This window comes from Rhamphochromis sp. 'chilingali' (genome assembly GCF_963969265.1).
Source record: "Rhamphochromis sp. 'chilingali' genome assembly, chromosome: 1".
NCBI classification, from domain to species: Eukaryota; Metazoa; Chordata; class Actinopteri; order Cichliformes; family Cichlidae; genus Rhamphochromis; species Rhamphochromis sp. 'chilingali'.
Window position 1 is genome coordinate 65,423,945 of NC_137929.1, and position 106,264 is coordinate 65,530,208.

At 43.6% G+C, this 106,264-nt stretch overlaps 4 protein-coding genes and 1 long non-coding RNA gene across 5 annotated transcripts; 1 reads left to right on the forward strand and 4 right to left on the reverse strand.

Moving 5' to 3' along the window:
* Nucleotides 1–3,863: 3,863 nt before the first annotated feature.
* Nucleotides 3,864–5,261, reverse strand: LOC308409650 (nuclear factor 7, ovary-like; the record flags this gene model as incomplete). Its single annotated transcript, XM_080902554.1, has 1 exon — nucleotides 3,864–5,261. Exon 1 carries the CDS (start codon nucleotides 5,244–5,246, stop codon nucleotides 3,864–3,866), a length of 1,383 nt encoding a protein of 460 aa, XP_080758680.1. The 5' UTR covers nucleotides 5,247–5,261.
* Nucleotides 5,262–9,552: 4,291 nt separating this feature from the next.
* LOC308409659 (uncharacterized protein) lies at nucleotides 9,553–36,457 on the reverse strand (the record flags this gene model as incomplete). Its single annotated transcript, XM_080902564.1, has 8 exons — nucleotides 36,393–36,457; nucleotides 14,406–14,756; nucleotides 13,707–14,039; nucleotides 13,516–13,623; nucleotides 11,771–12,094; nucleotides 10,893–11,222; nucleotides 9,691–10,023; nucleotides 9,553–9,644 (listed from the first exon to the last, which is right to left on the reverse strand). Exons 1-8 carry the CDS (start codon nucleotides 36,421–36,423, stop codon nucleotides 9,553–9,555), a joined length of 1,902 nt encoding a protein of 633 aa, XP_080758690.1. The 5' UTR covers nucleotides 36,424–36,457.
* Nucleotides 36,458–38,988: 2,531 nt separating this feature from the next.
* On the forward strand, nucleotides 38,989–39,581 carry LOC308405598. The gene is made up of 3 exons (XR_013973365.1): nucleotides 38,989–39,211; nucleotides 39,288–39,400; nucleotides 39,486–39,581. It is a non-coding gene; the product is annotated as an uncharacterized lncRNA (long non-coding RNA).
* Nucleotides 39,582–56,265: 16,684 nt separating this feature from the next.
* LOC308405382 (nuclear factor 7, ovary-like) lies at nucleotides 56,266–57,843 on the reverse strand. Its single transcript, XM_080895987.1, has one exon. The coding sequence runs from the start codon at nucleotides 57,826–57,828 to the stop codon at nucleotides 56,440–56,442; it is 1,389 nt and encodes a 462-aa protein (XP_080752113.1). The 5' UTR covers nucleotides 57,829–57,843; the 3' UTR covers nucleotides 56,266–56,439.
* Nucleotides 57,844–95,870: 38,027 nt separating this feature from the next.
* On the reverse strand, nucleotides 95,871–97,292 carry LOC308405441 (nuclear factor 7, ovary-like; the record flags this gene model as incomplete). The annotated part of the gene is made up of 1 exon (XM_080896099.1): nucleotides 95,871–97,292. Exon 1 carries the CDS (start codon nucleotides 97,257–97,259, stop codon nucleotides 95,871–95,873), a length of 1,389 nt encoding a protein of 462 aa, XP_080752225.1. The 5' UTR covers nucleotides 97,260–97,292.
* Nucleotides 97,293–106,264: the final 8,972 nt, after the last annotated feature.

The following is a 106,264-nucleotide window of genomic DNA, read 5'->3' on the forward strand; positions in this document are numbered from 1 at the left end:
TACCCAATGGATTTACTTTGCCAAATGGATCATCGTGGCATTGCCGTATTGGTCCATTTGGTCGATCTTTGTTTTTATTATTTATTATATTTTATTTTCAGATGTTACAGACGGGACAGACATGAGTGAGAGATAGGAAAGGGAGAAAGAAAGAGGAAGGAAGGGAAAAACAGAAGGGGAGAGGGACAGTGAGAAAGGGGGGGAGAAAAAAAATCTCCTGGATCACCTGTTGAGAGAAGAAGAATAGAAAACAAGCAAAAAAAGACAAAAAAACCAAAAAACAAAGCAACATACTAAACACAACACCATCGCATTAATCTAGCTAAGTGTAAACAGCAGTAAATACTAAATATTCAATGTTGTTGTGCAGCACGCAGGACAGATGTGCTTCGAAGTAGCAGCCAAGAAAGGTGTAATTTGGGTCTACGAGCAGTGAACACCCGTGTGCATACCTGTGTGGATCAGCACGCTTGTATTCCAAAGGTTTCTCCATGTAACGATCTGCTAGGGAGTGTGGGGGGGCCACAGCCCCGTCCTCCAGGGTGTGAAGCAGGTATGGAGGAGATCAAAACTCCAGACATCCAGAGGCCCCCAGAACACAAGAAACCATATAAATATATATAAAAACCCACCCCTGTATACAAATAACAGCTTCAGCTGACGCAGCCTGACTCAATCCTAGATGTTCAGCACACAGAGACACAGAGGTGCCGTTTAAAGTTTAGTGTTAACCTGAGTCACTGATCATTTGCAGTATTACAGAGTCTGGCAGTCTTTGCATGATGTCCACGTCACTGTACGTTTCTAGCTGACTCTCAGGTGTGACAGGTGTGCCAGCAGGAAAGAGTAATAATAACCTGCATCCTGAGGTTTGTCATGCAGGATTAAAGGAGCCAGGCTTTGTTCACACTGTGATTAATCACTTTACTGGAAACTTTATTAACTAGTAACTTCATCAGTCATGACAGAAGCTAATATTTCTGTGCTAACATCGTTTAAACCAGTGGTTCCCAAACTTTTTTTGCTGGGCCCCCCTTTGTTTTACAAGAAAAATTTGCCCGCCCCCCTCGTGCGCACGAACACATCCTCCAACCACACACACCCATATTTTGCTCCATTGCGGTTTATTTCATACCTCAAACATTTAGTAAACAATTAAGCAAATACAAGTAATCTGCAATAAATTACAGGTAGTAATAAAATAAACTACTAACTCTTTTACGCTGCGTCCGCACCTACACGGGTATATTTGAAAACGCAGCTGTTTCGTCCACGTAAACGGCGTTTCAAATCACCGAAAACTGAGATTTTTAAAAGTATTTTTTTGCGTTTACGTGTGGACGAGGAATACAGAGTTCGTCACGCAACGTCAAAGGTATGTGGCTATTTTCACGTCACGCTGTGCGCCACGTTAATGTTTACATGAGATGAATTGCAGAATGATAGATAGAGACAAAATACTGTTAATCTGACTGTCTGCAGGTTTTACAGGCAGTTACTGTCCCTCCATTTACAAAGGCAGAGGCGTCACGGTGTGATTATTTTACTGTAGTTGTTTTTTCCTGTGTAATAATATTCAACATTGCTATCAATACATTTTTCAACAAATGTCTCTGTGCAAAATGGGTTTAAAAACATAAACAGCTGTGGGATCCTGTTTGTCCGTGATTTAAACAGCCCAGCGCGCTCTGATGAAGGGAAAACCAACCCTGCAGGGAGACCTACCTCGGCACTTGTGCAGGTGAAGCCAAAGGGAAGATTTGCTTCACCATATTTTCTAGTCTTTGGCTTAGAATGAAGTTGGTTTGGAAACATATTCAGTGATGCTTCATCTCCTGCTTTGCACAAAACAAAAAACAAAGAAAGAAACAAAAAAAAAGCAACATTTTGCAACTTCAACCTAAAGCGCTCCATCTATGCAAGATAGCATGGGTGCTGTGGTGCTAGCAGTGTCCAACTAACAGAAACTAACAGAAACAGTTGCCTCTGCCATGTTTTCCTGTTTCTTCTTTCCTTGTAGCCGCTAGATCAGAAGTTTATTTCCTCTCAGGTTTCTTACTTTCAGTAAAGTTTCACTGTTAGAGCCCTGACCAGCATCCTGCAGCATTTGGAGCAGCTGTGTGGTGCTGTCATGGCAATAAGGATCCAAATCTGTGGGATGTTTCCAGCAGGGGTTATAACCTGCAGTCAGCAAGGTGTGCCTAATAAAGTGGCAGTGTTTATGTCACAGTGCAGCAGCATCAGAAAACGGTGGTTTACATCTCTGTTACAGGAAACCTGAAGAGTTAAAACACCAGAGAAGAAAATCTAAACGTTACACAAAGAACATGAAAGAAGTAAACTTCATAAAAACTTCACAAATGATGCTTTAAATGAAAAATAAATCCCTGTAAATAATTCAACAGGTCACATGTTAGAACCACCTTAACTAAACTCTGTAGCCGCTCACTGTGGTTTGTCCCAGCAGCTCTTAGGAAACAAACTGCTAACTTCAGTGTCAGCACACACTGTTAGTAAACTATGCAACACTGAATTCAGGTTTCAGTTGTGTTAAGTTGTGAAGTTGTGATGAAAGTCTTCTTACTGACACAGGTAGGATGGTCAGGCGTCCTCTGTTCCTTCACCGTTCATGAACTGTCACTTATAAAATGCTGCCAAACATCAACTACACTCAATAACTAAACGTGTGCAGGTTAAAGTGATGGACGCCCAGATCTGCACTCCAAATACAAACAGACTAAAGGTGTTTCCTCCAGAAACAAAGACAATATTTACAAAGGTCTCACAGGTAAATTGTGAGCGATCACAGCAGCATCTCATCCTGACTAACAGCTTTTAGATGCAGGGAGAGCGTCGTGGTTCAGAGGTGGTTCAGCAGATGATGAAGGCCTTTCTGTTGCATTGTGTAGTGCTGTGGAGGCCATGATGGTCGACTGGGTCTGCTTCTACTGAACTCACAAACACTTCTGAGGTATTTACACCTGAAGCCTCATTGAATGTGAGTCAGAAACAAACGGCTCAGCTGTGATTAATGGATGTTTCCCTGCATTTCTATTTTCACACACTTTATTTCTTACAGCAGGAAAACTGAACAGAATGTATGTAAGAGGTCAGAGTGAGGATGACGTCACTTAATACAGGAAATACATGTTTGTCTGTTTTGATGATGAAGGACTTCTTCAGCTCTGTAAACAGCTACACTTGAGAGGACAGAGGTGATTTCATGGATCAATAACAATGTGTTTATCAGCTTTCATCATCGCAGTGCAGACATGACGTCAGATCTATCAGAGTGAAGGCCGTCTCTCTGATGACGTCACAGAGCAGAGTCCTTCTGTCCAATAAAGGATCTCAGATCAGCTGCTGCCATCTTGTGGCCACAGTTGGTTACTGTCTCTGAAAGTTGTCTCATGTTTCCTGTTGTCCTGCTAACAAAGGCTGGAGCTCATCATGCTGAGAGGGCAGCAGCATTTTGTGGCTCTTCACACATGTTCATTATATTCTGATGATCCTGGATGGAGACAAACTACAGATAAGTGTGTTCAGCCCAACTAGTTTATCTCATTACAGCAGTTTGATGTTTCCCTTTGAATCCCCCTGAAGATCCTGACAGTGAAGCACGTACATAATACTCCAGCCTTTCAACTCTGAGCTTATTTAGTTCTATTAATACACTGAAATCTCATTTGTGTCATGAAGAAAGTCTTTAATCAAACAGAATTCAAAGATCAGAAACATTTCATATATGGAGTTAAACATGAATCATTGTTTCAACAACATATTTATTGTTGTCATAAACAGACAAGAAGACAACAACAAACTGCTCCTCCCATTCAACACATGTCAGTCCATATCCCAGCAAACTAAATCATCTCCATTGACACCTTCATTGGCAACACCTTCATTTTACCATCAGTTTCAATGTATGGAAACATCCTGTGAGTGAAAGTGTGTGTGAAGGTGTGTATGTGTGTGTTAGTATCAGGATCAGAGAACGACAGCTTTCCTCTGTTCCAGTCCAGATTCACTCTGATCCTCTGGAGCTTCTTCTGGACTGAGAGAGCAGTGAAAGGAGCTGATGGTGAGAGTGCTGAGTATTTACCTTCATAGAACCATATTATCCATAATCCAGACTGTATGCGTCCCTTCCTCTGCACAGACTCTGCTAACACACCCAGTCTCCACCCTGTACTGTCTCCAACTTCAACATCCCAGCTGTGAGTCCCTGAGTTAAAGCCCTCAGAGCCCAGGACAGAGTAGTAATAATCAATCCTCTCTGGATTATCAGGAAGCTGCTGCCTCTCTCCTCCTCGTCTCACACTGGTCAGATCTTCAGACAGGATGAGGTTTGGATGAGCAGTGTTTGGATCCAGAATGAGAGGAGTGTAGGAGACCACGTCCTTCATGTTGTTCCAGATGTTGAAGGTCAGGTTGCCCAGGTGTTTGGCCTGGTCTATCAGAGCTCCTGAGGGCAGCTGTGGATCATCCAGCAGGGGGCAGCGCTGGACTCTTTCCACTGCAGCCTTGTAGTTGTGCAGGAATGAGACGTCTTCAGCTCTCAGCTCCTCCTCTGTGGCTCTGACTGTGTCTGAAAGAGCTGCTATCTCTCTGCTCAGAGCCTCCATCTTCTCCTTCATCATCCCACTCTTCTGCTCCTCTTCCTCCCTCAGTGCAGCCAGCCTGGCCTCCTCTTCCTCTGCTAGAAACTGGTGAAGCTTCTTAAACTGCTCCTTAATCTGCCTCTCTGTGTGTCGGGCCTGGACCTTAATGTGTTCTGCTGTTTGATCAAACTTCACTTGAACTCGTTCACAAACCTTTAACTTCTTCTTTAAGGGCTCCAGAGTTTCCTGAAGTTCCTTCTTGTGTTGTTGTGCAGCTTCATCGATGGGTCTGAATCTGTGATTGGTGTGTTTTTCTGAGTCTCTGCAGACGACACACACTGGCTGCTGATGGTCCAGACAGAAGAGTTTGAGTTTCTCAGAGTGCAGACTGCAGAGATCCTCTGAAGCTCTCTGATCTCTCTCCTGTAAGAACGACTCACACAGGTTCTTTAAAGCCAGATTTGAAGGTGGTTCATCCTTTGAAGATCTTCTTTTACAAACTGGACACTCGTGTGTTGGTCTCTCTCTCCACCATCTCTTCAGACAGTGTTCACAGAAGCTGTGGCTACATGACAGAAGAACAGGATCTCTGAAGACCTCCTGACAGACCAGACAGCAGAGATCCTCCTCTGATCTGGAAGCCATTGAGTCTGTGAGTGAAGCTGAAAACAGCAGACAGGAAGTACAGTCAGTCCTGGCTCCCCTCCCTCCTCTACCACCTTCACTGAAACTTGCTTTGAGTCGTGTTTTTGCTCAAACTCACATTCAGTGTGTGGAGCGTCAGCAGCTTGAAGCAGCAGTGTTGGAGTTTTCCACTTTTCTGTCCTGTAGCTGGACTCACTCAGAGGAAGCTGCTAGTTTGGTCTGAGCTCAGTCTGATCGTCTGTGCGTCTCTCTTTACTGAAGAAGAAAAACATCTTGTTTCCTGGTTTTGTTGCATGTAAGTGATGTGAGGGGAGGAGAACAATGTCGCTTTACCTGTAGCCTAGGTGTGCTTCATTCCAGAGTTAGACTTTCATCCTGCCAGCAGCTCAAAAGCTATAAAACAGGTTTTCCTCTATTCCAGCTGCATATGTCACAACATTACTCTTAATTTTAATTACTTTTGTAGAATCTATTTAGACTTTGAAGTAAAACTATCAGATTTCTCACATAACTAAAAGATTTAATTTATTTATCAGTAATCATCAGTGCACCTGACTCACATATTTTGGGTAAAACACACTGCTAACCTCAGTAAGGGCCAGTCAAACACCCTTTACCTCAGGTCACAAATAAGTACAGTATCAAAGTTCTGTGAGTGATGAGACATTCTGTATGATTTTAGGATGGATTTCTTCATTTTAGCCCTGATTTTGATTTTGCTGTTTTTCCAAATCTTAGACATAATGGAGGATTTCCGAACATAAAACTTACCAGAAAGTGATTATCATCAACAGTTTGGTTGCTGATGTCATAGCTAAATTTAACCTAAAAAAAGATGTGACACCAGTAAAAACTGCCAAAAAACTATGCTTGACACTTGTGTCTTTTAGGGACTTTTCTAACACAAATATCTGCTTTAACTTAAATGAGGACCACAAATGTCCTTTGGAAACTGGTAAATACAATGAACTCTTTGACTAAACATCTGCTTGTGTTAAGGTACGCTTCATGATTTCAAGATTTATTTCTTTTCTCTTGGTGTTCCAGTCCAGTCTTGCTTTTTTCCTGTAAATAAACCTTGTAAGTACTCCAGTACTGAGGCCATTTACGTGAAAAGGGAAAGACCATCTCTGAATTGAGGAGGGAGCCTAAGGGTACATCTGTCACCATCTTACAATGCTGTGATTGCAGCCATTCCCCAACTCTGTGAAAGGCACTCATGGCCATTGATCAGTGGTTGTTGATTAATGGTCATGAGAATTTGCATAATTAAGATTAAGGAACTGACCTCCCAGCCCATTGTTCCTTCAGCAGGCTGGTTTCAGTCATTATGCAAATGTACTGGTTGTGGAAACCTGCAGTCAGCTGAGACTGAAGAAGTCACTTGGATGAGTAATGAAACGTTTCTCCCACAAAACGCTACGTCCAGATAAACAGAATCGACTTCTGGAGATGTTATTAAGAATCTACATTTTGTATAAAAATATTCTTATCTTTATTTTTTCAGTGTGGAATCTATATAAAAACCATAGAGGCTCTCACTGTTTGCAGGTTGATGGACATTCACTGTTTTTTTGTTTGTTTTTTTACCTGATCCTGGTAAGAAGTGGATCACTTCATATCACTCAGTTAAACCGGATAGGACTTCACTAAACCTCTAATCCTGCCTCTCAGGTCCACTCAGACCTGACATAAATCTCTTCTCTTCATCACATGGAGTACACACGGATGTCCACTGACAATTTACATTTCACATTTTAAGAAACTATAACAGGATCGACTGTTGAACCATCAGGTCTCCAGCTGCCGGTGTCCACAGAAACGATGTCTCTGAACCAGATGAATCTTATCAGTGCCTAATTGTTTCTAATGGGCACATTTTATTTTCCATATGTATATTTCATTTGAAATGACTCACGAAGCTAATTAAAGCTAATGTGTGAAAAGTTAAAGAGGAATTAAAGTAAAACAGCTGAAAAAGTTCTATTAAAGAGAATACATCCTCTTGAACTGCACAGTACAACACTGTAACCAAACATGTGAAAGAGCTAAACTTAATGAACAAAGAGAAAAACAGAAACATGGTAAACTATGAAAGATTTTGATAAAGTACGTAGTTATTGAAACTTCCAGCAGTCGTATTGTTTGATCTGAATCAGAATCCAGTGTTTGATGGAAATCTCCTCCTGCTGCACTTCAACACATTAAAGAGAGAGAGATGAAAGAAAAGCTGATGATGAGAGCAGAGAGAGGAAGGTGTACTTACCGTGCAGGAGGATCACAAACACCACAAACATCTTCAAGTTCCTGTCAAACTCAAAGACTCTTTAAAAGCCCTTCAGGACATCAGCTCACAGCAGCTTCACTTTCCTCTGCTGATCATCTACTGACACTCTCACACTGCTTCACTGTCACAGCTCAGAGTTCAGCTTCACACTTTGTTAAAGCACATCTGTGGAATGAAGTCCGGCCGGCCACAGATCAGACGTTTGTGAGAACGGAGGCAGTGATTTGCTGGTTTACCTGTGGGGGCGTGGCTAACAGAAAAGTGGATGAACAGGATGGAAAGTATGAGGAAACTGCACTCCTCCTCTTATCAGATAAGTTTGTTGATGTTCTTTTACTAAAATGAAAGAGACTTAGTTTCATCACACTTTACTTTTTGCCTAATTAGCAGAAGTTAATATTCAGAAGATTGTATTTATGAATATCTGAAACACTGCGTGTGTGAAAAGAGAGGGAGAAAACTGAGAGGTCAGATATTTGCTGATCTTTAAAGTTTAAAATCACCACATTCCCACAGACCAATCAGATACAGGATATGAGGAATTATTCACCAGGTGGCCTTTATGACAGGATTCAGCAGCTCTGAGCCTGATACTGAGGTGGAGAAACTCCAACATACCTGATAACCTGTGGAGTGGGAAAAGGAGTACCACGGTACATTTCACCCTTGATTAAAGGCAAATATAACTCTGGATTATTAAGCATAAGCAGTTAGTTTCTCTTTATTATAAGTAAAAAGAGTAACTGCTGAATATAATGAGAGTTATTTATTTTTATAGGCAGCACATACCGTTTTAATCTGATCCAATTTCTCCTGTTAAATCGGTGTAGAGGAGGAAGATGTTTTTGTCTGTGTGCAAACAACTTCATATGTGTGAGACAGTTTGTTTCTGCAGGCAAAGAGGTGTTTAATGCCCTCAGGACAGAATCAACACAATGACATAGATACCAAAGTTTCCATCTAACTTTTTTAAAATGCCCAAATTTTAATTCTCTGTGATGTTATGAGGTTTAAAAAAAGTCTTAAATCGAACTTTCCTGAAGCCCACATTCAGCCCCAAACACATCAGGAGCATCAGAAACACCACAGAAGAAGAACAACACTGATCAAATGAAACCTTACAAAGTTTTTATTTCACAGTTTATCATTATATAAATACAAAATGTAAAAATATCAGTCTTGACCTCTGTGTGCAGATCCAACCAATAAGCAAAGAGAAACAGTGAACAGCTCATACTGAGTGGAGCTGGTCACAGGTCAGTTTGAGACAAACAACTTTAATACTTTAACACTATGATTGGGTTTATAACTGAAGTGAAGGCACGCTTGTGTTTTTCTTTCATGTAGTAAAATTAATATATTACATGATACAAGATATCTTTTCAAACACATTTTCAAAGTATTTTTTTAAAATCTCAATAATAAATAAACTCAACTGCTGCCAAGAGCATGCAGAAGCACCAGGCGGCAACATAACCATAACTGTGAGGAAGTGTTGGCCAATCAAAAGCCCACAAACAATAACAGGATGCAGACTGACATCTAACAAATAGATAAAGACACACAAACCTCTGAAGGTGCGAGACAAAATCTGTTTCTTTGTCCTCATGTAAATACAGAAAATCTTCTGAATCTGAGAATCTTCACTTAGCAGTTGTAAAAAAAATAAATAAATAAAAACCCTTGGTTGTCAGGGATCCATGTGGATCGCTAATCATGTGGATGAAAGTCCAAAAAGTACCCATGCACATGTGGACATAGCCTGAAAACGCTCCTCTTCCTCAGAGGATCCACCTGAGCTTCCTCTCCTCTCTCCTCCATCATGGAGGGAACGTCCTCCATGATGGAGGAGCTGCTGGAAAGTGCTGAGAGTTTCCTCCAGAGTGAGACCTCTGTCACAGTTCAGAGGATCTACGGCAGCAGAGACCTTCATGGACACTAAAAGTCTCAAACACACAACAACAACATCACACTGACTCCACTCTGACATCACTGATCAATAATCAAAGAACACACAGATCAAACTGATTGATCAGCCATCAGAGGAGTCGGATCAATGGAGCTGCTTCTGTTCCTGATGTCCCCTGTTTGATCCTGGACCTGAACTCTCCCTGCAGAGGAGACACAAGACAGTCAGACAGGAACTAACTAACTAACTAACAAACAAACAAACAAACAAACCTTTGACTCTGAGCTGCACTTTTTTGTATCTGCTGGTTCTCCCGTAGACTTTACATCGGTATGTCCCACTGTCTCTCTCTGTGGGGTGTTTCAGGGTCAGACTGAGGTCTCCAGCTTTCAGCGGGTTGTTATTCATCTCTGTTCGGTCTCTGTAAACCTGGTCCTGTTCTCCAGCCTGGTCTGAAAACACGTGGACCTTCCTGTCATGAATGTCCCACCACACCACTTTAGCATCTGCAGGCAGGTCTTTTGTAGTTTGAAAGGGCAGCTGGACAGACTCCGCCCCCTCCTCCACCTCCACCTGACAGACTGAGAGGACAACAAACAACATAAGCTGTGAGGGAAAATTTCTATTTGAGTTGACACTGTAATTCTTCCCTCTCATATGAGATTAATAAAGCTTGGACTTTACTGCCTGTCCATGTCTCAGTGTTTTGTTCTGTTGTTCACAGCTGATGATTACGTGGATGCACAGGTCCTCTACTGAACCTTGTGACACACCATAGGCAAGACAAGCAGTTTACCCTTACTATTTCTGTTATATCCATTCCCTCTTCACCAGAGTTCAGGCACTTTGACATTATTTGTTACACAATGCAGATGACAATCAGTTGTACATCTCTTTTTTTGAAGCCCCAAAATGTTTCTAAGTTAAAGATGTGGAACTGATGCTTACACCATTAAAAGCAGGATTGCTGAGAATCTTCTCCAACTGAATAAAGACAAAGCACAAACAGAGTTGAAACTAAGGTAATGGAAATGATATTGTAAGTCCCTTTTCCACATTTTCTAATTTTTCAATCAAGAACCTTTTGTTGACTTTTGATGCTTTTAGTTTGTGTAAATCTGGTTTGCTCTTGCTTTTTTCACTAAAGAAAGATTTCCAAGTAGACTTTCTTTGTGTTGTGCGTCCTTGTCTCGATTATTGTTGTACAACCTCGCTGGGATGACTGCAGATCAACTTCAGAGTTCACTTTAAGATTGTGCTCTGACAGATTCTCCTTCAGCTTCATGCTGATCGATTTCCAAACTGTTGCTGATCAGTAAGCTCTACCTTTCCTAGCTCACTGAGGAAATCTAGCAGTTAGAAGGACAAAGTATGGCGATAAATTAAGTGTTAAAAAGGTGAAACGTCCATATTATGTACATCACATGTGAAAAACAAAGTATTATCTGACCTCTAACTTTAAGCTCCACCTGTTTCTTCATCAGGGTGTTTCCCTGTCCGTTGTAGACGGTGCAGGTGTAGGTCTTTCCATCCCAGTCAGTGGGGTATGTCAGGGTCAGACTGAGGTCTCCAGTTGTCAGCAGGTTGTTTTTCATCTCTGTTCGATCTTTGTAAAACACAAACTGTTCTTCAAGGTTGCCAGGTCTGTTCTGCCATATGTGAACCTTCCTGTGTGAACTGTCCGTCCACTCCACTTTAGCGTCTTCAGGCAGATTAACTGTGGCTTTGCAGGGCAGCTGGACAGACTGTACACCTGAATCCACCACCTCCACCTGGGGGACTGAAAAGACAACAGAGCACAATAAGCATTGCACTGAATAAGTTAAATATTTGCAATTAAAACATGTTTGACTGATTCCCCTGAAGTTGCCTTTGATGTCCAATCAGCAGCAGAGCTGGTTATTTTAGAATAAAAGCTTTATTTGCAGTTATTGAAAGACAATGATACTGCAGTTGTTATCACAGAGGTGTCCTATGAAACAAGATCGACATATCCAGACTTTCTTTGTTTTAACTGGATCAACAAAATCTAAAGCCTCTTTTTCTTCACAGCAGTTGCAGGTAAACTGCAGCAACAATGCGACTCAGACAGTTTCTCTGTAACTGCAGGGCTTCCTGCGCGCTGTGTGTGTGTGTGTGTGTATATATATATATATATACACACACACACACACACACACACACACACACACACACACACACACACATACATACATACACATATACATACATACATACACACACACATAATGAAATTAGTGTGTAAAAGGTCACAAATTTGGATTATATGAAATATCTGTGAGTTCTGAATATAAACACACGACTAACCTTTGACAATGAGCTCCACCGTCTTGCTCATGATTGGACGATTTCCTTCACGGCTGTAGATCGAGCAGGTGTAGGTGTGTGTGTCTTTGTCTGTGGGGTATTTCAGGGTCAGACAGAAGTCTCCAGGTTTCAGCAGGTTCCTCTTCATCTCTGTTCGGTCTTTGTAAACCTTGTCCTGTCCTCCAACCTGGTCAGACACGTGGACCTTCCTGTTGGAAATGGAATTGTCCGTCCACTCCACTTTAGCATCGTTGGGTAATCTGACCATAGCTTTGCATGGCAGCCGGACAGACTCCTCCCCTGAATCCACCACCACCTTGTAAACTGAGGGGACAACAAAGCACAACATGATGGTCACATGACCTCCCTGTCCCTCCTTGTCTTCTAGTCTCAGTCAGCTTGTGTCTCAGTTTGTTCCTGATGTGTTCCTGACTCGTTCTTTGGTAACTCGTCTGCAGCGTCCTGTAAAGTGCTGCAGACATGTTGGATGAAGAGCAGAAGAACAGACAGACTGAGCCTCAGCCTGGGGCTGATGAATACCATGCCTGAAAGACTACTCAGGACTTCTGGGTTTTCATCAGAAGAAGAAAGGAAGACATTTAGAAGGCTTCAAGGCAATGAGAACATGTCAAATCCACTCAACTATCAGCTCTGTCTAAGCTTTGAATTGGATCAGAGTTTAGGTTTTGTTAAAGAGAGAATCAATCTAGACTTCCTGTTTGATGTGCTGGTTTATGCAATTTACACTATAGTGAAATCACATTACCTCTGCCAGCAATGTTGTTGTGTTTAAATTCCACCAAGCCCAAAGCAGCATCAGCAGATTAAAGCAGAAACATGCATATACAATAACACTACGTACCCTGAGCTTGCTCGGTACAGCTACATCGATCACTACAGCCGTCTTCTTCTGTTTGTCTATCACCACTATATCCGGTTGGTTAGCCACCAACCTTTTGTCCGTCTGTATCTGGAAGTCCCACAGGATCTTAGCTCGGTCATTCTCCACCACCCTAGGAGAATTTTGACCTCGGGACTTCCAGGTTGTACTCGGCACAGATGTTCCTGTACACTATGCCGGCCACCTGGTTATGGCGTTCCATGTATGCCTTGCCTGCTAGCATCTTGCACCCTGCTGTTATGTGCTGGATTGTCTCTGGGGCATCTTTACACAGCCTGCACCTGGGGTCTTGCCTGGTGTGATAGACCCCAGCCTCTATGGATCTTGTGCTCAGAGCTTGTTCCTGTGCTGCCATGATTAGTGCCTCTGTCCAGCTTTGTCCAGCCACTGGTAGGACCTTCTCAATTTGTTATCATCTGACTACATATTTTGGCAGTTGGCCAAGTCTGTGCGTATTTGGTTGGCAGTTTGTAAGGCCTCAGACATCGACAGCTTGCTGGACTTCTTAGGCACCTTCTTGTAGCACTTTTCTGCAGCTCCGATACTTGGCTAACCTCCCTCCGTGCCACCTTGATCTTGTGGGTAATTCTTTCTCTAATGGTTAAAATTGTATTTGTGAAGAAATTGATGAAGTTATCACCATTAACACTAAATGAATGGTTGTCTCAAGAGTGCTCTGACTTTTTGTCAGATGTCAAAGGTTTACGGAGTTCCTTTTTATAGAGCCACAAACCAGTGTTTGATCCCCGGCAGGTGTGTCGCAGAGTGGGGAAAAGAGGTTTGAAAAATGAGCAGACACCTGCTAACACTCGGCATTATGGGTAGTGTAGTAGAAGACACTCACCTGACATAAAATACTGCCGCAAATGAAAAAAAAGACCTCCAGAAACCCCAAGAACAACCAGGAGAACCAGGAGACCCACTAAAACTTTGGACCAGGATGGAAATGGTTCTGTGGAGAAGCATAAAAAAAGATTTCTGACCTGTGACCTGTATCTAGAAAACTGACCTCTGACCTCAACTTACAGCACTGACCTTTGACCTGCAGCACTACTTTCTGTCTCAGGATGTCTTTGTCCCTGTAGATGGTGCAGATGTATCGTCCCGTGTCTTTCACTTTGGGGTGTTTCAGGGTCAGACTGAGGTCCCCAGTTCTCAGCAGGTCTTCACTCATCATCGTTCGGTCTCTGTAAACTTCGTCCTGAGTCATAAGGTCATCATTTCTGTTAGAATACTCATGGACTGTGATGAGTCCGAGGTCAGAGCGAGTCCACTCCACTGTGCTGTCCTCAGGCAGGTCAGGTGTTGTGTTGCAGGGCAGGATGACAGACTCTGACCCTTCCCTCACCTTCACCTCCACCTGCTGGTCTGAGAGGACAAGAAACCACAACATAAAGCGTAGAAGCAGCAAAATTCCTCTGAGTGTTTTGTGCTGGGTGATGCATAGAATGTCATTTATTTACATATTTACAGAAATATGTGTGGTAAACACAGCCCTCTGCACACGAGCTGACATGAGTCTGTCACATTTTCCAGAGGCTGCAGCAGTTCTCTGCAGTCATCTCCTGCTTTGTTGTTTGTGTGTCCTCTGAGGTTACATCTGTGCTAAATGATGCTGCGGGTTTCATCTGTATTTTTACAAGACTTTGGGAATTAATTTGCATCAGTTTGACCTCTGACCTTTGACTAGAGTATTGACCTGTAATTACAGCAGGTGTTGGGCTTGTTGCTGACCTTTGACCAGCAGCTGGATGTCTCTGAGTTTTCGTTCTTTCCCTCCAGCACTGATGGAGCAGGTGTAGTTGCCGCTGTCAGTCTTTGTGGGTTTCCTCAGAGTGAGGCTGAAGTCTTTAATGATGAAAGCGTAACGATTCATTGATGTGCGTCTGCTGTAACGCTGGTTTTGTCCTCTACCATCGTCTCCTCCTTTTTCTCCTTGTAGGTGAACAGATTTGGGATCGAGGTCACTGCAAGTCCACATCACTGTGGTGTCCTCAGGTGTAATACCTGAGAAAAGACAGGGCAGCAGGACAGACCTTTCCCCCTCATTCACCTCCACCACCACAGCCAGAGCATGCTGGGAAACTGAGGACACACAAAGAAACTCAAGTCAAATACATGTTGTGGGTTTGACCCAGAGTTTAAGATAAATGAAAAGTGACATTATAGTCAGAAACCAGATGTTCCAAACTGGAAGCTGGTTCCACAGAAGAGGGGCCTGAAAACTGAAGGCTCTGCCTCCCATTCTACTTTTAAATACTCTAGGAACAACAAGTAGGCCTGCAGAGCGAGAGCGAAGTGCTCTAATAGGGTGATATGGTACCACAAGGTCATTAAGATAAGATGGGGCCTGATTATTTAAGACGTTGTATGTGAGGAGCAGGATTTTGAATTCAATTCTGGATTTAACAGGAAGCCAATGAAGGGAAGCCAAAACAGGAGAAATCTGCTCTCTCTTTCTAGTCCCTGTCAGCACTCTTGCTGCAGCATTTTGGATTAGTTGAAGGCTTTTCAGCGAGTTTTTTGGACATTCTGATAATAATGAATTACAGTAGTCCAGCCTGGAAGTAATAAATGCATGAACTAGTTTTTCAGCGTCACTCTGAGACAGGATATTTCTAACTTTAGAGATGTTGCGCAAATGGAAGAAAGCAGTCTTACATATTTGTTTAATATGTGCGTTGAAGGACATGTGCTAGTCAAAAATGACTCCACGGTTCCTCACAGCGTCCTCACATGCATTTAGGTTTTTAATATATTGTGTAATCAGTATTTTTTCAGGTTTGGATGTCCGCATTTGTAAAATAGTTTTAGATCGCAGGAAAACCACACAGCAGAGCAGAGAAGAAAAGAGGTGTTTGCTTTCTGATGACCGACAGCAACACATTAACCTCATGTCGGTTTCTCCTAACATTAATAATCACATGCGACTTAACGCTTATCTGCACTCATGTCTCATATCAGCGTCGCCCACGCACACTGAGCTACTGTAGCACATAGCTACTGTGGTTAGTTAGTGTCTCTTGCTAGAAACTTTCACCTGAAAGCCCGCAGTCTGTTGGTCCTCAGCCTCTCAGACATCGTTCACACACTCGCTGTTTTCCGGGAATGAGTGAATTTGTGGCGCTGTGCTGTGACTGAGTGCAGGTTAAACAGGTAAACGGAGCTCAGAGAGTTTCTTACCGTTCAGGAGGAGAAACAGCAACATCTTCATCCTCCTTTATAAACCACAGCAGCCACAAAGTCCGGTAAGCCTGGAAGAAGCAGAGCTCCCACACACGCCTCACTGTTCCTGGAACTTTGTGTTTTGTATGTGAGGGAAACGCCCCGCCTTCCTCCAGCTGTAAGTACTGACAGCTGCTGGTGTGTTCCAGGAAAAACACGACAAACAGGATTTGTTTTGCTTCTCAGCACGTACAACCATCCAAACGCCTAAATGCATAAGAACGCCTTTACTTTTGTTTGTTGCAGCACAGTCACAGACTGAGCACTGCTGTGTGTGGTTTACACAGCGACTCACGCAGCTGATGCAGGCCTGATTCAGAACCGCTCCTTACATTCACTGCTGCCGTCTTTGATGGTTAAGTCCTGTTATGTCATAGGTTAAAACGAACTCTTCAATCTTTTGAGTGCATTTTGTGTAATTTTCCTGTTGTTGTGCGTGTCTGTGGATTCAGAGCATGTCACAATCCACACGACAGGTTCACGCATGTTCCACGTTCACTGTGTCTTTGTGACATCTAGTGGACATTTGAAGATGCTACACAGAACAGTGCAGGGACAAAACCAGTCAGGTAACGTGCTCTAAAAATAAAATAATGCAACATGAAATAGAAAGCATAAATTAACTAAAGAGGAAGTCCCGTTACTGTGCAGACAGATGTGGAAAGAAAGCAGTTTGTTACTGTATGACACAGTAACACTGGCTGTGATGGAGGCTTCTCCAGACACTTGTCACTTGCTGTAATGAGTTTCTGTTTTACTTATTGCACCCATACACATTTACATGAACTTAAACAGTAACTCTGAAACGCATCATATTCGTTTTTTATCTGAATTTGATTCATTCATTCCACTTTTTTATCTAATAAAATCACTTTAAGCTCCTGTGCGTTTAACTGAAGTGTTTCGTCACTTATTTAAAGCTTGGCTGTCACTTTGTCCTGGTTGTTCAGGAAAAAGAACTGTGTGGGATCTCTCTAACCCGGGTACGAACTTTTAAGGCTTACCAGTGTTTTACTTGGGCTGCAGGGGGCGCTGAAATTCACACAAAATAATGAAATCTGTAACTCATTATATTACGTTTGATATTAATTAGCAATACATGCGTTCTTTTACTCATAACCATTTTACTTAGCTACCATCTCATGATTTGGGTTTACCCCACTGCATGAAACAAACACTGCGCCACCACAAAAGCCACTGCAAGAGAGAAAAAGTTGCTGTTTGGCCAAAATAAGTAATAATAATAGTTTTTCTGCAGCAACACTTGTTTGTCTTTAGCTCACTGATGGCAGCAGATGGCAGCGAGCATTAAAAGCACGTACAGAGATTGAAGTTCTTAATCATCTACTGTAAACTTGTAAGATTTTAAATTCAAAGCCTTTTTAAAAATCATGTTGTTTTTATCACACAGTGAACAGTTTATTGTAGATTTCATTCTTTATGATTTTAATGAATAGTGACAGGAAACAAAAGTAAAATCAAAACAAAATGAATTCAGAGACAAGAAGATAACAACAGAGACGAGGACAAAGAGATGAACAACAAGGTGAGACGGGAACGTCCAGGAAAACACCGACTGGGAAAACAAATCTAACGGTTAAACAAAAAACACTATAAAAAGTAAATAATAATAAAAAAGTTTATTCAGAAAACATTTTCAAAGCCATTGTTACCAAGTGCTTTCCAAAAACATGAACATGAACAAACACGGAAGAAAATTATGAATCGGTTAAACTTGGCTGTCAAATTTGAATAACTTATAATTTAATTACAAATAAATCAAATAAATACAAACAAAAATTCAAACATGGCCCCAAACCCGAGGACCAGGACAAAGACAGACGACATACAGACCACAGGTCACGTTCTTAAAGTGATCACAGGTCTGCTTTGGTAGAGACCGACCTTCAAACTGGAACATGTTCCTGTGATACCGTCATGGTGGCTTACTGATTATTTACATGCTTGAAATAAAGAAAAACAGAAATAAGCAACAGAAATGGATGTTTTCATTCAGTTACTATGGTGACATAACAGGTAAAAGACAATTCTGAAAACCCATCAATGTGACTTTATCATAAACAACTCTGGTCATGTGATCATGTGGTTGTAGGAACGCTCCTCTTCCTCAGAGGATCCACCTGTGCTTCCTCTCCTCTCTCCTCCACCTGTTACAGTGAGGGAACGTCCTCCATGATGGAGGAGCTGCTGGAAAGTGCTGAGAGTTTCCTCCAGAGTGAGACCTCTGTCACAGTTCAGAGGATCTACGGCAGCAGAGACCTTCATGGACACTAAAAGTCTCAAACACACAACAACAACATCACACTGACTCCACTCTGACATCACTGATCAATAATCAAAGAACACACAGATCAAACTGATTGATCAGCCATCAGAGGAGTCGGATCAATGGAGCTGCTTCTGTTCCTGATGTCCCCTGTTTGATCCTGGACCTGAACTCTTCCTGCAGAGGAGACACAAGACAGTCAGACAATGAAGTCGATCATTTCAAGTCAAAGCACCTCTAAAAACTGAATCACTGAAGCGGTATTTTATTCACATCAGAATTACATGTGAGAAGAAAATTTACAACCTCATTTTTCCAGACTGTCAGAATCAAACAGCATCACTGACTCGCACTGGAATGTAGCTGAATGTAAGTGAAGTTCTCAAACAATTTATGTCCCTACACTCACCGATGGTCGTGAGCTTTGGTAGTGACTGAAAGAACGAGACTGCAGATACGAGTGGTGGAAATGAGGGTGAGGTGTTTTGGGCATGTCCCACCGGGAGGAGGCCCCGGGGAACGTCTTGGTGCTCCCCAGTCAAGTTGGAAGAGGTGGCTGGGGAGGGAGAGGGAGGACTGGGCTTCTTTGCTTAGGCTGCTGCCCCGGTTAAGAGGAAGAAATGGATAGAAGGTACTTAAAGATTAAGCTGTTGCTAATGTAAATTGTGGTACCTGGAGCTCTCTTATTAGTGTCTGTGTATGATGATGAGTTTAGAAGTGAGAGAAATTTAATTTATGGAAACATTGCGTTAAAGTATCACCAATAAAACAGTATCAAGGCTACTAAGTCAGTTTCATAAATATAATTTTCCCACTTGTTGATGCCCAGACTGGTTGAAACTAGATTTATTTTACTTGTTTTTGCTGTTGAAACATAATCCAACATATCTAACAAGTCAAACTCAAATCACAAGACAGTCAGAAACAAACAAATAAACAAACCTTTGACTTTAAGCAGCACCGTTTTGTATCTGTAGAGATTCCTGCTGTCGACTACACAGTTGTATCTCCCACTGTCTCTCACTGTGGGGTGTTTAAGGGTCAGACTGAGGTCTCCAGTTTTCAGCAGGTCTTCATTCATCTTCGTTCGGTCTCTGTAAACCTGGTGCTGTTCTTCAGCCATCCAGCCGTTCTGATACACGTGAAGCTTCCTGTTGCATCTGTCCCTCCACTTCACTCTAACATCTTCAGGCAGGTTTTCTGTGGTTTTGAAGGGCAGCTGGACAGACTCCGCCCCCTCCTCCACCTCCACCTGACAGACTGAGAGGACAACAAACACACCGTGAGCTAAACAGATGGCAGCAGCAGTTTGCAGCAGTTTGAGTTATAGAGAAAGCTGAAGGAGAGAAGGAGACAACAGCAGGAGGTAACAGGACAGAGATCTAAAAAGTCAAAGCAGTTTTTAAAGATGTTGGAGACGACCAGAGTCTGATGGTGCTGCTTCACAGTCATGTCTCCTGTCGGTGTGGATCTACTTACTGCTGAAAGTGTTTGTGGACCTAAAATGAAACATTAGAGAGAAGAGTTCAAAGAGTTCTGATCACAGATCCTGTCTTCTGTCAAGATCGGTTTCTTTGTAGGACAATATGACTCTCAACAAAGCACATCTTCAACCTGGAGCCATAGAACCTGTCACATATCAAGGTTTCATTATTTCTACACATCACTAAGTCCTTAGGATCAACACAACTCATCTCTACAGTTCAGTCTGAGCTGCTCTATTGGACCAAAGAGTTAAATCAGCTCCACTGAAACCTGCTGATAATCACATGACCTCAGATGAGCTGCTTCCTCCAAACAAACTGACTGAATGACTGTGTGGATCTATTCCATCAGTCGTGTTGAACACGAACAGCTTTGCAGGATGAAGAAAACGGGACAAAAATTCAGTGTCTGAGAACAGAATCAGAGCCTGAAGTGAGAAATCTCTCCATGAGAAATCCAGACTGGATCAGACTGTCTGCTGGACTCTTACACACATCGAGCGCGAAAAACACAAGACTGTCTGCTCCAACTGAGCTGTGTGACACTAACTGGTTGGTCAGATTGTGTTTACTGGTAGTGTTTTGTTGCTTGCTCTGAATCTGAAGCTCAGTTTGTCTCGTGTCAAGTTCTTCTACCTTTACATTGTTCCTTAAAGGTTCCTTCATGTTGCCCACTGAGGAGTAACTACCACAACTACAGCCTACCAATGGCTTTTTTCTATTTGGATTCACACCACCAACAGAAGTACTAATGCTTTAAATAATATAACAGATTAAGACACACACACACACACACAGGAGCAGCACTGACCTCCGACTTTCAGATCCACTTGCTTCCTCATCAGGATGTTTCCCTCCGTGCTGTAGATGGTGCAGGTGTAGGGGCCTCTGTCCCAGTCTGTGGGGTGTTTCAGGGTCAGGGTGAGGTCTCCATTTTTCAGCAGGTCTTCATTCATCTCTGTTCGTCCTCTGTAACGGCGGTCCTGTTCTTCAGGCTGGTCAGAGCTGCTTGGATACACGTGAAGCATCCTGTATGAACTGTCCGTCCACTCAACTTTAGCGTCTTTAGGCAGGTTAAGTGTAGCTTTGTGTGCCAGCTGGACAGACTCCAGCCCTGAATCCTCCACCTCGACAAGGGGGACTAAGAGGACAACAAAGCATAATGTGACAGACAGCACCAGCACTGAGCACATTTTCTTTGGTTTTCTTTGAATGAATTATCTTTGACTGGCTCCGCTCTGACATGCTCCACTTTCTTTGCGTTAGCTGGCTTAACATAACATCAGTCGCATCAAAGCGCTTTATATTATAGGGTAGATATGTCAGTAATCATCAGTCATTATCAGTAATACCAGGACTGAGATAATCAACTTTCTCCATTATCCAGGATCTGAGTGTGTGAATCAATGGGGAGAATAATCGTTTGGCTTCATCCAGTAAGAATTCACTCAGTCCTCAAGTCCTCACCTCAGATGTTTAGAACAGAGCTATTAATCTCACTCAATCTGATCAAATGCAGTAATAAAAAGGCACATTTCTCCATTTGACCTATGAATACTTAATATCTGGCTACTTCCCAGCGGGGCCATTATAAGTTCATGTGAGACGTAAAACAGACAGCGAGACTCCTTATCTCCTTATCTTATCCTTATCTCAGGGAAGAAGGAGGGAGGACTTGGGATATAAATCGTTAGGCAATGGCTAAGTAGAAAACACGGTTGTAATCCTCTCTCTCTTTCTCTCTGAAGGGAATGTTTTCAAGGATAAGCTGAACTAAAGGTATAGACTCACGTGGTGTGTTGAGAAATTTTCCTTGTCTGTGAGGCATATAAGACATGAGCAACCACACCCATCTTCAGAGACTGCTTAGGTGTTTGACCAGAGCGTTTCTCTGTGCTGCAGCACGTCACCAACTTCAAATAATGCTCACCAGGTGTTTGCAGTTTATTTAAAACTTCTATGACACAAGTTCAACATATCCAGGCAACAGCCAACACAAACAAACTGGCGTTAGCACCTTGAGTTGACTGATGACTTTTACAATATTAAAATGAAATTTAATTGAATTAAACAAATTCTAAACTCCAATGACAGATCCTCCTTCTCTGTTAACAAGATTTTCTGCTTCAGGCTCTGAGCTCATTTACATTAAAAGGGGCATTTGATGCATCACGTGACTCTTCTGCACAAAGAGAACTGACTGAGTGGCACCTTCTTTGCTTAGAAGCCCTCATGAAGACAATTATCACAGCAAAAAATACAAAAACAAGAGTGGAGCTGCAAGTAAGCGTGAGAGGAACGCAGTAATGGACTCTACCAGTGCATTCAGCTCTGACACTGTCACATCATGAAGGAGACGTGGAAATCACTTTGTTACACAAATCAAAGTCAAATCAATTCTATTGATGGAATATTGTGTGATCAATAGACTGATCAGTTTCTAATCTGTCATCTATCAGCTGGAAATCCAGCATGTCAACCAGACAGGCAGCAGATTAGGACCAAACACAAACACATGGAGGCTTTTTCTTCACAGCAGTTGCAGGTAAACTGCAGCAACAATGCGACTCAGACAGTTTCTCTGTAACTGCAGGGCTTCCTGCGCTGCTGTTAGTCAGACACGGATCAACAGGTTGTGGATAGAAAGCAGATTCCTTCAGCAGAGGATCCATATCACACGTGAAGCATGTCGTCGGGAAACAATCAGTGAAAATGGGACACTTTGAGCCTCAAACTCTGAACATGACCTGCTGCAGACCAGCTGATGTGTTCAGCATCAGTTACCATGGTGATCTATCAGATTAGAAATGGTAAAAACTCTGGCTTTAGACTGAACAGACCTCAATAAAAACATTAATTTGAATGAACCTCAAAGTGTTTTAGTCCTTTAGAGGCAAGCTGTACTAACCTGAATTAACACATTAATTAATAAATAATTTTTCTTCCACGTCAAAACTTCAGGAATGAAGTAGCAAATTGTTGATGTCGCTACTTATAAATCAAATTTCCTCAGAAATATTGTTTCATGTCAAAATCACCACTGAACAATGATTTTAATATTCCAGCAGCTTTATGTGGGTTACATAGCCTTCTGTTGCAGAGGTAGGTCACAGAAAACATTGTCCTGTAGTTTCAGTAGAATATGATGTTTAAAACTGTTTTCCCTTTAGGAGAAAGTATTGTTTCATGCTTGTGGTGAAACTTCTAGTCTGTAATTAAAAGACAGACACGAAATAAAGTAGGAGGGATATTTCTTCTGTGGTAACCTGCTCAGCATCAAAAACAGATGCCCTGTTCGAATTTACAGATTGGCAAGATGCTGCTTTGCCAGGGTGGATGTCTAGTGTAGGGCTGCTCGATTATGGCAAAAATGATAATCACGATTATTTTCACTGAAATTGAGATCTCGATTATTTGACGATATTTATTTAACAATAACAATGTATTTAAAGATTGTCAAAAAATAATATAAAATAGTGTGCAAATACTGATAACAGTGCAAATGCTTGCAATATAAGAAATAAATGAAAAATGTAAACATCTATGTTTAGTGAACTTTGCAGTGTTGCTCTGTGGTGCAGCTACGACACTGTAGCAAAGTTTACACACTGTGTCTACTTGATCCACGTCTGACTCCGCGAACCCATAATGTTTCCACACCACTCAAGTTTTTTTTAATCTCTTTTCAACCAACGGCAGTCACTCTCCTCTCCAAATAACTTCTGCTTAGCTTTCCGAGCTTCCCTCGGGTCCTCTTAATTGTTGTGACGGGTGTTCGAAATGCAGAGAGGTGCGTTCGATTTGCCACACGGAGCAGCGCGAGAGTAAAGCATGAGGGAGGTGCTAATAATCGGCTCAGTCATTTTTAATGATTGTTGAAAGCCCAGATCGTAATCGTGATTAAAATTCGATTAATTGAGCAGCCCTAGTCTAGTGTGAGGCAGACAACTGTGTTCACATCGAGGTCCAGCGCTGTAAGTTTTAATTCCAATTGCCGAAGCAAATTAAATCTTTTTAAAAGACAGAGATTTCTCCTGTACTTCCTTCTGAATAAATTCAGATGTGACTAACCTGAGAGAACACTTTAATGTCTCCATTCCCCTAACTCAAAGTGGCAGGGTTAGAAGAAAAACACACTCAACAACCTATCATTATTCTAACTCATACCATCTGCCATAACCAGCTGAAGCCAGGCCACTTAGTATACATTCAGTAACAGCGTTTTACAGGCCTTGGCTTTGAGGTTTCATTGTTGAGTTGTGAATGCAAAAATAAAGAAATCAGACTAAAGAAAAGGTCACAACTGGGTGTCATATGAAAAACAAAGAGAAATACTATTTTAGCTCTAAACTGTATCTACATGACTGACCTCTGACTTTCAGCTCCACTCGTTTCTTTATCTGGATGTTTCCCCCCCTGCTGATGGTGCAGGTGTAGGTGTTTGTATCTCTGTATGTGGGAAATTTCAGGGTCAGACTGAAGTCCGCAGGTTTCAGAAGGTTTCTCTTTATCTTTGTTCGGTCTTTGTAATCCTGGTGCTGTTCTCCAGGCTGGTCAGAGCCGTTCTCATACACATGGACCATCCTGTTGTCTCTGTCTTTCCACTCCACATTAGTGTCTTCAAGAAAGTTAACTATATTTTTGCAGGGCAGCTGGACAGACTCCACCCCTGAATCCACCTCCACCTTTTGGTAATCTGAGGACAACAAATCATAAAAGAATATAACACATTAGTAGAAGCGCTACTGACGGTCACATGACCTCCCTGTCCCTCCTTGTCTTCTAGTCTCAGTCAGATTGTGTCTCAATTTGTTCCTGATGTGTTCCTGACTCGTTCTTTGGTAACTAGTCTGCAGCGTCCTGTAAAGTGCTGCAGACATGTTGGATGAAGAAGAACAGACAGACTGAGCCTCCACAGTCGGCCATGTCTCACACACATCAGCACAGAAACCATGAAGACCTCAGGTGTCTGCTCTGAACACAGTCAAAAGACCACCAGAGGACACCTGTTAACCATCAGCATTATGGGTAGTGTAGTAGGAGACACTCACCTGACATGAAATAGTGCCGGAAATTAAATAAAAGACATCCAAAAACCACAAGAAGAACCAGGAGAACCAGGAGAGCTGTGGCCCAGGGTGGAAATGGTTCTGTGAAAAAAAACAACCTTTTAATCTCTGACCTGTATCCACAATATTAACCACTGACCTGTATCTCGAGCACTGACCTTTGACCTGCAGCACTACTTTCTGTCTCAGGATGTCTTTGTCCCTGTAGATGGTGCAGATGTATCCTCCACTGTCTCTCTCTGTGGGGTATTTCAGGGACAGACTGAGGTCTCCAGTTCTCAGCAGGTCTTTATTCATCTTTGTTCGGTCTCTGTAAACTTCGTCCTGAGTCATAAGGTTATCATTTCTGTTAGAATACTCATGGACTGTGATGAGTCCAACTTCAGAGCGAGTCCACTCCACTGTGGTGTTCTTGGGCAGGTCAGGTGTTGTGTTGCAGGGCAGGATGACAGACTCTGACCCTTCCCTCACCGTCACCTCCACCTGCTGGTCTGAGAGGACAAGAAACCATAACATCAACTGTAGAAGCAGCAAAATACCTCTGAGTGTTTTGTGCTGGGTGATGCATAGAATGTCATTTATTTACATATTTACAGAAATGTGTGTGGTAAACACAGCCCTCTGCACACAAGCTGACATGAGTCTAATGTCACAACATCACATTTTGAAGTAACAGCAGTCATATTGATGGTAATGTGAGCAACACTTGATGTCTACATTCCTTACCTCTGACTCTGTCATGTAACCAGAGCACACATACACTGCTCAAAACAATAAAGGGAAAACAAAAATAAGACATCCTAGACAACAAAAATCACACAAAAATTATCAATCGAAATCAAATTTAGCAACCCATGGAGGTCTGGATTTGGAGTCGCACTCAAACTTAAAGTGGAAAAAACACTATAGGCTGATCCAAGTTTGACGTATGTACTTAAAACAAGTCAAAATGAGGCTCAGTAGTGTGTGTGCCTCCACGTGCCTGTAGGACCTCCCTACAATGCCTGGGCATGCTCCTGATGAGGTGGCAGATGGTCTCCTGAGGGATCTCCTCCCAGACCTGGACTAAAGCATCTGCCAATTCCTGGACAGTCTGTGATGCAACATGGCTATGGGCAGAAATCTGTGCCATCAGAAACTGAATTTGAATAAGTTAAATTTGAATTTGAATTGATCGGATTGAATCTGAATTGTAACTTGAATAAATGCTTTTAAAAACTGAATATGAATTAGCCTAACTTGAAATTCAATTTATTGGTTTTAAAATGATCATCACTAAACTGAAATTGAATTTTATTTTTTGAAAATGAATTCATTTGCTTTGAAACTGTATTTTATCCTTTAAAAATTTAGCTCTCGAATAATTTCAGATTCATTTCTCACCATTCAGTTTCAGTTCTACAATTCAAGTTCAGTTCCAAAATTCCGTTTTTTGGGACTTACATCCGGTTCCGCTTCAAGACTAATGAGCGCAGATTGATAGAACTACATTTTACTAGTAGTGATGAGATTTCCGGCTCTTTTTGGAGAGCCGGCTCTTTCGGCTCCCAACCGGCTCTTCAGGTTGTTTTGTTGCTTTAGTTAATTTATTATTAACAATAATATAAAATTATGCACAAAAGGAATTACTAATGTAAAAAAACTTGGTTTTATTTATATATGTTTATATATAAATATATACGGTGGCCCCTAGAGACAAAACATGTACAAACTCCAAAACACATTTCTAGCATTAACTGAACTTCCAAAACAGAGCTACCTGGATCACTTAAATTACACAATTGAAAGCATATGTGTTTTGTTTGTGTATTAATACACAAGCACTCATATATATTCAAATAATTTAAAAAAAAAAGTTTATTTACCTGTTACTACCACACACCAAATCCGGTCATTGATACTTGCTGGCTTGTGCAGCCACTAGGTAACAAAGCTCAACACTGCCCCTAGCATCCTGGAGCACTTCTGTTGTGTTTTGTACGTGCTTCGGAGTTTGTACGTGCTTCGGAGTTTGTACGTGCTTCGGAGTTTGTACGAGTTTGTACGTGCTTTGGAGTTTGTACGTGCTTTGGAGTTTGTACGTGCTTTGGAGTTTGTACGTGCTATGGAGTTTTTACGTGTTTTGGAGTTTGTATGTGTTTTGGTGTTCGTACGTGTTTTGGTGTTCGTACGTGTTTTGGTGTTCGTACGTGTTTATTCACTCCACATAAAATGTAATAAATAAATCATATAATACTAAAACCAACTAGTCACAGTTCAGCTTTTAACTATTTAAATTTTCAGCTTTTTCCTTTTAAACAAATTTAAAGTGAGACAACACAAAACACTGCAAACCACAACACAATTAAATATAAATTAAAATATGAAAACAAAAAGAAGATGCATATTCTCTGTCATATGGGCCTGCATGAATAAACTTTCTGAATCCTTTATCATCTGCAACTGAAAATACTTGTGGATGATTACTATACCTTTCTAATGTGACGTTGTTGTCCCTTGCTCTCTCTCTCTCCCCCGCTCTGTTCCTATGCTACTGCGAGTGTAACTAGCGCCCCTACCCCCTCTTCCCAGTGCAAAGCACAAGGCTCACATCCGGAGTGAAGTGGAAAAACGTGCGAGAGAGGGTGAGAGAAAGAAAAAAAGCTGCGTCGTTCACTTCCAAGATCCGGCTCTAAGAGCCATTTCGTTCCCGACCGACACATCACTATTTACTAGCGGACCGAAAGTGTTACTGATGGGAATCTACAGCATCTTGAGCTGAATTAAGACTTCAGAAGTCATTCGTCATGTAATAGACCTCTCTGCATTGAATCATATCTGTTATTAACCTCTGTCTCTCTTCCACAGCATGTCTTTTATCCTGTCTTCCTTCTCTCACCCCAACCGGTCGCAGCAGATGGCCGCCCCTCCCTGAGCCTGGTTCTGCCGGAGGTTTCTTCCTGTTAAAAGGGAGTTTTTCCTTCCCACTGTCGCCAAAGTGCTTGCTCATAGGGGGTCATATGATTGTTGGGTTTTTCTCTGTATCTATGAAGCGCCTTGAGGCGACTTTTGTTGTGATTTGGCGCTATATAAATAAAATTGAACTGAATTGAATTGAATGACCAGCGGATAAACTCTCAGATTGGTAATAAATGTATTACATGTATAAGAACAAGCGTCATGTTAACAAATGATAGCCGTATAGTAGGGCTGCTCAATTAATCGAATTTTAATCTCGATTACGATCTGGGCTTTCAACAATCATTAAAAATGACTGAGCCGATTATTAGCCCCTCCCTTGTGCTTTACTCTCGCGCTGCTCTGTGTGGCAAATCGAGCGCACCTCTCTGCATTTCGAACACGTGTCACAATTAATAGCAGCAGTCCCCAACCTTTTTTGCGCCACAGACCGGTTTATGCCCAACAATATTTTCATGCACCGGCCTTTAAGGTGTCGCGGATAAATACAACAAAATAAAACTAGTACCGGTACCGAATTTATTCATAACACACGTGAAAAGACCCAGGAAAACCGAGTAAACAATAAAAACGATAACAAAATAACGCTGAAAACCGATAAAAACCCTGAAAACTATACATTTCACACCTGAGCCTCAACTCTCGCGGCCCGGTACCAAACAACTCACGGACCGGTACCGGTCCGAGGTCCGGGGGTTGGGGACCGCTGATTAAGAGGACCCGAGGGAAGCTCGGAAAGCTAAGCAGAAGTTATTTGGAGAGGAGAGTGACTGCAGTTGGTTGAAAAGAGAGGTAAAAAAACTTCAGTGGTGTGGAAACATTATGGGTTCGCGGAGTCAGACGTGGATCAAGTAGAGATAGTGTGTAAACTTTGCTACAGTGTTGTAGCTGCACCACAGAGCAACACTGCAAAGTTCACTAAACATAGATGGTAAATGGCCTGCATTTGTATAGCGCTTTTCTAGTCCATAAGGACCCCAAAGCGCTTCACACTACATTCAGTCATTCACCCATTCACACACACACATTCACACACTGGAGATGGCAAGCTACATTGTAGGCACAGCCACCCTGGGGCGCACTGACAGAGGCGAGGCTGCCGGACACTGGCGCCACCGGGCCCTCTGACCACCACCAGGAGGCAAACATGGGGTTAGTATCTTGCCCAAGGATATTTGGCATGCAGCCAGGAGGCAGCCTGGGATCGAACCACCGACCTTCTGATTAGTGGCTGACCTGCTCTGCCACCTGAGCTACAGCCACCCGTTTAGATGTTTACATTTTTCATTTATTTCTTATATTGCAAACATTTGCACTGTTATCAGTATTTGCACACTGTTTTATAATATTTTTTTCTGACAATCTTTAAAGTCATTATTCAACACATTGTTATTGTTAAATAAATATCGTCAAATAATCGAGATCTCAATTTCAGTGAAAATAATCGTGATTATTATTTTTGCCATAATCGAGCAGCCCTACCGTACAGTAATAATGATAATAATAATAAACTTTATTTACAAAGCACACTTAAAAACCAAGGGTATGCCAAGGTGCTTAACAAGTAAGATAGAGAATAGGAGGAGGATAATAGAAATTGGACCAAAGCAAGTACTAAGTATGCAAGGAGGTAGCTGTCACTGATACATAGGAAAGCAACAGGTACAGAGCAAACAAGAATTTAAATGAGCATAAAAGTGCATAATATAAAATCATAAAAGAAATATTAACTAGAGGGAAAGGCAAGATTGAATAAGTGGGTTTTTAGTCGTGATTTGAACAGTGCAATGGAATCAGATGCGCGGAGGTCAAGAGGAAGGGTATTCCACAGTACCGGGGCAGCCAGAGCAAACGCACGGTCACCCCGGGACTTCAGCCAAGATCTGGGTTGGGTCAGAAGTAGTTGAGTGGCAGATCTGAGTGTTCTAGCAGGAGTATGTGATTTGAGAAGTTTACTAAGATAACTTGGCGCTAATTTATTAATAGTTTTGAATGTAAGGAGTAATATTTTAAATTGAATACGGTACTTTATAGGCAGCCAATTCAAGCTAGCTAGAACAGGAGTAATAGGGCAAAATTTCCTGGTACCAGTCAAGAGGCGGGCTGCTGCATTTTGGACTGTTTGCAGTCTAAGAAGAAGAGAAGAGGGAAAACCGTAGTACAAGGAATTACAATAATCCAACCTGGAGGTCACAAAAGCGTGAATAAGCTTCTCCAGGTCCTCATGCGGAACATAATGCCTAGCCTTAGAGATAAGGCACAGTTGGTGGAAGCTAGATCTCACTACAGCAGACACTTGCTTATCGAGTTTGAGCGAGCTATCCAGCAGTACACCCAAGTTACTGACATAGTCACAAGAAAAGCTAGCAAAGGAACCCAGGGCAGCACAGAGTTGGGCATGAGGGATTTTACTGTTGAACACCACAATCTCAGTAACGTTTATGCTTATTGTCGCTGTTAGCTAAAAATGCAAATTTAGCGTAGTTTGCCCTGGATTCAGCTTTTCATTCATTTCATTCATTTTCATTTATTTATTCATTTTCAGGCACAACAAATACCTATATGCTTTGACAAACAAATATGATCGACTGTTTCTAGTAGAATTCCAAAAGTTGTCATCTTGTACCCTCTCAGAGCTCTGTATGCCTGCAGAGACCCCTACAGTAGGGAAACATGCAAAACAGTGCCCAAACCTTTGTATTTTAGCTTTATGTATGTCTTACACAGCATCCCAACTCTTTAGCTAACTTAATAACTTTAGCTAAAGTGAATAGTTAGTCTAATTCATTAGTGCAGAAGTGTTCACTTTTTTTGAGCAGTGTATTATAATAATAATCTTTCACTATATTTCTTTTGAATGCTAACTAAACTGGAACTGAGGAGATGATGCTACAGTTACAAACTACTCAGAAATCATTTTGAAGGTTTTTGAAATCAGGTCCATAAAATCACAGATTCTGACACACTTCTAAAAGAAATGTTAATGATTCAGTAAGATCCAGTTGTCTTCTGTTTTGTTCTTCATGCTTCCACTGAGGTTAGGTCTGTGCTAAATGATGCTGCTGGTTTCATCAGTAGTTTTAGAACACTTGAGGAAATAATTTGCTTCAGTTTGACCTCTGATTACAGTATTGTATTTGGCCTGTAATTACAGCCAGTGTTGGGTTTGTTGCTGACCTTTGACCTGCAGCTGGATGTCTCCCAGTCTCCGTTCTTTTCCTCCAGCACTGATGGAGCAGGTGTAGTTGCCGCTGTCAGTCTTTGAGGGTTTCGTCAGAGTGAGGCTGAAGTCATTTGTGATTAAAGCATAACGATTCATTGATGTGCGCCCTCTGTAATGCTGGTTTTGTCCTCTAAGATTGTCTCCTCCTTCTTGTCGTAGGTGGACTGAATTGGGATCGAGGTCACTGCGAGTCCACATCACTGTGGAGTCCTCAGGTATAAAACCTGAGTACAGACACAGCAACAGGACAGACCTTTCCCCCTCATTCACCTCCACCACAGCCAGAGCATGCTGGGAAACTGTGAGGACACACATAGAGAGTTATGAACTAATCTTTGAAAAGAAATACTCCCTCATTTCCTAAGTGGGGCAAATCAAAATAAGGTAGCAACTTCAAAAATGTGTTCAAGGGAGTTGAAATCTCTGCATGCCAAGAAACTACAGACACACCTATTTATTTCCACAGTGGAACAAGTGTTAATTAGCTGGTCAAAAACAAGCAGATCTGATGAGGGACGATGTCCTAACCAAAATAACACAGTGTAAGTGCAGAATTTACAAGTTTCTCTCTGAAGTGAACACGGCAATTCAGATGAATGAGAAGCAGCTGTAGGAGAATATGGTTTTCACATGGGTACAAACTCCACACTGTAAAATATTATATTTATATTGTGACCACTGAAGTTCTGTTAGGCAGCATCACAGACCTGGAGAAAGACGTTAGAATAATAATAGGAATGAAAGGAAAGTTAAATGAATTTTAATCTGCACAGCAGAGTTTATAACATTATGGTAAGTTAAAATAACTATGCTCATTTTAAACTGTTTACCATTAGTTAAAATGTACCCACACAGCCAAACAACTTAAGTCAAACATAGTATATGATATTATTTGTTTTTATGGCTCGTGGTTATATTAACTGTAATTCCTGTGGAGGTGAACTGCATTAGTGATACCACTTGTAGGAGGACCTGCAGTCACTGTGTTTAAAGTGGACATGAAGCACTAACTGTATTAGGCTTAATATAAATCATGGACACCTACGTAGTAAAGCTATCAATAAAACTAACTGTGTGAATGCTGAAAGGCATTCACACTATTGAGTTCATATCTGTATTCTTTATTTTTCATTTTCAAGTTGCTTTTGTTTGGTATTTTTTGCCAATGAAATACCACAACTTTTGTGCTACTTTTACTGTTCAAATTGTAAAATATTCTGCTATTTCTGGTAATGCTGGGTACATCTTTTAGTGTATATGACCTTTATAATTTTTAAAATATTGACCTTTTTTATGACTTTCTGCACCATAAAAATGAATGGAAAACATCAAATACTCTGCTAAAACTTGCTTGTTTTTGAAGCTTAAATACTTACGCATACGTTCACGTACAAACACCACTCCAACTTTAAAATGTTCTCCAGTTATTGGGTTATTACTGTATATTTCAACTTTTTTCACATCTCTTAGCATTTTCCAAAAAATATCTTGTTAGGTTTTGGGTGCCATGATGAGGATTTTTCAAAAGATATGGAGCTCCGTTTGGAGTGTGTCACTCTAACTTTTTGAATCTGTTTTTCATGTCTGAAAAAACTCTTCTTACTCGCTCAATTTTCACTCTGCCCACACAAATTATACATCAAAACAGAAGTGTTTTTGTAGGCTGTCAGAAAATGTGACTGTCTTTATTGTGGGAGTTACACATTTCTGGCAAATCGTCTGAAAGCAACAAAGTCTACCCACTTTCTATAGCAATACAATGGAAATGCTATTCTAAATCATTGCTGGAAGTCTCTAACAGGACAAGTTTTCGAATTGTCATATTGCCTAAACCATGTGATGTTTAGACATGAGCCTCCTGACCCTCATGATTCAAGATTTATTTATTTTTTTTATATATACCTTTTACCGGTGCCATGAATTATGTTTGTTCAGGGTACCAAATCTGTCCTCCTCAGAGGTTTCAAACTCTGCAAATGAAGCCTTTTTTTGTCTCATTATGTGTCTTAGATAGATTAGCACAGAGACAGAGACATTGTTCACCAAAGGCTGCTGAGTCTTAAGGTGAAAAAACTGAGATTGATAGCCCACATACAAGTTATAAAATATTGTCTTCTCATCTATTTAGTTAGGGTATACTACAAGTCATATATATTTATTAATTTGTTCATTCAACACTTGAACATCCCCCATTGTGTTTTTAACCCCAAAATCCATTGTTCATTTTGTTTTTGACCAAAATAATAAAATTTAAAAAAAAAAAACTATACTTCACTCTGACTGCTGAGTGTACCTGCCTCTACGACAGCAGACACAGATAGCTGTCCACTCCAGTGCCTGTATAGAACACCGCGCACGTTAAACCGTTTGGATAATGATCTTGTCATGTTTCTTATAAACTGTTATTATCACAAGGTTTTAGAGGTTTTAGACCTGAAGTAATTTACATTACCTGAACTCAGATCATTTCAAATCTGTTGATCACCTGGCCTCAGCGAAGTCACGCCCATATTTTCCCTAGGTGGAAAACTTCTACTTTAGCATACTCTCTCCTTGCTTCAGGTGTTTGGTAGTTGTTTCGGGGTCCTGGACTGTCTCTGACCATTCATCATACTTTTACAAGTGTAGCCACTCATCATTAAATCGTAATATTCTGGCACCTCGCGGGTTTACCTGCGTGACTATGATCAAAATGCGGAGCTGCTGCAGGTAACAGTCTCCGTTGAAACAGCGTTCAGGGTGATCTTCTTACCGTTTATGATGAGCAAGAACAGCAGCAACATCCCCATCCTGTAAAAATCACTAAATCCAGCACAAAGTCCCGATAAATCCTCTGCTGACCGAACGATCCGACACCTGAACACACCTGCAGCTACTGCTAACACACAAAGGAGCGGTTACTTTCTGTTTTACAGGGAGCATTCTGGGCCAGAGAGAGCGGATCCAGTTGACTCCGCCTCCATTACAACCAACTAGAAGTGGAAGCAGTGACGTTTTACTTTAGTGAAAAAGTCAAAGATGAGTGTTACATTACCGTTCATTTTGTGGGTTACTACAGAAAATTATACATTTATTGTTCTCACGTGTTATTTCAACTAACTGAGGACGTGTTGCCTGATAAGTATTTGTATCCTCTTGTAACTTTACTGTTTAAAGAGCTAACACCTCCAAAATATCAGGAGTAATAAGTCATTATAAGAAGTTTTTGTGAACTAAAAATCAAGAAGGAGGGATACTGTTTGTGTGCGATTTAGACAGCCCAGTGCGTGCTCCAACACAGGGGAACCATTCTGTTGGGGATACCTACCCTGGCACAACACTTGTGTGTCCCAGACTACTGTTTAGATCAGGTATGGGCAACTCCAGACCTCAAGGGCCGGTGTCCTGCAGGTTTTAGATATCAGACATTAGAATGGATGAAACGTAACAACTATGTACAAGATAGATATATTTATCTATTTATTTGTATATCTTTAAATATATTATTATATAGTGACAACAAGATTGGATCATAATGAGGAATCCTGGAACCAGACAAACCATGTTCAGGGACTAATCTGTCTAAGGCAGACGTGGTTGTAGTGGAAACCATTTACAACTTTCTGATCATTAACATCTTTGTAGAATGAGGTAGGATCAGGGTTGGACCAGTAATCTGGCATACTGGGTGTTTTCCTGGTCGGCCTAACGCACTTTTGAGCCACTGGGTCGCCTAATCAAATCTCTTAACGCCACTGGCCCCTCCCCTGCCTTTGCTGTGCGCTCTCTCAGTTTGTAGAAAAACTTTATTGTGGAAGAAGGAGTGAAAAGGTGGAGCCGGAAAGCTAAAAGAAAACAATAAAAAGAAACTAATAATGAGTCAAGTTAACCAACATAACTGCCGGGCTGCAGCACTGTGAACAGTAACAAAAGCAACCACTAGTACAAGCTGTGGGGAAGTAAGGAAGAGACAGAGGAATGTGGAATTCACATAGTAAAAAAATCGATGGAGAGACCCAATTAGTAGTGCTGTGTGATACCTATGCTTTTATCTTATAAAGTCATGTAGAGGAGAGTAGTTTGTCATAATACAACACAGAGAGACAATCATCAACCATCACTGCATGTTGTTAGCAGGAACCCACAGAGAACCCACAGAGGAGAACATGCAAACTCCACACATTAAAAACATAGACTGTGGATCCAGAGAGAAAAAAAAAAGAGAGAAAGACGGTTTCTTTGTAAAGAAAAAAAAAAACAAGCTGTGATTTGAGCTGTGTGTTTGTTTCAAGTTGACCAGCAGCTGACTCCACCCAAAGGAAGTGACCTCACACCTGTTTTATTCATTGAAACAGGATGATGAAAAGCTGTGAGCGAGTGTTTTGAGATGTAAACACTCACTCAAGAAGAAAAAAACTGGATCAGACTAAAAGTTAGCCAGTTATTTTCACTTATTTAACCGGATGGCACATTTCAATAAAATCAATATGAAACAGTAGAAGATGGAAACCGACACACAAGAAAAGCCAGAGAAACAAAGACAAATCCAAACAATCCATCATACTGAGTCAATACTGAGGACTGTTCCTTTATTACGACCACTGAAGGCCACGCCCTTCAGGTCATGTGATCATGTGGTTCGTAGGAACGCTCCTCTTCCTCAGAGGATCCACCTGTGCTTCCTCTCCTCTCTCCTCCACCTGTTACAGTGAGGGAACCTCCTCCATGATGGAGGAGCTGCTGGAACCAGACCGTCAGACTGCTGAACACGTCATAGACACCTCAGCTTCACTACTGGAACTTCAACATTATGCACTCCATACTGTACAGTAATGCCACTGTTTTGCACATGTCTCAACTCTGTATATTTTTATATATTTTATTTATTGTTTACTCTATTTAATTTGTAAAATATGTGTACACACACACACACACACACACACGTAGAAAAATATTTAGTATGCACGTCCAGAAATGCATATACTATTATATATTGTACATATATTTATTAGTTTCAGATGTAGCCATTCTTGTATTTTGCTTGTTTACATTATTGTATTTTGCACACCTCTGCTGCTTGTGAAGCTCGCACACAAGAATTTCACTCACATGTGCTGTACCAATGTACCTGCACATGTGATGTGACAATAAAAGTGATTTGATTTGATTTGAAAGTGCTGAGAGTTTCCTCCAGAGTGAGACCTCTGTGAGTCACATCTGTTGTTAATGTTATCAGCCCTGCACTCTTATCTGCAGCAACGCCCTGGCACATTGAGCTACTTTGGCACATAGTTAGCCTCCCCCATGGTAGAAACTCTCAAGCTTTCACCTGAAAGCCCGCAGTCTGTTAGTCCTGACCCTCTCAGACATCGTTCACACTCTCACAGGTAAAGTCAACGTCATGAGGTCGCTGTTTTCCGGGAATGAGTGAATTTATGGCGCTGTGCTGTGACTGAGTGCAGATTAAACAGGTAAACTGAGCTCAGAGTTTCTTACCGCTCAGGAGGAGAAACAGCAGCATCTTCATCCTCCTTTATAAACCACAGCAGCCACAAAGTCCGGTAACCCCGGATAAAGCAGAGCTCCCACACACGCCTCACTGTGGCTCCTGTAACTTTGTGTTTTGTATGTGAGGGAAACGCCCCGCCTTCCTCCAGCTGTAAGTACTGATAGCTGCTGCGTTCAATACACCTCGGATTTACGGACTACATTCTAGAAAACGGGACAAACAGGATTTGTTTTGCTTCTCAGCACGTAGAACCATTCAAACACTGCAGCATAAGAACACTTTTACTTTTATTTGTTTGTGCTTAACAGCTGTGCTTAACATGCTGTGTGTGCTCAGTGAGTCACACATATACAGCAGAGGCAGGCCTGATTCAGAGATTTACAGTTTAACTGCTCCTTACATTCACTGCTGCCGTCTTGGATTGTTAAGTAGGTCTTGGTGGGGCTGCTCTTACTTTCCTAATAGGAAATCCGAGTTTATGAGGAAGTTTCAGATTCAAATTCTTACTGGGGACTCTGAAATCCCGAATTCCTGCTGAACTCACCATTAGTTTTTAGTTTCAGTTTCGGCTGCTTGTCTCTGAAGCCCTGGGGCCCGTTCTTCGTACGTCGCTCACTACATCCAAGATCAAATGACACATCCAAGATCAAACCATCGCGCTAACCGTGAGCTCGCTAATCCGGTTGTCCGAACACACCTTCCGTTGACGATTAGTACAGCTGGACGCAGTAATGTGAGATCACTGGGTGTCGTAAAAGGGGCTACGCATCGATAGTAGAAACATTGATCGGCAACCCTCTGATTGGTCGGCGAAAATGTCGAAGGAGTGCGCTCGGCTCGGTATTTTTCGGCAGCAGAGCAAGAACTCCTGAGTGAGGGATTTCAGGAGTTTCAGAGTTTAATCAGAACGCAAGGGAACACTGCAAAGGCTGCAAAAGCAAGGAGAGAGGGCTGGCAGAAAGTTGCTGACAAATTAAACTCGTAAGTAATTTAATAATAATAATAATAATATATTGGATTTATATAGCGCTTTTCAAGGCACCCAAAGCGCTTTACAATGCCACTATTCATTCACTCTCACATTCACACACTGGTGGAGGCAGCTACGGTTGTAGCCACAGCTGCCCTGGGGCAGACTGACAGAAGCGAGGCTGCCATATCGCGCCATCGGCCCCTCTGGCCAACACCAGTAGGCGGTAGGGTAGATTTATTATATTACACTATATTATCCAATATTATATTACATTATATTATATTGTTATATTATATCCTCTTTCACATTAGAGCCACAACAGGACCCACTAGAACATGGGAACAAGTAAAAGTGAAATATAAGAATATTCTATAGAATGGTAATATTTATCACTTATATTGCTTTTCGTCTCTTGGAAAGAGACCCTGAAATAATCTGTTTGTTTGTTTATAACAGCAACCAAGAAAAGGGCAGAGCAAAAAAAGACAGGTGGTGGTCCTGCACCCCCTCGTCAACAAGTTGGTTAAGTAAATAATATCCTCACGGGAAAATCGATATCTCTCAATGAGCACACTGTCGCGCTGAGCTAAAGGATCCTGTCTGTCCCGCAATATATGCTGAATTCTGAGGACTCTCCTTATCAATCTTGCACCTTCCGCAATGGGTTGCTCGCGTAAACGGACAGGACATGGCTGCGACAGGCTTCCCAAATCCACCTTCACTTTTATAGCCGTGGTCTCTCATCTTGATTACACGAAGTAATTTACAATTACTACTCTGAAATATGAATTACATCTGTAATAATCACATACATGTAATAGAATGTTAATAGTACATTTCCCTTTTTTAGGAAATGACCTGTATGTATCTGTGTGACATCAATAAAAGGATCAAGTGCTGCATTATCTTCAGTTACATTGATGTTATTTATTTATCGCTGTTGCTTTCGTATAAATGAAGCGGACATACCTGCGTGGCCGCGATCTAATCCTGTTTACATAAAGTAAACCTGCTCCCGAGCAGGTTTACGCTTACGGCTCTGTTGCTATGACAGCAAGTCCCGGATGAGCTTCGGGGAACCGAACGATCCAAGATCACGCGAAATCGTCAACAATCTAATCCAGCTAACTTACTTAGCGAGGTACGAAGAACAGGCCCCTGGGCCGTACACCTGGGCCCTGTTTCAGGAAGCCGGTTTAGTGGAAAAACTGAGTAAGTATACCCTGAGTTAACGAAAACTCTGGGTTTTCGGTTTCACAAAGCGAGTTCAGCTGAAGCCTGAGTGAGTCACTATGACGACACACGCCGTGAAGCTAACCTGCCCCCTAGCAGGTTTACTACAACTAACCCTGACTGTCCCCGCCTCTTTGTCGGAAACCTGACAGTAGGAAGTGTCAGACATGGCGTGTCCCTTCCTTGAAGAGCCAGTAGATCGTGAAGCCCAAATTCTCCGCAGAGCTCTCTGCCGGGAGAGAGTGATCAGAGCGCGTTTGGACATTTTATCATTTCCTGATGATTTTCTGTGTGAACGTTACCGTTTCTCAGCACAATCTATAATTTATTTGAATAACATCCTCAGGCCTAAAATTGCTCATGTGACACATCGCGGACATCCTCTCAGTTCTGTACATATTATTTGTATTGCACTTCGGTTTTTTGCAAACGGGAGCTTTCTGTATAATATTGGTGACGCTGAGCACGTTTCCAAGGCTACCGTCTGTCGGGCAGTCAGGAATGTTACAGTTGCACTGAAACGTCTCCTGTACTCGTCTGTGGTGTTCCCCGGTCATAGACCCACAAGATTTATCAAAGAGGGATGCCACAAAATTGCAGGTATCAGGATGAACGAAACTTAATTCATGATGTGGTGATACTTGAACTACTACTTAAATTTTACATTTATTTTCAGGGTTCCCAGGCGTGATTGGCTGTACAGATGGCACTCACATTCCAATCATTGCTCCTTCAGTAAATGAAGGAGACTATGTGAACAGGAAGTCTTTCCACAGCATTAATGTACAGGTACATAGTTCCCTGTAGCATTTCAAACTAACAAATTATTCCATTATAGTAATGGATGCTAATTTGTGTTCTCTGCACTGTGAAGATCATATGTGATGCTCCCAACATTATCACAAATGTGGAAGCCAAGTGGCCAGGCTCTGTTCATGACTCACAAATTTTTTGTGAATGTACACTGAGCACAAAATTTGGACATGGTGAGTTGAAAATACTTTAAAATATATAAAGACTAATTGCTACAGGGACATTTGAACTGAAGTGTATCCTTCTGTCTTAGGAGAGTTCACTGGCTACTTGCTTGGTGATAGGGGGTATCCATGTTTACCCTATTTGCTTACCCCTTACCCTGACCCTGAACCGGGCCCACAGCAACGATATAATCTGGCTCATTGCAGGACAAGAGCCAGAGTTGAAATGACTATCGGAATGCTTAAGGCCCGGTTCCAGTGCCTGCAAAGACTCAGGGTCACCCCAGAAAGGGCATGTGACATTATTGTGGCATGTGTGATTCTTCACAACATTGCCACAATTAGAGGAGAACACTGTCCTTCTGAACCAAACATCAGCAGTGATCCAAACCATGAACATCCTGACCCTCCCACGGACATACAAGATGGAAGAGCAGTCAGAGACACCATGTGTCACAATCATTTCCTTTGACCCATCACCTCAACATGTTGAAAGAAGAATAAACAGATTTTTTGTTCAACTGGCTTTATTGGTCGCCTGTATTTCCTGTACACAAAGTATTAATAAGTATATTATTATGTTGTTCAAACACTGAAATAATTCGTCCATCTCTGACCACTTCACCCACCCTTAACTGATGTTCCAGCAGTAAAATCTCAATCTTGGTCTTTTGGATCTGCTGCTTGAAGTGTTCCAAATCCAAGTCGCATTTTTTTATTTTCTTGATCAAATAGGTTTTGTACAGCTGCTTTACAGGGAGCTATTGAAACACAGAAAATAGCATTGACATTCATAGTACATGCCGACTTAGGTTGGTTGTAAATCAGTGCTGAACATCTTACTGAGGAAAGGTTTGTTGGAGAAGTGGCTGGACCCTCTTCCACTTCATTTCATCACTCTGTTAGAGACATAGAAAGTCCATGGTTTTATTATAGTACCACATTTTATTCAATTGTTATATTTTCCATTGTAAGATGTAAACCTCATAAAGTGTCTCTGTTGCTTCCTCCTCTGTAACAGCTGTCAATGTTTCTTCATTATTTTCCTGCAGTAAAGAAATTAACAACATTGCTGTTCTACTGTAAACTCATATAATCTGTGGAGTATTACTCACAACTGCATGTTGGTCTGGCTCAACAGGAGGCTGCACCAGATGCAGTACACCATCACCATCAACTGATAGAATATGAGGTTTATACAGGTCACTTATAACTTACAAGGGACCAAATGGCAATTAACAAACATACCAATCACCTTACACTTCATTGTCATTATGCTCTCAAAGACAACCAAGACTGAGGGAAGGCAAAATCAGTAGGAAAATAACTTCACTACAAAATAATCCATTATGGTAAAGAGTTTATCAAATGAATGAGTAGCACTGCAAAGGTGACTGTGAAGAAAGGATGTATGCACATCATGTATTATTTTGAATTTACCCCTTATGTAGGCACTTGTGTCTTGCGGGGTTATTGACTCAGAGGATGTCCCCGCAGAGATGCCTTCGGCCACAGGGCGCCCACTGTTTTGGCTGAGGGCCAACTGCTCAGCCTCTGTGAGTGGTGGTGGTGGAGGACCCCCACCTGTTTTTCAGGCCTCTGCTTTTTTTCTGTTTGCTATAACGGGCCACATTTGAGCATACAGAGTAAGCAAATATGTACTTGTAATGTGCTCAGATAATTTCAATAAGTGCTTACAGAAAGAAAATTAATGTAGCCTCTAACTGCAATTGATTTACATCGGACAAACAGACCAAGCACTATGGCTCATAATACAATTACACCTTACCTGTTTGGACTATATTTTTATATTTCATTTTTACTTGCTGCCAGGCACGTTTGGGGCCTGTTGGGTTGCACCTGTGCTCACATCACATCACAAAATAAAATGTATAAAATAACAAATAAAATAACATATGATAAAATAACGTGTTAAATGGGTGGAAATCCCTCGATCAATGTTTAAATTAACACTCATGCATTGACTCTGTCGGCTTTGTTTTGCCATGCATGCTCCCTTTCTTTTGCAGCTGAGGCTGTGTTACTTTTTTTCTGCAAAATTTGCATGTTATCGGCATATGCTGCCATCAGAATTTCGGCCTCAAGCGCTGTAAAATACATTGACCGCGCCTTCTTTCCCTCCGTCTCCATGGTGACTCGCTTAATCTGTGCTCCGCTTATCAGGGCTTTATGTATCCTCGTGCGCGCGCTTAACTTGGGGTTAAAGCAACTCCGCGTTGACTGAACTAATTGTTATCAGCCTTTCTGAAACCGAATATTCCGAGTTGGACAGTTTGGGGTTACTCAACCCTGAGTATCGTTTTTCACTCTGAGTTTTCTAAACCGGCTTCCTGAAATAGGGCCCCTGGTTTCTCAATTCTCAAATACTAGAGTCCGGACTCGCGTTCTCGCCAGTCCGGACTTCGTAAGTTTACATGTGTTACGAGTTCAAATTGGGGATGGACACAAGAGGAAAAACCACAATAACAACACTGGTCTGGCCGGGTTGAGTCAAACGATGATTTTAATGCACACACGCGTGGGAGATGGACACTGTATGCAGACAGCCTCAGATCTCAAAATGGTGGAGCATTGCTCAAACTCTTATAGCCTCTGGTGCCTCCACCTTATCATAAAAAGCCTAAACACACTCAAAAGCCTAAACACTCACATGCTTTTCTCTCACACGGCGCCTAAGCTATGACCTTGGCTCCCTGTTTATCTGCTCCTGCTGAGATGGGGCAGAAAACTCCAGCATGTTCTCTTCTAATCAGACAAATAAGACAATAACTCTCTGCGAACAGTATTTCTTATAACTCAGCAGTATAATGCATCATAAAACAATGTCATTCATTCACAACAAGTCAGCAGTTTAATGTAATGCAAATCAGTTTAACTAATGCAATAGTTATCAGCTTCTTCTAATTCAGGAGAATAATGCAAACTAAAACTACATAATAATTCACAATCTTTAATTAGGGGTATAACATGGCATTAAATAATATTATAATCTAACAATTCCCCCTGATGAGCTCATTAGAATAATGAGCTCATTAGAATAATGAGCTCACCTACACCCTATAATCCAGTGTGGCCGGGTTCATCTCTTCTCACTCCTGAGGTCCTTTGTCCCCCTGAGGGGCGAACCATATGTGGGATGACCTCTGTGTTTGCGCAATTCAGATGCAAGAAAAACTATGATTCCAACAGTAGCAGGTCCAGATGACACTCCCCTTGTCTCCCACAGCTTTATTTGGTGCTACCTTATACCCTTCAGACGCACTCAGACTAAAACCTCTGTCAAAGAGCTTTTAGCCTTTATTTTATTGCTGCAGCTACCAGTGTCGTCCAGTTGGGTGATCCTCTGCTCTTCTTTCTTCAACCTTAGGGGTTAGACAACCCTTCAGTCGTGGCACAGATCAGGGGATTATTCTGCCCCGATTTCAAACAATGATCTGTGTATCCTCCAGAAAAAGGAACAGGAAGGTGTCCCCCTTTTTTGCCCAAAAGCCTCTTGAACTTCGTTGGTCTGGTGTTCCCGGATTTCCGCCAACCCCTTCATGGTTATTGCTGTGTTTATGGGATCCATCCTTTTGTGGTGACTAGCTGGAGCCCAAACACCATGACCCTTGGACCCAGTTGATGTCTCGGCAGTCACTGTGTCTGTCTCTGCTGCGAAGGATCCTCGCATATCTGTGACCTCGTCTGGTGTCTGTTCCTTTCTCTGTAAGAGACAGAAAACCAAAACACCTCTCTTCCTACCCCTAATAATCTAATGTTGTTATCTATTGACCTTCTAGTGATTCAGAATTGGTCTAAAACATTCAGAATGTCCCAGGGACTTATTCTAATCATATCCTATGTGTGTGTAAGCGTGTTTGCATTTAGCCCTCTGCACTCAAAGTCAATACCTACAATATATCAGTCCGGACAATCACGCCGAACGAAGCTTCTGACCTTCAAAACACCAAGTGCCAACTCGTTATAAGCACATTTGCAAGGTGTGTCTGAAAATTATTGAAACCCCTCTTTTTAACAAAAGACAAAGAAATTAACAAATCTTCTAAACGCTATTCAGTTCATTTCAATGATTAATGATTAAACATGAAAGTGATGGTTTATGCTTTTTCACTGATTCTCTAAAAGGTCCGTCTTCTCGGACCGCTATTAGCTTAAGCTTTACCATTCCTAGGGTATTAAAGACACAAATGAAGTTATAAAATGTTCAAATAATCCTTGTTTGATGTTAAAGCTCAACTTCCCCCCCCTTTTTTGACACATTCCAATGTGTCAAATCAACGGAGCTAGAACATTCAAAAAAAGTTAGGCAGCTACAAAGTTTCCCAGACTCTTAAGGTGATCTGCGTGTAACGTTCTGACTCAGGTATTTAATATTTTAATAAATGTCATTTAATCAACTACCACTACTTAAGCTTAGCAAAAGACATAATTGAATAAAAGATCACAAAGAATAATATGATATCAGTGGTGTGTAAGCGCGTGCGGCCTTCTTTGCTCCAAGTCACTCAAATCCATAGATCAGCCAAACATCGCGCTGACTGTAGCTTTTAACCCTTATTAGCTTGAGCACAACTCTATAATGAGCAACAAACTGCAATATGTATAAAGATAATCATAGTTACACCTGCAAAGAAAGATTATATGATTATCCTAACACCTGTAAATAAAAGATCAACCTGAGGTTATAGCAATCACTGGAACGCAAATGTTAGTATAATATCAAAAACTTCAATTAGATGATGATCAATGCAATGCTTAGTACTTGATTCTGATACAATAATAATGCCGATGTGAAAATAACAGTAAAACACCCCCTTTTTTCCCGTTTAATTTGACACATAAACGTTTATAGATGGCTCTCTTAAATTTGACCTTCCCCTGGTTTCTCCCTCCCTGACCACAGCAGGGGAAACTCTGTTTAGATTCAGCCATGAATGCAGCTCACCTGATTCATCACTGAGCTCCACCATCACTGGCGTCTGACAGGGTGGCGCTGCATATTCTTCCTTTAATGGGTCTATTTTCAATCTGTTAATTAGATTACTTAAACATGAAGCAGACTACGTCCACCACAAGTCAATACCGCTGTAGATGTGGCCAATCATCAATCTATTACCAATTAATAACAACAGATAGCTTTTATTTTATGTATGCTCTTAATCAACCACTCACCCAGAGGATCTTCAATCCCAGGAAATTCCTTCTCCTCTTAAATGAGTCTGTCCTCCTTCCATGCCCTGGTAACTGGTCCATCCAGAGCCATCTGATCTCAAAATATGCATACAACAAGCCAAACCACACCTTGGTCACACCAACCCTTTTCCGCCCTGAAGATGTCCAATGCCATCTTAGTCTGGACTGTCAAAGGTGACTTTAACGCTGACTGTTCTGACAATCCATTTTATAACGTTTCCTGGTCAGATTTGCCAATCTCTGCACCAGGGTTTTAAATGTTTCGCCATTTCCATTAGTTTTTTTTTTTTATTTAGTTTCGACTCCAGATTTTCAATTTTTACCAGTTGTAATTAGTTTTTACCAATTCTTTGCTAGTTTAGTCTAGTTTTTATTTTCTGAAAATCCTTAGTTTTCAGCTTAGTTTAGATTAGTGCCATTTATAGTTTTAGTTTTGTTTTGCAAAAATTAAGTGTCACCAAATCCCAGCTCCATTATATCAATCATGCTCTTCTGCTTATCCTTGGGTATTAAGATTATTAGCTCTTGCTACACCAGGCGTTCCTAATTTTGGTTCAAGTGAATTAATAGACCTTTTGAAGGCGATTGTTTCACACATTTATTTAGATGTCCCAGTCCTGTTGTCTCGGGATGCATCACGCTGCCTTATCTGGGGTTAGCTGTTCTCTGGGGATGCGGGTTGAGTGGGGGAGCTCTTCAAGGAGGGGGAGTGTACTCCCCCTGATGAGCTCTTCAAGTGCACTTTAAGGTTTGTGGGATTTTTTTAGTTTTATAAATGTCCCTCATAACCCCCTGATGACCCAGTAATTCATTTTTGCGCACTGCAGTACACATTTAGTTTTTGCTTGTAGCTCTCATCCTCTACTTGCCAATCCTCTAAGTCCTGATGTTTCTTAGAGAGGACAACAGTACCTTTAACCTTATATCACATGCGTGGGGGTATGGCCTTGCCAATTGTTTTTTTTTTTTTTCCCCCCCCACCTTTTCAAAATGGCTGGCGTGCCCACCAGCACATTTTTGGAAGAAAAAAAGGTAAGCTTGATATTTACATTTAAAATGTTTTGTTAAACTCAGATTTTTATTTTATTCAAAAATAAACATCTAGTAAACAATTTGAGGGGTCTTTAAGAATTAGGCTTATTGAGTTTCACAGAGAACATGACTAATTTATTAATGTGTATTCTAGTGCACGTCGGGACTTTGTACTTATATTTATTTCACTTTTTCCTAATAGACAACTCTTTAACAAAGGCAGAGAGAATTCTTCACAAAATAACTGAGCGAGATTCAAGCATAGTTTTTTTTTTTTTTTTGAAAATAATGAGAGTCATGTGAGCCAAATAGGAGAGGGTGAGACCCCAGTAAGAACTACACAAAGATTATCGAGATGCAGTGGCAGGTGTAATAGAGAAAAATGGATTTTTTGATTTTAAGTTAAAAATAGAATCTGGGTGAAATGCAGAAATGTTTTCCACTAAAGTAAAAATAAGAGTCGCAATTATAGATGAATCCATGGCCCCTAATTGTTTCTACAAGATCACGTCGTTGCTGAAAGTTATCAGTGATCTCAATATGCGAAAAGGATTCACCGTATCTGGAGTTCAAGCTCCTCTTGACTGAGAAACCTGGGACAAACGTGGACATGACCTGAATAATATCAGTAATGAAGAGTTCTCTCCAAAACTCAAGAAAAAGCTTGCCTGAAATGGTTAACAGTCCAAGGCATTTCAATTATAGAGTGGTTGGGTGTAACAATGAAACAGATGTGAGATGAGGGATAAAGGATAAAGGATAAAATGCAGTTTCAAAGCAAATCAATTCATTTTCAAAATATAAAATTCAATTTCAATTTAGTGATGATCATTTTCAAACCATAAATTCAATTTCAAATTAGACTAATTCAAATTCAGTTTTCAAAAGCATTTATTCAAGTTGCAATTCAGATTCAATCTGAGCAATTCAAATGCAAATTGAACTTATTCAAATTCAGTTTCTGATGGCACAGATTTCTGCCCATACACAGTGCCCAGCTGGATCGGAGCAGTGTCTTTCTGCCACTTTGACCGTGTCTGCAGTGTAGGCAGGTAGTGGCGTATGAACTGTGTCCAGAAGCGATCGGATAACACCTGAAAGGTCCTCCATGATCGTCGTCCAATGAGCTCTGAGTCGTGGTATATCACTTGGGGTAGGGAAGGGTCTAGCCGCCCCATCAGCAACAAATTTGGGGTAATGGGGTCTGGGTCAGCCACGTCTGATGACACGTACCCCAAAGGTTTCGAGTTGAGTATTCCCTCGATCTCGATCAACACTGTTTGGAGTATTTCCTCTTTTACAGCCTGCGAGCCCAATGTGGAGGCCAGAGCTGCCTTTATGGACCTGATCTCTCGCTCCCAGGATCCTCCAAAGTGGGGAGAACTGGGAGGGTTAAATCGAAACTTGATCTGCTGCTCTGCTAACTTGCTTTGTAAAGAGGGATGCAGGGCTTTGAAAGTTTCCTGGAGCTCCCGATCCCCACCTCGGAAATTTGTTCCCTGGTCACACAGTATCTCAGCTGGTTTCCCACGACGAGAGACAAATCTTCTTAATGCCATTAGAAATGAGTCGGTGTTGATACTAGACAACACCTCAATATGAATGGCACGAGTTGTCAAGCACTTGAAGAGCAGGCCCCAGCGTTTTTCATTTCTCCGACCAACTTTCACCTGCATTGGCCCAAAGCAGTCGATGCCTGTTGAGAAGAAGGCTGGCTGATGTAATCGTAGGCGTGCAAGGGGAAGGTCAGCCATCTTTGGGTTGGCAGGTTGGGCTCTCCATTTTTGGCACTCAGGGCAGGAGCGCTGTTCACTTCTTACGGCTTCACGGCCGCGAAGAATCCAGTATTTCCTTCTCAACTCTGCAAACAATCTCTCTGCTCCTGGGTGTTTCAAATCACTGTCAGCCTGTCGGATGAGTAGTCTGGTGACTGGATGTTTAGGGTCCAATACTACTGGATGTATCACAGCAGCTTCCAAATCATGGCATCGTCTGAGACGACCACCTACTCTTATGAGTTGAAGCGACTTATCAAATTCCGGGTCTAGGCAAAACAGACGGCTGGATGAGAGAACTGGTTTCCCAGTGGTCAGGCACTGGATCTCATCAGGGAAACTGTCTTTCTGAGCAGCTCTCAGCAGAATAAGCTCAGCCTCCTTGTAGTTCTCTGATGTGAGATTGTCACCAGCCGCCCCGTGAAGGCACCTGGCTGTTTCTTCCAAAAGCTTGCTAAAACTGGTAAACTGCTATGCATCAGGCAGGGAGATAGAGTCAGTAGACACAGCTAAGCAAGTTATTGGTTTACGCTGCTCCTCAGCAAAGTCTGTACATGGTGTGGCTGGGTGCTCTGGCCACTGGTCTCGATGTAGCTGCAGAAACGGGGGCCCACATGCCCACTGGGACTGGACTGTGAGGTCTTGTAGCCTTTTACCCCTAGTTAGATCATCTGCCGGATTGTCATATGTTGTCACATAACGCCAAGACTGGCTGTCTGTCAGTTCCTGGATTTCAGCTATCCGAGTTCCGAGCTAGCAAGTTGAGCTCCAGTCAAGGCTGCACATAGTTCCAGACGTGGCATGGACATCTGCCGTTTAGGGGCCACCCTAGAGCGGGCAGTCAGGAAAGCAACTTCCACCTTTCCAGCAGCATCTTCCGTCCGTAGGTAGGCAACGCTTCCATATGCCTGTTGAGATGCATCGCAGAAGATGTGCAACTCACGCCTACTGTCAGATTTGTCCAGCTCTGGGCTTACATAACAACGTTGTAGACTAATGTCGTCCAGATGCTGTAGCTCACCCTCCCATTCGTTCCATGCCGAGAGCAGGTCACTTGGTAACAGGGGGTCATCCCACTCACGCTTTTTGTCCCACAGCTGCTGGACTAGTACCTTCGCCCTCGTTGTGAAGGGGACGAGAAACCCTAGTGGGTCATACTGACTCGCCAGAACCCGGTAGATGTTTCTCATGGTAGGAGGATTCCTCTCCAACTGCATGGACTTGTAGTGCAGAGTGTCAGAGCAGCACAACCAGCGCAAACCTAGAGCAGGTTCTTGAGGGTCCATATCAGTTTGATTCAGCCACTGTACGCTGCTCTCCGATCTTATTTCCTTTGGTAGATGGTTGATGAGATCTGGGGTGCTGCTGGCCCACTGTCTGAGCTCAAATCCTCCCTCCGATAATAGTGACCGTAGTTTGTCCACAACCTCTGTGGCCACATCTGGAGAAGAGAAGCTCTGTAACCAGTTGTCAACATAAAAATTCTTCTCAATGGAGTCACGCACGTCATCTCCCTGGTCACTGTGGTCATGGACGTGTCGCTGGAGTGCATAAATTGCACAGCACGGTGAGCATGTTGTCCCAAAGGGGAGCACCTGCCATTCATACACCTTGGGATGGGTGTCTCTTTGCAGATCGCGCCAGAGGAAACGTAGTAGTGGCCGGTCCTCAGGCAGTAGTCTCACCTGGTGGAACATCCCCTTGATATCACTGCTAACTGCGATGGAGCGTTCTCTGAAGCGTAGCAGCACACCAAGAAGAGAGGCCCCCAGGTTCGGGCCTGGTAAAAGCAGCTCGTTGAGGTTCTGATCCCTATAGGTGAATGAGCAATTAAACACCACACGGTTCTTTCCGTTGTGTGTCACCATGTGGTGGGGGATGAACCATGATTTCTCTGACATAGCCTGCTGCTATCAACTTTGCCATCTCCGCTTGATAAGCTTTAGCCTTCTCTGGGTCTCGACTGAGTCGCTTCTCCGTGCCACGTAGATTGGGGAGTACTGCTTCAGGTGGCACCCGGAGTGTAGGCATATCACTGACACGCAGAAGGGGAGTTGAACATCTGTTTACTCCCTCGACATTCAGTCTTGTCGTCTTTGCCTCCAAAAGCCTCATAGCTTGCTCTTCCCTCCGAGACCGTGTCACTAGTTTCTCACTTCGATATGGGAGAGTGTCGAGTTGCAAAAGCCTCTCTACTTGACTATGAAGCTCTGATTGAGGAGAGGCAGTTGAGAGGAAGAGGCACTGTTGCGGTTGAGCATAGTGCTTAAGGGAGGGGATTGGTCCCTGTAGTACCCAACCAAGTCTAGTCCTGACTGCAGCTGGTCCTCCAGGTAAGCCTAGGCGCACAGGTTTGATGGGCGTTACTAGGTGAGGACAGTCAGAGCCGATCAGAAGGAGTGGCTGGGCATTTGTGAAGGGCTGCAAGGGAAGCCTTCTCTATTGTCTATATTTCTGTTGAAGTGCCTTCACAGGGTATGAATGTTCAGCCAAGCCTAGGTCATCTGCTGTGAAGGCTCTCTCAATGGTGAATGTTCTGGATGGTTGGCTGGCAGGGGAGACTTTGACTGTCACTGATGCGCCATGCAAGGTTCTCAATCCTTGTCTCACCGTACGTAGAGTAAGACTCTCTGCCGTTCCCTGTAACTGCAGTCTTTGAGTGGCCTCAGGGAGAAGGATCGTCCTCTCAGATCCATCATCCAATATGGCAAATGTCTCCAGGGTGTGCTCATCGTTCTGCAGCAGCACTTTGGTTATCTTCAGAAGTACTTGGCTACAGCCAGCACGCCGGTCTACATAAAGTACCTCAGTAGATGGTTTACTCCCCAGCTCAACGACGTGTTCCATTGGTGGATTGGGTGCAGCAGGTCTGAGATTCACTTCATGCAGGGCCTCTAGGTGTTTTCCCCTGCATGTCTTACACTGCACTTTAAGTCGACACTGAGCGGCCTGGTGGTGCCGCCCACAACGCCAGCAGCGATTGTTGGACTTAATCCAAGTTGATTTCTGCTCCTTAGTCAGCATCTTGAAGTTTACACATTGATCTAGGAAGTGCAGAGTGTTATTACAATATGGACAATAAGCTGTGTGCTTGTCTTGGACCTCAGAAGTGGAAGTGTTAGGTGTGGCTGTGTGCGGACAGGGATAGGACCCAAGGTGCAGACTCAGGAGACAGAACTTAAACCAAAACAGCTTTAATGCTGAACGCAAACATAACATAACTGGAACAAAACTCAAAATAAACTAACACCGGTGGATGGGCAAAACACACAGCAAAATAAACGGTAGATCGCAACACGGACACAGAGAAACACAGGGCTTAAATACACAGAAGGAGCAATCAGGGAATGAATAACAGGAGGGAAACACAGCTGGGGCAAATCAGAACTGACGAGACAAAAGGAAGCGTAAACTGAACACACTGAGATAAGACAGAGACCTTCAAAGTAAAACAGGAAACACATAACACAGACTCACATGCAGGCACTACAGAGGGAACAGAGACGTGGGACCAGGGCAGACACAAACACTGACTGAACACGGGGATATAGGAACTAAGGATACACAGAGACGCGAACTAGACAAGGGGATACAGGTGATAGGGGAGACAGAGCAACTAAAGAAGACAGAGACATAAACCATAAGACAGAACTCAAAGAAACCAAAGACTAAAAAGTATAAATAATATAATAAACTCAAATACCCTGGGTCAACGACCCAGGCATCCTAACAGTACCCCCCCCCCCCCTTAAGGGCTGGCTTCCAGACAGCCCAAACCAAAACACCAAAACAAAAAAAACAAAAAACAACCCAACCAGGACGGGCGGCGGGGGAAACAGGATGGAGGGCTCGAAACAAAACCAAACAAGGAGCCAGAAACAAACAAAAAAAAAGAACAAACAATGGAGCCCGGAAAGCAACAGAACAAAAAAACAGGCTCACGACAGGCGCAGGCGGCCAGGAAAAACAGTTCACAAAAAGTTCAGGGAGCCGACCCGGAGGCTGACAGCACAACAGTCCAAACCCGGGCAGTTCAGGGGGGCGGCCCGGAGGCTGACGGCCCAAGAGCCCAGAAAACAGTTCAGGGGGCCGGGCAGGCAGGAGACACCGGCGGCGACGGAGTAGGTCAGGAGGCCGACCGGGCGGGAGGCACCGGCGTAGTTCAGGGGGCCGTCCATGATGGCGGCGTAGTTCAGGGGGCCGTCCATGACGGCGGCGTAGTTCAGAGGGCTGTCCATGACGGCAACGACGTCCAGTCATCGGCCGGACAGGACAGGCAGGCCGGACAGGATGTGCAGGACGAGCAGGCCGGACAGGACGAGCAGGCCGGGCAGGACAGGCAGGCCGGACAGGACGAGCAGGCCGGGCAGGACGAGCAGGCCGGGCAGGACAGGCAGGCCGGACAGGATGTGCAGGCCGGACAGGATGTGCAGGACGAGCAGGCCGGACAGGACGAGCAGGCCGGACAGGACGAGCAGGAACAGACAGCATGGAGACCTCAGGAGCAGACGAAGCTGAACACTCGGAGACTGGACCAGGCGAAGCTGAACACTCGGAGACTGGACCAGGCGGAGCTGCAGAGGCTGAATCCGGACCAGGGGGAGCTGCAGAGGCTGAGGCCGGACCAGGCGGAGCTGCAGAGGCTGAGGCCGGACCAGGCGGAGCTGCAGAGGCTGAGGCCGGACCAGGCGGAGCTGCAGACTCGGAGGCCGAAGCTGGACCAGGCGGAGGCGAAGCAGGAACAGAGGCCGAGGCTGAAGCCGGACCAGGCGGAGGCGAAGCAGAAGCCGAAGCCGAAGCTGAAGCCGGACAAGGCGAAGCAGAAGCCGAGGCAGAGGCTGGACCAGGCGTAGCAGAGGCAGAGGCTGGACCAGGCGTAGCAGAGGCAGAGGCTAATGGCGGCTGAACAGGCTCCTCGGGCCCTCCAGCTGACGTGGCAGAAGGCTGAACAGGCTCCTCGGGCCCTCCAGCTGACGTGGCAGAAGGCTGAACGGGCTCCTCGGGCCCTCCAGCTGACGTGGCAGAAGGCTGAACGGGCTCCTCGGGCCCTCCAGCTGACGTGGCAGAAGGCTGAACGGGCTCCTCGGGCCCTCCAGCTGACGTGGCGTGAGGCTGAACGGGCTCCTCGGGCCCTCCAGCTGACGTGGCGTGAGGCTGAACGGGCTCCTCGGGCCCTCCAGCTGACGTGGCGTGAGGCTGAACGGGCTCCTCGGGCCCTCCAGCTGACGTGGCGTGAGGCTGAACGGGCTCCTCGGGCCCTCCAGCTGACGTGGCGTGAGGCTGAACGGGCTCCTCGGGCCCTCCAGCTGACGTGGCGTGAGGCTGAACGGGCTCCTCGGGCCCTCCAGCTGACGTGGCGTGAGGCTGAACGGGCTCCTCGGGCCCTTCAGCTGACGAGGCGTGAGGCTGAACGGGCTCCTCGGGCCCTCCAGCGGAGACAGGTGGCTGAAGCGATTCCTCGGACCCTCCAGCGGAGACAGGTGGCTGAAGCGATTCCTCGGACCCTCCAGCGGAGACAAGTGGCTGAAGCGGTTCCTCGGACCCTCCAGCGGAGACAGGTGGCTGAAGCGGTTCCTCGGACCCTCCAGCGGAGACAGGTGGCTGAAGCGATTCCTCGGACCCTCCAGCGGAGACAGGTGGCTGAAGCGATTCCTCGGACCCTCCAGCAGAGACAGGTGGCTGAAGCGGTTCCTCGGACCCTCCAGCGGAGACAGGTGGCTGAAGCGGTTCCTCGGACCCTCCAGCGGAGACAGGAAGCTGAACGGGCCCCTCGGACCCTCCAGCGGATACAGGAAGCTGAACGGATGACCGAGGAGAGGAGCGACGGTGGCGTCGCTTCCTTTTAGATGAGGGAACAGGAACCGGTGGAGAAACGGAGACCTCCTCCTCATCCTCCGACCACACAGCTGCCAGGAAAAAGGCAGGCGAACGGACAGGCGAACAAGGTCCCAGCTGGCGTGAGGAAGGGGAGGAAGCCTGCAGTGGCGATGAAGCAGAGTGTGCGTTGTCCTGCGGCAGCGGTGGGGAAGATGTAGTGAGGGAGAGAGCAAGCTCACTAGCCCTGACTTGCTCTCTCCAGGCAGTAATGGTGTTGTCCAACTTAGTGTCCTTAGCAAACTGGCTAAGCCGGGGGTTAAAGCGAATGATGGCCTCCACCGCACTCAGCCCCACTGCCATGGTCCTCAAATCAGGGGACTGGGTGATGCGGTCAAGCAGGCTCACCATCCGCTCCATCTCAGTGTTGTACTCCGAGGAAAAAGAGTCTGCGGGGTCCATGTTCTGGTCGCGATCTTCTGTTAGGTGTGGCTGTGTGCGGACAGGGATAGGACCCAAGGTGCAGACTCAGGAGACAGAACTTAAACCAAAACAGCTTTAATGCTGAACGCAAACATAACATAACTGGAACAAAACTCAAAATAAACTAACACCGGTGGATGGGCAAAACACACAGCAAAATAAACGGTAGATCGCGACACGGACACAGAGAAACACAGGGCTTAAATACACAGTAGGAGCAATCAGGGAATGAATAACAGGAGGGAAACACAGCTGGGGCAAATCAGAACTGACGAGACAAAAGGAAGCGTAAACTGAACACACTGAGATAAGACAGAGACCTTCAAAGTAAAACAGGAAACGCATAACACAGACTCACATGCAGGCACTACAGAGGGAACAGAGACGTGGGACCAGGGCAGACACAAACACTGACTGAACACGGGGATATAGGAACTAAGGATACACAGAGACGCGAACTAGACAAGGGGATACAGGTGATAGGGGAGACAGAGCAACTAAAGAAGACAGAGACATAAACCATAAGACAGAACTCAAAGAAACCAAAGACTAAAAAGTATAAATAATATAATAAACTCAAATACCCTGGGTCAACGACCCAGGCATCCTAACAGGAAGGGGTTGTGGCTGAGGACCTTTGGGGGGCAGTGTTGTGTGTTGCACCATGCAGCACGGTGGTAGTCCCTTTGGTGGCTCGTTTATCTCTTTTCATGCTGCTCCTGTCTCTCGAGCTCTCCTCTACCTTCTCTGTGTGACCTCCGCCCTCTTGAATGACCAGCTCATACTCCAGCCACTCTGCAAAGTCTCTCAATGATGGTATTCCATCTTTCTGTGGGTAAAGGTAACGGCGGACAGCAGCACGTAGGTCTTGGGGTAGCTTTCGTGTCAGTCTAGCAACATGAGACCCGCATTGCAGCTCTATGTGTCCATCTTCCCCAAGTTGCTCTAACATGCCGACCAGAGCACGGACTCTCAGTGCAAACCTTCTGAATCCAGTTGTGTCACCTGGGCGGATGCTGGGCTCATCCATAAGCTCTGCTATCCTCTGCAGTGACAGCTGGTGCGGCTGACCGTAATGTTTAATGAGCGAGGCCATCGTGTCAGAGTAGGGGTGAGGTGAGTTACTGTAGGAGTCAGCAATTAAAAGAGCTTTCTCAAATTTAAGGTGGTCACATAAGACCTGATATTTGAACCTCTCCGTTGCATCAAAGGGGAGAATATTGTCTAGGGCAAGCCTTAATCTAGCAAACTGCCTGGGATCACCCTGCGTGAACTCTGGGATGGAGGGCGATGGTCCTCTGTAGGTCTTCTCCTTTACACCTATGGCTGTAGTGGGAGCCAACAGTTGTTCTGGGGGGAGCATGTTCGCGTCGAAACTAGGTCCAGCTAGTGATTGAGATAAGGGAGTGGACTGTGGCGCACTAGGCTGAAACTCAGGAGCTTCAGTGGCTGAGGGATGCTGTAACTGTAGCTCTTGTAAGCGTTGGCTAAGCTTTTGTGCAACGGCTGGTAGCGGTGGAGGTGGAACAGACTGTACCTCTGGTAGATCAGGATGATCTCTCGGGAGAAAAACTGGAGGTGGTGGTACTGGCCATTCTTCAGCTGCATCCTGTGTGTAGGATATATTGTGCTGCTCTGGTCTCAGGGGAAACGGCTGTGTAGTTAGAGGTGTGGAGATCCAAGTGTTATCAGCTGAAATGTAGCCCCCTGGTTGCTGGGCAGAATGATTTGTTATGATGATTTCTGATATGAGGTTCAGTTCTACGGTGGTGATCGCAGGGTGTGCACAGGTCAAGTGCCAGTATGACCCTCCAGAAAATAACGAGGACAGGGGATGATCGTTCAGCTCTTTAATGGCAGATTTAGCGTGGGTGTGGGTATGTGTGTGTGGTTCAGTCTTATGGACGCACACTCTCATTGAACCCACATAAACTGCTCCCGAGCATAACTTGTGATTCACACTGCCTTCATGAACACCATTTTCCATCCTAGTCAAAACATTACTCACAAAACGGCCGCGCCCTCTAGTGGCGAGGCAGAAAACTGCATCACAGTCCTGCCTTCAGAACATATGGAGTTAAACATGAATCATTGTTTCAACAATATATTTATTGTTGTCATAAACAGACAAGAAGACAACAACAAACTGCTCCTCCCATTCAACACATGTCAGTCCATATCCCAGCAAACTAAATCATCTCCATTTACACATCAAATAGAAACATAAGATAAGATAAGATAAGATAACTCTTTATTGTCATTGCACAGTCATACATAGTACAGTAGTACAATGAAATTGAATCACTTGTAATGATTAGAAACTTGATAGAATTTCAAATCTAGTTTGGGGAGTCATTCAGTGAGAAACAGTGAAATGATTTTCCATGTGAAAAGGTGGACAGCAGAAACAGAAAGAAACAGTGAAACTAAAAGAGAAACAAAGAGCTTTGGAACAACGAGGCAGCAGGAGGACAGCTGCAGTTTAACAGCTTCAACTCACTGACAGGAAACAACATTAGAAACATCATCATCCTCAACTCATCTGCTGCACTGACACTGACACCTTCAACGGACACACCTTCACTTTACCAACAGTGCGAATGTATGGAAACAACCTGTGAGTGAAAGTGTGTGTGAAGGTGTGTATGTGTGTGTTAGTATCAGGATCAGAGAACGACAGCTTTCCTCTGTTCCAGTCCAGATTCACTCTGATCCTCTGGAGCTTCTTCTGAACTGAGAGAGCAGTTGATGGAGCTAATGGAGAGTGTGCTGAGTATTTATCTTGATAGAACCGTATTCTCCATAATCCAGACAGTGTGCGTCCCTTCCTCTGCCATGACTCTGCTAACACACCCAGAACCCACCATGTACTGTCTCCAACATCAACATCCCAGCTGTGACTCCCTGAGTTAAAGCCCTCAGAGCCCAGGACAGAGTAGGAATAATGAATCCTCTCTGGATTATCAGGAAGCTGCTGTCTCTCTCCTCCTCGTCTCACACTGGTCAGATCTTCAGACAGGATGAGGTCTGGGTTTGCAGTGTTTGGGTCCAGAATGAGAGGAGTGTAGGAGACCATGTCCTTCATGTTGTTCCAGATGTTGAAGGTCAGGTTGCCCAGGTGTTTGGCCTGGTCTGTCAGAGCTCCTGAGGGCAGCTGTGGATCATCCAACAGGGGGCAGCGCTGGACTCTTTCCACTGCAGCCTTGTAGTTGTGCAGGAATGAGACGTCTTCAGCTCTCAGCTCCTCCTCTGTGGCTCTGACTGTGTCTGAAAGAGCTGCTATCTCTCTGCTCAGAGCCTCCATCTTCTCCTTCATCATCCCACTCTTCTGCTCCTCTTCCTCCCTCAGTGCAGCCAGCCTGGCCTCCTCTTCCTCTGCTAGAAACTGCTGAAGCTTCTTAAACTGCTCCTTAATCTGCCTCTCTGTGTGTCGGGCCTGGACCTTAATGTGTTCTGCTGTTTGATCAAACTTCACTTGAACTTCTTCACAAACCTTTAACTTCTTCTTTAAGGGCTCCAGAGTTTCCTGAAGTTCCTTCTTGTGTTGTTGTGCAGCTTCATCGATGGGTCTGAATCTGTGATTGGTGTGTTTTTCTGAGTCTCTGCAGACGAGACACACTGGCTGCTGATGGTCCAGACAGAAGAGTTTGAGTTTCTCAGAGTGCAGACTGCAGAGAGCCTCTGAAGCTCTCTGATCTCTCTCCTGTAAGAACGACTCACACAGGTTCTTTAAAGCTCGGTTTAAAGGTGGATCATAAACTGATCTTTTCTTACAAACTGGACACTCGTGTGTTGGTCTCTCTCTCCACCATCTCTTCAGACAGTCTTTACAGAAGCTGTGGCTACATGACAGAAGAACAGGATCTCTGAAGACCTCCTGACAGACCGGACAGCAGAGATCCTCCTCTGATCTGGAAGCCATTGAGTCTGTGAGTGAAGCTGAAAACAGCAGACAGGAAGTACAGTCAGTCCTGGCTCCCCTCCCTCCTCTACCACCTTCACTGAAACTTCCTTTGAGTCATGTTTTTGCTCAAACTCACATTCAGTGTGTGGAGCGTCAGCAGCTTGAAGCAGCAGTGTTGGAGTTTTCCACTTTTCTCTCCTGTAGCTGGACTCACTCAGAGGAAGCTGCTAGTTTGGTCTGAGCTCAGTCTGATCGTCTGTGCGTCTCTCTTTTCTGAGGATGAAGAACTTCCTGTTTCCTGGTTTTGTTGCATGTAAGTGAAGTGAGGGGAGGAGAACAATGTTGCTTTACCTGTAGCCTAGGTGTGCTTCATTCCAGAGTTAGACTTTCATCCTGCCAGCAGCTCAAAAGCTATAAAACAGGTTTTCCTCCATTCCAGCTGCATATGTCACAACATTACTCTTAATTTTAATTACTTTTGTAGAATCTATTTAGACTTTGAAGCAAAACTATCAGATTTCTCACATAACTAAAAGATTTAATTTATTCATCAGTAATCATCAGTGCACCTGACTCACCAATTTTGGGTAAAACACACTGCTAACCTCAGTAAGGGCCAGTCAAAACACCCTTTACCTCAGGTCACAAATAAGTACAGTATTAAAGTTCTGTGAGTGATGAGACATTCTGTATGATTTTAGGATGGATTTCTTCATTTTAGCCCTGATTTTGATTTTGCTGTATTTCCAAATCTTAGACATAATGGAGGATTTCGGAACATAAAACTTACCAGAAAGTGATTATCATCAACAGTTTGGTTGCTGATGTCATAGCTAAATTTAACCTAAAAAAGATGTGACACCATTTAAAAACTGCCAAAAAACTATGCTTGAGACTTGTGTCTTTTAGGGACTTTTCTAACACAAATATCTGCTTTAACTTAAATGAGGACCACGAATGTCCTTTGGAAACTGGTAAATACAATGAACTCTTTGATTAAACATCTGCTTGTGTTAAGGTACGCTTCATGATTTCAAGATTTATTTCTTTTCTCTTGGTGTTCCAGTCCAGTCTTGCTTTTTTCCTGTAAATAAACCTTTTTTTGAGTTTGCTTTGGGTCCAAACCTATGTGGAGCCTCTAGTCTGTGACAGATGATGGATCATGTACAAAAGACGGTTTGTCTCAGGTGAACCAGATACAAAATCTAAGCATCACAATATTTTCACTACTCAGTCTACATCTCTAATATTTTATTTTGTTTTCCTCTAACACACGAGCACATTTTACAGCAAGTGCAGCAGTAAATGTATTGATGGTACATTTTACTGCACTTGTACATCTTGGAAGACTGTGTTGAATCAGCCTATGCATGACCTCTGTTACCTAAGCACTTCTCACCAGGGCCCCCAATGTTCTCAGTACTGCTAAATCCATTCACAACAAAATGCAGTAAAGTTGTTTTTTTTTCTTGTTTGTTTTTTTTTTTTAATCTTTGTACGTGTTCATGAAATGATGGTAATCTACAGATAAGTGTGTAAAGCTTAGTCATTTGAGCTCACCGATTCAAAAATGTTTTAAAGCATTCATGATAACTTCATAAGAGCAGTCCTACTGTCAAATCATCAAGTGTATGAAGGCTTTCTTAAACATCATCAACCTTTTATGGAGACTTTTTGTACATCTTCATTTATGCTGTTTTTGTTCACCGTGTTCTGATCTTAAACTGGTTTATCCAGCAGATAAAAATAGTGTCATGGTCTGAGTGAGTCACAGTAATTTTCCACAGTCCCTGCTCTTGTCATCTAGGCAGAGTCTTCATCACTCCTAAGACTAATGAAGCCGGTTGTATTTAAGACCAGCCTTCGCCAGAATGTCTGCTAACCTACTGGTTCTCAATTGACTCTGTCTAAGACTTCATAGTTCATGTTCATTCATCCTAGGCTCATTCTTAGCTTTTGCACCTGTAAATATTGCTATCACAACATGACTGTAAATAACACTGTTGTTCACGTCATTCTTAGCAGAGACCTGAAAATTAAAAGAAAGCTGTTTTCTTGTTACACAATGGGTTTATTAAATAATTGTTATACCTGAATATGATTACATTTTTCTTTCACAAGTACCTGACTCTTTACTTCCACACTGGAATGATCATTTTTTATTGGAATTAAATAAAGTAAATGAAACAGACAAAAGAACAGAATTCAAAGATCAGAAACATTTCATATATGGAGTTAAACATGAATCATTGTTTCAACAACATATTTATTGTTGTCATAAACAGACAAGAAGACAACAACAAACTGCTCCTCCCATTCAACACATGTCAGTCCATATCCCAGCAAACTAAATCATCTCCATTTACACATCAAATAGAAACATGAATCACTTGTAATGATTAGAAACTTGATAGAATTTCAAATCTAGTTTGGGGAGTCATTCAGTGAGAAACAGTGAAATGATTTTCCATGTGAAAAGGTGGACAGCAGAAACAGAAAGAAACAGTGAAACTAAAAGAGAAACAAAGAGCTTTGGAACAACGAGGCAGCAGGAGGACAGCTGCAGTTTAACAGCTTCAACTCACTGACAGGAAACAACATTAGAAACATCATCATCCTCAACTCATCTGCTGCACTGACACTGACACCTTCAACGGACACACCTTCACTTCATCAACTGTTTCAATGTATGGAAACATCCTGTGAGTGAAAGTGTGTGTGAAGGTGTGTATGTGTGTGTTAGTATCAGGATCAGAGAACGACAGCTTTCCTCTGTTCCAGTCCAGATTCACTCTGATCCTCTGGAGCTTCTTCTCTACTGAAAAAGAAGTTTTTAGCTGCTGGGTAGCATTTTTTATCTTCAAAGAAGCCTATTGTCCATAATCCAGACAGTATGATTCCCTTCCTCTGCCATGACTCTGCTGACACACCCAGTTCCCACCATGTACTGTCTCCAACATCAACATCCCAGCTGTGAGTCCCTGAGTTAAAGCCCTCATAGCCCACGACAGAGATGTAATTATCAAATCTCTCTGGATTATCAGGAAGCTGCTGTCTCTCTCCTCCATATCTCACACTCGTCAAATCTTCAGACAGGATGAGTTCTGGATCAGCAGTGTTTGGGTCCAGAATGAGATTGCTAGAACATGTTAGTAGTCTGGCAGCTTGGAGGCGAGAACGACGTGATTTGTCCAGGCTGGTAAACAGGACATTACAATAATCTAAACACAATGACACAAATGTATGAACAGTTTTTTCCAGTTCAGCCGAGGAGACCATATGTCACAGTAGGGCTGGGCCATATTATACCTTTCACGGTAATACCGGTACAATGCTAGGCTACGATAAGAAAATAAAATATCGCAATAGAATATGGGTAAAACGCGCATGCGCAGTGCCGAAAAAGCATGGCGGTAACGAAGAAGGAGAATGGGAAAAGCAGATTGTTGAGTGAAATGGATAAACCAGAAAAATGGTGTAACTTAACTGGTTTGGTGTTTGTCCGCCAGATACACAACAAAGCACATTTTTTTTGTAGAACATGCAAGCGGGCTGTTGTTATTGCCGTATTTGTCAGACTAAGGTGCTCGTAAATCTGGGAGTAATCTGGGTCGAAAACTCCATCCACTTGAGGTCCCCTCCAGGTCCCAAAGTCAAACAAACACTGCAGCATCACTGAGAGTTAAAAAACTGTCTAAATTCTCCCATCTTTAATAAAACGATCAGCGTTGCTGCTTTACCAAGTGTAACTATGATGTTTAACATCCAGGCATCTGTGAAAATAGAATTCATTACATTTAATGGAGTTAGAAGTTGGCTCCCTAGTTACCTAAGCATGATATAGCATGTTCTGACTGAGAGATTTCTGAAAGAATTCAAACGTACAGCTCTGCTATCACCTCCAACATAAACGAAGACAGACAACTAAACAGCAGTGACGTTTGTAAGGTTACTGAAGTTGGGCTAGCTGGTATATAATGATGTGCTACGTGATCGCTAGCGACACAGCTATGTTAGCATTGAACAGGAAGCATGTAAAAAGAAAATAAAAATGGACCCAAACTAAACCCTCTTGAACCCTGCAGGTTAGGGAGGCAATGTTAGAGGTGAACTTGTTTCTATTAACAGAGTCCTATGAAATAAGTAAAAGCCATTGTGGGATTATAATATTATCTTATGCCATGTTAGACCACTAATTAAAGATTGTGAATTATTATGTAGTTTTAGTTTGCATTATTCTCCTGAATTAGAAGAAGGTGATAACTATTGCATTTGTTAAACTGATTTGCATTACATTAGACTGCTGATTTATTGTGAATGAATGATATTGTTTTATGATAAATAAAATTTGAATTTGAATTTGAATTTGAATTTGAATTTGATGCATTATACTGCTGAGTTATAAGAAATACTGTTCGCAGAAAGTCATCGCCTTATTTGTCTGATTAGAAGAGAACAGAACATACTGGAGAGGTTTTCTGCCCCATCTCAGTAGGAGCAGATAAACAGGGAGCCAAGGTCATAGCTTAGGCACCGTGTGAGAGAAAGAATGTGAATGTTTAGGCTTTTATGATTAGGTGGGGGCACCAGAGGCTATAAGAGTTTGATCAATGCTCCACCATTTTGAGATCTGATGCTGTCTGCGTACGGCGTCCATCTCCCACGCGTGTGATCATTAAAATCATCGTTTGACACAACCCAGCCGGACCAGTGTTGTTATCTTTGGTTTTTCCTCTTGTATCCATCCCCAATATTTTGAATCCATGACAGTTTGGGGGCTCGTCCTATGGTATTGGGGTGGAAGATGGAGGTTTGGACGGTCCGAGGTTGTCGAACGGACAGGCACGAGCCAGTGGTCTGACGTGAGTGGGCATAAGCCGGCTTATACAAAGGTAACGCCCTAGCTGTTGAATCTATTTCCAAAGTGTGCCAAATTGGACATGAAAAAAATTAAAGTCTACTCACTGAAATTACTGGTGGATGGCCTGTTTTGATTTTGATGAAAAAATCTCATGAGATTTGAAAGTTGAAGTTTGTAAGTTACAGTACTGGGTTAGAGGCCCAAGGTAAAGGAAAACAGTGAAATTGGGTTAGAGGCCGAAGTAGTTTGATAGGGAATTGGTCATTTTGTGAGTTAGAGGCTCCGTTGATCATAGGGTTGCACCTGCCTCAGTCATACTCTTGTTTTGGGGTGTTGACTGCTGTTTCAAAGTGTTATAAATTATTATAGAACGGCGGTGGACCCGCTAAGAAGCGCAGTGCTCAGAGGTAACACTTGACAAGGCCGGGGATGCCTAGGCCTTGTCCTCTTTGAGGGATAGTCAGTTGGTCACTGTGGAGTTTGGGGCACTCCAGGATAACTAGTGGTTGGATCACTTTACCGTTTGGAAGGGTATCTGTGCTTTTTTGGGTTTTTTTGAGGTTGGACCTTGGGTGTTGAACACTTTTATATTGAGTTAGGGACTTGTTAATAGGTATACTCTAAAACACTTCTTCAGTAGAGACTCAGAGAAGAGACCAGAGGTGTGGACTCGAGTCACATGACTTGGACTCGAGTCAGACTCGAGTCATTAATTTTATGACTTTAGACTTGACTTGAAAAAATGTTGTAAGACTTGTGACTTGACTTGGACTTTTACACCAATGACTTGGGACTTGAATTGGACTTGAACCGGTTTACTTGAAAAGACTTGATATTTTACCCCAAATATAAAATTTAACATGCATATTATATAGAGATTGAAAATGTGACGTCATTCACGGGTAGAACCGCAAAGGATTCTGGGAACTCGTGGCAAGCGGTACTAGCGCATGCAGGCTTTCAATTGAAATCAGTCACACAGCGATAAAAAGAAACACAAAAATGTCAAGAAGCTGTTGTATTATTAACTGCAATAGCCGGTCGCATGACAGCCACGGGAAGCCGACGGGTAAAGAGATCGGTTGTTATCGGATTACGTCGTTGAAGAGAAATTGTTCGAGCCATGTTTCCAAAGTAACAAAGACGCGACGGATGGTCTGGATTGCAGCCATTCAAAGATCAAATATAACATCCCAGAACCCTCCAGCTCACAGGTTAGTCTGCTCCAAGCATTTACACAAAGGTCAGTCTGCTGTTGTAGTTAACATAATTGGTGATATAGGTTACAAGCAAGTCTGGCGCTGAACAGAAATTGTCGCGCTATGCTCCTTTATTTATTGTGCATAAATAGTGAATTGTCCTGACACAATATTGTGTTTCGCTTCTGTTATTATGGTACATTGACAAAAACATATACTTTTATTCACAGGATAAAACAGGTTTTTTGTATCACTAATTGCCCAGTACGATTACAGCATACAATATTGTTGTCACTGCTACATTTCTGTGATGGGTACCAGAAATTATTTCCACTACTAATTAATTACCGTTGAGCTCAAAGGTCCTATTAATAAACGGTTAACGAATGTGTATTTATGACGACGATTTGTGAGACTGGTAAACTTATGATACGTACGATGGTCTTTCGTTCTACACGGTGCATTTCAAGGTCCTGCACCCATCCGTCGGTAAACTGTACCTGGGCTTGTTGCAGTGACCGGAAGTTACTAAACTTCATGAGTGTGTGCACTCACTCCAAGAACCGTATGATTATAAATATGCATATAAATATGCTAAGATGAGATAGCTGACTTCATCTAACTAGCAAATGTTGTCCAGGCTACGTTGGTGATTCAGTTTTTTTTAATATGTATGATATTTTTGTCATGCGATTTTAAAGCCGGTCCTACAACCGCATCCAAGAATAACATGCAGCTTATCTCAGAACTGTCGGTGAAAATTATTCTTGGAGCTAGGTTTAATTGAGCTGCATTTTAAAGAGGTGCAATTTCACAATTTGTGTATATTTTCTACGTTCACTATTTTGTCATGTGTTGAGAAAAACACAGATTAAAAAATTACATGGTCTAATATTTACATTTAGCATAACTGCAACATTATTTTTTCATTTTTTTTTTTTTAAAGACTCGAAAGGACTTGAAATTCAAAGTTTCAGACTTGTGACTTGACTCGGACTTTTACACCAGTGACTTGAGACTCGACTCTGACTTGCCTGACATTACTTGAGACTTGACTTGAGACTTGAGGATAAAGACTTGAGACTTACTTGAGACTTGCAAAACAATGACTTGGTCCCACCTCTGGAAGAGACACACAGAACTTCTTGCTAGCAAGGGCAGCCTCCAGACTGAGACTCGCCCTGAGGACTGCCCTGGTCTTCATTTATATGCTTCAGTGAGCGTTTGTTCCTTACATTGGAATGTGGAGGTGTACGTGTGTGTGTGTGTGTGTGTGTGTGCGTGCGTGTGTGTGCGTGCGTGTGCGTGTGTGTGTGTGTGTGTGTGTGTGTGTGCGTGTGCGTGTGCGTGTGTGTGTGCGCGTGCGTGTGTGTGTGTGTGTGTACGTGTGTGTGTGTGTGTCCTGCTGATCAAAGGGTCATATAACATAAAAGCACAAGAGGAACATCCTTGGTCATAAAGAGGGTAGTCTTCCCCTCACCCTAGATCATAGGTGTCAAACTCTGGCCCGCGGGCCAAATTTGGCCCGCAGCCTAATTACATTTGGCCCGCGAAGCCAAACCAAATTACTAGCTGGCCTACTGGTATTATACAGCTAATATATATATTGTTTAGTATTAAGCTTTGCTTGTTCCATATTCAGTTTTTCAGCAAAACGTGTTTGAGTCCATAAGAAAAGATTCATTCTTATATCTGGAGGATTAAATATATTTCAATAAATATTAACGTTAGCCCGCGACTTTGTTCCAGTTTTGAGTTTTGGCCCACTGTGTATTTGAGTTTGACACCCCTGCCCTAGATGGTTCACCCTAGATAACACAGTGAAGAAGTTCAGCAGTTCATCTAAACAAAAGGCACTTAGACTAAAACTGACACGTTAATCCCCCACGTGAACGCCAGAACACCTTGGAATGTTACAGACCTCCTAGGATGAGACATTCTTTCAATATGCCACCAACTATATACTTCTAAACACAAATGATTACATGCAGTATTCTACCATATGCAAACTTATATCATTAAAAGATTATACTGACTACTAAGTACAATTTTCCATTGACAAGAGATGAGGCCAGAAACTGTTGGACAGATACTGGTTAATTGATTACAAAAAAGTTGGACTTTCTTCGGTTGGACCCGTTAACTTAAATTTTTCAAAATTGTGTAGGCGCTAAAGCTGTCAGGCCTGAGAGTGATTGTAAATATAAGACGTCTTTGTAATATAAAATAATAGAGTTGAGTGTGAAACGAGGCTGTGTGTGACGACAGCACACTGCAGCGCTGCGAGCTATTTTTAGACGGTGCGTGAACATGCAAATGAGGTGGCTGCTGTGAAGCGCACAGAGGACTTTTGCTTCCTGTTTAGCGTGTTTTTGAGTTTTATAATTATGATTTGCAAACAATGATACATGTCTGTAATTAATACGCTGATTTTGCTGATTATAATATTACAAATAAAGTTTTGAATGACTAGGTGAATGTTTGATGTTTGGCTGGGTTTTGATATAGAAGAGACAAATCGTGCATGATTTAGACCGGCAATCCATGACCGGCAATTTAGACCGGCATTTCAGGGTAAGATTGAGTAGAGGAGTTTGAGTGATAAATACAGGGTGATTTGTTTCATTTTTGTGGTGTGAAGCAGGATTTATATGTCATGGTCCTGGGCCATGTTGGCCCAGTATTCTTAGTTTTCTTGTATGTTTGTATTTTGTTCCCTATTTAGGCCATGTTTCCTGAGTCGCCCTGTTATGTTGTTCCCTGTGTGCTTTCCCGTTGTGACTCTCACCCCCTGTGTGCCCCTCTATGTATTCATGAGCCCTTGTCCCCTTTCGTGTTTTATTCCATGTTTTCCCCAGCCTGTTATGTCTGTGTTCTCCCCGTGCTCTCTCCTCCTGTCTGAACCTCTGTGTACTTCCTGTTTGACTCTGCCCGTCTCCCGTCAGTGTTATGTTCACCCCGCCCTGTCTCGTTATGGTTATCTGTGTCAGCTGTGTTCCCCGTGTGTTCCCACTTTCCTCGTTAACCCTCTGTGTATTTCTGTCTGCGTCTTCCTCTGTTCGGCGTCGCGTTCTCCCTCATGTTGTGTGGATCTTCCTGTGTCTTCCTGCGAGTGTTAGTTTACTTTTCCCAGTTAGTTCTGTATGTCCTGTATTCTGCCGTGCCAGCATTAAAGCTGTGTTCTTTAAGTTTATCCCCGTGTCTGTGAGTCTGCATCTTGGGTCCTTCTCCTGCCTGCCACACAACGAACCATGACATTATAAGATTTTTAAGTGGTTCTTTGTTCAGTTCAATAATATAAGCAGTTTAGATTTAGATTTGGTTTTATCATAATATAGGGTGTGATCAAGCACGAATTTCAGCACTAGATGTGGTGTAGTAATTTCATTTTATTTAGATAAAAGGCATGCTTATTTTGGAGTCGTGCCGAATTAAAATTTCACCTATAGGGGATCTTCTTTACATGAATTGCATTGGTCACAGTGCGTATGAATAGATGACTAAATACAACGAATTTTCTTGAGGGTGTGTTTCTAGGGATAATTATTACTGGTTTTGAACATTCATATTAATGGAGGATTGCGGCTGAGAGTGTGGAGAGAGGACTTGAAGACGGCTTTGCAGCTGCTGGAGTGAGTAGCTGTGTGTGTGTGTTACAGGAACTTTGCATGCCCATAAAAGACAACTTCCTGACTGTGTGAAGTATGCACTCAGAGAGAGAGAGAGTAAAATCTTGGCAGATGAAGCGAATGGATGTTTTCAGAAAAGAAATACTAAGTGAATGTTTTATTGTGTTAATACAGGTGGATTTCTCTCAACCTGGAAACCCGGGTACAGCGGCAAAAGCATAAACAGAATTGGGACGACAAACAGGCCAAGCTTTTCGTGGCGTTCATGTTCAGAGACGGAGCGTGAAAAGATGAGGATGTCGTCAAGGTAGACGAACACAAAGTGGTTAAGGAAGTCTCGAAGCACGTCGTTGACAAAGGCCTGGAACACGGCTGGGGCATTGGTTAGACCAAACGACATGACGAGGTATTCGAAATGGCCTAAGTGTGTGTTAAAAGCCGTCTTCCATTCGTCCCCCTCTCGTATCCTAAACAGATGGTACGCGTTACGCAGATTCAGCTTAGTAAAAACTGTAGCCCCTTGGAGCAGGTCATAGGCTGATGTTAGTAGTGGTAGTGGGTATTTATTCTTGATGGTGATATTATTGACACCTCGATAATCAATACACAGCCGTAGGCTCTTGTCCTTCTTAGCAACAAAAAAGAACCCCGCCGCAACAGGGGATGATGACGGGCGGATCAGACCTGCGGCGAGTGACTCGTTAATGTACTTCTCCATGCTGTCCCGTTCAGGCTGTATAAGCGGCTGGTAGGAAGAGGGGCACCTGGGAGGAGATCAATTCCGCAGTCGTACGGCCGGTGAGGGGGAAGAGAAGGTGCTCTATCTTTACAAAAAACCTGCTTAAGATCGTGATAGACTGAGGGTACAGACGAGAGATCGGGCGGCTCAGATGGTGGGGGGTTACTCACAGGGTTTGCGGGTGGAGTTGCAGCTTTTAGACAAGACATATGACATTCCTCTCCCCACCCCAGAATGCTTTCCTTCCTCCAATCCAGGACTGGGTTGTGTAGAAGTAACCAGGGGAACCCCAAGACCAGTGGTGTAAGAGGAGCCTTAAACACAAACAACTGCAACGTCTCAGAATGATTACCAGAGAGGGTTAATGATATTGGCTCCGTAATATGGGTGATATCCGGGAGACGCTGCCCACTGAGGGCGGTAACTTGGAGTGAGTGAGGCAGCGGTTCAGTGTTTAGTTTTAAGTCTTGAGCAAGGGACTCGTCAATGAAATTCTGCTCTGCGCCTGAATCGATTAGTGCGTGGAGTGGATGAGAAACCGAACGAACCATTAGCTTAGCCGCAAGCATCAAGCGAGGGGGAGATTGTGAACAGGAAACCTCGCCCACCCGTACTCTCCCCTCTACTGGCGGGCGCGGTCTTTTGGCTGGTAAGGACAGGAAACAGCCATATGACCCTTACGGCCGCAGTAGAAGCACTCACCAGCTCTCCAACGCTGTTGTCGCTCTTCCGGCGTTAGTTTGGAGCGCCCTATCTGCATGGGTTGCTCACCCTCGTCTTCATAGTTCCTGTCCCATCCTCCCATTCCACTTGCCGTACCTCCGCCGGAGGCCATCTCCTCTCGTCCTAGAGGCTTCTGGGAGTTGGTCTCTAGTGCCACGCCGCGCTCGCATGTTTTCATCCACCTTCACACACAGGGTCATAACATCAGAAAGAGTAACAGGTAATTCCTTCATAACTAGCTCCCTTTTTAGCTCGTCACACAGGTTATTCAACAGAGTACTTATTAGTGCCGACTGCCCCCACCTGGTCTCCTCTGCCAGAGTCCAAAACTCAATCGAGTAGTCGGCCATGCTCCGTCTTCCCTGCTTCAAATTAAGCAGTCGGTGAGCCGCCGCTTCGGCTCCGGTGCCTCTCTCAAAGACATTCTTAAACTTAGCGAGAAAATCAGCATAGGTTATTTCAGGATCCGTTCTTAACACAGCCTGCGCCCAATTTAATGCTTGACCACGTAGCAACTGAACGAAAAAAGCGATCTTAGCTGCATCGGTCTCATAAGTCCTCCGTAGCTGTTTGAACTGCAATGTCACTTGTGTTAAAAAACCCGCGGTCTTGCGGAACTCACCAGAGAATGGCTCCGGTATGGGCAGCGACCGCTCCAGAGGCTCCGCATGGGCCGGCGGTGGAGGAGCGGAGGTCCCGGGTGCAGAGGGCTCATGAGCTTACCAGCAGTATCCGTTGAGCGATGACTTGAGTTAGTGCTGTCAGCTGCTGATTAATGTGCAGTAACATTTGTTCGTGGCGGTCCAAGATAGCTTCCGTGGAGATGACCGGCTGCTGGGTGGGGGCTGAGTCCGCTGAGTCCATGGTGTGGCTGGATCATTATTGTCACGACGTACAAGGTGGACTCACACGCTGGACTCCGGGGATGATGCACACAAGAGAATTTATTACAGAACAATGTCCAATGAGTGTATATACACAGATAGGGGGCAGTGCTATTTACAAGGGTGCGGGGCAGTGCTATGTACAAAAGGTGAGGGGGGCAGGGCTCCGGGGAAAATCCAGGGGAACACGCTCGTCTCTCTCCACACAATCCAGACACGAATCCACTCGCACACCAGGAAAACAGTCCAGGGAATCTGTACACAAAGAGACGCTTGTTAAATGCTAAACACACACTGCATGGGAAAATACTTGCTGGGGCGCTTGACTTTCACTGATGCAATTCTCACAACGATCCAGCGAAGAACAGCCGTTGCTTCCCGTCTTAAATACCACACTGATGAGGCACAGGTGTTTCTTCCTCTGAGGGCGTGGGCCAAGGGCGTGAACCCATAATGAGTTCAGCCCTGGCAAGAGAGAGAGAGAGAGAGAGAGAGAGAGGACTAGAGAGAAAGAGGGAGAGACAGCCGATCAGCGACCAGCTGAACCCCCAGGCCGTGACAGCTTTGGCTCAAAATTACAGCTTGACCTCACTTTGTCCCCACCCTGAAAAGAAGCTTAAAGGACATCTTCTCCTCCAGTTATCGGTTACCATCACTGGAAATTTTCAGGCAAGTTTTTGGCTGAATTGTTATTGACACCATGTGTCCCTGAATCTCACAAGCAGGCTCTGACTCCTGGCTGAACACAAGGAATGCTGTTATTTAAGGTGGGAAATCAAATTTTGGGAAACAAAATAAAAACACACACACAACCAGAGAAATGTATGAGGAAGGCACGTGTTAGAGAAATGCCTCGTTTGAGAAAAAAGTTAAATTAACCACCTACAAATGCACACACACGCAATGAAGAAACAGCTTACATTCATGAACACGTGAAGATTTTCCAGCATGGTTAAAGCAGCGAAACTTAACATACACCTGTTGTTGAATGTTAAAGTTTATCCACTACTAACAAATAAACTCTCTGGGTTGCAGGACAACAACTTAACTTCAAAAAACAGGGACACTGGTCTGACCAACCAGTGATGACACAACAAATTTAGTGGTTAAAAGATTCAAATTGTGACATGTTTTCTGCTGATTAATACAAGTGATTACTGAATGAAAGAAAATTCCTTTTTTGGGCTTTTAAACATGATCTTAAGAATTTTAACATGTACCTGTGTTGTCCTGTCAACTTGGTGGGTTATGAGTTGATTATATGTTGAGAAAAAACAAAAAAAGGGGGAGAGAAGGCTGACACAGGGCCTGGCCCCGTTGTTTCCCCCTCTCTGAATAACAGCCAACACAACATCATTTTGCTGTTCGTCTGTTTTTGTTTTGTTTTTTCTCTTTATGGTTGATTACAGGCTGAGGCTGACCTGGACTCCTGCTCTCCCCTCTAACATCTTTGATGTGACCCTGACCAAATGCTACAGCAACTGGATCCACAACAACAACCTGAAAATGTCAACAGCGCTGCAGGAAAACGATCTCATGCAGCGGAGACGGAGAGCGTTAAATCCAAGGCCCGTTTCACTACACGGGGGAAAATTCTCAGACAGCTTCAGCTGACAGAGCTGTGACGAGACGCCCATTAAGCCCGGATGAAAAGTGAGGCCGAGCAAAAGAATGCTGACCTTAACAACTCTGCATTAAAACTGTGCAGGACAGTGACGGACCAACACGGATGATCGGGCAGCAAAAAGGGCGTGCCAGAGACAGGAGGAGTAACTGAGGTCAGGAGGCACCTCAGAATGAACAAAAGCACCAGAAGAAAATAAGCTGAAGGCACAGGTGTCGGGGCTCGGCCAGGAGCTGACCTCTGAGAAGAGCCGGACAGCAGAGCTGCAGAAGGCCGTGGAGCAAAGCAAGGAACTGAGCATGGCTCAGGAGGAGCTGGCTGATAATCGAACCCATCAGTCAGGCTTGGAGTCCCAGACACAGGACTTGAAATCAGGCCGGAGCTTGCTGGAGCAGGAGGTCGCCAGACCTGACAAAAAAGCTCCAAAAGCAGGAGCAAACCCTGAAGGAGCTACAGAAGCAAAAGGGTCAAGTTAAGGAGGAGCGGAACAAGGAGAAGATGCAGGACACTGGAGAAAAGGACTGCCTCAATTGGGGCCAGAACCAGTATGGACAGAACTTTGAGCAGCAGCATCAATGGACGGACTGAAAAGGAGGAGGGCAGGACCCCAGGGCACGCTTCAGGCCGTGGTTTACCCAGAACACCAGAACAGGAAAGTGATGAACACAAACACACATTATCACACACATCTACATACACTGACTCAGAATTCACTCGTTGATTGAGTGAGAAATGACACACACACGCCCACAAATCGAAATGCTGATTCAATTCACTGAGAAGTGATCCACACACACATATGCACACGCTGATGCAATGAAGAATGCTTTACTAACAAATGCTGCACACAAACATCCAAATACAGAATCTGTTACAACAACAAGAAGCCATTGATTGTTTATCGGTTAAATGCATTTCATGCCACACAGAGGGCATTTGTGTAGATTTAGGGGACAGAGTCTAAGGCAGTTTGGTTATGAATACAATGTCTGTGCGTGATGTCTGTTTATGGCTTAAGGCCTCGACTGGATTGTTTACTGTGCTTCACACAGCCTGATAAGGAGCAGTGGTACAGAGTGAAAATGATGAATTAACGATGTGAGCCTTATTTCGGAGCGCCACATTGTTGTGAGTGAGATTTAATTGAAGGAGGAACACACTGAAAAAAAAAAAGAAGGGGGCCAGCCCTTGGATTTACGTAAGCATCTCGCGTGTATTTAACACAATTGCCTCAGGCTTTAAAGATCTGTACGAAATTCAACAACTCGATTTGTTCTCATTGAGATGACACGATACAATCTAATAAGAGTGGTTAGTTGCTGAACTCACGGAATTTACAACACCGCATAAGATTTCAAACTGCAGGAAAATCACTGGAGTTATAAGAGGCAGACAACGACACACACACCACATGCATGCTATTGCTATTTATTTTGGATTAACCTGTCAAGGGCAAGAACAAAAGAATTCTGCCTCAAATACAGGAAATCATAGCTTTCCTGTATTTCCTACATTGTTGGTATGCTGGTTAGTGCTGTTGCTCCACAGTAAGAAGGTCCTGGGTGCAATTCCACAGTCTGGCTAGTTTGCAGTGGTTTCTCTCTGGGTATTCTGGTTTCCTCCCACAGTGAAAAGTCATGCAGTTATTAGAGCTAGGTTAATTGATGATTCTAAATTATCCATGAATGTAAGGGTAAACGGCTGTTTGTTTCTATCTGATAGACTGGTGAGCTGTCCGGGGTGTACCCTGCCTGGTAACTGTTACCTTTTCACAGTTTCGCCCGGTTAGATTCCTCAGGCCTCCAGAAAGAACACCGGGGACTCAGTAGTCAATTCACAACACTTTTATTAATCCACACTCATTGATCACACTTATTAATTATACCTATTGATTACACCTTCTAGAAGGGAGATGTACAGGACCCCGGAACTCCTCTGCAGATCTTAACTCCTTTGTCTTTTACATGCAGTTTTGTATCAGTGACCCCCCTTCTAAACCCTCTACAAGGTGCCATAAAACTAAGTGCTATGTTTACATACTTTCACTTGTGTGTGTACGAACCTGTGAATGCCTACATGTGCGCGTTCCCGCGTGCCTATATGAGTGCTCGTGTGTGACTGTGTGCGCATACCTATGTGCCTATGTGAGTGCACATAAGTGAATGTGCGTGTGGATGTGTGTGCGTGAAACACTGTGGGTGTAGGTGACTCCCTAGAGGTCATAAAACCCATCTCCCTTCCAGACCACAGTTATCCAGTTACAAATGTTGAGACCCCCACCCAAACATCCTCTGGGGAATTTCCACTCAGTGGGGGAGAGGTCTCCTACAATCTACTCCTAAGTTCACAACACAATGAGCCCTTTATTATATTAAGGGCAGTATCAGTATCTCTACAATAGTTCTACATTCTATGATAACACATTTCTAAACTCTAAATCAGCTAAACATTCTACATAGCCTATCACTTCAGGGTTACTTCCCAGCCCTGCTGCAACCAGGATAAAGATAGGAGGACAGTAGTTGTTGTAGACCCCTTCAATTTTTATGGTAACCAGGATCTAGACTTTGTTGAACCGTATGCAATATGAAGACAACATGTAGTATTTAAGTGACCAAGTAGTATTTGGATAAAAGTTATTGAATAGTGTTGAAATAAAATGACAGAATGGTGAAGGATTAAAATATTCCAGGAGCTCAAATTACTTTATCTGAACATGTTTCAATTGTGTTTTATGAACACAAAATGCAGGTTTACCGAATATGAAAAGGTTGTGTTGATTTAACTCAGTTACGTTTCTGCCAAAGCAAAACCTTTGTGTGCAACCAGTGTCCACTATTGAATCAAGTAAATCCAACATGGGGTTTTTTTCAGTGCAAAAAGGATTACGGTGCCTGTATTCCTACACAATATTGTCCCGGGAGGGACAAACTTTCTGGTGAAGCTTTGGTTGATTTTTGGGTTTTGTTTGACACTAGGTTGATTCTATCAGTGAGGTTTGGATTGTTTTCCTTCTCTAAGAGAAAGAAGGATAGTTTTATACTTGGACATGTTTGCAATGGGCCCCAGTATTTGTTATTATATGAGTGTTTTATTGGTTACGTTTGTTTTTGCTTTCGTTACAGTGCACTGAGATAAGAACATCTGAGAGGTGTGATCCACCGATGGTGATATTTTGGTATTTTGTGAGTTCCTGATTTAACAAATCAGCTCTTTAATCCAGACCTGAAAGATTGAACTTTAAAGCGCTATAAAATATTCTTACTGGAAAAGTGTTTTTCTCCATGATTATAATGGGCTTGGGAGAAATTCACTTATAGGGGAAAGTGATCACATGAGAAGTCCTGAGCCTAAAAGGATTGCAGCGAGTCAATCCAGTCCAAAAAACAAGGAACTGTTTTCCTTTAAATTGATGACATCATCTTGCTGGTGATGGAGCCTCGAATAGGTTGCGCGTGAGACTCCATTATCAGCAATATCTGGTATGAATGTGTGTGGATGTATGTGAACTGCAGACTGAACCCTTTGGTTGCTAATTTTGAGTTACTGATGTTTGCATTAAGAAAATTGTGTTTTAGTAGCTGTGTTTCAATTAATGTATCAGATTATATTGTTGGGAATGTTAAATGCTAAAGTGAAGAAAAGGTTTGATTTCACTCATGACTGAACATGTTATTATTAACCATAGCGGGTCACTGTAAAGAGTCAATTAACTTTTATAGAGGAAGAAAAAGCCAAAAAACTCTATTAATATCTATGGATAACAGGGAAATGGTAGACTTGTCACATTCAAAATGGAGATATGTAATGATAAACACTGGTCCCCGTCGTTTAGGTGCTTTCTTGAAATAGTCAGCAATTTAAAAGTAGGATAGAACCGACAGGGGCAGGTGCTGAGAGATGGTGCTGCACAAAATTATTGTGTTTAGCTTTGATAAATTCAAATTAAAATGTACCATTACACTCAGAGGATCAATATGAAATTCAATATATGCTAATTTTGAATGAAGTACATGACTGGTGACTGTTCTGTCCTGAGCTTTTGTTTTTACAGCACCCACTTGACCACACCAACAGTTTCTCGCCACCAAAAGGGGTACTTGCAAAGAATAGAGAATAAGGAGGAATATCATCAAAACTTGGAAAGGTAAGCCCCGATAGGGGTGATAACACCATAAATTTTCCCTTATGGTCAAATTCTTAAAATTTGACCCCAAACATGAAAAATTCTTCAAACATTTAGAGACAGAGTGGAGTTCTAGATAAACATAATGTAGCAAACCACATGATCAACATGATCAACATTTTTCCTGCATGATATTTCACCATCTTATCGATTCAAACGCTCCATCCTTATGTTTATTCCAGTGTGCAGAGATTGGCTAATCTGACCAGGAAATGTTATAAAATGGATTGTCGGAACAGTCAGCTTTAAAGTCACCTTTGACAGTCCAGTCTAAGATGGCGTTGGACATCTTCAGGGCGGAAAAGGGTTGGTGTGACCAAGGTGTGGTTTGGCTTGTTGTATGCATATTTCAAGATGATACAGCTCTGGGTGGACCAGTTACCAGGGCATGGAAGGAGGACGGACTCATTAAATGAGGAGAAGGAATTTTCTGGGATTGGAGATCCTCTGGGTGAGTGGTTGACTAAAAGCATGCATAAAATAAAAGTTATCTGTTGTTATTGATTGGTAATAGATTGATAATTGGCCACATTTACAGCTGTATTGACTTGTTGTGGACGCAGTCTACTTCATGTTTAAGCACTCTAATTAACAGGTTGAAAATAGTGACATCAAAGGAAGAGTATGCAGCGCCACCCTGTCAGACGCCAGTGATGGTGGGGCTCACTGATGAATCAGGTGAGCTGGATTCATGGCTGGATCAAGACAAAGATTCCCCTGCTGTGGTCAGTGAGGGGAAAACGGGGAAATAAAATTTAAAAGAGGCATTTATAAACATTTATGTGTGAAGTTTATAAATATAGCTACAGAATGGTAATATTTATCACTTATATTGCTTTTCGTCTCTTGGAAAGAGACCCTGAAATAATCTGTTTGTTTGTTTATAACAGCAACCAAGAAAAGGGCAGAGCAAAAAAAGACAGGTGGTGGTCCTGCACCCCCTCGTCAACAAGTTGGTTAAGTAAATAATACCCTCACGGGAATGTCGATATCTCTCAATGAGCACACTGTCGCGCTGAGCTAAAGGATCCTGTCTGTCCCGCAATATACGCTGAATTCTGAGGACTCTCCTTATCAATCTTGCAGCTTCCGCAATGGGTGGCTCGCGTATACGGACAGGACATGGCTGCGACAGGCTTCCCAAATCCACCTTCGCTTTTATAGCCGTGGTCTCTCATCTTGATTACACGAAGTAATTTGCAATTACTACTCTGAAATATGAATTACATCTGTAATAATCACATACATGTAATAGAATGTTAATAGTACATTTCCCTTTTTTAGGAAATGACCTGTATGTATCTGTGTGACATCAATAAATGGATCAGGTGCTGCATTATCTTTAGTTACATTGATAATATTTATTTATGGTGAAACAGTGGTGGAATATCGCTGTTGCTTTCGTATAAATGAAGCGGGCATACCTGCGTGGCCGCGATCTAATCCTGTTTACATAAAGTAGGTTTACGCTTACGGCTCTGTTGCTATGACAGCAAGTCCCGGATGAGCTTCGGGGAACCGAACGATCCAAGATCACGCGAAATCGTCAACAATCTAATCCAGCTAACTTACTTAGCGAAGTACGAAGAACGGGCCCCAGGAGATAAGTGGGAGTCAGTGCCTGTCCTCGAGAAGGAGAGATTGCTCCTTTGCTTTGTCAAAAGTAGTCAACAAGTTCATATTCAAGTGAAGTTCATATTAATGCAGGTTTTGTTTCTAGGCAATTCTGCGGATGCAGGCTCTGGGCGGAGCCAAGAGTTGAACAGATCTAACATGACAATTAAATTGATTTCATTCCCTGGCACAGGATGACAGGACTGGAGCAACGACACTGGATAGGAGAAAGTCTGATACTTTCTAAGATATGAGGTCACTAACCTTTTCTTTTAATTTTCTAGCTCCGTTGGATTGACACATGGGAATGTGTCAAAAAAGGGGGGGAGTTGAGTTTTAACATCAAGCAAGGGTTATATGAAAATTTTTATGACTTGATTTGTGTTTTAATAACTTAGGTATGGTAAAGCTTAAGCTAATAGTGACCCAAGAGGTTTCCGGACTTTTTTAGAGAATCAGTGAGAAGCATAAATCATTATTTCCATGTTTAAGCGTTAATCATTGAAATGAACTGAATAGCGTTTAGAAGATAAAATACCCGTGTTCATGAGAAGCTGAGTACCACACTGGAGAGGAAACCGTGGGATGGTAGGCGGAAGGAAACACATGATTTTTGTGAAAACGGGGGGCAAATGTTAGAATTAAAAATGGCTAATTTGTTTTGATGTCTTTTGTTAAAATGAGTGGTTTTAATAATTTTCAGACACACCTTGCAAATGTGCTTATAATGAGTTGGCACTCGGTCTTTTGTAGGTCATAAGCTTCGTTCGGCGTGATGGTCCGGACTGATATATTGCAGGCATTGACTTTGAGTGCTAAATGCAAACACGCTTACACACACATAAATTGTGATCAGAATAAGTTACTGGTCAGGAGGTCCTGAACATGATGTGCTATACCGATTTTGAATCACTAGAGGGACAATGGATAACAACATTAGATTATTAGAGCTAGGCAGAGAGGTGTTTTGGTTTTCTGTCTCTTACAGAGAAAGGAACAGACACCAGACGTGGTCACAGATATACGAGGATCCTTCGCAGCAGATACAGACACAGTGACTGCCGAGACACCAACTGGGTTCAAGTGTCATGGCGTTTGGGCTCCGATTAGTGAACCTGGATGGATCCCATAAACACAGCAATAACCATGAAGGGGTTGGCGGAAATCCAGGAACACCAGACCAACGAGGTTCGAGAGGCTCTTGGTCAAAAGGGGGACACATTCCTGTTCCTTTCTCTGGGGGACACATCTGTGACCCCAGGATATGACAAAAAGCCAAACAGGATTTCCACGACTCTCTTGGAATCAGCAATCAGAAAATCATTGATTCATATTACAATTAAATATGACCAGGCTCCTTTTGTAAATAAAGTCTGCAACACAGAAAGAGCTGTGATCAAGCTATTTATTACTACGCACAGGAGAGCCAACACACATCAAACATCACAGTTCAGTCATGTCAGCGCTGCCACAGAAGTGGTGCTCCTACTCCTTTATGCATTCCAAGGAAGAGGGAAGAAGTTACAAACTGATCCTACCACACTTCACGTGTCTCGCTATGAAACCTAACGGATCAGTGGTTAAGCTGTTTTGTGCCCTTGGCCTTATCAGCACCTGTAAAGGGAGTTGTTTTCTCAAACTGCTGATGCTGAAGTAAGTTCATCTAGTTATAGAAACTTTCACTGAACAGTCTATAACAGTGTCACAACTAAGCATATGCATAAGCACTTAAATACTTTAAATGAGAATAACAGAACATTTCTATTACAGAGGCTAGAGCCTGTCCCAGTAGTCATAGGTAGAGCACACCTGGACAGGTCACCAGTCTGTCAGAGGACTAACACAGAGACAGACACCAGAGTAACAAATCTATTTAAAATTAATGTAAGTTTGCTGCAGCTGTATGTATGAACATGTGTTTCTGTGCTCACAGTCCACCTCTCAGGAACCTGCAGTTCACTTTTAGTCAACTTTAAACAGACCTCACAAAAGGCTGATTCAAGGTTCAAGGTTCTTTATTATTTGTCACATGCATAGTTATACAAGTATAACACAGAGTGAAATGTAGCCTGACATGCTCCTCGACATGTGCAAAAATTGGGGGGGGGGGGGGGGGGTGTCGAGGAAGAACAATATATATATATATATATATATATATATATGCAGCTGGATAGCGTAGTGGTTAAACTACACGCCTTTGGAACAAAGGATCGCAAGTTCGATTCCTGCCTGGGGCGTCTGTATCCAGTAAGGGTCCTAAGGCTAGACCCCCTATGCTAAGCAAGCCTACCGCAGACATGAGCGAGACAGATAAATATGAAGGCATGCCGGCTCGGACGTCGCCCGGATCAACAAGGTCCGCGTCAGGTGTTGAGGACGAAAAGTGGGCTACTGGAACAAGAAGGCATCGGTGGGCAAGGGACGAAAACAGGGCGTTGTTGGAATGCTACTACGCAAGTAACCCCGGCGGAAGGGGCTACATGAATAGGATGAGGGACCTATGGATTCTTCGATACCCAACATCCACAATGACGGCGAAACAACTAGTAGCTCAGTGTTCCAACATTCGAAAGAAGGGACTGCTCTCACAGCTAGAGATTGACGAGGTACAACACAAATGCTACGGCAAGGAGGAGTCAGGACGCCAGGTCAGGGGGGAGATATCATCACCCCCACCCGAGATTGGGTACATAGCCCCAAGTGCGATAGGAGAAGGATCGTTGAGTGCGAGAGGAACTGACCTGAAAAATAGGATCATGGCCAAGCTTGAAACCTGGATCCCCCGTAGCCGGTTACCAAGATTACGTGAAGTACCCTCAGAAGGTCTGCTAGATGATGTTAATGCAGCACTACGGACATGAAGGCGGCCGTAGTGATCGATTTAGCGGTTCCGAATGACAGCAATATCAGGAAGAAGGAACACGAGAAGCTGGAGAAATACCAAGGGCTCAGAGAAGAGCTCGAGAGGATGTGGAGGGTGAAGGTAACGGTGGTCCCCGTGGTAATCGGAGCACTAGGTGCGGTGACTCCCAAGCTAGGCGAGTGGCTCCAGCAGATCCCGGGAACAACATCGGAAATCTCTGTCCAGAAGAGCGCAGTCCTGGGAACAGCTAAGATACTGCGCAGGACCCTCAAGCTCCCAGGCCTCTGGTAGAGGACCCGAGCTTGAAGGATAAACCGCCCGCAGGGGCGTGCTGGGTGTTTATATATATATATATATATATATATATATATATATACACATATAGTATATACACTAGTCTGATTTAAGTACGATACCTTTGGCCAGGGATTAATCTGGTGCATCGCTTCACTGCAGTATTTTCCCCACACCTGAATAAAAAAATACTGATATATACAAATAACAGCTTCAGCTGATGCAGCCTGACTCAATCCTAAATGTTCAGCACACAGAGACACATAGGTACTGTTTAAAGTTTAGTGTTAACCTGAGTCACTGATCATTTGCAGTATTACAGAGTCTGGCAGTCTTTGCATGATGTCCACGTCACTGTAAGTTTCTAGCTGACTCTCAGGTGTGACAGGTGTGCCAGCAGGAAAGAGTAATAATAACCTGCATCCTGAGGTTTGTCATGCAGGATTAAAGGAGCCAGGCTTTGTTCACACAGCTAGGATTGTATTTTACACTGACCCTGGGTCAGTATAAGTATCATACAGTTTAAACGAAGCACTGAAACTTGCACATATTTATTACAGATGTACTGAAGCTAATCGAGATATTTGCTGTCAGTCTGTGGCTGCGATTAAACACTTTACTGGAAACTTTATTAACTAGTAACTTCATCAGTCATGACAGAAGCTAATATTTCTGTGCTAACATCGTTTAAACCAGTGGTTCCCAAACTTTTTTTGCTGGGCCCCCCTTTGTTTTACAAGAAAAATTTGCCCCCCTTCCCCTTCGTGCGCACAAACACATCCTCCAACCACACACACCCATATTTTGCTCCATTGCCGTTTATTTCACACCTCAAACATTTAGTAAACAATTAAGCAAATACAAGTAATCTGCAATAAATTACAGGTAGTAATAAAATAAACTACTAACTCTTTTATGCTACATCCACACCTACACGGGTATTTTTGAAAACGCAGCTGTTTCGTCCACACGTAAACAGCGTTTCGAATCACCGAAAACTGAGATTTTTTTTAAACTCTTTTTTTTGCGTTTACGTGTGGACGAGGAATACAGAGTTCATCACACAACTGTAACCGGTTTCTGCTTCATCCCGCTGCAACAGTTCGGCCCAAACAGTGTCTCACTAGGTCATCATGTGAGAAGGGTTCAGAGTCAGACTGGTTTGGCGTACGCACAGGCTGCGAGCATTGGGCAGAAGGAGCGCATGTGGCCACACCCTGAACTCATGTTCACTATGGGCTTGGAAGACAGCTCCCATCTCAGAAGATGTCAGCATTCCTGTCTGTGCAACAGCCGTGCACTGCAAAACAACAGGCTGGTCATTGCTTGAGGCCTTATCAGCTGAGTGAACAGTCCATCTGAAGGCCTCCTGAACCCCACCAGTGGCGAATGCCTCTGCTTCTGCAAGAAGTTCATTATATGGAACTCTTATCAACCGGTGGGAGGCCCTGGGGTGCACGAAGGGCTCCCTGCTCAGCGCGTCAGCAACCACATTTTTAGGACCAGGAATGTACTTTATGTCAAACTGGAAAGGCGCTAGCTTTGTGATCCACCTCTGCTCACATGCATCCAGTCTTGGCTTAGAAAATATGTAAGTGAGAGGGTTATTATCTGTCCATACGGTAAACTGATGACCCCTCAACCAGTGATGGAACTTGTCGCACACCGCCCACTTCAATGCAAAGAACTCCAGCCTATGCGCTGGGTACTTGGACTGTGCATGATTGAGTGTCTTACTGGCAAAGGCAATCGGTCTTGATGTAGAAGCCCCAGCAGGAACTTGCAACAACACGGCACCAAGGCTGCTGCTGGAGGCATCAACAAAGAGCAAAAAGGGCTCCTCAAAATTAGGATGGGCCAGGAGCACTCGATCCAACAGGGCCGGCTTCAGCTCATTGAAAGCTGCCCTGCATTCATCTGTCCAGTCCTCCTCACACAGCTTTGTATGCACCAGCCGGTGCTTTCGCCGTGGACCACGAGGGCCTTTATTCCCAGATGTCAGCCGAAACAGAGGTTTTGCGATGGATGAGCAGTTCTCAATAAATTGTTGGTAGAACATTACCATCCCCAAAAATGAGCGGACCTTCCATTGGGATGGGACACTCAAACCCTCTTCCATAAGGTCTGCCTCTCCAAGGGATGTAACGGATGCTATTTTGTCAGGGTCTGACTGTATCCCATCAGCATTTACAATGTGCCCAGGAATTTCACAGACTGTCTCAGAAAATGGCACTTCTTTGGAGCCAACTTGAGGTTGTGAACCTGGAGACCATATGAAAGCGCTCCAGTACCACTTCTGCTGTTGGGGCAAAAACCAGAACATCGTCAAGATAACACAGCACGCTGAGGAAGTTCTGATCCCCAAAAATGCCTAGCATCATCCTCATGAAGGTGGCCGGACTGTTGCACAGTCCTTGTGGCATACGATTATATTCGTACAACCCAAATGGAGACGTAAATGCCGTGTACTTACGGTCCTCCTCATGCACCTCCATATTATAATAACCCGAAGTCAAGTCCATTGTGGAGAACAATCCGTTCCCTCCCAAAGCTGCCAGTGCGTCAGCCGGATGTGGGAGTGGGTGAGCATCTTTGACAGTTCTAGCATTAAGCCAGCGAAAGTCGTTACAGATTCTCAACTCACCGGACTTCTTCCAAACTAAGACCAGGGGTGATGCAAACTCACTGCAAGACTTCCGAATTATTTCCCGTTCCTCCATGTCATTCAGAGCCTGTCTTAGTTTTTCATAATGAATCGGCGGCACCCGTCGGCATGGCTACAACTCAAATTCGATGTAGGCAGCCGTTAGCCTTGCCACAATCCAGCTTGTCTCTTAAGAAGATAGACTCAAACTGGGCTATAAGGCCAACCAGTTTTACTTTGCCAGCCGGCGAAACTGCACATGAATCAATTTCGATATTAGACAGCCCCAGATTTTGCAGCACTGCATGTAAGGGGCTACAACCACTTGTCACCTCCTGTGAGGGTGGATCATCTGGCAGAGTGGAAACATCAGTGACTAGACTCTGCTCATCATGGCACCAAGCTGAGAAAGTAGACCGTTGCATGTTGCATGTTCTGTTGCAAGTAGGAGCCAGTGGGGCTGAAGTTCTCCACTGCTGCACAGAGGGACACGTCAGCCAACTTCATGTTCCGTTTCATTGTTATCGGCTTGTCAAAGGGGTTCAGCACTTTCACAGGGAGCCACCCATCACTGTTTAGATGCGCTACAGTTCTCCCAACCATAACTGACCTCGGTCCAGACCTTGACCCGGTGGGCTCTACAACGACAGCACTGCCCACTTCCCCATTATTCATTAGCTGCAGCCTGCCCCAAACAAGGTGTTCTGTCAAGGGCTCTAATGTTAGAGCTCTCTTTAGCTTGACAGCTCCGATCTTATCACCAACATGTCCTGGGGCCACCACTCCTGACATTGAACTCAGCAGATTTTTATTAGGCTGTCCAGACGCGTTTTCTTTGCAAGCTCCTTTGACTATGATGACCTGGATGACTGAGAACCTTCACAGACATTAGGCTGTTCTTCACCACTCAGGGTCTTGCTGCATTCCTCTCCTAAATGTCCCTCTTCCCTCAGGCAATTACCCAGATACCTCATTAGGTTGCTGCCCAAAATGAGGTCCTCACCCTGCCCTGCAATCACCAACATTGGCACAACAACTTTACAGCCATACATCTCCACCCTAATGTCACACACACCTGATGGAGCGGTCCTCGAACCACCACAGCCAATCAGGACGACATCCGTGGGTTGTAAGGTGGGGGTCTGCAGCACTGCATGATGTAATAGTTGGGGCATCATATTGGTGCTGAGGGTGCAGGCCATAGAGCCACTGTCAAGCATGGCTTTAACAGACACTTTGCCACCCAGGGTCACATTTTCATAGAACAGCTCATCATGCTGTTTTAGTCTGTGTGAGTTCTGCAGAATGGGTGTCCGGCCTAGCTGGCGCTCCTCACAAACAGTGTGTAATACAGATTCTAAAACATCAGAATCATCCTCTTTGGGGGCGATTTCAGGCCTAACACTTGCCCCCTCCACATGTAGGCCATCTAGTTTCCCAGCTGCTGGGTGGCCGATTCAGGCCCCCTCACTCTGACAGACACGGCCCTGGGGCTCTACAGTGGTGATACGTAGAGTGTTCAGTGTCACCACAAATCACGCAAGGCACAATTTTGTGTGTTTGGTTCCGGGGGACCCTTACATCATCCTTAGCAGGCAGCATTGCTCGTCGAGGCTGTCCCTCCAAGACTTTCTCTAACAGGGCTATCACATGATCAAGACGATCAGTAGGTGGTTTTGCATGAAGGTCAGTAAGTGATGCTGAGGTAGAGGTTGGTGTAATACACTTACTGTTGCCTGTTGCCTGCTACACATTAGGACTCACCTCCTGTTGCTGAAAACTCAAGGCACTGACTGCACTAAACTGAGGGGTGCACTTCTAGTCCTTGCCATGCTCCAGCAATTTCTCATGCACATCAGCAACCGTCCACTGCTGCAGGGGCTTGCACTTGAAAATAAGTAATCAAACGGTGTTTCACCCGAGTTGGGTAGTGTTGCATAAAAGTCAGCTAAAGGCATGTTTGAACAGGCAGTGTGACTGAAGTGCTGCTTTAAGATCTCAAAAATGGGCTCTGGGCCCCTCTCAAGACACACAGATGGCTTACTACGTATGCCCACCTTGACTATATCTCCCCAGCAGTTTACTTAGCACATCATCAGCTTGTTCAGCAACTGGTACCCCTCTTCTCTTAAAAAAAGTCATCATCATTTCCTCCCATTCCTGAACACTGCATGTATCACAGCCATCCCCTCTAAAACACACAGGTTCTTTAACATCAGACTTTACAATCACATTCAATAGTGAGGGTTCAGATAACACATTATTGGCAGACCCAACAACACTGTTTCCCACTCCAGAGCCCACCCGAGATTCAAGATGTCATGATTCGAGTTTTGAGGAGAAGACAAACGACTGCATGGTCTCAGTAGATGTCAGAATAGTGATTTTTATTATACATATGTACATATGGGGAAGATGAGCATCACAAGCCTTTTAGAGCCGATCTCCCCCGAACAATCACTTCCCAAGGCTTTTATCGCAATGATGACGTCAAGTCACATGTTAAGTATCAGTCAGTTCTCAGAACTCAGGAAGTTCCCTCCAAAAGTTCACCTTATATGGCCTCCAGATGTTTCCACTCAGCCCAGCACTCAGAGACAACAGTGTGTGTGTGGTGTGTATCTCTATTCGTGTCTATTGTGTGTGTATGTCAAACAGAGAGCATGTCCTGAGCTGACCCCACAGTTCTCCATAAGTGTGTGCGTGTCCTACATGACTATGTAAGTGCGTGTAGTGTGGACTTAAATGTGTGTACTCTGTGTAATTGTGGGTTTAGGCCAAAGAAAGTTTAGCGTCCTTATCTGACTTACTGGGTCCGCCTGGAGCTACAGCTATTGCTGGTAGAGAATTACCTTGTAGCCGATTTACTAAGAATGATATGATGAATGATACAATGATATATTGCTGATAAACTGATGCAGACTAATGAAGTAATAATGAAATAATAACAGTGCATGTAAATGATATCAGTGAGATTAAAATAACATACTTTATCCTATCAACTCCTTTGAAACAATGTAAGACATTCAACATAATACAGGTCAATCCAACAGATCTAATGATTTTCACACTCTTTAAAGTCAGAGGTCTAAGGCAAACTAAAACTACATACCATATCATAATGCAACTACTTTGATCTCACATATAAGGTAACATATGATAACAAAATAATCTCACATTTCCCCCTTTAATCTCTTCTCCCAAAGAGATTCCTTACATCATACACTCCAATGTTGCAACGTCCACATCTCCTTGGTCCTGAGACCCTCTGTCCCCCTTTAACGGGTGGACCATATGGGGGATGACCTCTGCCTTTACGCAGTTCAGATGCAAGCAAAGTTAGATTTACACCCATGACAGCAGTTACAGATGACACTCCCATCAGTCCCCCATTCTCCCACAGCTTTATTTTGGTGCTCCGGTTTTCCACCCCCTTTTTACCACTTATACCCTTCAAATGTACTTAGAATAGCCCCTCTGTCTAACGGGCTTTTAACCTTTATTTTATTGGTGCAGCTACCAGTATCTTCCAGTTGGGTGATTCTCAGCTTCTTTCTTCGACTTCCGGGGTTAGACCACCCTTTAGTCGTTACACAGATCTGGGGATTATTCTGCCCCACTTTCAAACAAAGATCTGTGTGTTTGTTGTCCGTTGTCACCGCCGTGTCCCCCTTTTTGCCCAGAGCCTCTCGAACCTCGTTGGTCTCTGGTGTTCCTAGTTTTCGCCAACCGCTTCTTGGTTATTGCTGTGGTTATGGGATCTATCTTCTCAAGGAGCCCAAAGGCCATGACACTTGACCCCAGTTGCTGTGAAGGGTCCTCATATCTCCGTGTCCCCGTCTGGTGTCTGTTCCTTTCACTGCAAGAGACAGAAAGCCAACACCTCTCCCTCGCTGGCTCTCCACACCTAATGTTGTTGACTTTGTTTATTGTGTAAGCGTGCATGCATTTAACCCTCTGCACGTGAAGTCAATAGCTCCAATATATCAATCCGATCCGTTGTCGGATGAAGCTTTTGACCTTCACATGACCAAGTGCCAGCTCCCTATAAGCACATGTGCAATGTGTGTATAAAAGTGAACAACAGACCTCAAAACAAATTGGGGCATTCTTACTTCTAACTTCCACTTAAGGGCAGTACTCAGTTTCTGATCATCTAATTATGCTTCTCACTGGTCCCCTAAATTGTCTAAAAACCATTAATTTTGCCATACCTAATTATTAAGACACAAACTAAATCATAGACCCCTTATATAGCTTTTGCCTTTATGAACCTGAGCACAATTCTATAATGAGCAACAACCTGCAATATGTACCAAAAATCTTCATGGTTACACCTGCAATTAAAGATCAGATGCACTTTATACCTGTTTTAATTCTTCCTTATATAGAACCTCCTCAGTTTCAGGTTAGTTTTAATTAGTCTCAATTAATCGTTCTAGTTGTATTTTGCAATCTTCCCACTGCAAACTGCACAAGAACACTACACATCCTCTCTAAAACACTCTCCCGCCAACCTGTAACCCTGTGTGAAAACATTAGTCAGCAGTTACCTGTTACGCTCCTTTAACTCCCAATTCAGCTAAAAAGCCCACCTGTAAATCATAACAGTAATGAAAGATTCAGCACAACAGACAAGTATCATGTTCAGGTTTTCTCCGATCATTAAATCACTATTATTGCCGCAATTTGTTTTATTCACACTTGGGCAATGTTACTCCACTAGTTTATCACTCAGAGCCCCCTAATGGCCAGTTAGTGAGCTCTATGTCAAACTGTCCCCAAATTTGTTATTTGTTATTATTACTTGTTTTATTATTACTCTTTGTTTTCATGTCACTTGTCTGTTTTCTCCTGCATCCTCCTCACGCCTTCTTAACAAAAGCAAAACCAACATTAACAAACCACATTTGACCATCTCGGGTTAGGCGTCAGCCCTCCACCTTCCTAAGGTCCTGTAAAAACATTTCCTGTAAAACGAATCACACTGTTTTCAAGACAGGATGTGTCTCCCGCCGTTTAATCGCATCACCAAATCATAGCCCCATAAACACCGTTTCTTCACACATAAGCCCAGAAATCCTGTAGTAGGAAAACAATATCAGCAAACATCAACCACTTGTCAAATTAAAAGAGAGTGTTAACGCTGCGCAGGTATGTACACACTTTCACAAACACAGAAAGTAGCCTTTAAAAGTTAAATCGTCATGCAACCTCAGATGTCGCTGTCATCTTTCTGCTCCTGTAGAAAGAAACACATAAATTCATCCACCCTCTTGTCCTATCTAGGTGGAGGTGGTTAACCTTGAGTCATGGTCAAGTCTTGTCATCTTTTACCAGTCAGTCCGTTTGTTTTTATTTCCAGTCTTTCATCCATTCATTCTTCCATTCATCCATTCTTTCTTTCTTTGCTGATAGTGGAAACCATCGCCGCATTTAGATTTCCGCCCTCAGCAAAATGAGCTCATTTCAAAAGAAAAATGCTTGTAATTTCCGATGTGCAGATCTGGTTAAAGAAAAGATTCCAGAGACAAAAATCAGTGCACTGTTCAAAATATAAATCAAAATAAAATGAAAGATAACAAAAGCAAAAATGCAGACGCCCGGGTCTTAGGACTGGTCACTGAATATTCCTCCTATCAGTAAAAATGCCAAACCTAAACCTAAACAGAGTCAACTCAACACCACCTCAACCTTTTCATATCCATTGACCTATATGTTTTTGTGTTCGTGAAACAAAATTGAACCATTTCCATATTAAGTAATTCGAGCTCTTGAGATGTTTTAGTGCTCTTAACTCTGCCAGTTTACCTCAACACTCATTCAATAACTTTTATTCAACTGCTACTTGGTCACTCAAATTTTACCTGTTCAAATTGCCTAGGGTTCAACAAAGTCTACATCCTAGTTATCATGAAACTTAAACGGGTCTACGATGATTTACTTACAGTAATTTAGAATCATCACTCACCCCAGCTCTACTACTGGCACTGCGTGACTTTTCTCACACTGGAAACCAGAATTTAGTACAGATCTTTAATACCTCAGGCAATCGTGTTCAACAACAGAGCTTTCTCTTCTTCTCTTTTTTAGTGTACAGTAAACAATTGAGTCGAGGCCTTAAGTCCCAGATATCTCGCACGGGCATCGTTTTCATAACCTAACCGCTCTGGACTCTGCTCCCCAGACCACACAAATGCCCTCTGGGCTTATTATTGTAACAGATTCTATATTTGAATTTGTTGTGTGCAGCATTGAGCCTTTGTCAGTAAAGCATTCTTCATTGCAACAGCTGGAGCATTGTGTGTCACTTCTTAGTGAATTGAATCAACATTTTGATTTTGGTGCATGGGTGTGTATCACTTTTCACTCACTCAACGAGTGCATAAGTATTCATGTGTGTGTTTCTCTTCATTCTAAGTCGGCGCATGCAGAAGTGTGTGTTTGTGTGTTGGTGTATGTTTGTGTTCATCACCTTCCTGTTCTGTTGTTTAGGTAAACCAGCAGCCTGAAGCCTGCCCTGGGGTCCTCCCCTCCTCTTTGGATCTGTTTGCATCCGTTGTTGCAGCTGCCTGCATCTTCTCCTCGTAACTTGACCCTTTTGCTCCTGTAGCTCCTTCAGGGCTTGCTCCTGCTGTTGGAGCTTTAGGTCAGGTCTGGCGACCTCCTGCTCCAGCAAGCTGCCGCCTGATTTCAAGTCCTGTACTTGAAACTCCACATCTGACTGATGAGTTCAATTAGCAGCCAGCTCCTCCGGAGCCATGCTCAGTTTCTGCTTCTGATACCTTAAGCTCTTACTGAGGGCAAAAACCTCAGAGTCTTTTCCTTCCACGTCAGATCAGAGTCTATTTATGTTGTCCTTACTTTGCTCCACGGCCTTCTGCAGCTCTGCTGTTCGGCTCTTCTCAGAGGTCAGCATTCTTTTGCTCACCCTCCCTTTTCCTCCTAGCTCCATGCGCGTCTCGTCACAGCTCTGTCAGCTGAAGCTTTAGCGTTCTCCATCTCCGCTGCATGAGATTGTTTTCTGCAGCACTGTTGACATCCTCAAGTTGTTGTTATGAGTCCAACTGCTGTGGCCTTCAGGGGTCAAAGGGTCAAAGATGGTAGCGGAAAGGGCAACGATGGTAGAGGGGAGGGTAGGAGTCCAGGCCAGCCTCGGCTTTTCATAAAGAAAAAACAAAAACAAAACAAAAACAGGCGAACAGGAAAATGATGTTGTGTTGGCTGTGTTATTCGGAGAGGGGAGAAACAACGGGGCCTCCTCTCCCCCCTTTTTGTTTTTTCTCACCATATAATCAACTCATAACCCCCCCAAGTTGGCAGGACAACACAGGTACGTGTTAAAATTCTAAAGATCAAGTTTAAAACCTAAAAAGGAATTTACTATCCTTCAGTAATCTTTTTGTCTTAAGCAATCAACAAAAACATGTCACAATTTGACTCCTTTAACCACTAAATTTGTCGTGTCCTCACTGGATCGTCAGACCAGTGTCTTTTTCTTTTGAAGTTAAGTTGTTGTTCTGCAACCCAGAGAGTTTATTTATCATTAGTGGATAAACTATATCCTTTAAAAACAGGTGTATGTTAAGTGTCGCTGCTTTAACCTTGCTTGTACATGCACATGTATGTAAGCTGTTTCTTCATTGCGTATGTTTGTGTTCTTAGCCAGGTTTAATCAATGTCTCTGCATTAATTATTATGAGCTTGTCCTTATAAGGTTAATGCATTTTCTGCTTGTCTATGTTAATTTGCATATGTTGTTTTTTGCAAACCCTTGTTTCAAACTCCTGCACACTTCTCCACTTAAGCTGTCAGTTTTCTTTCCCCAATTTGCTAACCCACATTTTAAGTTCCCACCTTATTAACAACATTCCTGGTCCTCAGCCAGAAGTTAGGGCCCACTTGTCAGGTTTATCGAGACATGGCGCTGTGAACAATTCAACCAGAAACTTGCCTTAACATATCCAGTCATATCCTGTAGGTTTTTCCTTCCGACCGCTGCACGTGGAGAATTGATCCAGGTCTGTTTCGCCCCTGAAAAAACACAACTGAGACATTTTATTACTCTCATGAGCACTTAAACTACCAGGTTCCCTTTCTCTGGTCAGAAATACCAGCTTATGTCATGTGTATAAGTGTAAGCAGGTCTTCATTGCAGTTCCTATGTATTTTGTTAATGTTCAGTGAGTGTAAGCTGCTTTCTTCATTGCATGTGTGGGTGCGTCTGTATTTGGGTTAATTTAACTTTTTCTCAAACGAGGCATTTCCCTAACACGCACATGTGTCTGTTCCTCACACTTCTCATACCTTTCTCTGGTTGTGTGTGATTTTATTTGTTTCAGTCATTTACCAGGAACATCTTTTCCTTTTTTCCATGTCTTCCGCCAGAGGTTAACACTGGTGAGATTCAGGGACACAGCACCAGGAGCAGTTCAGCGAGAAAAACCTGCCTAACACTTCATTCTTTCTTTTTCCCCGGTGGGGACAACTCTGGTGTCCAGCCGTGAATTTTTAGCCACAGCTTGGCCTGTCGTCTGCTGCCATACTCAGGTTTCCAGGTTAAGAAAAAACCACCTGTATAAAGACACTAAACATACATTTAGTATTTGTATAAACATAACTACCTATATTATTGAACTGAACCAAGGGTCAGTTGAAGACCTTATAATCCTGCTTCATTTCCCGTATTTATCACTCACTCCTACTCTTGAGGAGGGTTGATTTAACTCTTTACTAACTTTAAACCCCCACAAGTAAAAATTTCATATATTCTTGACTGCAAACACAAAAACTGCTTGATGTTGTTACTAATTATTTTCCTCCACAACACTCCAAATCATATTTTCTCTACACTATATGCCAGAACAGCTATCTTATTTATTTCTCTATTTCTATACCGATATTCCTAACTTTTAGACCAATTTAAAAGCATCTTTCAGCCCAGGCCGCGCCTTGCTGGTCAATCCCCGCGTCGGGAACGCCCTCACCGGCCGCGTCAGATTTCTAAACACTAATTAATTTATAACTACTTCCCCGCCAGGAAAACACGGAGCTCCACCAGCCACGTGACATATCCCAGATCACGCTTTTGGCTTTACTTAAAGCTCACAGTGTGCCCAACGTTAGATAGGATGCAGCCAGGTCTGACCTTATCAATCAATCTGGCGCAGTAAAGAAAGTGATCTCCGTCGACCACTTTGGTTCTTCGGGGTGCTCGACCTCCCCCGGCAACCAACCGAGCAAATAGCCTAACCATGCGTCCACAATCAGGAGTCACCGCCACAGCGCTGAGCCACTGCGCCCTTAGGGGACCGCGTCCCCAGTCCTAAACAAGTTTACTCAATATATTATAAGCGTCACTGCGAGGTCTCCGCCTCCAGTTTAATTATCTGACGCCCGAAACCGCGTTTCTACTAATCGATTAAACAAAATGCCCTACACTACCGGGTGACTGGCTGGCATCCAGTCAACCCACTTCTTCTTAAAACTCTTTAAACCGTATTGTCTTAAACACATCTAACCTCTTAACTCAAAATTCGCTTCCCACAATAAACAGCCATAACTTTTATCAGTAAAATATTCCCCAAACATTTAACACTAATTACCCCAAAATCACCACGGACAGAACAGAAACCCCACTGAGTGAACCTTTAATTTAGCTTAATTTCCAATTCGGCACCTTTGGAGATCCATCAACAGGCGGTGCTTACCTCTCATATTTCGGGGCCCATCACTCAGTGTAGCTCCTGGCCGTCCGTCTGACACCACTAGACCGTCAGCCAAGCTCCATTAGTCTCCCCTCAAACCGGGTTTCGGCACCAGAAATGTCATGATTCGAGTTTTGAGGAGAAGACAAACGACTGCATGGTCTCAGTAGATGTCAGAATAGTGAATTTTATTATACATATGTACATATGGGGAAGATGAGCATCACAAGCCTTTTAGAGCCGATCTCCCCCGAACAATCACTTCCCAAGGCTTTTATCGCAATGATGACGTCAAGTCACATGTTAAGTATCAGTCAGTTCTCAGAACTCAGGAAGTTCCCTCCAAAAGTTCACCTTATATGGCCTCCAGATGTTTCCACTCAGCCCAGCACTCAGAGACAACAGTGTGTGTGTGGTGTGTATCTCTATTCGTGTCTATTGTGTGTGTATGTCAAACAGAGAGCATGTCCTGAGCCGACCCCACAGTTCTCCATAAGTGTGTGCGTGTCCTACATGACTATGTAAGTGCGTGTAGTGTGGACTTAAATGTGTGTACTCTGTGTAATTGTGGGTTTAGGCCAAAGAAAGTTTAGTGTCCTTATCTGACTTACTGGGTCCGCCTGGAGCTACAGCTATTGCTGGTAGAGAATTACCTTGTAGCCGATTTACTAAGAATGATATGATGAATGATACAATGATATATTGCTGATAAACTGATGCAGACTAATGAAGTAATAATGAAATAATAACAGTGCATGTAAATGATATCAGTGAGATTAAAATAACATACTTTATCCTATCAACTCCTTTGAAACAATGTAAGACATTCAACATAATACAGGTCAATCCAACAGATCTAATGATTTTCACACTCTTTAAAGTCAGAGGTCTAAGGCAAACTAAAACTACATACCATATCATAATGCAACTACTTTGATCTCACATATAAGGTAACATATGATAACAAAATAATCTCACAAAGACAAGAGGCAATGCTTTCCCCAGTAGAAAACACAATTTGCGTTGCAATCTCTGCATAAAGGTTCTCTTTCGTGGGACTGATTTCTGATCTAGTATTTTGTAGATCATCACAATTCCCATCAATAGGGTTTTCATTTAACTCAGCAAGGAAAGGCTTAAGTGTGGATGAAACTGGGGCTGTCAGCAACCTTGATCTGCCTCTACCAAATGAATTCAGAGGGGTAAAACCAACTGCCCCCCTTCCCCTGCCAAAACTGGGAAAATCTGCCATGGCTCAGCAATGTGCCCCTCCCTTTTTTTTTCTTGCTCTCCAAAAAAACAGAAAGCACAGAGCCCCACCTCGGTGTCTCTAAAGAACGCAGAAAATGGCGGGACTAAGAAAAGCCAGTCTCCCGCGACTTTTCCACCTTCCAGGAAGTAGACGGCCCCGTTGCGGTCGCAGGATTGCAGGACCTTGGGTCACGGCACCAGTGTAACCGGTTTCTGCTTCATCCCGCTGCAACAGTTCAGCCCAAACAGACTCCTCGACTCTGCGTTGTGTTGTGCTTTTTAAAAAGACAAGGAGTCTCTTATCGATCGTTGCCACTTTATTTCCTGAATGGAAACAACGGTGTTGTATCAGTGCAAATCGCCACACACCACTCCGCACAGCACACTCTCGTATGGCTACGGCAGAATGGCAGCGATTACTGCAGCAATATTAAAATTTTTAATATACAAAAAAATAACAGCAACAACAAATGATGTACCTGAATGGAAACAACGGTGTTGTATCAGTGCACAGGCTCGCCACACACCACTCCGCACAGCACACTGCGGCAGAACATATCATTAGCATTCCGCTTTAGCATACAGTTTCACACATTAATAAACAAATGAAAAGTACATAAAACTGATGTTAGACATGTGTCCACTAAGCACTTATTACACTCGGTGCCCATCAGCTAATCAAACATGTTTTATGTGTCTGCACTACTTAGCTATATCGTGTGCGGAACAATACAACTCACCTCTCGTATGGCTACGGCAGACTGGCAGCGATTACTGCAGCCAGCCTCACCTAACCAGCCACACCGAGAGGGGGGGGGGGGCGCTGTTTTCCCATTACACTGACATTTGTGGCAAGTGGAATAATACCACATAAACACTGTTACACAACATCAAAGGTATGTGCCTTTTTTCACGTCATGCTGTGCGCCGCGTTATTGTTTACATGAGAAGAATTGCAGTATGGCAGATAGAGACAAAATACTGTTAATCTGACTATCTGCAGGTTTACTCGCAGTTACTGTCCCTCCATTTACAAAGACAGAGGCGTCACGGTGTGATTATTTTACATGTAGTTGTTTTTTCCTGTGTGATAATATTCAACATTGCTATCAATACATTTTTCAAAAAATGCCTCTCTGTGAAAAATGGGTTTAAAAACGTAAACAGGATAATAGCCCAGCGCGCTCGGACGAAGGGAAAACCAATTCTGCAGGAGACCTACCTCGGCACTTGTGCAGGTGAAACCAAAGGGAAGATATGCTTCACCATATTTTCTAGTCTTTGGCTTAGAATGAAGTTGGTTTCGAAACATATTCAGCGATGCTTCATATCCTGCTTTGAGTTTGTGTGGGCGCCCCGTGCTAGCAGTGTCCAATAATACACTGAAATCTCATTTGTGTCATGAAGAAAGTCTTTAATCAAACAGAATTCAAAGATCAGAAACATTTCATATATGGAGTTAAACATGAATGATTGTTTCAACAACATATTTATTGTTGTCATAAACAGACAAGAAGACAACAACAAACTGCTCCTCCCATTCAACACATGTCAGTCCATATCCCAGCAAACTAAATCATCTCCATTTACACATCAAATAGAAACAGGAATCACTTGTAATGATTAGAAACTTGATAGAACTTCAAATCTAGTTTGGGGAGTCATTCAGTGAGAAACAGTGAAATGATTTTCCATGTGAAAAGGTGGACAGCAGAAACAGAAAGAAACAGTGAAACTAAAAGAGAAACAAAGAGCTTTGGAACAACGAGGCAGCAGGAGGACAGCTGCAGTTTAACAGCTTCAACTCACTGACAGGAAACAACATTAGAAACATCATCATCCTCAACTCATCTGCTGCACTGACACTGACACCTTCAACGGCAACACCTTCACTTCATCAACTGTTTCAATGTATGGAAACATCCTGTGAGTGAAAGTGTGTGTGAAGGTGTGTATGTGTGTGTTAGTATCAGGATCAGAGAACGACAGCTTTCCTCTGTTCCAGTCCAGATTCACTCTGATCCTCTGGAGCTTCTTCTGGACTGAGAGAGCAGTGAGAAGACCTGGTGGTGAACATGCTGAATATTTACCTTCATCAAACCCTATTACCCATAATCCAGACCATATGCTTCCCTTCCTCTGCACAGACTCTGCTAAGACACCCAGTACCCACACTGTACTGTCTCCAACCTCAACATCCCAGCTGTGAGTCCCTGAGTTAAAGCCCTCAGAGCCCAGGACAGAGATGTATAACTCAAACCGCTCTGGATTATCAGGAAGCTGCTGTTCATCTCCTCCTCTCACACTGGTCAGATCTTCAGACAGGATGAGTTCTGGATGAGCAGTGTTTGGGTCCAGGATGAGAGGAGTGTAGGAGACCATGTCCTTCATGTTGTTCCAGATGTTGAAGGTCAGGTTGCCCAGGTGTTTGGCCTGGTCTATCAGAGCTCCTGAGGGCAGCTGTGGATCATCCAGCAGGGGGCAGCGCTGGACTCTTTCCACTGCAGCCTTGTAGTTGTGCAGGAATGAGACGTCTTCAGCTCTCAGCTCCTCCTCTGTGGCTCTGACTGTGTCTGAAAGAGCTGCTATCTCTCTGCTCAGAGCCTCCATCTTCTCCTTCATCATCTCACTCTTCTGCTCCTCTTCCTCCCTCAGTGCAGCCAGCCTGGCCTCCTCTTCCTCTGCTAGAAAATGGTGAAGCTTCTTAAACTGCTCCTTAATCTGCCTCTCTGTGTGTCGGGCCTGGACCTTAATGTGTTCTGCTGTTTGATCAAACTTCACTTGAACTTCTTCACAAACCTTTAACTTCTCCTTTAAGGGCTCCAGAGTTTCCTGAAGTTCCTTCTTGTGTTGTTGTGCAGCTTCATCAATGGGTCTGCATCTGTGGTTGGTGTGTTTTTCTGAGTCTCTGCAGACGAGACACACTGGCTGCTGATGGTACAGACAGAAGAGTTTGAGTTTCTCAGAGTGCAGACTGCAGAGAGCCCCTGAAGCTCTCTGATCTCTCTCCTGTAAGAACGACTCACACAGGTTCCTTAAAGCCAGATTTAAAGGTGGATTCTCTTTTGAAGATCTTCTCTTACAAACTGGACACTCGTGTGTTGGTCTCTCTATCCACCATCTATTCAGACAGACTTTACAGAAGCTGTGGCTACATGACAGAATAACAGGATCTCTGAAGACCTGCTGACAGACCGGACAGCAGAGATCCTCCTCTGATCTGGAAGCCATTGAGTCTGTGAGTGAAGCTGAAAACAGCAGACAGGAAGTACAGTCAGTCCTGGCTCCCCTCCCTCCTCTACCACCTTCACTGAAACTTCCTTTGAGTTGTGTTTTTGCTCAAACTCACATTCAGTGTGTGGAGCGTCAGCAGCTTGAAGCAGCAGTGTTGGAGTTTTCCACTTTTCTCTCCTGTAGCTGGACTCACTCAGAGGAAGCTGCTAGTTTGGTCTGAGCTCAGTCTGATCGTCTGTGCGTCTCTCTTTACTGAAGAAGAAGATCTACCTGTTTCCTGGTTTGTCACATTTGAGTGACGTGAGGGGAGGAGAAAAATGTTGCTGTTTGACTTTTAACTAAGGTGTGTTTCAATCCTGCCTGCAGCTCAAAAGCTGTAAAACAGGTTTTGTGTCTTTTCACCTCCACAGGTCACAACATGAAACCTGTTGTGAAGTTTATAAAATAAAGTGTCACTCGGTGGTGCAGCTGTTTGTCAGCTTCTATTTTAGACTTTGTTCTGGTTCTTGTTCAGGTTCCCAGCAGTGGGAGTGTAATGCAGTCACACACACACAGGTGGTGTTAAGGTGGATTCACTTAGTTACAGACAGTGGTGTTATTTCCTGTAACTAAGGGTGTGTTTCACTCCAAAGTTCAGACATTAACCTGCCAGAAGTTGTAAAAGTTACTAATAAAGAGCTTTTATCTCATTTCACATGCAGGTCAGAGCATGAAAGCTGTGATGCAGCAGTTTGAGGAAAATTGCTGCTGATATAAAATATTTTTTGTGGTTTTACAAAATATATAAAAGAGCAGAAAGAAAAGAAATAAGTGTAAAGAGTGCAGCAAAATGCATGTTTTAGTGTGAGTTGGTTCATCTGATGTGGTTGTGTAAAAGTCACTGCATGACACTGAGTGTTACTTTTGTGTTACTGACACTCATCTCTGACTCAGAGAAATGATTTCTCCCCTGTGATGTTCACACAGTGGTGAGTTACATGTGTGTGGAATTTTTACTGTTTTATAGAATAACAATTTCTCTTACTTTCTTTTTTCTGTTATTTACTAAAAAACCTCTCAAAGAAATAATGAATTCTCCACACTTGTTTGAAAGTTGTGTTACCGGCACCAGACCTAGGGGAATCTGGACCGGCAGCAAGCGGCACACAGGCTAGAGAGCACTGCGTAGCCAAATATGATCAACTGTGGATTAATAGAGAGGACACCGAAGTTAGCGTCTTGCTCAGGCTGGAGATCAATTTATTTCTACATATACACAATACAAATCACACTAGACCATGCATTCTTCCCATAAAATAACAGAGTTCATAAACATAAATAAAGTTACAAAAAGCATTCTCTGAAAAGCAAAATAAATACAAACTAATTCAAAATGACTTTACATACTCACAACTTAAACAAAACACTCACGGTTAAAGCATAACAACATACCAAAATAACCCATCTCACATTTACACAACCTTTCCCCACATTCGCGCCATATACGCTATTACTTTTGAACATGGCGTTCCCTGAACGCAACACAACATGGCGGCAGACGACTGCAAACATTGTTTCACCAACAAAAAGCTTTCCCCTTAATACATGTACTCAGTACTGCTTGGCTAACACTAAAACAAACACTACAACACATTTTCTGAAGCCGCAGGTTGCAACTGTCATAGCATATACTTATAGTGCTACGTAGCATTATAGCATTATGCCGATGATACACTAATACTCATTACAACAAAATGCCACAAAACAACATCATCACTATCATCTTAAAATATAGCCGAACAGTTGTTAATCAACTTACATGACATTTAGAACCAGTTTGGTAACATAAGAGTTTGTTTGTCAGTACCTGTGGATTAATAGAGAGGACACCGAAGTTAGCGTCTTGCTCAGGCCGGAGCTCATTTATTTCTGAGCTGCGCAGGCGCAGAGCCTATTGCTAGAGTCTCTCTGGTAGTTCCACAGCAGTGCAAGAGCACCATCTACTGGCATGATGAAATATGACTATGGTCTGGCAACACATAACAATGTCAAAATAATAAACAAAAAATAAGGGGGTAATTGGTTTTCTTACAAAAATAAACATGTAGCTTTGTCAACCTGCTACACTCTCCCCTGCTTTAAGAGATGGCTCCGGACATCTGGAACCAAACTAACACACTTCATGGCGTTTGCCCAAAGTCTTTAAAGTCTAATAGTCAAAACTGTTACAGTTCCAGGAGTAATGTCAAAAGGTCTTTTGGTCACCAGTCTAACATGTCCATACTGGTGTGGGGTAATAACAGTCAGGAACAGCTGGGTAAAGTGGCATGTGGCAGGGAACATACGCAAGCATCATGTTTGCTCCAGGTCTCCAGAGCTGATATGAAGGCTGTCCCATTTGGCTATATGTAAAAACCTCTCTCGGTTTCACAGCTCTGGTCGACCTCCGTATTGGTGGCACATCCCATTCTGGTGTCTCTGGGGCAGGGTCCCTGTTACCACATAGCTCTCCGACCCTGTGTCCTCCATAAGATCCTCAGTTGTTTTGATCACGCGGACTGGGAAATGTTTCGCGTGGCCGCTAGGGACATTGATGAATACACAGACTCAGTCTGCGGATTTATCAGGAAATGCGTGGAAGATGTCGTCCCATCCAGAACAGTTAAATCCTTCCCAAATCAAAAACCCTGGATTAACGGAGATGTTCGCGCGGCACTGGCGGCACGGAGCACCGCCTTTGCCTCCGCGAACACATCGGACTACAAACACGCACATTACCAACTCCGGAAGACGATCAAAGCAGCTAAACGTGAGTACAGGGACAGGGTGGAGCAACAGTTTGACAACCCTCGGAGTATGTGGCAGGGACTAAACACGATCGCAGACTTTAGAGGGAAAACCAGCACACCGCAGACCACGGCCTCTCTGTGTGAGGATCTAAACGTATTCTACGCTAGATTCGACACAGCGAACACCATGAGACCGGACAGTGTGCGCACCGCGGATGACGTCAGTGCGCACACTGTGTCTGAGGAGGATGTGCGGAAGTGCTTCAGGAAGGTGAACGAGCGCAAAGCTACTGGTCCGGACGGGATTCCCGGCCGCGTCCTCAAGTCATGCGCGGCTCAGCTGGCTGGAGTGTTCACACACATCTTCAACCTTTCCCTCTCTCTGTCTGTAGTCCCAGCCTGCTTCAAAATGGCCACCATGGTCCCTGTACCCAAATCCTCCACCATCTCCTCATTGAACGACTGGCGACCTGAAGCCCTGACCCCCATCGTGAGCAAATGCTTCGAGAAGCTGGTCAGGGACTTCATCTGCTCTGCACTACCCGACTCACTGGACCCTCTACAGTTTGCATACCACCACAACAGGTCCACTGATGATGCCATAGCCCTGACACTACATACTGCCCTGTCACACCTGGAGAAAAGAGACACGTATGTGAGAATGCTGTTTGTAGATTACAGCTCAGCATTCAATACCATCGTTCCCTCGAAGCTGGACAGGAAACTGCAGGATCTAGGACTGAGCAGCTCCCTCTGCAGCTGGATCCTTAGCTTCCTGTCTGACAGACGCCAAGTGGTCAGACTGGGCAGCATCACCTCATCCCCCATCACACTGAACACTGGTGCTCCACAGGGGTGTGTACTGAGCCCTCTCCTATACTCACTCTACACCTACGACTGCACATCCACTAACAACTCCAACATCATTGTGAAGTTTGCGGACGACACTACAGTGGTGGGTCTTATCACCAACGGTGATGAGACGGCTTACAGGGAGGAGGTCAGCGCCCTGACCCACTGGTGTCAAGACAACCATCTCACCCTCAACGTCGCAAAGACAAAGGAGTTGATAGTGGACTTCCAGAGGTGCAGAGAAGTACACACCCCCATCACCATCAACGGCGCTGCTGTGGAGAGAGTGAGCAGCTTCCGGTTCCTTGGCGTACATCTGGCTGAGGATCTTACGTGGTCAGTACACACAAACAAAACAGTGAAGAAGGCGCAGCAGCGCCTCTTCTTTCTCAGGAGACTGAAAAGATTCGGCATGAGCCCCCGCATCCTCAGGACCTTCTATCACTGTGCCATTGAGAGCATCCTCACTGGATGCATCACCACCTGGTATGGCAACAGCACCGCCTACAACTGCAAAGCTCTCCAGCGAGTAGTGCGGTGCTCTGAACGGATAATTGGAGGTGAGCTTCCCTCCCTCCAAGACATCTACAGGAAGCGCTGCCTGAGGAAAGCGGGGAGGATCATCAAGGACTCCAGTCACCCCAGCCATAAACTGTTCAGACTACTTCCATCAGGAAGGAGGTTCTGCAGCATCCGGTCCCGTACCAGCAGACTGAGAGACAGCTTCTTCCATCAGGCCATCAGACTGCTGAACACTTCATAGACACCTCAGCTTCACTACTGGAACTTCAACATTATGCACTACATACCGTACAGTAATGCCGCTGTTTTGCACATATTCAACTCTGTATATTTTTATATTTTTATATATCTTATTTTATTATTGTTTACTATTTAATTTGTAAAAATGTGTATACACACACACACACACACACACACACACACACACACACACGTAGAAAAACATTTAGTATACACATCCAGAAATGCATACACTATTATATATTGTACATATATTTATTAGTTTCAGGTTGGCCATTCTTGTATTTTGCTCGTTTGTGTTGTTGTGTTTTGCACATCTCTGTTGCTTGTGGGGCTCGCACACAAGAATTTCACTCGCATGTGCTGTGCCAGTGTGCCTGCACATGTGATGTGACAATAAAAGTGATTTGATTTGATTTGAGTTGCAAGTTCCTCCTGGGTTTCCACAGTTGGTGATGAAACAACAGGCATTGGGAAATCTGCTGGTTCTGTAGATCCGGCTGGTGGGACTGCACTTCCCTGCTGCACTTCCACTGATTCCATTTCGTGTCTTATTGGCTGAAACTCAGGAGCTACAGCTCTCAGTTCACTGTGTGGTCTCGGCTGAGGCCTTTTGGGGTTAATTCTCCTCCACTGATACACAGGTATAGTTCTCAGGCTGTATGTGTACCCTTCCTCTTCATCCGAATGATCAGACTCATGTTCCACTGTTTCATTGGGGTTTGTCTCTCCCAGTCTTTGCGTTTGTCTTTTCTGACGTCCCTGCTGATCTTGCTCTACCGGCAAATCAGTCACAAGCAGCAGGAGGTTTCGATGCAGGACACTAAAGGTTTTGTCTCCTGTTTCTGATTGTACCCTATATACAGGTCCATCTCCAATCTTCTCAACAACTCTGTGAATTTTCTTTTCCCAGTAGGCACAGAGTTTGCCTGGACCACCTCGCTCGGAGAGGTTTCTGACAAGCACTCGATCTCCTGGTTGCAGTGTGATGCCTTTGATGTGCTGATCATAATGCTTATTCCCCTTTGCAGAGGACTTTACACTGTTTTCTGAAGCAATTTTATAGGCTTCCTGCATGCGTGCAGCCCACTTTTGTGCATACTCCTGTCTGGACTGTGACTCTTTTTCAGGTTTTAAGTCAAAAAGCAGATCAACAGGCAAGCGTGGGGCTCTTCCATAAAGGAGGAGGAAAGGTGAATAGCCCGTTGCCTCATATCTTGTGCAGTTATATGCATGGACTATATGGGGCAAATGATCCTTCCATTCTGCCTTTTTCTCCTCATGAAGAGTCCGTAGCATTTGTAGAAGTGTTCTATTTAGACGCTCAACAGGATTTCCCTGTGGGTGGTAGGGGGTTGTTCAAGAGTGGCCTATTCCTGCCAGCTGTTTGAGTCTTTGGAAAAGGTTGTTCTCAAACTCCCGGCCTTGGTCATGATGCAGCTTTTCAGGGTACCCGAAGCGCGGGATGAAGTCAAGAAAGATTTTCTCAGCTGCTGTTTTGCCAGATTTATTCTTAGTCGGGTAAGCTTGGGCAAAACGGGTAAAGTGATCTACCAAGACTAAAATGTGCTCAAAGCCACCTTTACTTGGTTCTAGATGTAAATAGTCAACCGAAATGAGTTCAAAGGGGGCACTGGTTGTTATCGAGCCCATCGGTGCTCTCTCTGGGACACTTGGCCGTTTCTGTTTGATACAAGGGCACTGACGAATGACATAGTCCTCAATTTCACGCTGCATAAAAGGCCAGTAAAACCTCTCCCTTGCTAACTGAATGACTTTGTCAGCACCAACATGTCCCATATCATCATGCAGGTGTTTCAGTACAGTTTGCTTCAGCTTACTGGGTAGAATCAGCTGTTTTCTTTGTCCAGTCTGTCTGTACAGTATTCCTTCCTCAAGTACAAGTCTGTTCCATTCATGTACTAGCCTACGTGTCTCTTGTCCTAGCTGTCTCTTATCTTTACTATTAGGACTCCATCTAGTCTTTTTCAAGTTTATCACCTCACAGATAGGGAGGTCCTCCCTCTGCGCAGCCCTGATGTTTTCTGGGGTGATGACAGGGGCACCTTCAGGGGGTGTGTCATCAACACAGTGCAGTGCAGCCACCCATGGTACATCACCGTCTCTCATGGATTTGTCTCCTTGCCAGATTGCAGAAACCACTTCTGGGGGCAGTGTCTCAGTATACTCCATGAGGTGTTCCTGGAGTAGCAATGGATAGTGGGAGAGCATGTCAGCGTCTGTGTTGGACTTGCCTGGTCTATACTTTACAGTGAAATGGAAGTCAGCTAATTCGCCCACCCACCGATGTCCCACAGCGTTTAACTTTGCTGTGCTCAAGATGTATGTGAGGGAATTATTATCTGTGTACACTGTGAAAGTGGGTGCACTGTAGAGGTAATCCCTAAATTTATCACAAATTGCCCACTTCAGGGCAAGGAATTCAAGCTTGCCAGAATGGAGATGGTAATTTTTCTCAGCAGGCGTGAGTGTCCTGGAACCATAAGCAATGACACAGAGCTTTCCCCCCTGTTGCTGATAAAGCACAGCCCCCAGGCCTTCATTTGATGCATCTGTGTGTAGCACAAAGGGCAAACTGAAATCTGGGTAAGCCAGGACAGGTGGACTGGTTAACATATCCACCAGACGTGCCACCACAGTACGATGTTCTGCTGTCCATTGCACTGGTGTTTTGGAAGGAAGCTGACCACCATTGGTGCGCTTTAACTTGATTTTGGCTCTAGTTGAGCTACATTGCAGGCTAGGATCACTGGGACTCTCAATAAGCTTAAACAGTGGTCTCGCTATTCTAGAAAAGTCCTGAATGAACGTCCTGTAATAACCTAGAAACCCTAGGAGTCCTCTGACCTCTCCCACGTTCTTTGGCTCTCTGTCTCTCAAATGTTCCACTGCTTCGAGATCTTTTGGGTCTATCTGGACACCTTCACTGGTCACCAAGCGCCCAACATACCTGACCTGATGCTTAAACAATTCACATTTTTTGGGACGTAGCTTCACACCATGCTCTCGCAGGCGGCAAAGCACACGCCTCAGATCATCAACATGGTCATGAAAAGTCTTGGAAAAGCAAAGCACATCATCTAAATATGGTGAGCAGCACTCATCCCTCAGACCATCAAGGACCCCCTCCATGCATCTCTGAAATGCTGCTGGGGCGCTGGTAAGGCCAAATGGGAGGCGGATCCACTCGTACAACCCCCAAGACATGCTGAATGCTGTCAGGTGTCTTGAGCTTTCATCAACAAAGCCCTGGTGGTAAGCACTACCCTGGTCGAGTATTGAAAACCATGAATAGCCCCCCAAATTATCCAGCAGGTCTTGGATGCGTGGTAGTGGGTGGCGGTCAGCACTGGTTTTACGGTTGAGGCCCCGAAAGTCAATGCACAAGCGTAAGCTTTTGTCTTTCTTTCGGACACACACCACCGGAGATGAGAAGGGTGATGTGGACTTTCTGATCCGGCCGTTGTCCAGCAAATTCTGAACATATTCTTTTACCTCTTTATACAAAGGTTTGGGGACCGAATTGTAGGATGTCTGGACAGGCGTATCGTCTTTCAGATTAATTTTCAACTGCAAGCTTGGGATGCAACCAATGTCAGAGTCACTTTGGGCAAAAACATCTGACTGTTCATACAACATATCTCTAACTATCTTTTGTTCATCCTCTGTCAGGTAGGACAAATCAATAGGTGGATGCCATCTCTGACCTTCATTGACTTCTGTCTGGTGCTTTTCGTTACCTAGCTGAACTGAACACACTTTTACATTTGTATGGGCTGATGACCCTGCGTCAGCAGAGAGATATTTGACAGGTTTTACTTCAGTCAGCTCTTCCAATGTACCTAAGACTGTTCTTTTGGAGAGAAAAATGTCATGTTTGGTAGGATTCTGAATGGGAATCTTAACAATTTTTGTCAACCCACTGGGGACATCTACCAAAGCTGGGAACAACTAGATTTGGTTGGAAGAGTCGTGGGCCACCTCTTGGCCATTCTCTGACTCTACACTTTACTTCACAAATCTGTCCTGCAGGAATTATTACACCTTTTTTTCCTGTTCTCACACTACACTCAGGGTCTATTTCATCAGGGGTGGGCATCTGAAGTACTGAAACTAGAGCATCTACTGCACTGCTGCTGACACTTAAAGCTTCTTTGAGGAGCGCAGAAAGGTCAGCCCCACCTCTCTGTTCTTTATTGGTTTTTAGGATTTCAGCTATTACGTTGCTGCCTAAAATAGGACAGTTAAGGTTGTGCTGACTGATAAGCACTCGCACTTGTATGGTGACATGCCCATAGTTCACACTCTGAATTTGAAGTTCCGTGTCTGCCCAACCATCAAATGAAACGTCTGTACCATTAGCTGCCGCTATTTCCAGAGGCTGGTCTGAAAGGAGGGACTCAAGTGGCTTGATCTTAATGTGGGGGATGTTTTTCTCTATCCATGCTATTGATACCATAGTCACTTGGGCCCCTGAATCAAGCAGCATCTTAAGTGGTACTCTATTGATGGCACATGAGACCATACATCTGTTCCCAATAAGCTGTGTAGCGGGTTTCACTGGTGGTGCAGGACTGGGTGCATTTGATCTCACCACAC

Coding starts and splice junctions, on each gene's coding strand:
- LOC308405382 (XM_080895987.1), bottom strand. CDS start 57,828: ATGGCTTCCAGATCAGAGGAGGATCTCTGCTGTCCGGTCTGTCAGGAG.